This window comes from Anolis carolinensis, chromosome 6, assembly GCF_035594765.1.
Source record: "Anolis carolinensis isolate JA03-04 chromosome 6, rAnoCar3.1.pri, whole genome shotgun sequence".
Classification (NCBI taxonomy): Eukaryota; Metazoa; Chordata; class Lepidosauria; order Squamata; family Dactyloidae; genus Anolis; species Anolis carolinensis.
Genome location: NC_085846.1, coordinates 83,832,752 through 83,976,930, shown reverse-complemented (window position 1 = coordinate 83,976,930; position 144,179 = coordinate 83,832,752). Strand labels below are relative to the sequence as shown.

Genomic DNA, 144,179 nt, shown 5'->3' with positions numbered 1-144,179 from the left:
TTCTTTAATCACTGACTAGCTTATTAGATCCATATTTTTAAATTACTTTTTCTTGCTTGTTCAGTTTATCTTCGGAGTTAAAAGCAAATGTTTCCAAATTTGGGGAATACATATCAACCGACCAGATATGTTTTCAAAACAATGTCCATGTAAATTAATAATCTTGTTTGATAAGATATCATTTTAATGTATTAATATCTCAGCAGTGTTTTGATTTCTTTAGTGTAAGCAAAAAAAACTGCATGAGATTATTAAGTGATGAGTTTGACACATTTATGGCAATATAATTTCTCAGTTGCACATTTTGTCTTGAAATTCCAATCACATCCCCTTTAAGCAGTTCCTTTCAAGTATGTGGGACTTCAAGATATAACATTCGTTGGAACTTGTTGCATGAGTCTCATTTAACCCACTGTGAAAAATTAGTCATATCTCTCCATTTGTTATAGTAGGTGCAAAAGCTGTATCTACTCAAAAACAAATTCCAGTGGCCTATTGGGTTTTACTCCCAAGAAAATGTGTGTTAGCACGAGACTTGCTTATATTTAGGTCACTTTTACAATTTCATGCTTGTGTTTTCATATGGAAAGCACTAGATTAAATGCATTTGGAAATGAATTAATTCTTCAACATCAGCTGGTCTTTGTTTATTCATTACAAAATCACTAATTCGATTAGCTTTACTATTGAGTTTTAATCTCTGATCACACTAGAATATGGAAACAGATTTTAATTTCTATTATATTTATTAAGATGGCATTGCATTTTTACAGCTCTTTTCATCTATGCAATACTTTTCCTTTCAATTTGTTTAATATGGTTTTTATTTAACAGGTAGAAAAATGTAGATACAGTAGAGTCTCACTTATCCAAGCTAAATGGGCCGGCAGAAACTTGGATAAGTTAATATCTTGGATAATAAGGAGGGAATAAGGAAAAGCCTATTAAACATCAAATTAGGTTATGATTTTACAAATTAAGCACCAAAACATCATGTTATATAACAAATTTGACTGAAAAAGTAGTTCAATATGCAGTAATGTTATGTTGTAATTACTATATTTACGAATTTAGCACCAAAATATCACGATATATTGAAAACATTGACTACAAAAATGCATTGGATAATCCAGAACCTTGGATAAGTGAGTCTTCGATAAGCGAGACTCTACTGTACTCCCCAAATAGTAGGAATATGTTTCAATGACCACATACGACTGTTAATCTTGAATCTGGCAATTGAAGAGTTAAATAGATAGTATAGGTTTGCTTGGTTTATCAGCTGTTGTACAATGGCATTTGGTTGAATCTCCAATTTCTTAACAAATGGCTCCACCCAAGTCAATTGAATTCCATGCGGATCACTGAAAGGATTCTCTTGACAAGCTGTCAAAAAGTAAGCTTTTGTTTCCTGGATGTTGAGAGCATCTTCTAGTTCATTGTCATGTATGACATTCTGCAGATGTTCATTCTCAAATGTGTCTTCCCTTTCAATAGTTCTGTTTCCACACTAGTTTCCAAACTAACTAAATTGGTTAGTTTGAAATCAACAAATAGAGATTATCTGTAAACTGGAAGAAGTGCCATAAATGTTATAGCAACCTGTCTAGACTGTATGTATCACAGTTTTAATAAGTAGACATTGGGTAATCTGAAGTTGTATTAGCAATGCAGTAAAATACCTTTTCCTTCCTTTTTGTTGCAAAGCATACAGGAAGAAAGCAAGTATCAACACATAAGATGAGTCAAAAATATTTGCAACTATTCCTTTATTGACATTTCAATTACAAATAATCCCATCCCAACTAGTAGGCACCTACATTTGCTATCTAGCTGTATAGATGGGGAAAGGTTATCTTTTAATTGTGAATAATAACTTCTCAGAATGCAACTTTCGGAAGTACAGTAGAGTCTCACTTATCCAACATAAACGGGCTGGCAGAACGTTGGATAAGCAAATATGTTGGATAATAAGGAGAGATTAAGGAGAAGCCTATTAAACATCAAATTAGGTTATGATTTTTACAAATTAAGCACCAGAAAAAGTAGTTCAATATGCAGTAATGCTACGTAGTAATTATTGTATTTACGAATTTAGCACCAAAATATCACGATGTATTGAAAACATTGACTACAAAAATGTGTTGGATAAGCGAATGCTGGATAAGTGAGACTTTACTGTACCTTAATAGGGGTCACAGAGGACACAGAGAGAAACCTAGTTCAGCCATAGCAGGTCAGTTGGAAAGCTTCAACCCAAAAGCAAATAAAACTATCTTGAAAGATAGCAGTTTAAGGAAAGGGCAATCTCCCCATTACCTGCTGCATGACTTTTAATAAAACTCTGGCATACAAACTTTTAAAAAGTTTTTTTCAGGGAGGCATTAAGGTTCTGGGAGGTTTGCTTCTTTTCCCATGCTATTAAAAGAGTAATGGTGGGGGAACTTGAATGTTGTGTATCTGTGGTTTAAGCCCTTCCTTTGGTATTACGTTTGAATTGAGACATTTTCTGCAGAAAAGGTTATTCTTAACACATCACACATTGACACAGTGCACAATCACTTCCCTACTCTCATGATAGAAATTCAAATATTTAAAAACAGAATCTAAAGTATTGTAGATTAATAATGTGTAATCAAAAACCAAAGGCTCTACTAATCATAATACATATTTCCTTCATCTGAAGGGCATACAAAACATAATAAAATAGTAATAAAATAAATTATAAAGTTAAATATTTTTAAGACAAGACTACTCATCTACTAACCAATGCTACTACAATATAAATAAATATCTACTAAAATAACACAAAAGAGAAACAAATACAGAGAGACAAATCTAAGTAACAAACATAAAAACATTAATTTACAGACCCTTTACTCTCTATCTGATGGTTTTCCCCCAATCATAGTCAGCTCCCTTTACTTAGTGTTGTATAATATTTCCACATTTTATAACATACCAGTAACATACTACTACGGTAGTAGTTCATCAATTCCATGATTAATGAATCTCTCCATCATTGTAATGCATATTAATAAATTTTATTGAAGCCTGTTCATATAGTTTCCCCTCCAGATGCATGAACCATGTAGAAGAAGAAAAAAAAGTTAGAGTCTCAGTTCTAACATCAAAAACATATGACAAACCATTTTCACTGATAGAAAAATAGAACAGGAGCATCAAATAATGTCCAGGATTCATGGTCCAGTTCTCCAAATGTCATTTAAATCTGCACAGTTTGTTGCTCTACAGTGAAGTGTTAGTGATGCATTTATTAACAAGATTCCTGGTTTGGTTTTGTTTTTCAAAGTTAAATGAGATGCAAGATTTCCAAATCCCAGCATGAAGATGCAAAAGGAACTTACACCTGTTGAATTTCTAGCAGGCAGCTGTTTATAGCTCACAACAGGATGGTAGTTTAAGTTTTCATCTCCTCTTGGTTCCCACTCCCTTCTGTTTCCTTCAATTGTTAATGAGAACTGGTTACTGCGTTGTTGAGAATTTTCCAGGCTGTGTGGCCATGTTCCAGAAGCATTCTCTCCTGATGTTTCACCCACATCTATGGCAGGCATCCTCAGAGGTTGAGGGGTTTTGATTCCAGCCATGAAAGCCTTCAAAAACACACAGAACTAGTTACTTTTCCAAAGCTCATCTGTTTGCAGCACTAGGACAGCACAATGATTGGTCCCAGAGAAAATACTTCTTCCTCTATGTATATTTCAATTTCTTACTGAAATCTTGAATGCAGAAACAAAACACGCATCCCTTTTAATTTTAGGTATTGATTTTATCATTCAAAATTCTGAATTACAGTCATAGCTGTTTCCACCTCTTGTCTGTATTATCTCTGGATCATGAGTTAAAGATGATTTGGCTTTCTTCAAAACCTGTGTGAAGCTCTATATTCCAGGATTTTTACGCAAGGGGGTAACACATAGGTGTATACTGTTGTATGTTAGTGTCTTGTGGCTGAAAATCCTTTTGTACAGGAATGGCAAAACACCTTTGTTACACTGATACACAACATAGTGTGAACAGAAGTCTTTGAATAACATCTTAAATGAAAATAAAGTGAGGGGAAATATTTTGGATGCAAGAAACAGTATAAAACGATGTACTTTTATGTTAGAATGCTAAAAGAAACGTATTTTGGTGGCATTGATACATAGAGACATTTTAATAGCAATGGTGGGCAGAATACAGAAGTTTCCTGTGAACTAATGTTCACTGGTTCCTGGGATTGTTGCTGATGATGCTGGATAAAATGCATCTTGATCTGTTTTTTAATTATCTATCTATCTATCTATCTATCTATCTATCTATCTATCTATCTATCTATCTATCTATCTCAGGGTAGTTATATGGTTATTTTGCATTTTCCAGGCTGTATAGCCATGTTCCAGAAGCATTCTCTCCTGACGTTTCACCCACATCTATGGCAGGCATCCTCAGAGAATGTGAGGTATACCTCACAACCTCTGAGGATGCCCGCCATAGATGTGGGTAAAACATCAGGAGAGAATGTTTCTGGAACATGGCCATACAGCCCCAAAAATGCACAACAACCCAGTGATTCCAGCCATGAAAGGCTTTGACAACACAGGGTAGTTATTCAATAAGTGTTTATAGATTTTAGGAATTTATTCTTGTTTATGTTTTAAAACAGAGTGGATTTAAAGGATTTCTATTTAAACCATCTGTTTTCATTGTGCTGTTTATTTTTATGTGTATCTTTGTGACTGCCCTGCACTCTAGCAGGATAAAGGGCAGGCAGTACATTAACTTTTTGGAAGTACAGTAGAGTCTCACTTATCCAACATAAATGGGCCAGAAGAATGTTGGATAAGCAAAAATGTTGGATAATAAGGAGGGATTAAGGAAAAGCCTATTAAACATCAAATTATGTTATGATTTTACAAATTAAGCACCAAAGAATGTTTTACGATCAAATTGACAGAAAAAGCAGTTCAATCCACAGTGATGTTATGTAGTAATTACTATATTTACGAATTTAGCATCAAAACATTGAAAACATTGACTACAAAAACATTCAATTTTACAAAAACTGAAAGGCAGACTGTGTTGGATAATACAGAATGTTGGATAAGCGAAAGTTGGATAAGTGAGACTCTACTGTATTCATTTTAACCGTTTTTAAAGTAACCCTTTTAAGAAAACCAGCTCCCCTCTCCTATAGTATTTACCTTTTTCTGTAGGATTAACATATTTGTTTGTCTGTTTATGCACTTGTCATTCCTTGTTTTCCCTTTCTTTAAACTACATCAGTGGGACCAGATCAACATCATATTTAGCGGCAAATTTATTCAAGTTTGAAATCTTGTCTAGTTGAAGATAGGTGAAGAATCATAATGCTGTTTTAGTTTTTTCTTCAGATCTCTACACATAACAAATGTTTTTATAATTAACTGGTAAGTAAATGACTTATTACAGAAGAAAATGGGTTCCCTGGAACTACAAAGATAAGTATCCACTTAATCTTTCCAATTAATACTGTAATGATATCAGATAACTGGACAGCCAAGATGATTTTGAAGTTGCTTATTTTTATGTTTAATTTTCTGCCATTTTCAATAATCATCATCATCATCATCATCTATATCCCGCCACCATCTCCCCAAAGGGAATCGGGGCAGCTTACAAAGGCACTCCAGGGTCCAGCATATATTATAAAATGGTACATGAGTATAATACAATATCACATAAAATTATAACAACAACCACTATTAACACATATAACATAAAATCAAAATAGCACAATTTTAAAATTATGTAACTGCAAATTTGAATAGGAGGATATATATTTTGCAAAGGGCAAATATAGCAATTTCTACTGATGATGCTCTTTTCCACAAGATAAAACAGCTTCTACTTAAATATACGTATTTAAACACAATCTACTGTATTTATATATCGGAGCTCAATTAATTTAAATGAACTAAATGATGCCATAACTAAATAAGCACTTGTGAAAGTTTGCTTGGGAGATTTGTAGCAGTGATAATGAATCCAGATAAATAAAATGATCTGTATGGGCAGCCACCTATAAAATATACAGTAGAGTCTTACTTATCCAAGACTCGCTTATCCAAGGTTCTGGATTATTTTTGTAGTCAATGTTTTCAATATATCATGATATTTTGGTGCTAAATTTGTAAATACAGTAATTAAAACATAAAATTATTGCGTATTGAACTACTTTTTCTGTCAAATTTGTTGTATAACATGTTGTTTTGGTGCTTAATTTGTAAAATCATAACCTAATTTGATGTTTAATAGGCTTTTCCTTAATCCCTTAATATCCAAGATATTCGCTTATCCAAGGTTCTGCCGGCCCATTTAGCTCGGATAAGTGAGACTCTACTGTATTTCTGTTTTAGCAGTCTTTTCAGCTCTCTTTTCTTGGCATATAAGATTGTTCTTGTTCTTTCAAAGTTTTATCATTTTCTGACTTCCAGATATATATTTTCAAATAAGAGAACTTTTAAATATTTTCCTCCTAGATTTATTATAGCCATCTTACAACAGACTTATGGGGTTGGCAATGTCCCTTTTAGCTGTGGAACAGGCTGGGCACATCATGGTTTTTCTTCTAAAGTTAAAATAAGCTGAACTACTTGACTGGGCTTCAGTATGTGTTACAGAATTCAATATTGCATCTGACTTTTTTCCATGTACAATGTTATAATAAAAGTTGTATGTACGTTAGTCTGGAATAGACACAAAGCACTAGATTTCTAACTATTTAGAGAAGACGTATACACTTCTTGTGGCCACAATGCCGTACATTACCTATAAAACCACAACCCCTTTCTTCTTGATTTACATTGGTCACCCTTGAATGGAGACTGAATTGAGATCTACATTAGATGCTAAGATCCAACACGCTTAATGACATTTACAAGCCTATAAAACAGGGGAAGTTGTTTTAGGGCCAATCCAACAGATAATCTTAACGACAGTGGTCAGGAGAAGTTCATTGTGTGCTTTCAAACAACAAGAAATGTAATATGTCATAGTAATCGTGTGTTTGTCATCAGTATTTTGTAGTCAAGTTATAATGAGCAGGAAAATATCGGCAGCGCTGTCCTCTGTGATTTCTAATTGCTTGTAGAACTGTCTTTTGCCAACTTTAAATGCTGTTTTAGAGGTCACTTACCTTGAGGAGAGATGGTCTAACAGATGAGTGAAGGTCCTCTATGTACAGTTTGTGTATGCAGCATTAAATCATACTATATTCAGAGGCACACAGGTAATTACCGTATATACTCGAGTATAAGCCAACCTGAATATAAGCAGAGGCACCTAATTTTACCACAAAAAAACTGGGAAAACATTGACTCCAGTATAAGCCAAGAGTAGTAAATTTCAGAAATAAAAACAGATACCAATACAATTACATTAATTGAAGCATCAGTAGATTAAATGTTTTTGAATATTTACATAAAGCTCTAATTTAAGATAAGATTGTCCAACTCTGATTAAATCATTATTCTCATCTTCTTCAATGTAAATGCCCTTATGTATCCTTTTAATAATAATAGAGTAAAAGAATACATGTAATAATAATAATTACAGAAAAATAATACATGTAGTAATAAATAGAGCAAAATAATAAATATAATAATAAGATCAAAGTGAAATAATAAATGTATTATTAATAATAAAATAGAGTAAAATAAATGTAATAGTAGCAACAATAATAGAGAAAAATAATACATGTAAGAATACAAATAATAATAGAGAAAAATAATAATCAAAAGTTTTGTTAACTGAGATATGCCTGTACATTGTATGTCTTTTCTAGAAATTGACTCTAATTCAAGGCATGCGTGACTCTCTTCCTCCTGGTTTCCCTCAACATCCTGCAGAATTATACAGTTAGCCATTATAATAATGCAAATTACTAAGTTTATTTATAATTTGCAAAAACTTGTTTGTCAGTTCCCTGTGTGCATCTCTCAAAAGTGGATGATTCTTCATTATTTATAACCAAAAGGAATTATTATTCAATATTTATTTCCTATTGTTGCTGACTGTCTGAAGCACTTGTTGCGTAATTCTTACAACCTCTTTGCAAGATTTGTTTAAAGCTGGTGAGTTTCTGAATGTGATTACATCTATGTCGGTTTTCCTGATTCAGAGGTCACACTTTGGCAAAGATCTTTAACAGAAATAAGTCTTTCCAGGGTCATGGACTCATAACATACTAGCTGTTTTTAGCACTGCAACCTAACAGATCAATCCTATACTTACTGTATATACTCGAGTATAAGCCTAGTTTTTCAGCCCTTTTTTAAAAACTGAAAAAGCCCCCCTCGGCTTATACTCAGGTGAGGGTCCTGGTTGGCTTATATTTGGGTCAGCTTATACTCGAGAATATATGGTACATATCTTATGAAAACTTATGAATAAAGAACAACACTAAAAAACGCGGGAATTCCAGACAAAAACCCCCAAAAAGAATCAGGGGCAATTAATCACCTCTCAACAAAGGATTCTCCCAGGCAGTAAGCAGCCAAGCTTTGAAATTGCAAGGCTATTCAATGCTAATCAAGGCGATCAGTTGCAACATTCACACTTGCCTCAGACAAGAGTTCTTTCTCCCACCCTGGACACTATTCCACAGATATATAAATCCCACTTGTCTAGTTTCCAACAAACCACACAATATCTGAGGATGCCTGCCATAGATGGGGGTGAAACATCAGGAGAGAACACTTCTGGAGCATGGCCATACAGCCCGGAAAACTCACAGCAACCTTATGAATCTCCTTTTTATAGTCTTTTTACATGAGCCCAATCTAGCTCTCTCTTGTCTTGTCTTCTTTCTAACTAGAATGTGATTTGCCTTGCCTTTTTGAATCATTGGATGGTGAAGGAGGGCACGAGAAAGAAAGATTTTCAGTGTTGGGTTGCAGCAATGTATCTGCTGTAAACAACGCAAGAAAGCTTGATCTGGAAAAGAACGGGATTTTTTCTCTAGGTGACCCTACTCTAGCTGTATTTGCTTGTCTCCAGAATCATATACTGGACATGTGTGAAGAGCAAAAACAGAAAGAAAAGGGAGAAAGCAATTACTTTGCCCCAGTGGCTATCCTGGTATGTTGAAAAAGCAGAGATCTATAAGTTTCGCCATCAAAATGAACATCATAACAAAAATGGAGGCTATTTTTTAAAAAGTAATCCCAGGATGCATGTTGGAAGAAACTTTAAAGTGGTCTATAGCAGATCCAAGATCCAAGATAACTTATTTATGAAATGCTTGCATATTTGTGAAATGTTTCATTTTACATGTGCCTAAAATTAGTTTTAAAGAAAACGTTTGTTGAAATGTGTTGAACTGCTTTTCTTTTCTTGCAGTGTAGGAACCTGGTCTTGGTCTTTCCATGTTATTTCGACTTTTGATATCAAAGTTACTGTTAAGGAAATAAAGCTCAGGGACACATCTACGTAATTTACTGAGACATGCCTGTGTATGTATGTCTAGAAATTGTAGTTTAAAAATCCATTTTAAAAACCTGGTTCAGCTTATTTTATACCCGAACTCTTCACAAATTGTAACCATCCCCTTCTCTGAGATGAATGGCGAAATGCAAAAGCATATTTCATTCTGGGAGAACCTAAAAGAAACAAGACCCCCTCAACTTTCTCCATTATGGTGCCACTTCTGACCTTTTTGGAGGAAATGGTGACGGCCAGAGGCAGCTGTCCTGTCTCCGCAGAATGAGCCTCGACTTATCCATGGATCATACTAAAATCTATAATGTTGGTCCTCAGACCTGCTGACTGATACGTGAGCATATATATGGTATTTCTAGATTGTTGTTCTTCAGGCCTTTTTCAGATTGAAGTTTCAGTACAAAACAATTCTTGAATGGTAAGTTTTTGCAATTTGTTTTTGACTATAATCAAGCACGACCTATAGTCTGCATGTAATGATTTCACATTTAAAGCAGTAGGTATAATCCTTATCTGTAGAACTTAAGTTTGATGGATCTATATAGTTGAATCAAGCAGATCAGTTTAGTAATCCAGTCTCTTTACTAGTTGAAAAGGGAGATCTCTCTCACGTACGTCCCATCTGCATGACCAGTTCCTTGGGGATATGGATAGTCCATCTGCCCTTTCTTCATCTGCTCTCAGCTGCTTTAACCTTCCCACCCCGAACCCTTCACAGCTGCCAAAGGCCTTCCTTCACTAAAGGGAGCTCTTCTCATATTCCTTCCTTCCTTAAAAAAAGCTTCAGCAGATTTGACATAACTGGACTGAAGGGGGAGGAAAGATAGGAGAGAAAGTGTAAGATGCATCTGAGGAAATCTCCACCATTCTGCTTTGGAAGGAAGGAAGGAAGACCTTCTGCAAACGCCTTTGAGGAAGTCGGTTCACACCCAAGGCTGTTCTTGTGTGTTTGCATAAATATCCTGGGCAAGTTTTGAATTTTTGTATCACGTTTTTGAAAAAATAGGCAAGTTATTTTTTTATGTATTTCTCATCCTCTCTCATCGCTAAAACATTAGTACAAATAGACGCTGGCAGCATGTGCTGGTTTGATAACCCTACCATCTCCATAACTCCAGGATTTCCCTTTTACAAATGCAAATAATTACTTACCACAATAGGACCTTTGATACATCATGTATGTAAATGATCAGCAAGTATGAGATATTTAATCATCCACGTGTGAACAAATGTACTGGAAGTCTTATGAAAACAAGGTGTCATAACTAGTAATGGAAAGGAATGCAGGGATTTCCCATTTGAGATCTAAACTCAAAACACTTTAGTTAAAATACGAAGTTTGGTTACAAATCTTTGTTATCGTTTAATACCAAGACAGTTTGGCTTAGGTTTCTTTATCTGCTATTCATTTCTTTTGGATGAAAAAGGTATAGAAAATGTTTGTTCAGACAATGCTAAACAAAGCAGAGTTTCAAGCATACATGTACAGTAGAGTCTCACTTATCCAAGACTTGCTTATCCAAGGTTCTGGATTATCCAATGCATTTTTGTAGTCAATGTTTTCAATATATCGTGATATTTTGGTGCTAAATTCGTAAATACAGTAATTACAACATAACATTGCTACATATTGAACTACTTTTTCTGTCAAATTTGTTGTACAACATGATGTGTTGGTGCTTAATTTGTAAAATCATAACCTAATTTGATGTTTAATAGGCTTTTCCTTAATCCCTCCTTATTATCCAAGATATTAGCTTATCCAAGGTTCTGCCAGCTCGTTTAGCTTGGATAAATGGGACTCTACTGTACTTAATCTAGAGCCAAGAATTAGGTAAGTAGATCCAAATACTTAAGAATTTTTCTTATTCACATTTTTGAACCTCAATCCCACACAGAAAAAGGGGCTCTCAAATGTGTTTTGTGAAGTGTAGTTTGAAAATTTGACGACCAACCAAAATATTTCCGAATCCTGTAGTAGGTTTGCTCGAAAAAGGCATTTGCAGAGGAACTAAAAGTCTTAATTATTCAAATATTAAGCCACAAATCTATAGAAGCATATGAATATGTGTCTGAACAGACAGAGGGAAATCTGCATTTTCTCACTCTATCTGGGATTGACAGTTCTAAACCTGCCAAGAGCCATCTTTCCATCACCACAGAGCTGTGAATGTAATGAAGGGAGCACAGTAACCTGTCACATATTTGGGGTATTCCCAAGAGAAGCTCCTAGATGACAGCCTGTGCGATTTAAAGTCTGCTTGCTTGCATGTAGTTATGAATACTGCTGGTGTTTTTATCACCCGTCTTAACTTTATACCTGTTAGCATATGAGCTCCACCCCCTGCTTTCTCAAGGTGCTAGTAGGTTTGAATGGAAAGTGAAAGACCTTTTCTTTGGCCATCAATTGTGGATTTCCCCCACCAGAAATTCATTTGTTGCTATTGTACCCAGCCTTCTTGTCATCTGTTAAAGGAATTTTTAGTCCGACAGGCTTTTTGCCCTGTTGCATGCAAATGTTTTAACCACATTTGTATAGGCTGCTCTGTGTAAGAGGTTTCGATCCTAGGCACATGACTGTTGTAGTGCCGTATTTATTAATTTTTACTTCTATACATTATTCTGTATCATTTCAAAATACTGTTGAGTGTTGTGATACTGCAGTGGAAATGTAGATTTTGTATTTTGAAAAGGCAAGCAATCATGTTAAATGACCCAAAGACTATATACCTTCACAAAAGTTTTACATCAACATCTTGCCTCAGGTGTTGGGCTGAGATAATACACTGCTTAATTCCTGCCCACCTTTGGTATGCAAAGAATACTGGGTCTTCCAGGTCCTCTTCTGTGTATATTCTTTGCACAAATATTTGAGACCTTTTAGCAATCCCTGGAAATGTCAGAACTATTTATGACAAATCCTTTCCTGGTAACTAACTTACAAAACAGAATACATCTAAGCTGTTTGCCCTAATCAGTGACTTAACTGCCCTGCTTCACTCCATGGTATATGTGTTCAATAACTGTTGGCTGTCTAGGCTGGTTTTCGATTGGCTACTTAACACTGACAGTTGCTTTTTTACTCTTATCTGCAAACGTGAACATTTGCTGAGCTGGAAACCTAATTTCCTAAATCACATTTTAACTATTTACCAAAATCTACTTCTTTCTCTCTCTCGTATTGTACTGTTTGTTGCTTGTGACACAATTTGACTGGGATCCCTTAATTTCACCTTCATTCTGTAGGAACACAGGAAGTGATCTAAAAATAGAAGTCAATGTGCGCCTATTACTTCTGCTAGCATTACCTGTACTGGCAGCACTTCCCACTTTTTAAAGATGCTCCTTCAAAAGTAAAATATCAGGAACTGATCAAAGAACTTGCTGAATCCAAAGTACTTGGTGTGCCGTGGAACTATTGTCCCTTTTTATCACCCCTCTCTATATAGACAATAAAAGAAGGGCTTGAAAAAATTGCATTTTGGACTGCAATCCTCAGTCTTAAGCCTCCAGGTTCAAGTGGCAATGCTGTCCGGGGGATGTAGTGCAAAAGTAGTAGAGTCTCGCTTATCCAACATAAACGGGCTGGCAGAACGTTGAATATGCGAAAATGTTGGATAATAACGAGGGATTAAGGAAAAGCCTATTAAACATCAAATTACATTATGATTTTACAAATTAAGCACCAAATCATCATGTTTTACAAGTCTGCCACTTGTTTGGGAGGGTGGCTGCATTTGTAGTGTTGGGCATGTTGGCCCGTTGTGCGTTGCTGCTAGAGAAACAGCTGTGGATCCGGGCGGGAGGCAGACTGTGTTGGATAATACAGAACGTTGGATGGGTGAAGGTTGGATAAGTGAGACTCTACGGTATATTAATGTGCTGAGATAAATAGCTATATCTTTTTTTTGGGTAGCTACCCAAAATGATAGCATTGTAAGGACAGGTCCTCACTTTTGTTTCCTTTGTACAGACATATTTTTTGTAGGAAACTCAGATACTGCCCATGACAAACATGAACTGCAGTTTCGCAATATGTATATTTATAATGTCATCAGATTTTGAAATCCAGGGCCGATCATCATCCTGAACGTAAGAAAACCCAGTTCTGCATTCTGTTCCCAGAATGATAAGCAGATGCTCATAAGAAGGCAGGTATGAATACAATAGCAGCTACCAGCTTACATTTCCTAGCAACTGGTATTGAAAGGCATACAGCCTGGGACTGGAGGAAATGCAATATAGAGCTGTCATAATTAACAGTCACTGATACTTTTGTTTCTCCCTCTTAAAGCCATCCAGGTCTGTGGACATTATCAAATTTTGTAACAAATTGCAGTTTGCCTGTGTCCTGTAAAGTACCTGTATTGTTTTCCCTTTCCTATGATTCATCTCAGCTGAATCACTGTTTTAGAACACAAATTCAATATCTGCACTTAAAAAGGCAGATATGTTATCATTGATTGATAGCACCTTGCTTTTTATACTCATACAAATGTGCTTTCTGAGTAGAGGATGTGTAAAGCAGGGCTACCAAGTTGATGAACAACTACTGGCAAATGAGGTGATGGATGAAACGAAGAGACTGAAACAACCTGTGGTTCTCAACCTTATCTATGTTAGGCATTGTTTGTATGGGACTGGGGGTATATCTCTATTTCAGCATAGAAGAGAACACGCTTATAGGGTATGGGAGCTGTTCTTGTGTTAAAGTTTGAGAAAAAATACAGGAGTTCTGGCAAGAGAAGGGTGCGAAATCTTGCAAAAGATCTTCCATTTGCTTGGAGGAAACAATGCCAGAGACACCAGCAGCAGGGGGTCTTCCCATTATACAATACTCTTCTACCTTGTTTGTGTACTAGAGACATTGAAGGGTTACAATTCTTTTACCTTCAATGCCAATACATCATGCCCATTCCTCTGAATAGTCCCAGAATAAGCAGGTCTAGTTTTGGGGATATCCATTTATATGTTAATATCGATGAGAGCGAGCTCAAGAGGTGGAAACTTAATAGTACTCTATGTACCAGGTGGGAGGCACAAATTATGTATGCTAAATAGCTTTATGTGTTTTCTCTGAAAAATAAATATTTGTTTTATGTGATGGATTTAGTAATGGTAAAAGAAGATGTCAAAGCTGAGATGTAAGAGAGGCAGCCAGAAAACAATGGAATGAAGTCATAGGACAGTATTTGGGACAGTTGTGTAAATTGTTCCTATTGAGCAGGAAGAAATGATTCATAATATTACCTCAAGCATAGCTTTGCAGAATTAGCTCTCAAGGGCCTTGGAAGTACAAAACAATTGGTACAACAGACACAAGAGGCAAGTTAAAGTGGTTTCCATCATAAAGGTACAGAAATGAAGATTTAACCAACTGCACGTTAATATCCTTGTTTCTAAAAAAACCTAGGATGTTCTGTCATAGTGAATTAATATTGTACTGAGTCCAGAGTTCATGAAGTAGAGAACATTCCTGGAAGGTTCTCGGAAAACAGTGAGTCACTATTCTCCAGGTTTCTGTATAAAACCTAGGAAAAAAAGATTAATTATCTCATGAGTGAAAGAACTAAAAGTACAGCTGGCATGACATTAAGTGTACTCATATCTGCAATTCATATGCAACAATACCCTTACTGAGTCAAGTCCAAGCTTCATGGCCTTCTTCATTAGGCAAAGATGTTAAATATCACACAGGAGGAAAATTGTGATGATGTTAAAGAGTCGTAGAACCAGATTGTATCTGAGAAGTTGTCAATTAAAAACGATCAACTCCATTAGCAACAGAAAAGTGATAGCTGGATCACAAAAGAAATCATGCTTCAATAAAGCTGTGGATTTTGTTTGTATTTTTCAGCACAGTCAACCTGACAACTCCAAATATGTAGTTTTTGCTCATACTCAGTTATCATAAGAAAGTGTTAGGGGGAGATGTACCCCAACTGTTCTCTCTATGCTAATAGCTTGAATTTTCATGCACTGCTTTCATGGATTTGGGAGGAAGAGTAGTGCCCTCAACTGGCTATTCTCAGCCAGTGCTTGTTAAGTGCTGCTTGAGAGCACTTCCATCCTGACCAGGAATAAGTGGTGAGTGATGGGAAGAGGAGCAAATCTGGGAAAAACTCCACTCAACATTTTCACCATGTATCTGATGACATCAGGGGAGTGGAAACATGCAGAAATGTCACCTGGCTCGTGGAAGGCAATGGAAGGGAAAATCTAGTTTGCAGAAGGCTGAGGAAAGTTAAAATGAAAGTGTAAAGGTGGCTTCACAGCTAACATTAAGGACATAGTAACAGATGATGTACATAACTTTAGACAATGAAGATACTGAGATTCTATGTATGATTATGAAAGCTGGACAGTAAAGAAAGTTGATAGGAAAATGAACTTGCTTGAAATTGAGAAAAGTGCTACTGATACTGTAAAACACTGATACTGTAAAATGGAAAAAAGCCACCGATTCTGTAAAATACTATTAAAAAGACCAAGAAATGGGTCCTTGAGCAAATCAAGCCCGAATTCTCCTTGGGAGTCAAGATGATTACATTGAGATTGGTACTTTGGACATATAATAAAGCGTAACTTCTTTGAAGAAACAATGGTGCTTGCAAAGGTAGAAGACAATAGGAAAAGAGGACCACCACTTTGCAGATGCATAGGTGCAATCAGGGACGCTGCGGTCCAAGGGAAAAGGTAAAGGTTTCCCTCTGACATTTAATCCAGTTGTGTCAAACTCTGGGGGTTGGCGCTCATCTCCATTTCTAAGCCGAAGAGCCGGCGTTGTTCGTAGACACCTCCAAGGTCATGTGGCTGGCCTGACTGCATGGAGCGCCGTTACTTTCCCACCAGATCAGTACCTATTAATCTACTCACATTTGTATGTTTTCGAACTGCTAGGCTGGCAGAAACAGCAGGCGCTCACTCTGCTCCCCGGATTCGAACCTGCAACTTTTCGGTCCGCAAGTTCAGCAGCTCAGCACTTTAACACGCTGCACTATCAGAGGCTCCCAAGTCTGTATGAATTAAGCAGGGCTGTTGCTAATAGGGTAAAGCTTGGAAATTTTTCTTTCATAGGATTGCCACTGTAAATATTGAATTGATGGCAGTTAACTAAAAAGCGTGATAAATTAGGGAGCGTGCAGATAATGTAGAACAGTGCCACCCAAGGATCTTGATGCAAAGGGACTTGAAATTTTATCCCAAATGGAAAGAACTGGCATCATGTTTATGCCCGTTGGTTACAAGTGTTCCTTCCTAGCAATCAATAGTTCAGGGATCAGCAGTAGTCCGAGGACCACCATTTTGAGTAGCACTACACAATATAGAAGTAGATAGACCAATGGCACCTATGATACAGTGGGTTCTTGGTTATCTGCCGAAATTGGGCTCCAGAACCTCCCATGGATACAAATATCTGTGGATGCTCAAGTCCCACTATAAACAGTGGTGCAGTACAATTGTGTCCCTTACATAAAATGACAAAATAAAAGTTTCCTTTTTGAATTTTTGGTGGGAAAGAGTGAAGAATTTCTAGTCATGGATGGTTGAATCCAGATACAGAATCCATGGATATGGAGGACTGACTGTATACACCAAGGCAACTAGAGCAGATCACATCTATAATCATGTAACAGATGTATTCTGAGATTCTACAGAGATTCCTAATCTATTTTAATCAAGCTTCCCATTGGTTTACTGTGTAGGCCAATTAGAATAAATGTTGGGCTCCCCAACTATAATGCTTGGACTAACGTTATCCTAAAATATCCCAGTAAGTTAGTAGTAGCCACTGAATTAATAAGAGCTGGACTATTACAGTGCAATCATATACGCCTACTCATAAATAAAACACCACCAAGTTCAAATGAACCTAATACTAGATAAGTTACACCATTGCAAGTTTAAATATCTAGGTGTTAACTGATTGAAGTATTAGGTCACCATTCTGCAAATTTTTAAGAAAGTTGACACTTACCTCTTCAACAGCTTTGTTCTGTAGCATATGTGGATGAAATTATATGCATTGGTTTAGAACTTACCAGGATCAAACCACTTTAGATTGACTTTGAACATATTGAGAACAACACTGCAATCAATTAAATAGAATGGTTCTTCAAACTTCTAAATATGGCCCAGCTGATAAAAGTCATGGGCAAACTTCAGCCCTCCAGGTGTTTTGGACTTCAACTCCCACCATTCCTAACATCCACCACTGGTTATAAAAAGAAACAGCTGAGTCAAATCAAACATCTTGCTCCGTCTTTGTGGCAGAAGCCATAGCTAACTATCTGACTGAAGAGAAGTCTTGGCAACAGTATATTGCTCAAAATTAACACTGGTACATTAAAGAGCTGGGTTTATTTAGACTGCAAAAGAGAAGGTTGAGAGGAGACATGATAGCCATGTTTAAAAAATTTTAAAGGCCTTCATAAGGAAGAGGAAGCAGGCTTGTTTTCTGCTGCCTTGGAAACTAGGACTTGGAACAATGGGTTCAAATTACAGGAAAGGAGATTCCACCTGAACATTAGGAGAGACTGTGAGAGCTGTTCAACAGTGGAGCTCTCTGCCTCGGAGTATGGTGGAAACGTCTTCTTTGGAGGTTTTTAAACAGAGGCTGGATGGCCATCTGTCAGGGGTGCTTTGATTTTGCTTTTCCTGCATGGCAAAGGGTTGTCTCTTTCAACTCGATTCCATGATTCTATTATTCTACGGAACAATTTCAATGGGTTGGGAGACCAATTTTCTACTCCAACCCCAGACCCTCTAAGGAGTACACAAACTGGAAAAATGCTCCAAACTCTAACACCCCCCCCCCCCCCCAAATCACACACACACAACCACAAGTGACCAGAAATCCACTTCTGGTTGTAAAAAAATTTGCAGTTTAACTTTTAAAGCAGTGCAGAACCCCCCAGCAACTTATTTTAAAAGTAAATTTCTTTTCTGAATGTACCTTTTTGAGGAGACACATGAATGGGACGGTTTGGGATTCTGCAAGAATTGAAAACCACAAAATAGTGTGTATAGTTCCAGAGTTGATTTGCCTAATCCTGAATTATACTATTATGAAATCTGACATACATGAAGGTGACAATAATTATCTTAAACCTAGATAGTTGAACAATGATATAGAAGACAGGGCTGCATGTCCAAAATATGAACTGTGGGGTATATGCATGTTAGGTTCCTTTCACATGTCCCTCTAAAAAGAATGTCTGAACCAAATTATGAATGCTAGGTGCTGATTCAGTCTCTCATCAACAAAACTTAATGTTCAACATCATTTTAGGGAATATTAAACTGTAGATTTAGTTCATTTAGTTATTTATCTGGTGTTATTCTTTTGAATAAGGAAACTAATACTGAGAAAAATTACACAACCTAAATAAAGCACTACTTTTATGTGAATAAGTATTTTTGCAACAGAAGTCGCTTTCAAAAGGTAATCCATGAATTGCACCTACACAATCATGTTCTTGCACTTTTTAATTAGCCTACGATTGTCTTCTGCTTTAAATCGACTTATTTCATAAAATGGAAATAAAATATATCATACATGCTTTCTATGTAGATCATGTCAGGTTCAATCTCTGGCACTTTCTGGGAGAGTTTTGTTTGAAATCCTGGAATTCTTACAAGTCACTGGGGGCAATATTGACCTAGATGGAAATGCTACACAACTTGGTATAGCATAGCGTTGTGTGTCCCACTTTTTACTGTTTAACTGGTCAATACATTACTATGAAGGAAAATGAGATCTTGCCAGCTCTTGCTGCAACAAAACCATTGACACAGAGGTAACTGCTGCACGTCTGCCACTAACAGCAGAAGACCAAATGACAAACGTGCAATTTTAGCTGCCAAGAGATATGAAGATGTGTAGAAAATATTGAAGACATACACCATATGATTTGGTTCAAAGACCTCTATGGCGGTTATTCCTTGGAACTACTCACCTTCTTGAGATTAATCAAACAGCTTAGCTGCAGAAGTGTCGTATCCACCACAACTATTGTTACATTCAGTTCTTCTTACAACCCTTTAAAACACTACTTTTTTGAAGAAATAGTGATAATGGTTTTGGGAAGAGTAGTGTTGAACAAAATGGAAACAAGTGAAACCAACAGGAAGAGCTTAACATTTTGTTACTAATGTTTTGAAGCAGTGAGCGTGATTTCAGATTCAGCAAAAGTAATGAGACTGGATGTTAAAGGGAGACAAATACATTGTTGGGCATCAATAATCCTTGAAGTCTGCAATTTGTTAAAGTCAAGAGAGAGTGGAAGTGGAAATATGCAAATGGAATTTTATTTGATTGCAATTCTCTTTGGACATTTTCCACATGAACTTACCCTGTGCATCCATCCATGCAATTTAATACATGGACTTTTCTATGAAGATGCCTATTCTCATGGTCCTCCCTGCACAAATGCTGCAAGAAAGATGGCTCAGAACATGTGTCTGAAGGAGATAGGGCTAGTGAACTTCATGTGTAAGTCTAGTACATGAGAGGGAAACAATTGAAGAGGGCATGTGTTTGATGCAAACAAGTTCCAGTCGAAGCAAAAGCTAGTGAGACAGAAACAAATGGTAAAGCAACAGCCATGCAAGATTATAATGGCCTTACCATGGTTACATTAACATAAACATGCCAGTGTTATGAATAAAAAAGGAACATATTGAGAGTTAGTGTAGATGACCAAGTCAGTGAGCATTACATCTTTTGAATAGTTCAGTCCACAGGAAGAGTAATAATTGTGGCTTCCCATGGATGGTTTGACAAATGTAATAAATATGCCAGAATGCATAGTATTCACATGATAGGTAAAACTACCAGTATAGACATAAAGGCAGTTTCCAACTCAACTCAAAAGCTGTAGTCCTCGTGTAACACATGCAAGAGTACATAGTTTCAGACAGTTCATGTATTAATATATATGAGGATTTAAATTGAATGTCTTTATTTATAAATAATTTAATATTATAAATAAATAAGAACATGTTGGAGAGTTATTCAACATGTTCCAGCATTTTCCTCCCCCAGCAAATTTGATTCAAAATGAACAATAATGAGGTTCTAATGAAATTTATACCTTTTTTGTTTAGTAGGAAAACACCATACTTAGGTCAGAAAACTGAAGTCTTGTAACACAGGGTGCTCATATCATCATGGATATGAAGCAGTAATTCAGCATGCATTTTTAAAATAACAATTACAGAACCCGAATTAAAGCTGAACCATTTTGGAGATGTACGCCCTAAAATTTATGCTACTTTTGGGAGACAAAGTTGTGGGACACTTTAAATTTACAGTAGCATAGGATTCCAGAACTTTATGTTTAAAACTTGATCGTGCTAGATGCCGTTAAATGCCTCATAATACAGTATAACAAAGCACTTCATTTATACTTCTATAGCTGTGGAGTACTCATTCTATGAGTAACTACTCCTATTTTACTTTGTGATGTCAAATGCAGATCATTGAAGCTTGGTAGGATAGAAGAAAATTCTGGTGCTAGAAAAGAATGAAACATATGCAATTTGATGATTACTGTATGCATTAACCAGAGAATCCCCTCTTCAAGGTTAGACTGAAAGGGCTCAAAATGCCTTGCCAATCTGAGGAATGGATTTTTTCTTCTTCTTTTTAACCCAGATATATTATTCTAGGTGAGTCATCTCCAAACTGATCCCATCCAGAAGTGCTATACTTCAATTCCCATAATTCCTAACCACATGTGGCCAGATATTTTTTTAGGTTTTGTAGGTATACAATTTATGCATTTAGGAAAGACAAGGATCTATTTATGCTTCATGATACAAAAAGCACACTTGCTCCTCTTTGTCTTAATAAGTGAATATTAAGTAATGTTTTATGACAGCTGAAAGCAGCAACAGTAGTTCATTCAGAAGTTGTTGAATCGTAACTCTTGGCATTCCTCACAATTCAGCTGAAGTTGCAACTCAAAAGCTGGAGGGCCACACAAATTCCCATCACTGGAACACTCCTAGTTTCTAGGAATCCTCATACCAAGATGTGCCATGCTTACTAAAGTCAGCAGCAGCTGGACAATACTATACTATATCCAACCATCCATCACATTTGTATCAGATTGGTGACTGCTCTCCAAAGACATCTTGGGAAGAGACATCCTGGGTAGTTTTTTTTTTAAAATTCTTTTTTTCTTCATTTCACTGACTACGGTAAAATGGTGGGAACTGCTAAATGCCATACAAAGATGCCACTGATCTGGTGGCTCATTGCTGTTAACCCAGTTACCATTTCTGAGCAGCTAGGGCTCACACCTTCTCTTTGCTGCTCATATTGACTGGCAACAGATGACCAATGCATATTCGCAGTCATCAGTCCCTGCTGTTCTTGGATCTTTCCCCCAAAAAAGAACAAAGCTTTTTGCAGAAATCGACGTTCTTGTCTATCTGCTGGGACTCATTCTTGTTCCAAGACTTCACCACGCATGTCTGCCAAATATGGACACATACCTACTTTACTAATGAAGGAAATGATACCTGCAGAGCGTTTTCCCATCTATTTCCATGTGCTGGATTTCAGTTGTTTAGATTTTATAGCACTTACTTGCCTGTGTGTGATCTACAGCCCACTCTCTGGAAACAATTAGAAGTCCCTGTTTTTTTCTGCATATACTTATACCCACAAACCCTGTAAACCAGGGGAATCAATCCAATTTTGACCTAGGGCCACAGCAGCCTCACTGTTGGCCTTCAAAGGGCCGCTGAATCCATCATGGATGGAGATACCGTGGATATAGACAGCCAATTCTATTTTTTTACAAAGTGGTCAGTGTTCTTTAGTTTTTTAACCCGCTTGGGTCCCCAAATGTTATTGAACAACTCCCATCACTTGATTATCCACCATACGGACTGGGGATGATGGGAATTGCAACCCAACAGCACTTGTAGCTCTGAGGTTGGGGAAAGATTAAAGGACATTTTAAAGTCAGATATCATACCCAGAAACCTTGTATCTAAATGCAAATCCCACTATCCTGACTAAACAGAACAAACTGCAGCCTTCCAGGTGTTACTGCATAACAACTCCCATGAGCTCTAGTCAGGATGCCTAATGATAAGGAACACAAGAGTTAAAGTCCAGCATCTGGAGCTCCACATGAAATAAAACGGAGAGCCAGATTCGGTCTAGGGCCTTGAGTTTGACACGTGCTAAGAACTGAATCAGGTAAAATAGTTGTGTTAAACTTTTTTTTTAGAAAGTAAGACAATCCACCAATCAAATACTGAGATGCCGGGTTGGTTGAATTTCAATTTATTTAAAGTAATCGTAGTCTTTCAATTTATTCTACCAAACCTGCTTAACCATAATTTTGATATCATATGGAATTGCTCTGAACAAAGTATGTTCTACGTCCAGTCAGTTGGGCCTGTCCTGATTATGGGGAAGCAAACAGATCACAAAAATATTTCAGAGAAGTCTGCTTAAAATGTTAACCAAATTTAAATATCCACATTAACAGAGATTACGTTGTCCAACACATAGTAAGGTGGAATTTGTACTGTACAGAATGTTTGCTTTTTCTAAAGAATTTCCTTAAATATCGTTCTAATTATAACATTAAAAACAATAAGTGAATACTCTGGTTTAGAAATCTGTACTGAATTGTGCTATATAACCAAGGATACAGGACAACATTTTTTGCCCAAAAGTAACAGGCAGAAGGATAAACAGGTTAATAAAAATAGTAGCTTTCCACTGGAATACAACATGCAAGTTTTAACACACCAGTTCTTTCTCCACTCTCCATTGGGTTCAACAAAAATCACTTGCTTAAAAAAAACAATAAAAGAAAATCATTTACAAAAGGTTTAACCATTCTGGGATTCCTATTTAGTTTTTTGCTTAAAGATATTTAAGTACATAAAACTACAACAATTACACCTGAAGTATTACAATAAGATGGAAAAATTGGTATTTCAACTGAAAATACATATATTCGAAATGAACCAAGGATCTTTTTAATAGAGAAAACTACAGGGGATCTATAGGAAAAGCTAATGTCAGAACTTGCTGTTTAAAAATCGTATTTGCAACTGCTTTTCTTCTTTAGTAGCGCCCTAAAAAAAAGGGAAGAGAGAACACTGTAACCATCTGTTCATACTTCCATGTTTCATTTTTCCTCCTTCTCAGCACCAGCATTCTATTTGCATTCTCCCCACCTGCCACACTTCCAAGATTTTTAACAATGCTAAAAATATATGCCCTACTCAGTACAGTTTACTTATACTTACTTGGGCTGTAGGAACGAGATCTTGACCGTGATCTGTAACGACTATAGTAAGGTGAGGGTGAGCGCCTCCTTTAGAAAAAAGACACAAGTAGTCAGAACTGACAATGGAGCATACAATTATTTTAGTCCCTATGCACTGCATGCATTATTTGGAGTTAGTTTCTGGAGTTTATATCTGGAAAAACTAGGCTTTGTTGAGTGCAAAAGAATACGCAAGTGGGAAATGATTGCTGTGTTATTTTGACAAGATATGAACAAATACACTTAAACGCCATTGTCTTGACATGCAGGCTAATGTTTAAACATTGGATGGTGTTCTGTATCGCAGTTATGGATATGAAGCCTAGTTATGATTGCAAATGCTTCCCCAGATCTAGTTTACCAGGCAGCAACCACACTGAGAGATGGTGACCTGTACATAAGGGGATAAGAATGCTGGTTTGTACAACCTCCTGTTAGTGAGCACAGTGGAAGCATCACCCTCCTTAGTCCTAATTGCTAGTTGAAAAGATTTCCATGTCTTGGTGCAACTGCTGCCTAGATTTGAAGTAGGTTTAAAGAGCCACAAGACATTACTTAGCTATACATAACTAAATAGGTGATTGTTTCTACACACTGAAAACAGTACCGGCAGTCCCCAAATTACAAACATCCAACTTACATACAACTCATAATTAAGAATAGGAGTGAGACAACAGGAAGTGAGAGAAATCTACCCCTTGGGAAGGAAATTCATTCCTGGAAGAGTTATCATGGCAAAATGTGACTCCACTGAGGCTTTATTACCAATCTGTTTCCACAACAACCCAAAATTTTAAAAATCAAATTCTCACAGGGACAGAAAGTGAGCTGAGACATTTTGAAGAGGGGCAAAGACTGCAAAAAACAAAAAACTTTGTAGGGGTGTCAACCCTTCCCTATGCTATGCAAAGCTTAAAAATCTAATTTTGGCTGGAGCTACCCTGTAAAAATATATCTGTTCCAACTTACGTACAAATTTAACTTAAGAACAAACCTACACAATCTATCTTGTTCTTAACTTGGGGACTGCCTGTATTGGTAACATAACGTATTTGTGGTTTGTTTACACTAGAAACCTACCCCAAAGAGTTCTTCATCCTTCTTGAATAAACTATTTTTTTAAATATCACTGTGGGGCTCCAGAAGGGAGGGGAGACTGCACCCTTCCCATTTGTGCCCTCAGAAGGATTCCTTCCTAAAAACTTTCTTTACTCTTCAGCTTATTGCAGTATATTAAAAAACCCACTCCTGATCTTAATACACAAAACACTGTTTACTGGTGAATGATGGTTAGTTATGTAAGTCATTTTAATTTGTTTAATCTGGAATTGGGTTTTTAAGTTACTTCACGTTTTCAGACTTTTAAACATCATTTCTCTTGGCTGCTTTTATGATTTTGTTCTAAGTATTATATGTGAAGCACTGTTTTACTGTTACCTACCTTGGGTATAGTATAGCAATTGACATGTGATTTATGAGGTCTCCAAAGAGATAAACAGTTATGCAAATAGAATAATTACTGGTGGAATAACCAGAAAGTACTGGAGAGAGACACAGAAAATCTGAAGCTGATAGAACAATGTATCATTCATGGTAAATATTCACTACGACCTTCATGTTGAAGTCATAACTTGTACCTGTAACGATAATCATATTCTTCATATCTGTCATATCCTCTGTCATATCCCCTGTCATAATAGGAATCACGGCGACGACCAGCACCTCCACCGCCTCCTCCACCACCACCGCCACCTCCGCTACTTTAAGGGATAATGGTAAGATACATTATGCAGATATTTAGGGGTTTGTCTCAAGACAGCTTACGTTATATCCTGTGTGGTCTCCCAAAGAAAGAATTGCCAAGATCCATTGAATTAACTTCAGCAATGATTCAAATTAGAATTCAGGTGGTTTTGCAGTTGTACTTTAAGATTGTTAAATGAACCAGAAATGATTTTCTCAAACCTAATATGATCAGAAAAGGTTGAACATTCTGACAATTTCAGGGCAAAATCTCTTACAAATAACAAAAATAATTCCCAAAATTTAGTGATCTCCTTACTGAGTTGGCCTGCCCATGTAGATGCCAGGGGTGGGCGTGTGGGCTCTCTTTGTGATAGAGTAATCAACTCGGATTCTCCTGCCATCCAGCTCCATTCCATTTGCATGTTCCATTGCCTGCAAGGAAAATAGTTAATATATTAAAGAGCATTCACTGCTACTTCTCATTAAGCAAACATCAAGTCAAGCATTGTTATTAATTTCCTGCTAATTAAAGTGGGCTGTCTTTTCCACACAGAGAAAATTAAAAACCATTCTTCTGACCTGGAACATTAATGTTATTGAAATGTGATCCTGCCTCCTTGACACCGTGTCCACTTTTTTGTGTGGCCTGGTTTTTAAAAAAAATGATCACGTGCTATTTCCCCAGAAGTAAAGCACATCCTTCTATGACTTCTTCCAATGGCAGCCACAGGAAATGGTCTGATCAGGAGGATGCAATAGTGTGGCTTCCTGCTCTGTGTACATGGCCCGGTTAACACTAGTCAGCTGCCATTTCATTTTCCCTGTCTCCTACCATCTCTGAGTATAATGTTCTAATTGTTATCTTCTTCACTTCTCAGTAACACATGGAGTTCACTCAGATCATACACCTTACATACTCAAGTCTAGATTTTTTTCAAAGAAACCAAACCAAAAAACTTGGGTTGACTTATCTGTGGGTCAATGAGAGTACTGAACCTTAACTCTTATTTTAAAAGGTAACACTACCTTTTCTGAGTACAGTGTCAAAAGACTAGAGCATAGTCCTTCCTTTGAGAACCTAAAAGAAGCATCAACCCTCTTTGCTTGCCATGGCACCACTTCCAGCCTTTTTGAATGCCTGGGTGAGGAAATGGCTGTGGCAGCCTATGGGTGGCTGGCCCCAAGGAGAGATTGTTTCTTTCTCCTCTCCATGGAATGGCCCTCAACTTATCAATGGGTCATATCAAAACCCATAATTTTTGACCCCAAACTAACCCTCAATTTAGGTAGTCAATTTATACTGATTTTCACTAGGGTCCATTTCTCACACTCATGGAAACCAATACACTAATTCAACAAATGCCCTTTTCGGTTCTGTTCTGAATCATAGCAAACTCCACACATCACTTAATTTTTTTTAAATGCCAGCAGTAACTTTAGATAGATTGATCACATTCATTAAAATAATGCTTAGTGCTATCAACTGTTCATTGATACACATTTTAAAAACAAACCACAATGGTTATCTTCTATACTTGCCAACATCACAAGTGCATGTGAAAATTTATCATAAAAGTCTAGATCCAAATACCAATGAGATATTTTAAAATGTGGGAAAAAGATCAAGTGTTGCATGCCTCAATAACAGTTGTATTCTTTAACAGCCCCAATGCTATCATTTAGTGAACAGTATCCTGGCATGATGCGTAAACTAGACTTTCCTCTGAGCAGAGAACAAAAACTACCTTCTTAATGAAGGAAAGCAACTTTGACACAATCCCAACTATTTAGTTACTAAAACGTGTTTATATTTCTAAATAATTCCCAGAATTTAGAGTTGAAACCAATATATTGGTATATAATATTAAACAAGGCCAATGCAGTTTGCCCCTATTTGTTTCAATCAGATTAACTGCATGTTATAGCACCACCTAGCGATTTTCCTTTCATATAAACAGAACAAAAATCTATTTTTAAAAATCTCATTCCACCCAAAAGTTCACACACACCATAACAAATCAAAAGTGAGAAAAACAAGCATTATAAGATCTCATAGCTATTTAATGTCATTCATACAATTGTTTTACATCACTTGTAACATGTTGTTTTGCACACACACCAACAGAAAGATAATAATAATAATAATAATAAAAAAAAAAAAAAAACTTTATTTATACCCCGTCACCATCTCCCCAACGGGGACTCGGGGCGGCTAACATGGGGCCATGCTCAGAGCAATACAATATAATAAAATATAAAAACAACATATCATAGCACCATTCAAAATACAATAAATAATAATAGGCATTACATCAAGAAATCAAAAAACAATAAAACAAGGGCAGGCCGCGTAAACACAAAGATAAAACCTGGAGTGAGAGAGACAGAGACATAATGGCATCACATTATGAAATCAAGTACTGACAAACAAGATAAAACATAAAGCAGCCTCGTGAATTCAACTGTCTCAGAGAAAACAGCAAATATCTATTTTTTTAAAAACAAAATACCCACAGCTACATTATGTTGGGAATGTTGCTCTTTTTATCATTAATAAAAGTATAATTAAGAAATATGGTGTAACCAGCAGACCAAATTGATATTAGACTACATATAAGTAAGTATGCACGTGAAATTCATACACAAATATTCTTAATAAGTGTTACAAATGCAAAGGCATCCTGCATTACAAGTGCTGCAGAATTAGAATAAAAAACCTCACTGCTATATTGATTTGAAGTCATCACAGCTTTAGTTTAAACATTGATTCTAACATCAGGAGAAGTTGCCCCTTCTTTCACTTATTCCAATTTTGAAACACAAGCTTTGCACACTTGGTTATAACAGAACCTGTGCTGGGATTAACCTTGCTGGAGCAGATGCAGCCACTAAGATTAAGAAGGAATTTTCAAGAAGCAAAGGAGCCGCCAATTCCAAAGCCTCTTTCTTGAGGATTGTCAGCTCCTAGAAATTAGGTCTTAAACAGACCAGTGCTACTTCAGTGTGTATTCACTCTCAAATTTGCCTTTTTCATTTATGTTTCCAGGGGCAGACATTTCTTTCAGCTATCCAATCAAGATTTCTTGGAGGAACACACTTGATTTTCCCCCATAGTGAAAACTGTGCCATCTTTCTAGGCCCCCTCCAACTCCATTTTTTTTACTGTAACATATATTAAAATGATTGCTTGAAGTTTCCTACATCTTAATGTGTTGGACTGTCTACATTATGAACCATTACTGAAGAGATAAACAGTAAATCAAAAATCTCAATTAACAAACTAAGAATTCTAACTATAAACTCTACTTCAATGAAGCTGACTTGTTTCTATAAAACAGCTGAATCAGTTTGATGTTGACAATGACCAGTATATGCCATTCATATTAATCCCCTAAAATAGAGAACAAATATTTTTGAATGGTTGGAGAACTACCACATAGGTCCAGCACTCATATCATCTTAGCAAAAAAAAAACAAAATCTGAGATGTTCACAAAATATATAAAATAATTTTTACCTCTTTCGAATCATCTATTCTTTCAAAGTAAACAAAAGCGAATCCTCTTGATCGTCCAGTCCGTTGATCATACACCACATTGACGCCACTCAAGGGTCCATAGCGGGAGAAGACTTCGCGGAGATCTCTCTCAGTTGTATACAAACTGAGCCCAAACACTCCAAGGCAGGTATTAGGATCTGGATTAGCCTGGGAAAGAACCAAGTCAAAACATGAAAAGAGGCCTTAAAAGCATTCTTATACAGTGTATCCCTGGGACATTTTGCATGGTTTATTTTATGCATGTCTGACGAAATGTCCCCTCTATTGGGCCTTCATTTCTGTAGTCTCATGCCTTCCATGAGGCTATAGAGGACATGAGGGAAGCCTTCAAGGCGCCCCGTGGGCAATGTCTCCATAAACCTCCAAATCTCTCATACCAGAAGTGACTTGCCAAGTCACTTTTGACATGATTAAAAAAATGCTTTCCATATAATTAGGATTATAGTCTCTAGCAGTACTGGCTGGAGCTGAAAGTTCTTGTTGTGATAATTACAAGATAGAGTACTATTCCTTTTCTCAAGACCACCTGGACTTTTCCCAAAAGTCACCAGTTGGGTTCTACTATAACTTTAAATATACAATCTATCCTAGATCAAGATAGGCAACCAGTGTCTACCAGTTGTTGTTAGGTAACAACTCTGTTTCCGGCATTGATAATTCTGGCAAGAACACTGCAGTTTGTCATCCAGAAAGCAATCTGGAAGTTGCTCCAAATATTTTCACACAGAGACTTAAATTTCATTTTCCATGCTCAACTGAATCCAATTCACTAAGGAGCCATTAACTGTAGATATTATTGAAAGTTTCAGAAATTTGTTGGAAATAAATACTTCTAGTTCTTTTCCACCTCAGACTGGGTACCATTCCTTTTTCTTCCCCCAAGTCCCCCCTCCTCTAAAAAACCCTAGGTGAAATTTCACTTAGCAGGACCTTCTGTCCAGCTGTCTGAGGTTAGTTATTGGGGAAATCACTTTGAGCTATTCGGATTGTTATTGAATGCTCAGACTTGATCAGATGCCTCATCAAACCATAACAAAATACTGTTTCATACCTTATTAAGATCAGCTTCTTTTATGAAATATTTGAACTTGAATGTAAATGTCCTACCAGCTTATTCTACAAGCTTACACATACTCTGCTGCCAGTATGCCTTCTTCGATTAGACATAGGAGAGTGACTGCGGCTTCTTCGACGGCGATACTCTGGAGTGTATGACCTGCTTCGTGATCGTCTTCTGTGTGAATGAGATCTAGAGCGAGTGTAACGCCTATGAGAATGTCTTCTTGACCTGGACCTTCAAATGACAAATTTTATTTCAGTTTTATGCAAACATCTGAAGTATATTATCAAAATAAATCCACACATTTGATTTTGCTATCACTAATTCCACTGAATCTTTTTTATATTTCATGTATTCAGTGCATTATTTACTTAAAATATCTGAAAAGGCAATTATATATCTACTTAACCATCAGTTAGAAAATGAAATGTGCCATTCTAAGAGGCGACAGCAGCAGTTGAACATAAGACTTTGCAAACCTAGACATAGTATGGAACAAGTTATGAATATGTGGAAGTTAAACATATCCATTCTTGAGGCTTAATATAAAAAGCAGTGTCGTGCAATTTCAGGCGACTATCTGATTAGCACTATACTTGGTCATAATTTAAGCGTGGTTGTAACTAGGCCACAATGTGATACAGACTCACTTGTAATAACTATTCTATGCAACTCTGCTGGAGACCTATATAATTTCTAAAAGGCAAACACTCTGAAATCATTCATGGAAAATACTCCTACTGTCCCAACAGAAAATCTCTAAAATTGAAATGAGCCAACTGCTCATATATGCATACCTGGACTTTGATCTTGACCGAGAGCGTGATTCAGAATGTTTAGAAGCTCTTGATGGACTACGGGATCCTGACCTGCTCTCAGATTTTACACGAGCAGGACTCCCAGCTGGAGATTTTGACTGGGAGCGTGACTCCTAACAAAAAAGGCAGTATTACAAATGGTACTGGCTGTACAAATGCCTACCTTCTTCTATTAAAAGTTATTATATTTTATAGATTGTGCCTGAAAAACAAATGGTTAGGCAATACCCTCCAGAACAAGATTCTGTTTAACCCACTATTAACATTGTGTGATTTTCCTCAAATATTTCCCTACTTCAACCAATTGACCAATACTCTATTAACTAAGTAATCATGCAAATTCATCTACAACTTGATCATACAGACACTGGAACATAAACCATACATTTACTTAACCTAGGACCCATTCATTCTTCCAGATTCTTTTAATTCTACTTCACTCTTGCTTTCTACTTTTCTTCATTCTTCATTGAGTTTTTCATTTTTCATACTTCGTGTATTCTTCCCCAATTCAAACAATTCATTATAGCCTTAAAAATATTCAAGTGCTTCTATCTGACCAATCTTCTGTTCAATTTTTCCCCCATTCAATTTTAATTTTCTGATCTTTAACACTTTTCATTAGCCTTCTTTTATCTTGATTTATCTTCCACATTCTTGGAAAAAACTCTTCCATTTCTTCACGAACATTAACCTTAATGGAAAAAGAACATTTAGTATATTTAAGCATGTGGGGATTATAAAACTCTGCTGGAATTTCAGATTGTTATCTACTAAAAAGGAATAGCCAGCAGGTGAAGTGCAAATGTCTAGTTTATAAAAGCAATTTTAAAAAAATCTTTTAACTGGCGTAATCATATAGACGTAAATATAATAAGTCCATTGATTTCCTTACAGCATTTTCCAAATGTTTTGTGTCTATTCTGCACCCATTCTAACTTTACTTTTTTCAATTCTGTAAAATATACACATTCACACATTAAAATAATCTGAAGATTTAAATATCAGACGTATGCTTGAAGTTAAAACAATGAAAACAAAACCAATTAACCCAGGATTCAAGGAGCTTCACCAGGCATACCCTGTGAACATTTGACTTTTCCCCTTTATCAAGAGACTTTTATGCTGCACAAAAACTGCTTTTAAGTCTGCAAATGATAAGGAATTTACTAGGCAGCACTGGAGACATTTCTCAAGCCACATAAATCCAAAACGTGGCTTAAAATTAGATGGAGTTCTTTGAATCCTTGGAAAAGATTATATATTTGATTGATCTGCTCAGGTATGAAAGCTTAAGTTGCATATAAAATGACATATTCATATAGTACAATAGAAATGAAATCAAAATTGATGATCATTTCAGTGTGATAAATTAAAACTTCAGTAATGCTGCATGTGTGAAATTATAGCTATTCTGTACACCACTAGAGCAAACTTGGCATTTAAAAAGCAACACAGGACAAGGAGGCATGGTGTTTACAGTAACACATTCAAATTAGGTAACTAGGAGAACAAAGAAACAAACAGATCTTCTCTAGTTCTCATAGTAATCTATGATGTAGGGTGGGGTTTTTTGCCTTTTCGGGCCATAGCAATTGCTAACATTTCTTTTCACAAATGCTAGGGCATCTCATAGTTTAATTTCTGGCTGCTTCTAATTCTAGCATTAAAGGTGGTAACCTATTGTCACACATTACATTTATATTCTCATACCACTGTCATGTTGAATCTGATGACTTTCTTAACCTGCAAGTTTTATATGTACATACATTTTCTAAAATGGACCAATATATTAGGTAGAGCTGATTGCCTGCTCAAAATTAAGACACATTTATTTTGCAAAGTCAGAGGAGTAGGTAGAAAAAAAGAGGAAGCAGAAATGGAAAATGCATGAGAAAGACAAAATAGAATACTACACACAAGCCTCTTCCATCTATTCAAGGGACCAAGGTGTATCAAAAACTGAAAATGGCTGCAAAACAGAACCCAGTTCTTTTTTTAACTTGCAAGACTGAACACTAGATGGCAACAGGTTGACAGAGAGAGGGGTGTGTGTGGTTGACTGGGGGTGGATCAAGGGTCAAAAGTGTGGCACATGGCTATAATTTAGATTTGTTAGGTGAGTCGTATAAAAGTGAAGAACCTGAAGGGTAAGTGAAGTCTATATAAGCAGTGCATGTGGAAGGGGATGGGAGGAAGTGCTTGACACAAACAATTCCCATTTCACCAATAACAGTTTCTGATTCTGGTACCCCACATAATGTCCCTACAACAAGGGTGCATATGGGGAGAACCTATGGACTTTCAGATGTTTTGAACAGTGCCCTCAAAAATCACACTAGCCAGGCTGAAGTAGGCTACTGTATAGTCAAATGTTCTCCAATTCTGGTCTATATTTATCGATTTGGAAATGCTAGATCAACAAATCAGCTCACTTCTACAATATGGCTGCAAAAATATTGTAGAACTGGCTTAACGCTATCTTTCTAACTGTAAAAGGTAACTTAATGTATGCAGACAATTAAAGCCCTAAAGCATGAATTAAATCACTATTCACAATGTATTGGGGTGTTTTATATGAAATTGGAATCCTGTCACTGAAAGTGGCATTATAGTTTACTCTTGCAGGTCAAAATTCCAATTGAGAAAAGTCTTGGGATAAACAGGCATACAGCATGCACATGTTTCAGTTTCTATCTGATGGATATAGTTCAATTTCTTTAAAAATCTATTTTCCCAGCCCTTGTCTTAAAACATCTGGCCAGTTTCTAAAGGTAGTCTGTTATGCATACCTACTGAACCATGAAATTTGTGGGATCAGCTTAGATCAGGTATGGGCAAACTTGAAAAAGACAGAAACTATTGTTTCTACCAACAACGGTTTTATGAAGAAGGAATAACAATCCAATAAATCCAATTAAGATACTACCAGTCTCAAATAAAAGCAGAAAGCTTTAGGGTTAATCCCTTGAGGAAGGCAACAACATGCCACACAACCAATATTTTCTGCAGCCAAATAATATTTTAGCACCCTCAAACAACACCAATATGGGAATCAATGGCTCCATGAATACCAAATAACTCATGAATCCATCAGCCAAGATCAGTTATACTTAATGGCTCAACCAATGGTAAATAAGGAAGGAGAAAGTCATGAAAAGGTACAGAACATGTGCCTTTACAATTAATGATCATGTTAGCATGGTAATTGCTCACTCCATGAACAATTATATTGACCTATTCTATTTGGACATATAGTAGCATTAATACAAGTTATTAATGCAATTCATAATACAGAACAGGTACCTGAGTGCTGTTTTTTTAAAAAGAATATACCTATTCTATGCTTAGTGAACAAATGTACCCCTGAAAAGTTGCAAATCCACTGCTAATTCTCAGCAGTCCATATTGACTTTCTTTTGAGCTATCTCAGAATAAACTCATTTACTTACACTGTATCTTCTCTCTAAAAAACTAGCTCTTGGCCTAATAAGGCTGAAACATTTGTTTCCTTGGATGCTCTACTGACAAGAAAAGCACTTCCACATGATGCATTTAGAACTGGTGAACTTAGAAAATAAGACATTTGTGTACCTTTTCCATAAGAAGGCATTTCAATAAAAGCACATTTGCCTAAAACTTCAGTATTTAATTTTTAAAAAACTATGTTCTACTAATAAGAGATGGCCAAAACATTGATCTTAATTGTTGAATGTTATATTAATACTATTTTCAGAACTACTCTACAGTATCATTGGGGACACACCTTCTCTAGCTTCACTCCAGAAGACACTGCTGATCCCTGGCCAGCCATAATGGTGAAATTTATAAGTCCTAGCTGCTAAATATTCACTTCGCCCCTGAAAGTACACAGCAGTCTAGTTTTGATGACCACAGCTGGAAGAAGCATACATGCAAGATGTACAATATGGTGGTCCTAGGTCACAAATGGCTTTAACGCCATCAACTGCACCTTGATCTGGACCCTGACAATCACATGCAGCTAGAGACTCTTGCTCTAAAATACAGTAGAGAAGTGGAGCCGATACAACGCGTTTCTGGATAGTACCACTATCTTCTTATCCGGGAACAAGTAAGGAATCAACAGCATCCAAGCTTTAAACCTGCTGAGATAGGGAAAATGCCACATCCAAATAAGTAATTAAACTCCTTTCCCCCCACATCATTGACAGGACTTGGGATTTACCCACCACAACCTCTGTCCTATCTGGCTTCAACGTGAGTACGTTGCACTTCATTCCAAATCCAAGCACTTGGGCAGTTGTCCCTGGACTCTTAAGAGAAGGACAGAGCAAGGCCATCTTAAGTAACTGATAACATCTTGCACCTGAGCCTTTATAGTTTCTCTCATATAGTTCTAATGGGTTTCAAATATGGGCTAAAATAAAGAGCCCTGTAAAACACAACAGGTAAATTCAAAGAGCGTTGTCTCAAACCGAACCCTTAATTCTAAATCTGTTCAGTTTAAAAATTATTTAGGTTGCAATACTATCACATAAATTTCGATCACTACTTTTAATATCTGCAGAGAATATTCTAAGTTGTGAACTGTGTACATTGTATTTTAAGGTATCAAATCATTACTTGTATGTAAAGCCGCCTTGAGTCCCCTCCGGGGTAAGAAAGGCAGGGTAGAAATGCCGTAAATAAACAAATAAATAAAGACAAATATTTTGCTGTCGGTGGTGAGGTGAGGAAATTCTACTAATGTGTTTTACAGTGTTGTGATAAAGACAATGAAATAAAAGCACACATATACACGTTGAAAACGAAATTTAAGAAAAATAAGCTTTTCTTAAAACAGTAATCTCAACAAAATTTAAAAACATACTGCCAGTAGGATTCATTTTTTTTTTCTTTTTGCATAATTAACTCATGAAAGGGCAGGGATGTCCTTACAACATCTAACAAGAGGGGGAAACAAACCTTAAAAGATCACAACAGCATAGGTATGCCCTAGAAAAGGGGAATGGAACCATATTAAGTGCCTAATGTCTTACTGCTTTATCACTAGTAAGCAAAAACATATAAAGACTAATATATTTGCCCTTTGGTGTCTATCATGTAACAGAGCAGACCTTGAGGTCCCTCACTAGTCTGGTTTTCAGATTATGTAAAATTACCTTCAAGGCTTGTCCCATATCTAATTATGATTGTACAGGCAGTCCCAAAGTTACCATCAACTGCACCCTGACAATTACATGCAGGTTTGTTCTTAAGTTGAATTTATATGTAAGTTGGAACAGGTACATTTTAAAGAGTAACTCCAGCCATATATGTGCTTTGGATAGCATAGGGAAGAGTTAACACCCCTGTGATGTTTATTTTGTTATGTCCCTGTTCAAAAGATTTAACTGCACTTTCTTGATTTTTCTTAATCTTAATTTTTCAAGTCCAGTTAATAGTTTAGTTAAAATGTAATTTTAGCTGTGTGGTGTTTAATTTGTTGCAATGCTTTATTATTGTTTGATGTCAATATTTATTGTGTTATTATTTAATTTATGGTAGCTTTATTTATTTGTTGGTTGGTATTTTATGGCATTGAATATTTGCCTAACCACCGTTGAATCCCCATTAGGGAGATAGGGTGGGATACAAATAAAGTTTATTATTATTTATTTCTGTCCATGTGATCATTCAATTTTGAAAAACGTGGTTTGTTGTAGGATTGGCAAGAAAACTTCAGTGGCGATACCTTCTCCCCATCATTATTCCAAGAGTGAATTTCCCTTCCTAGGGGTAGATTTCTTAGGGTTCAAATCATTGTACTAATAAAGCTAAACTACAGAATCCATTTGGTGATTAAGAATTCTTACATTTCGTCATTGTCAAAGGCCTGTTTTAAAAGCCACATTTTCAATTCCTTCCTTAAAAAACATGAGTGAGGATGCTTACCTAATATCTCTGGAGTGGGTATTTCCAAAGTTCCTAAATGTTGTTCTGATTGTTTTATATAATAATTGCCTATTGATTCCCATTGAGATTAAAACTGCCCCTTTCCGATATCTTTAAATAACCAGTTAAAGACCTACCCGTTCAAACAAGCTTTTGGCAAATGAATTAAATTGCTAATGACAGCAAAGTCGATTTGCACTGAGCTTAACAAAATATACTATTTGACTAACAAATCTCCACAATAATTGTAATTGGTTTAAAATGTTCTTTTTTCTGGATGTTATTATGCTTTGTATGATTTTTGTCTTGTATTTTATGTTCAACGTGCTTTGATTTTTATTGTATTATGTTGTGAGCTGCTTTGGGTCCCGTTAGGGAGAAAAGTGGGAAATAAATAAAGATTTATTATTATTATTGATGTGTCGGTTGTACTGTGTTCATTTTGTGATAGTTTCAAAATTAAATGTTACTTATTTCATTTTATGTTATCTACTATGTTTTTATGACTGTAAGCCACTCCGAGTCCCTTGTTGGGAGATGGGGTGGAGTATAAATAAAGTTCTATCTTTATTATTAGGGGCAGATTTCTCTCACTTCCTGTTGTCTCGTACTAGTTCTAGTTCAGGCATGAGCAAAATTCAGTCCTTCAGGTGTTTTGGACGTCAACTTCCACAATTAGAAAGTGTGGGAGTTGAAGTCCAAAACACCTGGAGGGCCGAAGTTTGCTCATGTCTGTTCTAGTTCCCTATTACGAGTCGCTTGTAAGTCACATAGAATCATACAGTTGGAAGAGACCTCGTGGGCCATCCAGCCTCTGTTTAAAGGCCTCCAAAGAAGGAGCCTCCACCACACTCTGGGGCAGAGTTCCACAGCTGAGCAGCTCTCAAAGTTAGGAAGTTCTTCTTAATGTTAGGTGGAATCTCTTTTCCTGTAGTTTGAAGTCATCGTTAGGCATCCTAGTCTCCAGGGCAGCAAAAAACATAAGCTTGCTCCCTCCTCCCTATGACTTCCCTTATCATCATGTCTCCTCTCAGTCTTCTCTTCTGCAGGCTAGATATGTCCAGCCCTTTAAGCCGCTTCTCATAAGGTGGCATATTTGTAACTCAGGGATTGCCTGCACATATAAATACAAGTATTTTTTTTAAAAAAACAACCCTAAAATCCAAAATACTTCGGGTCTCAAAGTCTACTGGAATAAAACTCAACTCTGTAAGTTTGCCAATGGTTTTGGTTGATCGTTACAGCAATCTGAGGCAGTGCAGGATCCCCTCCACCAACTACAGCATGAGAAACGGGATGGGGAGTTTGGCGGACAGGACGCGAGGAAATGAGAACAGCCTGGAAGGTGCTTTCTTGGTGGAGACAGGACGGGAGAACAAGGTAGAGTTCAAGGCCTCGAAATGAGAAGGGCAATGAAAGAGGGTGGACTTAAACAAGGTATGGCTAAAATTTGGGCGCTCCAGGTGTTTTGGACTTCAACTTCCACCATTCCTAACAGCCTCAGGCTCTTTCCTTTTCCCCCTCAGTAAGCGGCTGCGGGGAAAAACGAAAGAGCCTGAAGCTGTTAGGAATGGTGGGAGTTGAAGTCCAAAACACTTGGAACGCCCAAGTTTTGCCCATGTTTGGCTTAAACAGTGACGCCCTACCACTGAAGAGAGGGGGACACGTTGGGGCCCAGGCCCGATGTGCAGCCTGAGCTGGGAAACGGAGGGAAGGAGAGGCGGGCCTGGAACCCTTCCGCCGGCGCGACCCCACCTCGGACGAAGGAGCCATTTTGGCGGCGAGCAAGGAGGCCTCTCTCTGTCTCTGCGAGACTCCTCCCCGTCCTGGGCCTGGCTGCGAGTTCGCTCTCTTCCCCTCTTCTCCCACTTCCATGTTTTCCTCCTTAGGGCCAGGCCAGGCCTCCGATGCCTGGGCCTGGACGCAGCCCGTCGTTACTCACCCTCCCCTCGAAGTTATTCTCCTCCACGTCGCTCATGTTGGCGCGCTTCTAACGCGGCAGGCGGGCCAAACAAAACAAAATAATAAAACGAGTGCGAACCCGGGCGAGGAGCCCTCGAGGCTTACAAACACCGTCACTGTGGCGGCAACGCAAAATGGCGCCTCGGCCAGCCAGCTCTGCGCCCGGCACCCAAGCGTGGAGGCGGGCCGCCTGAAGCCACGCCCCCTGAAACGCCACAATAGAGATTGGGCCGCCTCAAAGAGCGCGAGGCAGCGGGAAAGCAGGCACCGGCGCACGCGCAATCAGGCCCCCTTCAGCTCAACTGCCATTTGGTAGCACGCATGCGCGCCCACTGTAAAACTCAGTCGCTTTTAAGCTGCACTCTTGATACTAATGGAGACCGAACAGAACTGCATCTCCACAGTGCAGTTTGATAGCACTGCTGTGGCTTAATGCTATCGAATCATGGGAAATTGTAGTTTGGCCTTTGCCAGGTTCAAAACCTTGTGAAACTGCAATTCCCATGGTCCCATAGCGTAATAGCTATGGTCACTAAAATAATACAGTAGAGTCTCACTTATCCAACATAAACGGGCCGGCAGAACGTTGGATAAGTGAATATGTTGGATAATAAGGAGGGATTAAGGAAAAGCCCGTTAAACATCAAATTAGGTTATGATTTTACAAATTAAGCACCAAAACATGTTATACAACAAATTTGACAGAAAAAGTAGTTGAATACGCAGTAAATGCTATGTAGTAATTACTGTATTTACGAATTTAGCACCAAAATACCACAATATATTGAAAACATTGACTACAAAAATACATTGGATAATCCAGAACACTGGATAAGTGAGTGTTGGATAAGTGAGACTCTACTGTAATAGAATCATTGAGTCAGAAGAGACTGCATGGGTCATTCAGTCCAACTTCCTGCCAAGAAGCAGGAAAATTGCATTCAAAGCACCCCTGATAGATGGCCATCCAGTCTCTGCTTAAAAGCCTCCAAAGAAGGAGCCTTCACCACAGTCCGGGGCAGAGAGTTCCACTGCTAAACAGCTCTCACAGTGAGGAAGTTCTTCCTAATCTTCAGGTGCAATCTCCTTTCCTGTAGTTTGAAGCCATTGTTCCGCATCCTAGTCTGCAGGGCAGCAGAAAACAAGCTTGCTCCCTCCTCCCTATGACTTCCCTTCACATATTTATATATGGCCATCATGTCTCCTCTCAGCCTTCTCATTGTTTATCCCACCTGAGTTTTTCACTATATGCAGCACTTTATCTAACTCACCCATGGGTTTTACAATTTCCACGCCTCGCACTTTGGCCCAGCTCGCCCTCACTTAAATTTTGTACTGTTTTCATACTCTGTTTCATTATGCTACTGTTATGTTTTGTTTTACTATGTTATTGTATAAGCATTTTTATTGGATGTTGTTGTGTGTCTTGTATGTATTTTATTTTGTTTTATTGTAATTGCTTGGGCTTGGCCTCATGTTAGCCGCCCCGAGTCCCTTCGGGGAGATGGAGGTGGGATACAAAAATAATTTTTTTATTATTATTATTATTATTATTATTATTATTATTCTGTTCTGCAGGCTAAACATGCCCAGATCTTTGAGCTGCTCCTCATAGGGATTGTTCCCCAAACCCTTGACCATTTTAGTCGCCCTCCTCTGGACGCTTTCCAACTTGTCAACATCTTCCTTCAATTGTGGTGCCCAGAATTGGACACAGTGTTCCAGGTGTAGTCTGACCAAGGCAGAATAGAGGGGTAGCATGACTTCCCTGGATCTAGACACTATACTCCTATTGATGCAGGCCAAAATCCCATTGGCCTTTTTTTTTGCTGCTGCATCACATTGCTGGCTCATGTTTAACTTGTTGTCCAAGGACTCCATGATCCATTTCACAGGTACTGCTGTTGAGCCAGGAGTAATAGTAATAGTTAATAGTTAAAGGCTTTCATAGCAGGAATCACTGGGTTGCTGGATGACCAGAAGCATTATCTCCTGATGTTTCACCCACATCCTCAGTATTTAAAAAACTCTAAAATCAGGACAGTAAATAAAGAACAACACTCTGAAAACAGAGGAATTCCAGACATGAAACAATCAGGGGCAGCTAGCACCTCCCAACAAAGGATTTCCCCAGACAGAAGTCAGCCAGGCCTTGAAAGTGTAAGGCTTTGCAATGCTAATTAATGTGATTAATTGCAACATTAACACTTGCCTCCAACAGAAAAGAGTTCTTTCTCCCATACTGGACTTTCCACAGATATATAAACCCCAACTGCCTAGTTTCCAACAGACTTCACACTTCTGAGGATGCCTGCCATAGATGTGGGTAAAAGGTCAGGAGAGAATGCTTCTGGAACATGGCCATACAGCCTGGAAAACTCATAACAACCCAATAATAATAAACTTTGTGTTGTCAAAGGTTTTCATGGCACTCACTGGGTCGGTGTGTTTTCTGGGCTGTATGGCGGTATTCCAGAAGCATTATCTCCTGACGGTCCACTCGCATCTATGGCAGGCATCCTCACAACCCCTGAGCCTGTTAGGAATTATGGGAGTTGAAGTCCAAATCACCTGGAGGGCCCAAGTTTGCCCATGCCTGGTCTACACTGAAGATTTAATGCAGTTTGACACCACTTTAATTGCCATGATACAGAATCCTGGGATGTGTAGCTTGGTGAGACACTACCACAGACCATGTAAAACTGCAACTCCCATGACTCCATATTGATGAGGCCCATTGGATGCATTACACAGTGGAAATAATAATAATGATGATGATGATGATGATGATGAAATGGCAGACAAAGGTTTGAGGTAATGAGACAAAGAGAGTTCCGGTTGCTGTAGAAAAAGATGTTTATTCTCAGTGGCCAGAGAGAATAAGCAATAAGAAGGACCTTCTCCTGTAATCAGAAAAGCGAAGGAACAGAGCAAAGAAACACAGGTACTTATATACCCCTTTTGCCTCCATCTACCTACGTCATATAGGCATTATCCATCACCAATTAGTGTCAAAAAAGTCTTACTTTGCACTTTACTAAAAACAACTTTTACATTTTCCTAAAATATAGGCTACTTTCAAGACCTCTGACCTTCCATTAGGCCTTATCTAAGGAATTCCTATCTAGGCTTTCAGGGATCCCATTAATTGAGGAATTCTTCCCTATCTTAGCTTGTCAGGGAGTCATTAGCACTCCTACATGGCGCCAGGTCTTATCTTGACATCCCAAAAGCCTTAATTTGTCTTTTGTCCATTAGCATGGAGCTTTATCTATTCTTGTTGACACTTGACATATGTCTCTGGCACTTAGGGTGAACTTTGGTCTCTGCTTATGGGGAGACAGTTATTTGCTAGGCCGAGTGTATTTTGAGCTATATGCACACATTCTGCTTGTGATTACATATTTTCTATTCCCATTTCTAATATGATTACATTCAATATATAGTTTCCAATACAAGTATTATATTTTTCCAATACACCTTCATCAATAATAATAAATCTTTATTTATACCCCACCACCATCTCCCTGAAGGGACTCAAGGTGGCTCTGAGAAGCACTCCAAGTGCCGCATATAAACAACAGTACATGAATATAAATACAAAGACATAGAAATCATCAACAGCGCATATAAAATCCCACTAATGAATGTCAAGGACAGAACGCCACAAGGTTCAAGATAACAGAGTTTATTGGATTACAGAACTCAAAAATGCCCGTAAAATACAAGGGCCAGGCAGTATTAGCCTTTAGGAGCAAAAAGGGGCAAGGAAAAACGTTCAAAAGATAAACCGGATTAAACCGGAGTTTAATCCGGGTAAAAACAAACTGCTTGCTTCAGCCTGGGGATAAACAAAACAAAAGCCGAGGAACAAAAGATACAAAAGAATGCAACTAATTGGCAGCAGATTCCTCTCTGCTGCCAACACTGTGCTTAGAGTAACTTGCGTCGCTCCCACACACACAGCAGACAGGATTTCCAACACGAACAGATCAGCCAAGGATTGTAGCAGTAGAGTAGACCCAGTTCCTTTCCGTAGTTCAAAGCCAGAAGCAGACGTTTGTAGATTCCAAGTCCAAGAAGGGGGGAAGACAAGCCGTGGTCAGTTCAGTCCGAGTTTTCAAAACAGGAGATGGCGTCCGTCAAGAAGACGACGGAAGGTCAAGCTAATAAGAGTAAGCACAGGTTTGCACAAACAAATGCCCACACAATTCCTCCCGCCGTCTGACCCTGAATTCCAAAACAACTTACGTCTCAGCACAGGAAAACACACCAGTCTTCAGGAAAGCGTCCCACACAGATCCCAAGCGTTCGTCCAGATTACCTTGCCCAACGCAATTTGCAATTGCTCCCAAGCCCCATTTTATGCCAGTTACAAATCCTCATCACTGTCAGCTGTCCTCCTTAACCCGGGCGTTTCCTCATCACTTTCCTCATCAGAGCTGGAACACCTCTGACTACGCCCCACAGCATCTCCAGCTGTGGATCCCGTCCCATCCCTCCAGCTAAGCCATGGGTCTAATCCTGAAGGTCCCCATTCATCTTCTATCCCATCATGACCAGTGGCACCCAATTCCTCCCTTACCCGAGTCCAATCCATCTCATCCTCCTCCGAGCTAACCAGCCCCTCCTCCATTCTCTCCGTAAACCCCTCAAAAGACTCGTCAGATGGTGCTGCAAAAATGTCTCGCAGTCTTTTTCTTTCTCGCTCCTCGAGAGTATCTGACTCTCGAGGAGTCTTACGCCCACGTCTGTCAGTAACAGAGCCATGAGGCTCAATCATAACACTATCCCCTCTCACAAAGGCCTCCTCCCCCGATGGCGGAGAAGTGGCAGTGATACCCTCCGCTATAGCACCACGACGACTAGAGGTATCTAGTTTCAACAGCGAACGATGAAAGACTGGATGGACCTTTAAACTAGACGGTAAACGCAAACGAAACGCAACGGAAGAAATCTTTTTAACGATAGGAAAGGGACCCAAATATCGCGGCGCAAACTTTCCCCCAGCCTGTTTAATATGTTTGGAAGATAACCACACCAAATCCCCTTCTTCCAACTCCTCCCCTGCCTGCCTGTGGCGGTCAGCCTGAGTCTTTTGCGTTGCCTTAGCTTCCAACAGTAAGCGACGGGCAACATCATGCAATGCAGCCATTTCCGAAGAGCGATACACAGGGTCCGAAGAGACCACATTGGTCGACGGCGCCACACCTCCCCGTGGGTGAAAACCATAAGTTAGCTCAAATGGCGTATGCTGACTAGACGTGTGCACCGCATTATTGTAAGCGAACTCCGCCACCGGTAACCACTTCACCCAAGCCGTGGGTTGATCTAAACAAAAACAACGCAAATACTGCTCTAAGAGCCCATTAACCCGTTCCGACTGTCCATCCGTCTGTGGATGAAAGGCTGAAGAAACGTTTAACTTAGTCCCTAAGCACTCATGGAAATGTTTCCAAAAGCGTGACACAAATTGCGGAGCCCTATCTGAAATAATCACCTCGGGTGCTCCGTGCAAACGATAGATGTGCTTAGAAAATAGTAAGGCCAACGTAGGGGCCGCCGGAATGGTTGAACAAGGAATAAAATGAGCCAGTTTGCTAAATAAATCCACCACCACCCAAATACAAGTATAACCCCCAGACTTAGGCAAATCTGAAATAAAATCCATGGAAATGATTTGCCATGGCCTCTCCGGAACAGGTAGAGACGACAGCAACCCTCTAGGGCGCCCAACAGGCGTCTTACTCTGCTGGCAAACAGCGCAGCTGTCACAAAAGCGCAGAATGTCTTGCCGCATCTTTGGCCACCAGTAGCTCCTGGTGATAAGCTGTACGGTCTTGAACCTGCCAAAGTGCCCAGCCATGGGTTCGTCATGGTGGGCTCTAATCACCTCCAACCTGAGGGCCCCCACTGGTACGTAGACCTGCCCCCTGCGTACCAATACTCCGTCTTGATCTTGTAGATGCGGCAGTATTGTACGGTTACCTGCTGATAGCAGCATCAGTTGCTCCTGAGTCCACACATCATCCCTCTGAGCCTCAAGGATCTGATCATGTAACCCAAGCTCATTATCTACAACACATAGAGAGGCAGTAGGCAAGATGGTCTGACATACTACCTGCTCATTGGTCTTAAACTCCGGCTTGCGGGATAAAGCATCGGCCCGCAAGTTTGCCTTCCCCTCCACGAACTGCACCTTGAAGTTAAACCTAGAGAAAAACAAAGCCCATCGGATTTGACGCTGGTTTAACTTCTTTGCTGTTTGTAAGTGCTCTAAATTCTTGTGATCAGATCTGACCACGATCTGGTGCCGTGCCCCTTCAAGCCAGTGCCGCCACACCTCAAACGCCACCTTAATCGCCAACAACTCCTTCTCCCATATGGTATAGTTCTGCTCGAAGGGTGTTAGTTGCCGCGAGTAAAATCCACAGGGACGCAAGGTCCCTGAGGAATCCTTCTGAGACAATACAGCCCCCAACGCGTAGCTAGAAGCGTCCGCTTCTACCACGAACGGTTTGTCAACATCAGGATGTGTTAGTATGTTGTCCGATTGAAAACTAGACTTAAGTTGTAGAAACGCATCGTGAGCTTCCCGCCCCCACACAAATGGCTGTTTCTTACGCAGGAGCTGCGTCAAAGGTACCGTGAGCTTTGCAAAATTCGGAATAAACTCCCGGTAGTAATTAGCGAAACCTAAGAACCTTTGTACATCCTTCTTAGTCTTTAGCTCCTGCCATGAGTTAACGGCGTCGACCTTATGTGGATCCATTTTAAGTTCCCTACCTGACACTACATGACCTAGGAACTCCACTTCAGGCACATGAAAGACGCACTTGGAAGCCTTGGCGAAAAGCCCATTAGCCCGCAGACGGTGCAGAACCTGCTTGACATGTTGACGATGTTCTTTCTCGTCCTTAGAAAAAATCAAGATATCATCCAAATAAATCACTAAAAATTGGTCAATTAGGTCCCTGAACACATCGTTCATGAACCTCTGGAAGACCGCAGGAGCGTTGCAAAGTCCGAAAGGCATGACTCGGAACTCGTGGCATCCGAAACACGTGTTAAATGCCGTCTTCCATTCATCCCCTTCCCGTATACGGATTAAGTTATATGCCCCCCGCAGGTCAAGCTTGGTAAAAACCTTAGCCCCTTGCACCCTTGACAATAGTTCCGAGATTAAAGGTAGCGGGTACCTATCCCGAATGGTGTACTTGTTTAGGATCCGATAGTCGCAGACCAGCCTAAGTTCCCCAGTCTTTTTGGCTACAAAGAATACTGGTGCCGCAGTTGGAGAGCTAGATGGGCGAATAAACCCCTTGGCTAAATTTTCATCTAGAAACTCCCTCAAAGCTTGCCTTTCCGGTACAGTCAAGGCATACAGCCTTCCTGCTGGCAATTTCGCACCTTCTGCTAACTTGATGGCGCAATCATATGGCCTATGCGGTGGTAATTTGTCCGCTTCTCTTTTACAAAATACATCAGAGAACTCCCCATACTCAGCAGGCACTCCCTCCATATCAGATTGAGTAACATTCAGAGTGCAACAATCCTGCCTCTTTAAGGTCACTTTACGTGTCGCCCAATCTACTTGTGGGTTTACTACAGCTAGCCAATCCATCCCCAGGATCACATCATATCTAGGCAAGCTCGTAATATCCCACACAAACGTTCCCGTTACTCCCTGCACCTCCCACATTACTGCTGAGGTTTCATGGTTAACCACCCCAGTCTCCAGCAGTCTCCCATCTGCTCCTTCCACCCACACGTCGCATGCCTTGCGCACTCTAGGAATGCCATGCTTCTTAGCAAACTCAATATCTACATAAGAGACCGTAGCCCCTGAGTCCAGCAGTGCCAAAGTAGAAACAAGTTCCCTTCCCCCAACAGATAATGTAATGGGTACGAAAACATGCTTCCTCCCCTCAGTTGACTGCTTGAGGAGCCCTAGTGCGTTGGACTCACGTCGCACTAGGGCTGGCCTTTTCCCGAAAGCTGAGAAGGTTTCACATTACAGTTTTTGGCAAAATGCCCCGCATTCCCACAGTACAAACACAACCCCAGCTGCCTCCTACGGCTCTTTTCCTCTGTAGACAGCTTTTTAAAGACCCCAAGCTCCATAGGCTCTTCCCCCATCACCACAGGTGCCCTGGTAATATGCATGGGTGGCGCACACATTGCTTTCGAGTGTTTACGAGCCTCGAACCTTGCGTCTAAACGCAGCACCTTAGCTACTAAGGCGTCCCAATTTTCAGCCGGCTCCAAGCGTGCTAATTCATCCTGGAGCATATCACTTAACCCGGCAGTAAATAAAAGCATGAATGCATTTTCCCCCCAATCCAGCTGGTGGCGATACAGGTTAAACTTATTTAAGTAATCCAAAACAGTCCCCTTTCCCTGTTTCAACCGATACAGAGCCCACCCAGCATTCTCCGTGCGGAGAGGATCCCCAAAAGTGTCAGTTAATAACTGTTTGAAATTATTCAAATTGTCCTTGACTGGGTCATTTCCCAAAATTAAATTAGTGGCCCATTGTCCTGCGGGACCGGTCAACAAACTCAAAATAAATGCCACCTTGCTAGTGTCTGTAGGAAAAGCATGAGCACTGAGCTGGGAAAAATAAAGCTCCACTTGTGCCAAAAAGGTTGGCAACTTGCACCTGGTTCCGTCAAAGCGTTCAGGAGTCAAAACATGTCCTTTCACAGCATGAGCTGCTTGGCTGACGGTAAAAGCCGTTTGCAATTGGTCAAATTTGGCCCTTAACTCCTCCATCGTCTTCCTGACGGGTTTATTGCTGCAATAAACTTTTTATGGCGTTGGGCAATCTGTCAAGGACAGAACGCCACAAGGTTCAAGATAACAGAGTTTATTGGATTACAGAACTCAAAAATGCCCGTAAAATACAAGGGCCAGGCAGTATTAGCCTTTAGGAGCAAAAAGGGGCAAGGAAAAACGTTCAAAAGATAAACCGGATTAAACCGGAGTTTAATCCGGGTAAAAACAAACTGCTTGCTTCAGCCTGGGGATAAACAAAACAAAAGCCGAGGAACAAAAGATACAAAAGAATGCAACTAATTGGCAGCAGATTCCTCTCTGCTGCCAACACTGTGCTTAGAGTAACTTGCGTCGCTCCCACACACACAGCAGACAGGATTTCCAACACGAACAGATCAGCCAAGGATTGTAGCAGTAGAGTAGACCCAGTTCCTTTCCGTAGTTCAAAGCCAGAAGCAGACGTTTGTAGATTCCAAGTCCAAGAAGGGGGGAAGACAAGCCGTGGTCAGTTCAGTCCGAGTTTTCAAAACAGGAGATGGCGTCCGTCAAGAAGACGACGGAAGGTCAAGCTAATAAGAGTAAGCACAGGTTTGCACAAACAAATGCCCGCACAATTCCTCCCGCCGTCTGACCCTGAATTCCAAAACAACTTACGTCTCAGCACAGGAAAACACACCAGTCTTCAGGAAAGCGTCCCACACAGATCCCAAGCGTTCGTCCAGATTACCTTGCCCAACGCAATTTGCAATTGCTCCCAAGCCCCATTTTATGCCAGTTACAAATCCTCATCACTGTCAGCTGTCCTCCTTAACCCGGGCGTTTCCTCATCACTTTCCTCATCAGAGCTGGAACACCTCTGACTACGCCCCACAGCATCTCCAGCTGTGGATCCCGTCCCATCCCTCCAGCTAAGCCATGGGTCTAATCCTGAAGGTCCCCATTCATCTTCTATCCCATCATGACCAGTGGCACCCAATTCCTCCCTTACCCGAGTCCAATCCATCTCATCCTCCTCCGAGCTAACCAGCCCCTCCTCCATTCTCTCCGTAAACCCCTCAAAAGACTCGTCAGATGGTGCTGCAAAAATGTCTCGCAGTCTTTTTCTTTCTCGCTCCTCGAGAGTATCTGACTCTCGAGGAGTCTTACGCCCACGTCTGTCAGTAACAGAGCCATGAGGCTCAATCATAACACTGAAATTGTAAAAGTACAAAATTATAAAATTTCTAAATTTTAGTAGAACCTGTGAGTAGGCCGGCTATCTGTCGTAGCGATCGAAGTGCAGAACAGTACAAATCAGTGGTTCATCAAGCTGAACATAGATTATTCAGGATCAAAGGCCTGTCTGAAGAGCCGTGTTTATAAACTCACCCAAAAGGTTTGACAAGTGGGAGCTAATCTAATTTCCTTAGGGAGGGTATTCCAGAGCTGGGGAACCACTACTGAGAAGGCTCTCTCTCTCGCCCCCACCAACCGTACTTGAGACAGTGGTGGGACCGAGAAAAGGGCCTCTCTATGGCCACGCCGGTTCATAGAAGGAGATGCGGTCTTGAAGATAGGTTGGGCCCAAAGTGTATAGGGTTTTATAGGTAATCACCTGCACTTTGAATTGGGCCTGGAAACTTATCAGAAGCCAGTGGAGCTGCTTTAAAAGGGGCGTGGTATGCTCCCTAAAGTTCACCCCGATTAATAATCTGGCTGCCAGTCTTTGCACTAACTGCAGTTTCTGGGCCGTCTTCAAAGGCTGCCCCAAAGAGTGCATTACAGTAGTCCATTCTGGATGTGACTAAGGTGTGAACCACCATGGCAGTTATGATGCCAGTTTAATTGCCATGGGTCAGTGCTGTGGAATACTGGGAGATGCAGTTTGGTAAGGCACCAGCCCTCTTTGCCAGAAAAGGCTCAAGGCCTTGTGAAACTGCAATTTCCAGGATTCAATAGCATGGATGTCAATCTCATTCACCCATCTTACCCTTCTGTTTCAGAACAAGTTCAGAACTATACAGGAACTTTGGAGAAACAACTCCTAAGTTTATAACCACTCTGCAATATCATCGGGGACATACTCCTAAGTGGGCGGTGTTTCCCAGACTGACATCCATTTTTCGCTTCTAAACATGAGAAGCAGGAAGCGCTGGGACGCCTCCATGTTGGCCAACTGGAGAGGTGCCTGCTGCCCGCCTATGGTGGCCATTCATCCTCTTCCATTGGGAGCCGGAAGTGCAGCGTGCGGCCGGTGGAGCAGGTCTCTTTTCCTCTCGGAGCGGCGCAGTAAGGAGGGCCGGGCTGGCCATGGGCGGAACCAAATCGGGAGGAGCGCGGGGGGGAGGGAGGCTGTCTGGCAGAACGAGAGGGGATGCATGGGAACCCATTCTGAGTGAATCGGGGAGGCCGCGAAAGAGGCTGGAGGCCGGAAGGGCGGGCCACCTTATCGTGGACGGGATGGCAGCTACGCTTTAAGGGAGAAAGAAATGCTGGGGGGGAGCGAGTGGCCCTTTGGGGCCCTCAGCAGCAACAGCAGCGTTTTGAAGGTACGATATGACCTCCCACCCGCGTGTGTCTGTGGTCTTTCCCTAACTGCTTTGATGACTCACATGTTTGCTTTTCTCTGTTGCAACTTCCCACAAATGACATCCTCTCCTATTGCTTTCCTCCCAAGACCCCCATGTGCAGGCAGAAAAACCCCTCTTTCCATGTCGTTTGGTTTTCTTATACTTTCTGCAATAGATTACTTGTGTTAGGCTTTGGGGAGCATCTACACCAGGCATGGGCAAACTTGGGCCCTCCAGGTATTTTGGACTTCAACTCCCACAATTCCTAACAGCCCATGCCTCATCTACACTGTTGAGTTATTGCAGTTTGGCACCACTTTAACTGCCATTGTTGTATGTTATTGAATCATGGGAGTTGGAATTTTACACAAGACCTTTAGCCTCCTCTACCAAAGAGGACTGCGGCCTAATCAAGCTACAGCTCCCAGGATTCCCTAGCACTGAGCCATGGCAATCGAAGTGGTGTCAAACTACATGAATTCTACAATGTAGAAGCACTCTTCGGGTTGGGTTGCTGTGAGTTTTCCGGGCTGTATGACCATATTCCAGAAGCATTCCTTCCTGACGTTTCACCCACATCTTTGGCAAGCATCCTCAGTGGTTTGAGGTCTGTTGGAAACTAGGCAAGTAGGGTATATTTATTTATTTACAGTATTTATATTCCGCCCTTCTCACCCCGAAGAGGACTCAGGGCGGATCACATTACACATATAAGGCGAACATTCAATGCCTTAACATAGAACAAAGACAGAGACAAACGCAGCTCCGAGCTGGCCTCGAACTCATGACCTCTTGGTCAGAGTGATTTGTTGCAGCTGGCTGCAGCTGAGTGCTCACCAGCCTGCGCCACAGCCCGGCTGTGGTTCAAATTATTATCATAACTCGATAATAATGTAATTGGGTAATAATGACAGCTCTGACCAAAGTTCATGCACATCAGATATATATATATCTATATATATATCTATATCTATCTATCTATATATATATATCTGTGGAAAGTCCAGGGTGGGAGAAAGAACTCATGTCTGCTTGATACAAGTGTGAATGTTGCAATTGATCACCTTAATTAGCATTTAATGGCCTTGCAGATTCAAACCCTGGCTGATTCCTGCCTGGGGGAATCCTTTGTTGGGAAGTGTTAGCTGGCCCTGATTGAGTCATGTCTGGTATTCCTCTGTTTTCAGAGTGTTGTTCTTTATTTTCGGTCTTGATTTTAGCATTTTTTTTAATACTGGTAGCCAGATTTTGTTCATTTTCATGGTTTCCTCCTTTCTGTCTTTTTTAATATGATGAAACTATCAGGGCCAGCTAACACCTCCCAACAAAGGAGTCCCTCAGGCAGGAAGCAGCCAGACTTTGAAGCTGCAAGACCATTAAATGCTAATCAAGGTGATCAATTGCGACATTCACACTTGTCATAAGCAGACAAGTCTTTCTCCCACCCTGGACTTTCCACAGATATATAAACCTCACTTGCCTAGTTTCCAACAGACCTCACAACCTCTGAGGATGCCTGTCATAGAGTGGGTGAAACGTCAAGAGAGAATGCTTCTGGAACATCGCCATACAGCCCGGAAAATTCACAGTGACCCAGTGATTCCAGCCATGAAAGCCTTCAACAACACATTCTTCGAGTTGTTTCTCATTTATGGTAAATAAGTAAGTACACTTTATTTCTATTGCGCTCTAACATTTAATGCCATAAGATAGAACAATAGACTAAACCATTCCAAATAAATCAGAACATTCAATAATAAAACAAATTACATAAAGACAATGATAACAGATTACACAATATTAAAAGAGAGTTAAAAACAGAGTTAAAAGAACCATAATCTAAATCCATTATGACTCTTTCAGGGGTCAGAGGGGGATAACTTTTGCCTTTTTCTGAAGCTAAGCGAGTGTGACTTGCAAGATCACCCAGGGAATTCCCACGGCAGAGGAAGGATTCAAACCCTGGTCTCCCTGAAGGTGCACCTACACTGTAGAATTAACGCAGTTGGACAGCCCTTGAACTGCTATGGAATCTTGAGGGTTGCCCTTTGGTGAAGCACCAGCACTTTTTGGCAGAGAGGGCTTGAGTCTTTTGTAAAACTACAATTCCCAGGATCCCATAGAATTGAGCTAAGACAACTAAAGCACCCAGAGTCCTATCACAGAAGTTGTCATTTTAGAAGCTCTTCAATTTTTTCTGCTCAAGGGAGTTGGTGCCTCACTAGACTACAAATCCCAGGATCTCATAACATTGAGCAATGGCTGTTGAAACTGGCATCAAACTACATTAATGCTACAGTGTAGATGCACCCTTAGTCCAACAGTCAAATGGCTTCCCTTATTTAAAATTCTACAATCCAAAAATAATCCAACCATATCCGCATGCATATTTGACATCTTTACTTTTTTTAAATTCAGTATATGCAAACTTTTTACCATACTTGAAATGTTGTATAGAATTATTTACTATTAAAATGTATTTTTGGCATCCGTCCTGTTAAATTGTATTTTTCCTGTGATCATAGGCATTGGTTACAACACTCTTGGCTATTCTTTTGTTATATTTCGTATAGTCTGCACAAAGATATAGTTGTTTGGGTTTTGTATTTTGAAAATATTTAAGGTATTTTAACTGATTATATTTTTTGAAAAATATTACAGGAATCAAGCGTATCTGCTGGAAAAAGGATACAGAATGATTTCACAAGAAGGATAACTAAACTGTGAAGATTTTAAAAGAAGCAGCTATGACAATACAGTGACTTCAGCCTTAGTACCTTGATGTTTACAACTTTGGCCTGTTCAGAAATGTTTTTTGCATTTTCAAGGAAAAATGTGTCCCAGAAATTGAGCTTACTGTTGCTGGTGTTTGGCTTTATCTGGGGCATAATGTTGCTGCGCTATACCTTTCAACATCCAAGGCAACAGAGCAGTGCTGAGCTGCGTGAACAAATACTTGACTTAAGCAAAAGATACGTTAGAGCACTGGCAGAAGAAAACAAGAACATAATGAATGGTGGTAATGGAGTTGCAATGGCAGGCTATGGTAAGACTGAATAAACTTTCTTTGTGAAGTGCTGTCTGCTTATTTAGTTTTACAAATATATAATTCTGAAACAAGCTCAGGGAAAATTGTATTTATCATACACCACTAATTAAAGAAGGAAATCAACAATCAAATATATTACAGGAATTATGTTTTATAGTCTTACAGTTCTGTGTTCTGCTATAGTTGAGGAATGCTTAATGTTTTGTATCCTTGAGAAAAATAATTGGAACAGCAAAAGCTTAATCACATCATAAATAAATTCTGTCCCTTATATTGGATAGGATGGAATTGTATGAAAAAAAAATGAAACCATATTGGGAAACATTCCAGCCTCAAAATTACAATAGATGAAAAGCATAATGCTATATGCACTTAACCATAAGTACATCTTAATGAAGCTGGTTCTCAGTGCTATGTAGGCATATGTACAATTGTATTGGAAGAGTATAATTTAAAAAGCAAACTCCTAAGGTACTTTGTTGAATGTTAGAACTCAAAATTAAATATATATGTTAAAAATGCAATGCCAAACTTATTGTTAATCCTGCTGTTGATCTGTTGAAATGAAGTTGACTTCTGAGTCACAACTGATATTTAATTTCTATTCAATTACTTTACTGTGTGTAGGACTAATACTGGATGTACCCTCGGTGCACTGATTTTTAGAACTTGATACTACTGCTACTAATAATAGTCTAAATAAGAAGGGAAAAAAACTGATGCCTTATGAGGCATGCTTTCTCTAGGCAGTACTATAGGAATTCTTTTGTGTATTTATCTGCTTTCAAGTCGCTTGTTGACTTATGGTGTTACCATGAATTTTATAGGGTTTATTTAGACAAGGATTATGCAGAAGTGGCTTAGCCAGTTCCTTCCTCTGAAATATAGCCTATAGCACTGGCAGTCTCCCATCTCAATAGTAACCAGGGCTGACCTTGCTCAGCCTCCAAAATCAGACAAGATCTGGTGGCTTTAGGATATTTAATATGATGATAATGATAATAATAATTTTCTTACCCGCCTTTCCTCATGGCCCAAGACCCCTAAAGCAATAAAGCAAAAATGATATGAAGAGGTGAAATATGATACATATCCAAACATGTCCTACTAATCAACTTCCTATCTTATCAGCCTGTACCATGAAAATACAGTGAGATTATATAATGTTACATGATCTGCGTTTCACCTGTGGAGAGCAAAACAGACAGACCTTTGGAAAGGAACATCTTTAAAACCAAACTAGGGGGTGTTGTATTTTATGCTGTTCAATCAACAGGGTTTAAATGGTTTTAAATATGTATTTTAATAACTACCATTTTAAATTCCATTTTCATTCATACATTGTGCAATTTTAATTGTTAGACACTTCGAGTCTCCTTGAGCGAGAGAAAGTGGAATACAAACACTATAAATAAATAATTTCTCTGTTTCATTTTCCCCCTCTAGCTGATCTCAAAAGAACAATTGCAGTTCTTTTAGATGACATCTTGCAACGCTTGGTCAGACTGGAAAACAGACTGGAAAAGGTTGATTACATGGTTGTAAATGGCTCGACAACGAATACTACAAATGGGAACTTGATGCCAGAAAGTAAACGAGTAAATACAGCAAGCAACATAAGATAGCATTCAAAATCACTTGGTGTAGCTGTATTTCCTACAGATCTTCTATTTAGAGAAAGGCAAACACAACAGTTCATTTGCGGTGGTCTGTATCCTGTTGCAACAGGAAATGCTGAACACGTGCAATCCCAACTTTTTATATATATATACATATATATAAAGCTCTAAAAGTCTTTGTGTTAAGATAGCTCTTTCATAAAGCAATGCTGTTATAAATATCTTATTTAAAGATATGCTGGTGACTAGTGTAGAACGATAAGTAGGATCATGTGTAAATTGTGTGAGAGTCTATGGCAATTATGAAAAAGATATAACATTAATATTGAAATATCTGAATATAATTCTAACGTATCTTGGAGAAAGTTTAGCAATCTTATGATCTGGTCTACTAATACATAGTAATGAAGGGTAATGCCTTTTAATATGAATGCTGAAAAGTATGTATACATAACATCACCTTTACTGATGGCTATTTTTTTTAACAATTGAGATGATATCATGGATGAAATTATTAAACAATGATCCAAAGAATGTATTTTATTTGCACTATCTGTGAAATAGAAAGAGAATGTATTAAAAATACTGTTAGATTTGTGAAAACTTTAAATAGCAATTATGTCAAGGTGCATACTTGCTACATAAGTAGGGCAGTTAGATCATCATGGTAGACTGTAATCTGTGATGTTTCAGAAATATTTAAACAAAAGAATTTAGCAACTGAGAATACATCTTAAGCGACAGGCGTCACACTTACCAGAAAATGGGCACTGCTAGCTTTTTTATCAACTGCTTTTCTTGTGAATATACGAGTCTCTTGCAGTTTGCGATAAATGTGACACACTTTCTCTTAAGTTACCTTTACAGAAGAAAAAACAAGGGATGATTGCACATTGATGAAGGGAAGCAAGGCATCTTGAAGTTTGGTTGCGTATAGTCTATCAGGCACTGCTGCTGTGCAATTGCCTTTTTGAAAGGAGTGCTGATTGTGAAACAATAGTGCCGAGTGCCTATGCACTCAAGCTTTTCTTACGGTGGACTTGAAAGCAAGTGGGAATAAAGGTGAACACTGCCTTATTATCCATGTTAGCCTTATAGCAGAGAATTGCAGTGAGGGTGCACTACATTACACAGTGTGCTTTCTGTATCATAATTTATAAAATGAAGTGCCAGTCCTGAGTTTTACATCTGTATGGAATGATTTTCAATTATTTCTTCTAGCATTATTATTATTTCAAATACGCTGTGTAGTTTTCAAAAAACATCTGTTTAAAGAAAGAACAAACACTTGCAGTGTGTATATTACCGTCCCAAATTACTGTATTATGCCTGCAGATGGCTGTAGAATCTGGATAGATTAAAAATAAAATGGAAGTCTATATGGTCAAAGTTTCTGAGTACTGAATTGATTCTTTTTCTTTTGCATGGTGTTATCCTGGATTTTTATATGAAGAGGAAACTTACACACATTTTTCTTATGTCTCTCTTTTGGTCATTTATTTGTAAGCCTTTCAAAGTTGCAAGTCAACCTTAATAAATACAATTAACTTATACCTACTTGCTTCTGAGTTAGCCCCATTACAATAATCTATATCTATTTTGGCATAAACTCATTGGGGCTTACTTTTGCACAGGGTTCTTTGGTAAAGAAACAGGTTTCTTAACTCCATTGGAACTTTTAAAATAGTAAACGTAGTTGGGATTTCAAAGCCTTAGGATGGCTGTAAACACATGGATAAGGAAGAAAGCTAAGCCGTATTGCTGCTATATTCTGAGAAGGGCTTTGTAGTTTCACCTGAGTGGCAAAGGTGTTCCTGGGACCAAAAAAAAAAAAAAAGGTTAAGAACCCCTGATCTAGAGCATTGCTTCTTAAAATGTGGTTCCTGATCCCAAATAGGGTCTGTTCCCTTAGCTCAGTTTTAGGGTCCCAAACTTTTTTTTCCCTGATTGTCAACTAGTGGGTGTTTTAGACATTCACATGAATCTGTTAGCAACAAGATGCAGTGTTTACAGTGGGCTCTGCAGAAGATACTTCAGTAGTTGTTCTGAAGAGTCTGCTCAACAAGCTTTGTAAATGCATTGTTGCCAGTAACTGCTGTTTAACTGTGACGCTTATTCCTATTTTATATACCAGGCATGGGCAAACTTGAGCCCTCCAGGTTTTTTGGACTCCCAACTCCCACAATTCCTAGTTTCCAACAGACCTCACACCTAGTTTCCTATACACCTTGCACCTCTGAGGATGCCTGCCATAGATGTGGGCGAAAGGTCAGGAGAGAATGCTTCTGGAACATGGCCATCCAGCCCGGAAAATTCACAGCAACCCAGTGATTCTGGCCAAATAACACAGCCCTAATCTAGATTGTAGAACAGATACATTTTGACCCCACTTTGCGTGCCACGCCTCAATGTAATGGGATCACAGTGTCCTAGTTTGGCAAGGCCTACAGCCTTCTCTCTGGTGTCTCGCCAAAGGACCACCTCCCAGGACTCCAGGGTAGTTAAACTGGATTCAAATTGCAACAATTCGAGAGTGAAGATGTTCCCCCTCCCCTTGCTGTCCCGACACATGCGGGTGCGCGTCCGAAGAAGGGCCCTTGGCAACGCTTAGCAACCCGGGCGCTCCTGGCGGGGAGAGAGGGAGGGGAGGGAAGGCCGGCCTCCTCCTCCTCGTCACCTCAAGAAGCCCTTTCCCCGCATCCGAAGCAGCAGCCGCATTCTTCCTCTTCTCCTCAGGGCAGGAGCCGGTCAGCCTGGGCCATGGAGCGGTTGACGCTTCAGCCGGGGGCCGCCGCCGCCATCGACGAATACCTGGAGTACAAAAGGTGAGGCGGCGGAGCGAGCCGAGAGGCCTGGCAAGGGCACGGGAAAGGAAAGGCGCGCTAGGCCTCTTCCGCCTTCACGCGAATGGCGGGCTGAGTGAGGCTTCCCTCCCGGTCCGGACTTGGAGAGGTAAAGGGAGGGCGCCTCTGAGCATGTCTGGAGGGCATTTCGCCACCACAACCTATCAATACCAAGCTATATTTCAAAAGGAAGGGAGGCTTCTCCTTGCCAGTCCCGAATTTGGTAGGAATAATCAAACTGGAAGAGACTCCAAGGGCCACCCAGCCCAGCCTTTTCCTGCCATGCAGGAACACACAATCAAAGCACTCCCCCTAGATGGCCAGCCAGATTTCAGAGACGGAGATTCCACCACACTCTGAGGCAGCAGATTCCACTGTCCGTCACCAGGAAGTTCTTCCTTAATGTTCAGGTGGAATCTCCTTTCCTGCCATTCTATGGCTCCCTGTCCTAGTCTCCTAGTCTCCAGGGCAGGCATGAGCAAATTTGGCCCTCCAGTTGTTTTGGACTTCAACTCCCACAATTCCTAACAGTCACAGATGGCCATCCAGACTCCAGAGACGGAGACACAACCACACTCAGAGGCAGAAGATGCCATGTCCATTGGCTTTTATCACCAGGAAGTTCTTCCATAATGTCCAGGTGGAATCGCCTTTCCTGCAATTTGAATCCATGGCTCCTTGTCTTAGTCTCCATGCGCAGACATGGGCAAACTTCAGCCCTCCAGTTGTTTTGGACTTCAACTCCCACAATTCCTAACAGCCGGTAGTTTCCAACAGACTTCACACCCAGGGCCGGCCCCACTAATGAGGCACCTGACGCCGCCGCCTCGGGCGCAGGCCCGGGGGGGCGCCGTCAGGCAGGGCGGGAGGCGGGGCACCGCCCTGACGGTGCCCCGCCTCCCGCCCAGTGCGCCCTGGCCCGTCTGGTCTTTTCTAGTAGGCCAGACTTCAGCGGAGGTCCCTGCAGGCCGCAATCGCGGCCTGCAGGGACCTCCGCTGCAGTCTGGCCTGCTAGAAAAGGCCAGACGGGCGAGCGGGAGTAGAGTGGGAGGCGGAGCCAGCTCTGACGCCGCCCCCCCCCCCGCCCAGCGTGCCTTGGCCCTGCCTCCCACGCAGCGTGGGAGGCGGGGCCAGGGCACGCTGGGAGGGGGGGGAGCGGCGTCAGAGCTGGCTCCGCCTCCCACGCTACTCCCGCTCGCCCGTCTGGCCTTTTCTAGCAGGCCAGACTTCAGCGGAGGTCCCTCCAGGCCGCAATCGCGTGGGAGGCGGGGCCAGGGCACGCTGGGCGGGGGGCGGGGCCAGCTCTGGCCCCGCCCCCCTCACTAATCGCCCTGGCCCCGCCTCCCACGCAGCGTGGGAGGCGGGGTCAGGGCATGCTGGGCGGGGCCAGGGCGCGGGAGGCGGGGCCGGTGGCGGGGGCGCTTTTCAGCGCCCCCGCTTCACACCAAAAAATATCTCCGGCCGGCCCTGTTCACACCTCTGAGGATGCCTGCCATACGTATGAGCGAAACGTCAGTAGAGAATGCTATATGGCCATATTCCAGAATCATTCTCTCTGGACGTTTTGCCCACATTTATGGCAGGCATCCTCAAAGGTTGTGAGGTATATTGGAATTTAGACAAGGGAGGTTTATATCTCTGTGGAAGGTCCAGGGTGGGAGAAAGAATTCCTGTCTGTTGGAGGCAAGTGTGAATGTTGCAATTAATCACTTTGATTAGCAGATTCAAGGCCTGCCTGATTCCTAGCTGGGGGATCCTTTGTTGGGAGGTGCTAGCTGGTCCTGATTGTTTCATGTCTTGAATTCCCCTGTTTCCAACATTGACACTTGCCTCCAACAGACAAGAGTTCTCCCATCCTGGACCTTCCACAGATACATAAACTTCATTTACCTGGTTTATAATATACCTCACGACCTCTGAGGATGCCTGCCATAGATGTGGGTGAAACATCCAGAGATAATGTTTCTGGAACATGGCCATACAGCCTGGAAAACCTGCAGCAATCCAACCAGTAGGCTGTTAGGAATTGTGAGAGTTGAAGTCCAAAATACCTGGAGGGATCAAGTTTGCCCATGCCTGCTCCAAGGCAGCAAAAAACAAGCCTGCTCCCTCTTCCTTATTGACATCCTTTAAATAAATGTTAAATGTTTTGATACGGCTGATGGGCTAATCAATAAAATGTGATTGACATCCTTTCATATCTCCTCTCAGCCTCCTCCAATATAAACATCCACAGCTCCCTAATCCATTCCTAAAAGGTCTTGGTTTCCAAATATTTGAGCATTTTGGTCACCTTTCTCTAAATACGTTTCAGTTTGTCAATCTTCCTGAATTGCGGTGCCCAGGACTGGACAAAGTGTTATTCCAGGTGAGGTCTGACCAAAGCAGAATAGAGAGGCACCATGATTTCCCTCAATCTAGACCAGGCAGGGGCAAACTTCGGACCTCCAGGTGGGGGGGGGGACCCCATGGATTTTATAGGGATTTCTCATCTAAGGAATATCCAGAGGTGTTTTTGCCAGTTCCCTCTGAAATATTGCCATCTCGGTCTCACATACAAGTATTATCCCACAGCTGTCCCTGCTTAGCTTCAAACATGAGGCAGGATCCGGTTGTCAGGATGCAATAAAGAACAGCATCCTCAAAGCTGTTCTTTTCGCAACCTGACTACAAGAGGACAGAGAAAGCAGACCATTTGGCGGGGAAGGCTGATTTATGACAGGGTCTGGTCTTCAAACGTGGGAAAGGACAAGAGAAAAGGGAGGGGTGGATGGAGAAGAAGGAGGGGGAGGCAACAACCCAATATACTGAGGGGAAAAGCGGAAGAGGGTCAGTAAAAGCTTTTGCAGTCATCTTGGCAAGGCGGATTCAATAAAGTTTTCCCTAGCGACCAGCTGTGTGAGCCTATTTTTGTGTCCTACACCTTCCAGGAACGGACACCGGTGCTTTAAGAACATTAGACCAAATTTCCAAATATTTCTGATGCCACATTTTGCTCCAAGATTGTCCAGTTTATTCTGTTTCTCAAGTCATGGCCATTTCAATGTTACTCATTTTCCTTGTACTTGTACATGCAGTGTTCTTCATTTTAATTAAAATATAATTATATGCAGAAATTATAAAGATTTATAATTAATTTACAGCCCCTCGGTGGTGCAGTGTGTTAAAGCGCTGAGCTGCTGAACTTGTGGACCAAAAGGTCGCAGGTTTGAATATGGGGAGCAAAATGAGCACCCGCTGTTAGCCCCAGCTTCTGCCAACCTAGCAGTTCGAAAACATGCAAATGTGAGTAGATCAATAGGTACCACTCTGGCAGGAAGGTAACGGCACTCCATACAGTCATGCCGGCCACATGACCTTGGTGGTGTCTATAGACAATGCCAGCTCTTCGGCTTAGAAATGGAGATGAGCACCAACCTCCAGAGTCAGAAACGACTGGACTTAGCGTCAGGGGAAACCTTTACCTTACGTATAATTAATTATAACAGAAAGAACATGAATTAGTCCATGTAATGGAAATGTTGTGGAAATGAACATCTTTTTAAAGAATTGTAGGTGAAGACGATGGAGGAAAACTCTTTACCCCAGAAGAATATGAACAATACAAGAAAAAGGTGTTGCCAATGCGGTTACAAAACCGGTTGTACGTGAGCTGGAGATCGCCAACTGGCATGGATTGTAAACTTGTGGGCCCTGAAACGCTTTGTTTTTGCACTCATAGGTAAGGTTTTATGTTCTATACAATGCTATTTGCTCTTCAACAGAACCATTTCATACTACAATTAACTTGAGAATTTACATTTTAGAAAACTTTAGAAAACACTTCTGATACAGTCAAGTAGTTTAATATTATAACAATATTTATATCCTGTCCTTTTCCTCAGAACTTTGGCTCAAGATGAAAATGCAGTGTAGAAAAACATACAAATGGCTATCATTATAATGTAAACAAGCATGGCCCTTGTGATCACTTTCAACTTTATGATTTTATGATAATTTATCATATTAAAACAAATTAAAGTATTTATTAAAAGCAATGCAGTGTACTATTAAACTCCTGTCCTTTTAAAATAAACTTCCCAAAAATCTATCAGAAAAAAGTTCCACATGAGCTGCCCAGGAAAAAAAGTAGTCAGCAGAAGTGATAGAGCAGACGGAAAGGCCTCTTTCAAAGATTTTGTGACCTGGGCAGCTTGTATGGAAAATCATGGCCCTTCACACAGTGTTTATCTCAGCCATGAAGGGATTTATAGGTTATAATCAGTATTTTGATTTGTACCTGGGAACAGTTCAGTAGACAGTGGAGCTATTCTGAGAAGAGAGTCTACCTGCATCTCTTTGGACCAGTTTAATTTGCCCATAACTTTTCATAGGCATCCTCACAGAGCATGTTTTGCTAGTCCAGAAAGGATGTAACTAAAATGTGTATTATAAGGACCAGTGCAGACGTTTCTAACCATGAGTGCAGCTGGTACAGTAACTTTTAACTACACAAATGCACTCCTGACTATCTTGGGCCTGAGCATCAAATTCAAGATACAAAGTTGAATTCAGCAGTATTCTTGAGTTTTAAGGGAAGTGTATAATACACATTATACAGTACATCCAAAATTAATTAACTGTAGATACATGCTTGAGTTGGAATATTCTAAGGCAGTTCTAAACTGGGGCCCTTCCACGCAGCCATATAATTTAGAATATCAAGGCAGATAATCCACAATATCTGCTTTGAACTGGCTTATCTGAATCCACACTGCCATATTATCCAGTTCTATGTGGATTTTATACAGCTGTGTGAAAGGGGCCTTTATTAATCTCTTGAGGAAGTAATTTCTCAATACAAGTATTTATCCCTGTACCCTCCTTATTACTTCAGGACACTTTCTATGTTGTAGATTTTTTTTAAAAGGTCAGTTGTATCCTTATCTGAATTTTCAAGTGATCCTATAGCATTATAGATGGCCCCATATGCTGATTTCTACTATCAGATTGTTAGTAACAACTCTGTTGCACAGAACAGGTAGTGAAAAGAAATTTTGCTGGAGTATCACATCCCTCTGTCATAGCCAGCCTGTGTTTACTAAAAGTTCACTTGGATTGCTTACTCTTCCTTTGGTGGAGTACAAACTTTTACTGACTTGAAGGATTCCAGTCTTACAACTTTTGCCCAGTTTCTGAAAAAACATATTGAGTAAACTCACTTTGGACTTTTTAATACAAAGCATAATTTCTTCCTTTAGCTGTTTTTCATCATGTTTTGTACTCATTACAAATTTGAATAGTGGAATGTACTATTGGAATTAGCCTTAAGAGGATTTTCTTCTTGAGTTAAAGCCTAATTCCTTCAGAGTAACACTAAGATGTATTTTCCAAATAATTGTACCAGGGTGTTTCCTTCAAAAGTTTGTAGCTTTGGAAATGTAAGTCTTTTTCTGGTAGCTTACTCAAACTCAGCACAAAGTGAGAGATCGCTTGCCTCATTCTAAATTATAGGAGATTCAGACAGGGATTCTTAGATTCTCCACTAGAATGGCAGTTCTTATTTTGAAGCCAGATTTGAAATAGCAAGAATCTTTTTCAATGGAATGAGTGCACCTTAAACGTTTGACCCTTTTTTCCTTCTCCAAATCCTTGCCATGTATTGGAGGATACATGACAGTTGAGTTCATTACTGTTTCTACTTCATTGTCCCTGGTCCCCTCTATAATAGATGTGAAAACATTGCTTTGAAAAATTAAAGTGTTAGTTAGAAATTTTAAAATGTCTGCAAATGTGTGTCTGTTTTTAAAAACTTTTCCCAGATATAAACAGCACAAAACCGATTTTGATGTGATCCCAAAGGAACGCCCTATTTCTCTGCCCTGTAAGGTCAGTCGATGTCTATGCGCATCATACAGCTTTGTTCCTCTCAATGGCACTCAGTCCATCCGCTGTAGATGTAAGCATTTTGCCGATCAGCATAGTCCAGCACCTGGATTTCCATGTAACATGTGTAAGTATGGTTTAGCTATAAATAAGCATGCCTTAACTGAGTATAGTGACTTTCCATTTGTTTTTTAAATATTGTGCATACAACCACAAATATTTGTAGACTAAGGAAATGACGAAAGGCTTCAAATTCTGTTGTTAGAAAATTCATTCAACATTCAGTCAAATGCTTCACATTTGGTTCATTTGCATGATTACAGGCTTTTCCAAGGAGGCATAAGAGACATACCTTTTACCATCTGGAGAAGCAGAACCCATTTGCAAATTATCATGTTAATAATACTATCCCACAATGTTTTTCAGATGCAGAATTGTATTCAGGAAACCAATTACAGTACAATCTTGTCTTTCTTGCACTTTTCCGCCATGTTGAGCCTAGCCTCTCGAGTATTTTATTATTATTATTATTATTATTATTATTATTATTATTATTATTGCTATAATATTTTATATACCACTTTATCTCCCCTGAAGGGGACCCAAAGTGGCTTAACATAAAAGCATCGTGTGCATCACGTTAATCAACATTTATTCTCTCTTTATGTTGAATGTGTCTGTCATGGCACCTGGAGGAACCAGGTATAGTTCCTCTGTAGCTCCTCTGTGTACACTTTATGATGCGTGCCTGAAGTGCAGTGTGCTCTCAGGCTGCCTGTAACCTAGGAAAATAGTACCATAGTGTTGGTATAAAGATTTGTAGCAAGCTGTAGCTAATAAGGTCATTGCCCCCAAAATTGTACCAATGTGATGGACTTTACCATTTGTCTGCTGTGTTCGGTAATAGTTAGTATACAAATTATTGGCAAGTAAATTTAAAGAGCATAATTTTATGTATATGTGTTTATATAAATTTACATTGTGATTGTTTTATATGTTCATGTATTTTATTGTATTTTGTGTATTTTGTTGCACTTCCAAGTGCTTTTTTGTAAGTCGCCCCGAGCCCCTTTGAGGGATGGTGGGGGGATATAAAGTTTTATTATTATTGTTATTATTATTATTATTATTATTATTAAGAGGCTTTTTCAGTGTTTATTCAGTGAAGGCTGTTGGCAGAGAATTCTCAAGTAGAAGTATAATTGAATGAAAAGTATTCATTTAAAATATGTTTTGTGTTAGGTTCCAAATGTGCAGGGTTTCACAGTTGCTTTACATGTGGATGTGGCCAACCGACATATGCTCATGAAACCGTGGTGGAAACCAAAGAGGAACGCTTGGCCCAAGGCAAGCCAGTGGGACATGATGTCCCTTATGCTGCAATGGGAGGAATAACTGGCTTTAGTTCACTAGCAGAAGGCTACATGAGACTAGATGACAGCGGGATAGGTAAGAATGGGGACTTGAAAAATAAGATGATTTCGCTCTCTCTCTTTTTTCCCCAGAGGTACATCCAAAATGTTTTGGACACTTCAATCCAATTAAACTTCTGTCATTTAAAATAACAAATGACTTTTCCCCCAATACCAATGTGATAATTCAATCTCATGTATTACAACAAATGCTAATTTTTCACTTACTAATGTCATATTAGAGATGGACAAATAGTATCATGGATTTTGATCTCTTTGATGCTCAAGGTTTTGTCTTAGTGTTGATACAATATAAAGCCATCAGGAGAAGTCCTTGATTGCTTGGGCATTGGGGGTTGCTAATATGTAGATGGCATCAGGATCTGTATTTCCACATTTAAGCATGCAGTTGCAACTGTCATTGTCATGAACACATAAAGCTGGAGACATTTCATAAAGTTTAACCATATTGTGGGTTGCTGAGTTAAACAGAAGTTGATTTCAAAGAAAACATGGAGGATGCTGAAGGGAAATTTTAATACTGTCCTGAAATTGCATGCCTCATTTGAGTACAGTAATATTTAATCCATAAAAGCACGTTTCTGATTCTCTTCAGACTCTAATTTGCTCCTGGAAAAAATAGTTCTGGCAAAGAGTGCCTTTTATCAGGTACATTTATGAATATGCTGATTTTTCTTTCTTAAAAATCAAAGGAATATTGCCATGTTATTCAAATATTTATAACAGGACTTGGGAGCTGAAAGGCACAGTAAACTGGATTTTTGCTTTAGCTGAATTTGCTAAATTCATATTTTAGAAGCATTTTTAAGGCTCAACAAGTAATTTCAAGGCATGCACAATCCAGTATGAAGACTGGTCTGTTCTATCTTGTGTATAATGCTAAAGATAATTCGTGTATTAATGATACTTCAAGGCCTTGGTAGTAAATCTATAATTGCTTACAGAGGGTTTTTCTGAACTAAAATTCATTAGCAATAATAAGTCATATATAAAAAGATAAAAGGCACAAGTAGTGTAACAAACCCAGAGGCCAGCTGAGTTCCTATATTTGTTCTGATGGCACTAGTCCTGTAGCTAACAATGTTGTCCATAATATCAGCATCTCTATAGCCTTTTCAATTTGTGGTGTGATATATCCCATCATCTGCCAGTAAGTCCTTGTACCTACTTGCTTAATGGTCTTATTGAAGCAGTATTTTAAAAATTAGTTCTAGTAACCCTGATCAGTGGTAAACTGGGTTGTTTCTTTTGTTTTTATATGTTTCATTTTAAGGAGCGCCTTCCACTCAGTTCCTCGAAGCTCCTGTAACCAATACAGATCATCCCTTTTTAAGAGCATTGCAAGGACCTTCCAGTTCTGCTCAAGCACAGTTAACAGATGGTAAGGGCATTTTGAGCTATTTCAGGGCCCTTCCAGACAGGCCCTATATCCCAGGATCTGATCCCAGGTTTTCTGCTTTAAACTGGATTATATGTGTCTGCACAGCCAGATAATATGGGATAAACAGAAAACCTGGGATCAGATCCTGGAATAAAGGGCCTTTCTGGAAGGGACATTTGTTCCTGAACGAATTAAGTATGAATGGTATGACAATTAAGGTACCCAGTTAAATAAGTTGCATTGACATCAGCCATTATGTACAAACTGAATAGGCAGTGTTTAGTAACATTTGGGCATGGTATAAGAGAAAAGGAAGGAACCTTTGGGACCAAATAGAAAAGGCAAAAATATTTCCAAGGATAAGATTGTGGAGGAGCTTGTACAATTAGCGGTCAGGGAATTGGTGAGAAAAGAAATAGAAAGTTTTATAGTATGTGCACTCTGATAAAAACAGGGTATTTATGTATTCTGCCACTGTCATGCTTCTATAGAATGCTCCCTGGTAGTGCAGCGTGTTAAAGCGCTGAGATGCTGAACTTGCCAACTGAACGGTCACAGTTCGAATCCGGAGAGCGAAGTGAGCGCGCGCTGTTAGCCCCAGCTTCTGCCAACCTAGCAGTTCGAAAACATGCAAATGTGAATAGATCAATAGGTACCGCTCCAGTGGGAAGGTAACGTGCTCCATGCAGTCATGCCGGCCACATGACCTTGGAGGTGTCTACGGACAATGCTGGCTCTTTGGCTTAGAAATGGAGATGAGCACCAACCCCCAGAGTCAGACACGACTGGACCTAATGTCAGGGGAAAACCTTTACCTTTTACCCATGCTTCTATAGATTTTTGTGATGGGCTGATGTACTTCCAAGTACATTTTGGTCTAAAAAAGAAATAGAATAAGGAAAATTGTTGTTATTATTATTGTTATTATTTGCATGCATTTTTTCTCTTAACAGAGATTATAAAGATTATAAACATTAAAGTAGAATTAAACCAATCACTATTTTAAAATAGTTAAAAGAACCTATTTAAAATACAACAAATCAAAATCAGGAGTGAGCTTTATTTACAAATATTCTCATTATCATTTCTTCAAAGTAAATTAAAGATTACACTTGTATTTTTAGATTTTTCTTTGCAGACTAGTGAGACTTCTAGACAATCTCATGATCTTGAGCTTTCATTTAGAAACCTGGTATGCCCTGAATACTTTCAAAATAAAAAAGTCCTTGCATTTTAAAATCAAAAGACCTGAAAACACTATGTTGCTTTTTAGGTGGAACAAGTACAGCAATGCAAGCTACCAGTTTAAGGCGACCTGAGGAAGATGACATGGCTTATTTTGAAAGACAGTATCAAGCACGGGTAAGTGTTTGTATATGTAATTGAAAAACAAAAAAAGTTATTAAAAGATGAAAAAATTGTTTCATGTACTGTTTTCAATGGTCTATAACCTTGCTTTATGCTGGAAGATTATACCTCAGAAAATATAGCAATGTAGTCATGAAGCAATTCAGAAAAACAGATAGGAGGACTTGGCAGATAGGAGGACTAGGCTACATGAATAATTTTCATACTTCATTGTATAAATGAATAGGAATGTTATTAAGAAACCAATGTACATGCCTTTCAGCTCAACTGAACAAACTTCCCCCAGTGCTTAATTAAATAAAATTGATTAAAAGAAATCACTACCCAAGTGGTTCCATCTGGAGCATGTGCATATATGCCTTCAAGCCACCTGTCGACATATGGTGACCCCATGAATTTCATAGGGTTTTCTTAGACAAGGAATACTTAAAAGATGATTTATCAATCTTATAAATATTCATTGCTGGTCTGCTAACCATGGCTAACCCTTCATAATTTCTATAGCAGCTATGATCGTTCAGCATGAGAACTAGTAATTTCAGTGTTATCCTCAATCCCTACCATAATCCCATGAGATTTCTAGAAGATACTAGCACTCAGAAATCCTATATGATTCATGCTAATTCACTGCAGTGCTTGTGTATGGCTGTATCCCAATATCCAGAAAAAGGTATTTCATGCATTTCATTAGGTATTTTGTATGATGGGGCAGTGAAATCTATTTATCACAGCTGTTTGGAATAGACACAGTTGAATAATTAAGGCTTCCAGGTTTGCAGTGAAAGTTTCCAGCTGTACAAGTTTGAGGAACTTATTTCTGCTGTTGCAAATATTCCTTTTCTCATTAAATTTACTCTTTATGCTTATCAGAACAGTGATGTAACATAGCATATATTCTAGCATATATTCTACATCCAATTGCATCTGGGAATACAGGGAAGCAGAAAGTACATAGCAGTTCAGAGGGGGTCACAGTGGGAACTGACATGTGGTTGAGTGCTGATGGGAAAGACTGACTTTATTTGGGGCAGTTATAGCTAGAACCCGGTATAGTGTAATTTAACAAGAAACTAATATACTTCAGCCTGAGTAGTAGTCAGTTTTATAGGGGTTTTGGTTAAATAAACAATGTGATCTTCTAAAAAGTTTGTGCATTTTTCTCCATTACAGTTAAAACAACAGAAGGTTGTGACACAGAAAGGAAAAGGTCCTTTGCCATCAAAGAATTCTTAATAAGCAATAAATAAAAAATGCTTTTGATTCCCATTTTGTTGCTGTTTTCATTTTTCATTTTAGCGTCTTTGATTATTAAAGTTTATTTCTGTTTCTTTTAACTGTTGTATTGGCAGCACAAACCAGTGTGATGATGTGCCCTTGTATTTTCAGACAGTCCTTTTGACATCTGCTTTGCTATTAATGACAGTGACAGCTCCAGAGTTGAAGATAGGAAAGCTGCTCCTGAAGTGTGCATGCCTTAAAGTTACCTGTTGCTTCATTGGTGATTTCATTGGTTTTTTTTTAAAGTGGTGAATAATCCAAGTTTGGCTTCCTCTCAAAATAGCTTATGGCACTTGGTATTTCATGGGAACTCCCTATTCAAGTACTAACCAAGCCCAACCCTGCTTAGTTTTTAAGATCAATTGAACGATAACGACTTCAAGTGATTTAGGAAAATCCATTAGGATATTCTCCCAGAACTTCCTGTTCTACAATTGGACATTATTTAGTCCACTGCTTCCTAAACTGTTGGTCCCAAGCCCAAATGGGGTCTCCTTAGCTCAATGTTGGGAACACAAAATAAATTCAAAGCTAAAAGGCTTCTGAATGCCACCCATTTATAGAAATCTGTTAGCAACAAGGTGCAGTGTTATTATTTTTATGTTTATTTATACCCCGCTTTCTCCCTACAAAAGAGACTCAAAGCAGCTTACAGTAAAACAAAATGAAATACAAATTAAAATCTAAAACTATACAAACATTACAATATAATAAAATATAAATGATATTAAAAGTAAACAGTTAAAAGTCCTTAAAAACAGATTAATATGTATTCAAAGCTAAAACATCAGCTGTGATGTGGTTTTAGTTTTGTGTTTACAGTAGAGAGTCCACTGTTTATAGTGGACTTTGCAGAAAATGTTTCAGCTATACTCCACAAAAAGGGAAACCAGCCTGTATAGCAAAATCCTGATTTATAGTAAATGTTTTATTTGTGTACTTATTTTATACACCTAAATACCTGGGGTCATGTAAAAATTTAGGAGGGGAAGGGGTTGTGAGCGGAAAAAGTAGTCAACATATAGCAGACGGTAGAAAGGGCTATGAATTAGAAAGTTCTCTTATTTTCCTTGAGGGAGTCAAGATAAACACATTTGTGCTTGGCAGAAATAATTGAACAGATTTAGTTTCCCAGTAAACAGTGCCTTGTAGAAGTATTCACAAACACATCTTCACTTCCCCCACACTGGAAATAAAATGAATTTAATTGGTGTTCTAACCACTTTGCCCCGGTGGCGAAGTGTGTTAAAGCACTGAGCTGCTGAATTTGCAGACCGAAAGGTTGCAGGTTCAAATCCTGGGAGCAGAGTGAACGCCCGCTGTTAGCTCCAGCTTCTGCCAACCTAGCAGTTTGAAGACATGCCAATGCGAGTAGACCTATAGGTACCGCTCCGACGGGAAGGTAGCGGCGCTCCATGCAGTCATGCCGGCCACATGACCTTGGAGGTGTCTACGGACAATGCTGGCTCTTCAGCTTAGAAATGGAGATGAGCACCAACCCCCAGAGTCGGACACGACTGGACTTAACGTCAGGGGAAACCTTAACCTTTATGAAGGAGACATCTTCAACAGAACTGGTCAAGTATTGTAGATTCCAGGCAGTGGTTTCCTTGATGGAGGCCCCATCTACACTGACCATTGAACACAGTTTGAAGCCAATTTCAAAGTGCGGCAGCCAGACAATAACTTTCCACAAAAGCAAACAAGAGAAAGCCTTTTATCTGCATCAGTGCTTTGTGGTTTGTGTCATCACCACCCGAGTCTCAAACTGGTTTTAGGATTTCCTATGTAATCAATCATCTATACAGTGAAACCACTTTCTTCAATATGGGTTTGAAATTGCATTAAATGCTCAGTGTAGATGGGTGCTGAATCTATCCATATATAACATGGTATTTCCTTTTGTTTGCTGCCTTTTTAGCAAGCATTGTCTTTTCTGGTAAATCATTTATTCTCAAGATATGTCCAAAATATGGTACTCCACAGTCTTCGTATAATGTTTCTCCAGTATCACATTTCAAATGAATTGATCTTCCTATTAGGGCTTCTTCACTGTCTGGCTGTCAGAAGCATACATAGACAACTGGAAATAAAATGACAATCCTAACTTCTGTATTCAATGATGTATCATTACAATTCAGGATCTTGCCTTGTTCTTTCACTCCTACCCTCCCACCAACAAACTGGGTGCTCCCAGAAAAATGTGTATTTATTTAATCTTAGATATGTGGCACTGAACTTGACACTTAGGTGATTTCTGAGTAGATTGAGCCAGAGCAAAGGGGATTAATAGTAAAACTTATTCCAGGTATTATATTGCAGAAAAGCCAAAAGCACTGCAGATCCAGGTTGTAACTCCCAACCTGGGACACTCAAGGCAACATACAAAGGCTCTCTTCCATCATCACAAAATGAGGCTCAAAGTGTGAGTTTCATGCCATGTTGGGAGCTACAACAGGATTTCTTGGCATTAATATTAACCCGGCCTTCCTAAGATTCTGTGAGTTCTTTGCCCCACTTCTTGCTCCAATTTGGATGCAGGGCTTATCCAAACAGAGTGTAAAATGGCAACACCCATTTACTCTCTTCAAGAGAATTCTCGTTCTCGTTCTGTTGAAAACTAGGCATGTGGGGTTTATATATCTGTGGAATGCCCAGGATGGGAGAAAGAACTCTTTTTTGCCTGAGGCACATGTGAATATTGCAATTGGCCACCTTGATTAGCATTGAATGGCCTTTCAGCTTCAAAGCCTGGTTTCTTCCTGCCTGGGAGAATCCTTTGTTGGGAGGTGTTAGCTGGCCCTGATTGTTTCATGCCTGAGGGGGAAAAGAAAGGGGCCCGAGGCTGTTAGGAATTGTGGGTTGGAGTCCAAAACACCTGGAGGGCCCAGGTTTGCCCATGCCTGACCTCAAAATCCACCTTATGGCCACTTCCCCTTCCCTTTGGTATGCATCTACACTGTGGAATTAATGCAGTTTGACACCACTTTAACTGCCATGGCTCAGAGGCATGGAACAGCGGAAGTTGTAGTTTCGCAAGGCCTTTATCCTTCTCTGCCAAAGAAGGCAGGTGCCTCACCAAACTAGAGTTCCCATGATTCACAGCAGTTCAAATAGTGTCAATCTGCATTAATTCTCCAGTGTAGATGAACTTTTAGCCATGGCAGGAGTCACTTCAGCTCTGCTGAAGAGGGCAAACTACAACTCCCAGGGTTTCCATAGCAAGTTAAAAGTAGCTTCAAACTACACTGTGGCCAGAAAACAGGAAAAGGAGGGAGCAGTAAAGGAGGAAATCCCACCCAGGTGCAAGGGGAGTAGTGGGACAGTTCGCGCATGCTCAGATCCCTCCCTGCTGGTCCCTCTTTTCCGCCATTTTGCCCTCCTTTGCGCGCGGAGGGAACCACGTGGTGGGCGTCGGAGTTTGCCGTTTACGGGCTGCGTTCGAAGGCTGTGGCCATTCCACGGGGATCGCCTTGGGCTCAACTGCCGCGCTCTTCGCCCGGCAGGCTTTCCTGGGATGTGGGTCTGAGCAGAAGAGGAGGAGGAGGAGCCGCTGGGAGACACAGAGAGGAGCAAGGAACCTTGTCAGTGAGGCCTGTTTTCAAGGGGCAAAAAAGGTGAGAATTGGACTTCCATGTTCCAGAAGTTCCAGAATTGGCCAACAACCAGGGATTCTGGGAGTTGAAGTCTAACACCTTGCAGGACCAAAGTTTGGGGAAAAATCACTGATGCCACACTGTAGAATGAATGCAGTTTGATGCCACTTTAACCGCTATGGAACTCAGGGAGTTGTAGTTTGGTGAGGCAACAGCTTTCTTTGGCAGAGGTCACTTTCCTTAGACTTTAATTGCATTAGGAGAACTGAGGGTGCATGTACACCAGGCATGGACAAACTTGGGCCCTTTGGGTGTTTTGGATTTCAACTCCCACAATTTCTAACACTGGCTGTTAGGAATTGTGGGAGTTGAAGTCCAAAACACCCAGAAGGCCCAAGTTTACCCATGCCTGCCTGGTCTACGTTCCATGCACCTTGGAAACACTTTAATAATAACAACAACAACAACTTTATTTTTGTACTCCGCTTCCATTTCCCTGAAGGGACTTGGGGCAGCTTACATGAGGACAAGCCCAATCAACATACAGTAGAGTCTCACTTATCCAACACTCGCTTATCCAACGTTCTGGATTATCCAACACATTTTTGTAGTCAATGTTTTCAATATATAATGATATTTTGGTGCTAAATTCATAAATACTGTAATTACTACATAGCATTACTGAGTATTGAACTACTTTTTCTGCCAAATTTGTTGTCTAACATTATGTTTTGGTGCTTAATTTGTAAAATCATAACCTAATTTGATGTTTAATAGGCTTTTCCTTAATGCCTCCTTATTATCCAACATATTCGCTTATCAAACATTCTGCCGGCCCGTTTATGTTGGATAAGTGAGACTCTACTGTAGTTAAAAAATAAAATATGAACATACTAAATACATCCATAATACATAAGGTAAAGGTTTCCCCCTGACATTAAGTCCAGTTATGTCTGACTCTCAGGGTTGGTGCTCATCTCCATTTCTAAGCCGAAGAGCCGGCGTTGTTGGTAAACACCTCCAAGGTCATAATCATAATAAAAATAATAAAGATAATTGGAAGAGACCCCTTGGGCAATTTAGTCCAACTCTGTTCCACCTTTGTGCACCAAAAGCACAAGCAAAGCACCCCTGACAGATGGCCACCCAGCCTCAATGTTAATAATAATCATCATCATCACACAGTCCTAAATGCTTGGGAAGTGTTCGACTTGTGATTTTGTGATACAAAATCCAGCATATGTATCTCGTTTGCTGTGTTATACTGTGTCCTTCTGTCAATAATAATAATAATAATAATAATAATAATAATAGTAAAGAGGGTTGGAAGGGATCCCTTGGGCCATTTAGTCCAACCCCTTCGGCCTTTGTGCACCAAAAGCACTAGCAAAGCACCCCTTAATAATGAATGAATAATTAAATAATAATTAAAATACAAGGTGCATACCAGGTGAGGGAGGAGGTGGGAGCTGCCGCCACGGGGGCGGGATAAATGGCTTCGATGGGCCGCATGTGTCCCGCAGGCCTTAGTTTGGGGATCCCTGGGCTAGACCTTGTAAAACTAGCCCCCCCCCCCTCCGCAAACAGCATGAAGCTGTGACAGTTAAAGTGGTGTCAAGCCACATTAATGCTACAGTGTAGATGCACCCTGAGTCTGCACTGTGCTTTGCTGAGCAAATGTCTGGTGCTGAGTGAAAAACACCTTGAGGAAAGTAAAGTTAAACATGAACAGCACTGCAGACTAACTCAACCAGAGAAGTCAGCCAAAGCAGACCACTTGATGAACCAACTTGGACACAGCATATTATTTGAGAACACAGAAATGCTGGACCACTCTGACAACCGTCATGTCAGACTACACAGAGAATTCATTGAAATCCACAACCATGTGGACAATTTCAACAGAAAAGAGGAAACAATGAAAATGAACAAAACTGGCTACCAGTATTACACTCTAAAATCATGACAGTAAATAAACAACAACACTCAGAAAACGGGGGAATTCCAGACATGAAACAATCAGGGCCAGCTAATACCTCCCAACAAAGGATTCCCCCAGGCAGGAAGCAGCCAGGCTTTGAAGTGGCAAGGCTATTCAGTGCTAATCAAGGTGGCCAGTTGCAACATTCATACTTGCCTCAGACGAGAGTTCTTTCTCCCACCCTGGACATTCCACAGATATATAAACCTCACTTGCCTAGTTTCCAACAGACCTCACAACCTCTGAGGATGCCTGCCATAAATGTGGGTGAAACGTCAGAAGAGAATACTTCTGGAACATGGCCATACAAGCCGGAAAACTCACAGCAACCCAGTGATTCCGGCCATGAAAGCCTTTAACAGCAAGCTGCATCAATTCAACAGTGTAGATGCATCCTGAGTCTGTGCTATGCTTTGCTGAGCAAATGTCAAGTACTGAGTGTTGGGCGAGGCGTAAAACATCTTGAAGAAAGTAAAATTAAACCCTCTTATATTACTCCGGAGGTGTATTTTCCTGTTATTTTTATGCTAAGTTTGATCAAATTTATCTGTGGAATCACAATTGGAAGAGACCCCAAGGGCCATCCTGTCCAACACGCTATCATCCAGGAACACACAATTGAAGCACTCCTGACAGATGGACATCCAACCTCTGTTTAAAAACCTCCGGAGAAGGAGATCCACTATACTCCAAGGCAGCGCATTCTACTGTAAAAAAGCAATTACCATCATTCACCGTAAACTGGAAGGAAATACTTATTTTCACAGGTGCGGTTGGTGGGAATGAGAGACAGGGCCTTCTCAGTGGTGGCCTCTTAGTTGTGGAACTCTCCCCAGTGATACTTGATCAGCTCCTTCCCTTTTAGCCTTCAGAAAAAAGTTGAAACATGGCTATGGGACCAAGCTTTTGGAGAATAATTCTAGTGCAATAAATGAACGTAGAATCTATGCAATGACAGTTGGAATGGTCCTGGATTCCAATTTTGGATTATGTGATTTTAGTAATTGATGTAACTGTTTTTACATGTTTTAATGTTGAATTCTGTTTTAATGTTCGTATATTTGTGGATTTTAAATTGTATTGAAATGCTTTCAATGTAAGCTGCTTTGAGTCTCCTTTTTGGAGAGAATAACTGGGGTATAAGTAAAGGTAAAGGTTTCCCCTGACGTTAAGTCAGTCGTGTCCGACTCTGGGGGTTGGTGCTTGTAAAGATCTGTGGCAGAGAAGAATCCTTTTGATCCCACCGCTGCCACCAATTGTAATGATGTGTCTGACAGGGATGGAATCTTTTTTTGATCCCACCGCTGCCACCAATTGTAAAGGATGATGTGGCAGAGAGGAATCCCTTTTGATCCCACCGCTGCCACCAATTTGTACAGAGGTGAGGCAGGGAAGGAATCTTTTTATCCCACCCTTGCCACCAAAATGTAAAGATGTCTGGATGATGATTTTTTTTATAACTGCTGCCACCAAATGGAGGAGATGTCAGGCAGAGGATACTTATTCTTTTTAAGCTTTCTTTATTTATTTCACTTTTGATGGTACTGTTGCTTAGCTTAGAATATGAGTGTGACAGAGACTTAGGTGGATTAAAAACCAAAACAAGTTTATTTCATGTACAAAGCTTATGGTTTCTATAACTTCTTTGAGGCATTTAAATAACTGTTACAGATAGATGTTGAGGTGTTCTAACTTCCAAAATACTTTCTTCTCTCAAAACCAACTATAAACTGATCATTTAGATCTACTGGGATTAATTCCCCTTACTCCACAGCCTCCACAACTAGCCCTAAACAAGTCACCTAACTTGCTTAGTCTGGCTCTACCAGAGGTCTGCTTTCCTGGTTTCCCTCAATCCTGGAACCAGTCTATCTCCTGTGACTAACAATCACAGACTCCCTAAAATAAGTCACCTTATTTTAGAATTGACTCAAATTCCCTCATTTGAGCCACCCTGATCCTCCACTTGAGAATCAGTCCTCACTGTAATTTCACCATTACAGACTCTCACAGACTGACTGGGTTTTAAAATGTTCCTCCTTTTTCCTTCAAACAGCGGTTGGCTCCGCCCCTGTTGCTAGGGTAACCTGCCTTAGAATGCTAAGATGGTTACCTTCCTGTATTATCAACTCCAATACATACCATTTTAAATTTAGCCAAACCTGACTGTTTAAACAAAATCAAATAAACATGTCATCCATAAATCAAAACATCACACTTCTTTACAGTGCTCATCTCCATTTCTAAGCCGAAGAGCCGGCGTTTTCCGTAGACACCTCCAAGGTCATGTGGCTGGCATGACTGCATGGAGCGCTGTTACCTTCCCGCCTATTGGAGCTGTACCTATTGATCTACTCACATTTGCATGTTTTTGAACTGCTAAGTTGGCAGAAGCTGGAGCTGACAGTGGGGGCTCATTCCGCTCCCCGGATTCAAACCTGCAACCTTTCCATCTGCATGTTCAGCAGCTCAGCGCTTTAACACACTGCGCCACTGGGGGGCTCAACTGGGGTATAAATAAATATAATAACAAACATGTTGATAATAATTATAATTATAATAATAAATACCACCCACCTCAATTCAAAAACCATTCTGCTTAATGCATAGGACCAGGTAGTACTGGTTTTTTTTTGTCCCAGATGTACAGCTTTTGTTTACCCAGAAGCGGTGCAGTCTTGACTCGGGTGTCTTAGCCTCAACTTTGATTTGATCACATCACGTGTTGTGGAAAGAAGTGGGTGCTGATGCACTCCATTGTATTGGCACTTAACCTAAACTCCTGGTTTTGTAACATCTTTATTTTGCATTTTAGGTTCTGCCAGAATGGAGGACTCGGATTGCAACAATAAAGGTATTTGTACAGAGAGAATCACATTTTATTTTCTGTGTATTGAAATACATAAGCTGACTCCAATTCTTTTTGTCCTCAGTTGAAAGTGTAGTATGCTGTCATGTGGATGATGCCATAACATTTTGGGCTCAGGTAAGGTCAGAAGCATGGGTTTCCAAATAAAAGTGGGGTACCTGATGCCCTGGGGGTGTGATCCAACATAGTGACTAAACTTGGTAAAAGCATGTCTTTAGCCATAGTCTTAAAAGCATTTTTGTATTGGCAGTTCATTTTTCAAGTAATCTGTGTAAAAGCCTTTTCCTCAGAGCATTGGCTTCTGATTTTAACTTGTGATGTTTCAGAATATTAATATGCAGAAGAAAATGGCAAAAATCTCCTTTGCTCTAGCCAGCATCTGTCCTCAAGCCAGCCCAGTTTTTGGAAGCCCAGATCTTTCAAAGGTAGGTTTGTGTTTCTGTGTTAATGCAAATACAATAGCTAACTTCCTTTTTAAGTGCATTTTTATCCTACCATCTTACCGACACACTCTATGGAGTGTGCATGCAGCTTTCTTCATCACACTATCCTCACAACAACCCTGTGAGGTTGGACATGCTGAGAGTTTCATGGCCTAATGGAGACTTGAACCTAACTGCGCCCCCCAACCTCTGCAGGGGTGGTGGACCTAAAATGGTCTGCCCCAGGAGACTTATGGATCCAGAAGGATTCCTGACGGCTCTTGGGGAATTTCCTGCCTCCTCGGCAGGTGATCCTGTTGATGCTCTGGTCTCTCTCTGGAATGGAGAGATGACTAGGGCAATAGACACGATCGCTCCGGAGCGTCCCCTCTTGAGTAACCGAGCTAAACCAGCTCCTTGGTTTACTGAGGAGCTGGCAGCGATGAAGCGAAAGAAGAGGGAACTAGAGTGCGTGTGGCGATCAGAGTATAACGAGTCAGACCGAACACGGCTAGGCTCCTATCTTAGGGCATATGCTGCGGCAATCAAAGCTGCAAGGAGAGTCCACCTTGCGGCCAACATTGCATCCGCACAGAACCATCCGACGGCGCTGTTCCGTGTCATCAGAGGGTTGTTAACTCCCACCAATCAAGGTGGGAGCCCTGATAATTCGGCAGCCCGCTGTGAAGCATTTGCTCGGTTCTTTGCGGACAAAGTCGCTCTGATCCGTTCCGACTTTGACACCATATTAATGGCAGTCTCTGAGGATGTAACGAGTGCACCTGCTTGTTTAGTTTTGTTGGATTCATTTCAATTGGTTGAGCTCGAGGATGTGGACAAGATCCTTGGAGAGGCGAGACCGATCACATGCATCCTGGACCCCTGCCCATCCTGGCTGGTGAGAGAAGCCAGAGGGGGTTTGGCCGAGTGGGTGAAGGTGGTGGTGAATGCCTCGCTTCGGGAGGGCAAGTTTCCAGCGAGCCTGAAAATGGCTGTGATCAAGCCGCTGTTGAAAAAGCCATCATTGGATCCCACTCAATTCGGAAACTTTCGGCCTATTTCCAATCTCCTCATTTGGGCAAGGTCTTGGAACATGTGGTTGCTTCGCAGCTCCAGGGATTCTTGGTTGACACTGATTTTCTGGATCCGGCACAGTCTGGCTTCAGGCCGGGACATGGTACCGAGACAGCCTTGGTCGCCTTAGTCGATGATCTTCGCCGGGAACTGGGCAGGGGGAGTGTGTCCCTGCTGGTTCTGCTGGACCTCTCAGCGGCCTTCGATACCGTCGATCACGGTATCCTTCTGGGACGCCTCGCGGGAATGGGACTTAGAGGTACTGTTCTGCAGTGGCTCCACTCATTCCTGGAGGGTCTGTCCCAGATGGTGTCATTGGGGGACGCCTGCTCGGCCCCACAACCGTTGACTTGTGGGGTCCCGCAGGGCTCTGTATTGTCTCCCATGTTGTTTAACATCTACATGAAGCCGCTGGGAGAGATCATCAGGAGTTTCGGGGTCCGGTGTCATCTGTACGCAGATGATGTCCAGCTCTGTCACTCCTTCCCACCTGTCACTAAGGAGGCTGTTCAGGTCCTGAACCGGTGCTTGGCCGCTGTGTCGGACTGGATGAGGGCCAACAAATTGAAATTGAATCCAGACAAGACAGAGGTCCTCCTGGTCAGTCGGAAGGCCGAACAGGGTACTGGGTTACAGCCTGTGCTGGATGGGGTCACACTCCCCCTGAAGGCGCAGGTGCGCAGTCTGGGGGTGATCCTGGACTCATCGTTGAGCCTGGAGCCCCAGGTCTCAGCGGTGGCTAGGGGAGCCTTTGCACAATTAAAACTTGTGCGCCAGCTGCGACCATACCTTGGGAAGCCAGACTTGGCCACGGTGGTCCACGCCCTTGTTACATCCCATTTAGACTACTGCAATGCACTCTACGTGGGGCTGCCTTTGAAGACTGTTTGGAAGCTTCAGTTAGTCCAACGGGAGGCTGCCAGGTTAATAACTGGAGCGGCGTACAGGGAGCATACCACTCCTCTGTTACGTCAGCTCCACTGGCTGCCGATTAGCTACCGAGCACAATTCAAGGTGCTGGCTTTAGCCTATAAAGCTCTAAACGGTTCCGGCCCAGCTTATCTGTCCGAACGTGTCTCCCGCTATGACCCACCTCGAAGCTTAAGATCGTCGGATGAGGCCCTGCTCGCGGTCCCGTCAGCCTCACAGGTGCGGCTGGCGGGGACGAGAGACAGGGCCTTTTCAGTAGTGGCTCCCCACCTATGGAACGCCCTCCCCATTGAAATCAGGCAGGCTCCCTCCCTCCTATCCTTCCGTAGGAAGGTAAAAACTTGGTTGTGGGGCCAGGCTTTCGAATAAGAATCAGCAGCATTAATTACTATTATGTATGCTGGAACTCAATTGACAGACCCAGTCTTTTAAACTTGTACACGCCTATCTATATTTTATAAATGCATTTTATGAATGTTTATGTAAGTTAATTTTTTAACTGATTTATAGTGTATTGTACTGTTTTTATATGTCTGTTTTATTGTAAGCCGCCCTGAGTCCCCTGTTGGGTGAGAAGGGCGGGATATAAATATTGTAATAAATAAAATAAATAAAATCTCTCAAGTTTTTCATCCTAATTTTTCAACCAGGGTCCCCTAGATTTGCATGAAAGGTCAGTAGGGGTTCTGTATGAGACTGTGATTTAAAATAATGGCTTTAAAGGTTTTTTTCAGGCCTAAAAATTATTTCAAGCATTCCTCCAAGGTAAAAAAGGTGGAGATAACCTATTCTAGTATTACATCTATGTGCCATTTTAAAATCTACACTTCTTAGAATATGCATTCGGAAAGTTCATTTGAATTAAATTGTGTGTGTCTTTGATTTCTTTCGTATGGAAGCCCTGTCTGCCACTTCGGCTTTCAGAGCAGGACAGTATGCTGCCTGAAATAAATGGGATATTCCATTGGGCTTGGGTACAACTCGCGAGATGTTAACAGCACTTCATTTCTTTCTGTGTTCTCTTTTCTCTGAAAGCTATGTGATGCTCAGAGATGCTTGCTGAGCAGAGGGATGAAAATACCAATTACAACTTCTGCTACTACTGTATCTGAGAGACAGAGACAGCTCTCTTCCTGAGAGCAGGGGAACAGAAGAGATAGTAGGATCATGTGTACACGTCTGGTTCTTGTGTAGTATCTTTTGATGATCAGATAATCTCAGCAGGGGAATGTCTCTGAATTCACACTGCAAGACAAGTGAGGGGGTGAAATGGTCTTTGAGGAACAGGCACAAGAATTCATGCTGAGCCTTTGAAATGACTGCTTTTTTGAGAGTGATCATATTCAGGGGTAGACGTTTTGGCCACGCAGCAAAGTACATCAGTATTTAAAACCCACAAAAGAGTGGTTGTCAAAACGTACAAAATACAAGCTTTCAAAGCTTCACACTGGTTTCTGCATTGGACAAACATGTTAAACATTATAAGGATGACAATAACACCAACAATTATTTGTTACCTGTTTCTTCTTGCAGCTCAAGGCTGCAACATGTTGATGATGTTAGATCCCTCATTGACACTGACCATCTTAGGAAGCTATTTCTTGATTTAAGGCATTGGGTTGCTGGTTGATATCTGAACAGAGTTTGGGCTGGAGATGTCAATGCCTTGGTCCTTTCATTACAGGGCCAAGGGCCACATAAAATGACATGACTGGCCATATTTGGCCTACAGGCTTTGAGTTTGACACATGTGAGATAGATTGATTGGCAGCTGTATACTGTTGCATAAATCACTTAAACATTTATGAAATGACCCGAATTTGTTCTAATCTGCAGATCTATGGAGGATGTTTTTCTGAAGATAGGTGCTGGTACAGATGCAAAATACTACAGGTTGTCAGTGATGAAAAGGCAAGATACACCTTCTGAACTGATAGCTATGTGGTTTTCTTTTCTTTATAACTTTGAAAATAAAGTCTGTAGAGCTACTTTAAAAAACATTTTGGCTTTTGAATTCAAATCATAGTTGATAATGTCATTCATGTCGATGATTTCAAATTGTATTGTCCTTGTTTTAGTACTATATATATATATGAATGAATGAATGAATGAATTTGTTTAAATGGGGTACAGAGCACTTAAATAAAAACACAAAAATAACAATTAGTTATTTGTCATGGTTGAATCTTAGCACGGATATATAATGTTTTGCTGGTCCTTGCTAAAAAAAACCTCTCTAAAAACATTGTTGGGTGATACTTTTATTGAGACCTACTTCATACCATAAAAGAATATACAAACTTTTAGGTTTTCCCAGATGTCTTATACAAAAATTTGGGTTTGGAAGAATGCAGAAAACTCACTATAAATTCAGATATAGATGTCACGAGGCCTGCATTTTATATTTAGGTGGAAATTGCAGATAGAATTAACTGGTTATTACAGGTTGAGCATCTTATCTGGAAATCTAAAGAACCCCAAATTCTGGAATTGTCCACATTGAATGGTTGAGATAGTGACTGCTTGGCTTTCTGATGGTTCAATATACACACATATTACAAATTTTGTGTATGAAACTACCTTCAGGCTGCATGTGTGCAGTGTATTAAAAAAACAGATGCATTTTGTGTTTTGATTTCAGTGTTCAGGATATTTCATTTTGTATGCAAATGCAGGTCCAAAATCCAGAACACCTCTAACCACAAGTATTTCAGATAACAGGTATTCAACCTGCACTAGATTATGCAGTTTTGAAATTAAACCTGAGATTCTGGGACAAGGGATGATTTAATATAGCGTTAATGAAGTTTGTTACAATTTAAACAGCCATTTTTAAAGCCTGGGATATGTAGTTTGATGAGGCACCGGTACTCTGGCAGAGAAGGCTAAGGACTGTAAAACGACAACTCCCATCATTCTATAGCATTGAGCCATGATAATCAATGTGATGTAAAACTGCATTAATTCTATAGTGTAGAAGAAGCAAAGGTTAACTCCCATTCCTGAAAACACCAAGGTTTGCTGTTAACAAATTTCTGTTTCCTTTCGGGGACAAAGACAAATTCCCAAGTAAACAGAGAGCAGAAGTATATCCATACAGATACTGTTGGCCCTACATATCCATGAATTCTGCATCTACAAGATCAACTAACCATAACTCTAAAATATTTGGGAAAAAATCAGCTGTAGCCTTCCACCATTTCACAGATCCTTCCTTGTTTGTGTTATTTGACATTTCCCGTAAGCAACACCATTGTATTGTGTCATATATAATGAGACTTGAGCTTTCATATTTGTATTAATAGAGAGTCCTCCAACTAAGCCTCAGTGGATACTGAGGACCAGCTGCATATATAAATAGTCTCATTTATGTATTGTCCTATATCACAAGATATCAGTTTGGTGTTTTTTGTTAACTGATTCTTCATGATAGAGGGTACACTTTACTAATCCTTGCTAAAGTAATACAGTACAAGAAACAATTAGGGAATATGTGCAGTTGACAATTGGAATGGCCCCGGTCTATGATTTTGGATCATATGATTTTAATGTGATTTTAATGTTTATATTAGGTGTTTTAATTCTATGTTTTCATGTCTAAATGATATTTATATCTTATGTTTAATGGTTTTATTGATTTTAACATACAGTTACATGTTTCTTGTTTAGATGTTTGATTTGGTTTACATGTATGTTAGGCATTGAATTCTGCCATTATTATGTTGTAAACTGCTTTGAGTCCTCCCAGGAGTGAGAAAAGCAGTATATAAATACAGTAAATAAATAAATAGTTCTTCCTCATTGTGTCCAACTGAATGCATTACAAATTAGTTTTGAGGAAACTATTACAACTGTAAGGTATGATTTTTTTTTCTTTTCATTGTTACAGTGCCAGGTATTATATGTTGACTATGGGAACTCTGAAATTCTCGTTCAATCAGAAATAGTAGAGATTCCAGAAAATTTGCAGTTTCCTAGTGTGGCAAAGAAATACAGATTGTGGGGATTACAGATGCTTGTTAATCACGATGTAAATCAGTTTGACCAGGTGAGTAAGATATCTCGCCTACCATATACTTATTTTGACCTGTATTTTAACTCTGTTTATTTTTTTTATTTCAATAGTGTGTTATCTCTTTGTTTTAACAATGTTGTACCCCTCCTTGAGCCACAAGGAGAGATGGGTAATAAACTACTACTATTCCTACTACACTGCATAGAGGGGAGAGGAAGAGAGAATGCCTGAATTTTCCAACAGTTTCCATTCCAGCTTTTAATAGTATTGGGTAAAATCAGTGCAGTTTTTCAGGATTTTCTTTTTATTATCTATTTTTTTATTGAAAGATTTGTAAAAGTTACATTAAAAGTTCAAAAAGAGAATTATGATAAGAAGTATAGAATAGAAATACACAAGTGCTAAGGAAAGGAAAGAAAACAGAAAGGAACATAAAAAGAAGAAAGAATAGAAAAAGAAAAGTAGTTGACCTCTGATCTGTCTTCAGCTACAAAGACTATCATAGACACGACCCTCCAGTGTTGACTTTTTTTTCCGAGCAAAAATAGGATTTTCTGTAGGAGTGACATGTGGAAACTTATTTTTTCAAACAAAGCAAAAAATGAATACAGTAGAGTCTCGCTTATCCAAGCTCCGCTTATCCAAGGTTTTGTATTATCCAACGCAGTTTTCCTTTTAGTAGTCAATGTTTGGTAGTCAATTTTTTTAATAAATTGCTAAATTGATAAATACAGTAATTATTACATAACGTTATTGTGTACTGAACTGCTTTTTCTATCCATTTGTTGTAAAGCATGATATTTTGGTGCTTAATTTGTAAAATCATAACATAATTTGAAGTTTAATAGGCTTTTCCTTAATCCCTCCTTATTATCCAACATTTTCGCTTATCCAATATTCTGCCGACCCGTTTATGTTGGATAAGTGAGACTCTACTGTAGTATGTTTCCATTTAATAAAGAGATAAATTCTTTAAACTATATATTACAGTTTCAAATGTATACATGTGATGTACACTCAACTGGATGCTGTAGTAGGAAATCTGGACATTTTTTCCAGGTCTGGATGATGTTCCTCTAGGAGTTTAGCTGGTAGGGGGTGAAATGAGGGCATTGCCCCAAATAAGAATTCTGTTCCTCATGAGATTTCTTCTTCCTTCCCTAGATTTCTAGCATTACAGAAAGTGAAACATTGGAAATAACTCACACCTAGAGTTACTTCATTTATTGTGGTCTCATCACCTTGGTCACTTTTCTTGCCCTTTTTCTTTGGGTTTCTAAGCAATTTTTTCAGTGCTCAGCAAATGTTATTAGGTTCAGGCAAGATGTATATTTGAGGGGTCATTGCCCCCGTTTCTCCTACCATTGTGTTCTTTCCTGATCTGCAGTTATTTGATTTTTCAGTTTGGAATCAACATCATTCTCATGATGCTTTGGCACTTTTTTTTACAGGGCCGAAAGTTTTTGAGTAGCTTGATTACATCCAAAGAGATGAAGGCAAGATATAAAGCTACTGCTCAAGATGGCGCCATTTTGGTGCATGCAGAGTGTGGCCTATTGGATGTGGGAGAAGAAATAGCCAAGAAAGGATTTGCCAAAAGATGCACGTCTTCTACAAATATGGATGTAGAAAAGGATTTTTCTCCCTATAGGTTCACGATGAATGCCAACTCTCCAGCTTTGAACACTCTGGTGAAAGGCAGAGTCTCAGCCAACAGCCCAGTAAAAGGGGGCTTTGGAGACTTCCCTGTATTTCAGAATAGGAGCGATGAGAACGATAATGGAAACCGTGTGCCATTAACAAAGTAAGTGGGACAGGGGCAGGTAGCATTTTTTGAACAATTAGTAAAACTTCTGTACGATGGATGCCTTTAAGGAATGGAGAGATATGATCGTTTCCAAATCATGACTTTTTCCTGGATCAATCAGTTTAGGCTGCGGATGAGGCATCTGTATTCATGAAGATTCACATAAATTTACATGCTTATGGTTCCCAAACTTTTAACTTACAGTTGTACTTTGTTGGAAGGTCTTTATTGACGAGTGGAGTGCCGCAGGGTTCTGTTCTGGGCCCAATTCTGTTTAACATCTTTATTAATTACTTAGGGATTAGAAGGCATGATCATCAAGTTGGCAGACAACACCAGAAAACAGGAGCAGAATTCAAAACAATCTTAACAGATTAGAGAAATGGGCTAAAACTAACAAAATGAACTTCTACAGAGACAAATGCAAGATATTCCACTTGGGCAGAAAAAATAAAATGCAAAGATACAGAATGGGGGATGCCTGGCTCGATAGCACTATGTATAAAAAAGATCTTGGAGTCATTGTGGACAATAAGTTAAACATGAGCCAACAATGTCATTCGGCAACTTAAAAAGCCAATGGGATTTTGGCCTGCATAAATAGGAGTCTACTGTCTAGATCAGGGGTCCTCAAACTTTTTAAGCCGAGGGCCGGTCCACAATCCTTCAGACTGTTGAGGGGCCGGATTATCATTTGAAAAAAAAATACAAACAAATTCTGATGCACACTGCACATGCCTTATTTGTAGTGCAAAAACAACAATGAAAGAACAATACAATATTTAAAAATAAAAATAATTTTAACCAACATACATTTATCAGGATTTCAATGGGAAGTGTGCTCCTGCTTCTGGCCAATGAGATAGTCAATTAGGGTGGTTGTTGTTGTTGTTGTTGTTGTGTGCCTTCAAGTCATTTCAGACTTTGGGCGAGCCTAAGTCTAAAATGTATTTATTTATTTATTTACTGCATTTATTTACTACATTTGTATCACACCCTTCTCACCCCAAAGGGGACTCAGAGTGGCTTACAAATTATATGTACATACAATAATATTATATTATTAGCATAGCACAATATTAGCATTATATATTACTTTATTGAACTATACCACTATACTATAATATTATTAGTAATATTATATGTAATATAGAATATATAATATTATTATATGGTATTATTATTAGTGTTATATTGTATTACATTATAATATTACTATCAATATTATATATTATATTATAAAACTGAAGGCGGGGGCCAGGTAAATGACCTTAAAAGGTAAAAGGCCTTAGTTTGGGGACCCCTGGTCTAGATCAAGGGAAGTCATGCTACCCCTCTATTTTGCCTTGGTCAGACCACATCTGAAATGTGTGTCCAGTTCTGGGCACTGCAATTAAAGGGAGATGTTGACAGGCTGGAATGTGTCCAGAGAAGGGCGACTAAAATGATCAAGGGTCTGGAGAACAAGCCCTGTGAGGAGCGGCTCAAAGAGCTGGGCATGTTTAGCCTGCAGAAGAGAAGGCTGATAGAAGACTTGATGGCCATGTACAAATATGTGAGGAGAAGTCTTAGGGAATCATAGAATCATAGAATAGTAAGAGTTGGAAGAGACCTCATGGGCCATCCAGTCCAACCCCCTGCCAAGAAGCAGGAAATCGCATTCAAAGCACCCCCGACAGATGGCCATCCAGCCTCTGCTTAAAAGCCTCCAAGGAAGGAGCCTCCACCACAGCCCGGGGGAGAGAGTTCCACTGTCGAACAGCCCTCACAGTGAGGAAGTTCTTCCTGATGTTCAGGTGGAATCTCCTTTCCTGTAGTTTGAAGCCATTGTTCTGTGTCCTAGTTTGCAGGGCAGCAGAAAACAAGCTTGCTCCCTCCTCCCTATGACTTCCCTTCACATACTTTTACATGGCTATCATGTCTCCTCTCAGCCTTCTCTTCTGCAGGCTAAACATGCCAAGCTCTTTAAGCCGCTCCTCATAGGGCTTGTTCTCCAGACCCTTAATCATTTTAGTTGCCCTCCTCTGGACGCTTTCCAGCTTGTCAACATCTCCCTTCAACTGCGGTGCCCAAAATTGGACACAGTATTCCAGGTGTGGTCTGACCAAGGCAGAATAGAGGGGGAGCATGACTTCCCTGGATCTAGACGCTATACCCCTATTTATGCAGGCCAGAATCCCGTTGGCTTTTTTAGCTGCTGCATCACATTGTTGGCTCATGTTTAACTTGTTGTCCACGAGGACTCCAAGGTCTTTTTCGCACACACTGCTGTCAAGCCAGGCGTCCCCCATTCTGTATCTTTGATTTCCATTTTTTCTGCCGAAATGAAGTATCTTGCATTTGTCCCTGTTGAACTTCATTTTGTTAGTTTCGGCCCATCTCTCTAGTCTGTCAAGATCGTTTTGAATTCTGCTCCTGTCTTCTGGACAGGGAGGAGGGAATACACTTGTTTTCTGCTGCCCTTGAGACTAGGATGTGGAACAATGTCTTCAAACTGCAGGAAAGGAGATTCCACCTGAAAAATAGGAAGAACTTCCTAACTCTGAGAGCTGTTCAGCAGTGGATCTCTCTCTCTCTCTCTCTCTCTCTCCCCCTCCCCCCCCCCCCCCCCCCAGACTGTGGTGGAGGCTTTTAAGCAGAGGCTGGATGGCCATCTGTCGGGCGTTTTGAATGCGATTTTCCTACTTCTTGGCTGCGGGTTGGACTGGATGGCCCATGAGCTCTCTTCCAACTCTCTGATTCTATGATTCTATTGCTACAGTTTACAGTTCTCATCTCAGTTCTATGAAGTGCATGACGATTTACAGTTAGTTGAAAGCCAACTGCGATCCATCTGAGTGGTTTTGGACAGAGAATTGTTTTAAAGCCTACTGTTGACAATTGTTGATGAATCTTCCCTTTGTTTTCAGCTGGGAAAAAACGACACCTCCTGGTTTTAGAAGATTGTCAAACACTAGCCTAGACAAAATGAAACAACATCAAAAACTAATAGAGGAGATTGAAAAGCTGAATGAGGAGAAACAGGCAATCAGAGAGGAAAACAAGAAGCTGGAATCAAAAATTCAGGAGCTTTCTAATGATTTAGAGGTATGTTGTTGCATCTCAAAAATTATTTAACTGGTAGGCTAGTGAGCCTGTGTAAAGACCCTAAAGACACCAGATTCTGTCTGATTTTTAAAGATAAGCAGGGTCATTCCTAGTTAGTAGGAGGCAGTGAATTCATGCTTTAGGCCAGGGGTCCCCAAACTTTTAAAGCAGAGGGCCGGTCCACAATCCTTCAGACTGTTGAGGGGCCGAATTATCATTTGAAAAAGAAATACGAACAAATTCCTATGCACACGGCACATGTCTTATTTGTAGTGCAAAACAACAACAACAATGAAAGAACAATACAATATTTAAAAATGAAAACAATTTTAACCAACATAAACCTATCAGGATTTCAATGGAAAGTGTGGGCCTGCTACTGGCCAATGAGATAGTCAAGTTAATTAGGATTGTTGTTGTTGTTGTGTGCCTTCAAGTCATTTCAGAATTTGACCGAGCCTGTCTAAAATTAATTAATTAATTATTTACTACCTTTATTTACTACATTTATATCCCGCCATTCTCACCCTGAAGGGGACTCAGAGCAGCTGTATGTACATACAATATATTATATTATTAGCATAGCACAATATTAGCATTATATATAACTATATTGAACTATACCACTATACTGTAATGTTACTGTATATGTAATATATAACATATAATTAATATTATTATATGGTATTATTAGTATTATATTGTATAACATTATAATATTTTTATCAATATTATATGTATATACAATATATTATATTATTAAAACTGATATAAAAATATTATATTATAAAACTAAGGGCGGGGGCCAGGTAAATGACCCTGGAGGGCCGCATCCGGCCCCCGGGCCTTAGTTTGGGGACCCCTGCTTTAGGCTATATTTCACTGGAATGAACTGGCAAAAACACCTTGTCTATGCTGATAAAAATATCATACTTTTAGTTGCTTTGATCTTTACACACAACATATGACCCCTTTGGCAATGAAAGCGGGCCTGTTAGGCTTTAATGCAGTCGTTCTGAACCTGTGTGCCACGGCCTAGCACTGAGCCACAAGAACGAAAATCCGGTCCGCAAACCTTCTTCCTCTTTATTTATTTTATTTCTGCTCTTTTCTGCAGAGCTGACCATTGCATTGGATAGACCACATCAGCTCTATATTATTAAATACGGTTTTCTGTGTGTGAGCAGATGGAGACTACAGGATGGCATATGTTCTGTATCAGAAACTAGAGCTGATGTGGTCTAGCCAATGCAGTTTTCTGAATCAGCACCCCAAATAAGCAAACTGAATTTAAAGTTGACCAAAAGCTGATTCGTAACCTTTTGATACTAATGTTGGAGAGTGGTCCCTGATCAAAGTGGCCCCTGGTCAAAGAAAGGCTGGGATCCACTGCTTTAGTGGGATTATTTGTAGACTTTCTCTCGCACAGTTATTCTGTTGGCTACTGTGGCCAAGAATGAAAGGTTTTTATTTTCGTTTATAAGTAATTTTATTGATGCTTTCAACGTATAAATAAAATCACACCACCCTATGAGAGGATGGGTGAGGGGGGTGAGGGGAGGATCCGACATTGTGAGGGGAATAAAGAAAGGAAGAGTACATATATATACATAAATATAAAAGAGAAAGAAAAAAAAAAGAAAAAAGGAGAAAATAGAGATATACAAAGGCATGTGTACAGAATTATACTTAAAAATTGACTTCCATCTTTGCACAGTGTCCTATGCAAAATTTTGTTCCTTCAACCATTTCCATCTAGTGTCCTTATTATATATTTTCCCATTTATAATCATATACTACTCCTTTGTGAGACTTTTATTCCTGTCTAACTAATTACCTTGTGTCCTATTTCTTTCAAGTATTTTATTACCAGTTCCCAGTTTGTCTGTTTTTTTGGTCTCCCTTGATTGTTTTGTAGCAAATAGGTTAGTCTGTCCATATTCATCACATCCCAGATTTTTGTTAACCAACAGCTTACATCCGGTACCTCTTTATTTTTCCAGGCTTTGGTTTTTATTTTCGTAACTGTATTTAAGAAATTACATTTTTGATCAAGATAAAATGCAATACAATGGTATTATTGCTCCCCCTTCTCCCCTCCTCCAAAATTTATACACATATGTATTTATAAACAAATACACTATTGAACAGCACCTACAATCATTGTCCCCCATTATACTACAGTAGAGTCTCACTTATCCAAGCTAAACGGGCCGGCAGAAGCTTGGATAAGCAAATATCTTGGATAATAAGGCGAGATTAAGGAAAAGCCTATTAAACATCAAATTAGGTTATGATTTTACAAATTAAGTACCAAAACATCATGTTATACAACAAATTTGACAGAAAAAGCAGTTCAATATGCAGTAATGCTATGTAGTAATTACTGTATTTATGAATTTAGCACCAAAATATCACGATATATTGAAAACATTGACTACAAAAATGGCTTGGATTATCCAGAGGCTTGGATAAGCGAGGCTTGGATAAGTGAGACTCTACTGTATTTCTTCTTTCCTGTTGCAGTGACCTGCCATCCCTTAGGTCAAAAACATTCCTATACTACCCTATCACTTCTTCCCAGTGAAACATCCTTCCATTCTTCTCTCTGGTATAGTCCTGCAAAACTTGTGTCTCTCCAGGTATTTTGGACTTTACCTCCCAGAATTGGAGGTAGGACTAGGACTTCTGGGAGAGGAAGTCCCAAACACTGGAGGGTCACAGGTTGTGCAGGCCTAGCACAACAGTCATCATCTAAAAATTCCAAGCAAAGGTTCTAATAAAGACCAGATTATGAAGCTGATTCTGAGAAGTGATCAAGGCAGCTGCCCAGGGCAATTTCCAGTGCCATATAAAATCAAAATTATCTGCTTTGAACTGGATTATATGGCAATGTAGATTCATATAATCCAGTTCAAAGCAGATAATGTGTATTATCTGCTTTGATAATCTGGATTATATGACAGTGTAGAAGGGGCCTGAAAAACAAAACAAAATTGTAGGGCAAGCTTCTCCAACCAGGTATCTTCCATATGTATGTGCAATAACTACAGTAGAGCCATTGAAGCCCACAAGCCATGACCATTCATATCAAGAGGAGAATAGTGAGGAATTGCAGAAGCATCTGACTTCCTGTAGCCGGACACAAAATGGTTACATCAGGCCGTCAACATGGCCATTGGACATGATGTCTGTGAATGTTGGGAGCAAGTCCAACATATCTGAAGGGCAGCTGCTTAGAGTACACTGCTTAAATAGGAGCAAAACTGCCTTGCAGATCTGTGGACCAACATGGTTGACCCCATGGTGGGAGTTTTGTCCCTGACTTTGTAAACACACTTAAAGCTAACTTTCCTTATTCTAGTCTCTTAGGTCTAAATGTGTGTATCGATATTTTCAAGATGACATTTGTCTTTGCTTTGGTGATTGCGGTAGACTGTCTAATAATAGCAGACTAAGACTTTCATTCTTACCCATTGCAGGAAGAGAAGAAAGCTTACAAGGATTACTTAGAGGATGTTCTACCTACATATGTAGGAACTACAGTGAGAAATCTGGCTGGCAAATTTGAAAAATTGAAAGAAGCAAGGTATATTGTGAATGCTGTTGAACGGAACTCCTTTTCCAGTAAGGGTGTTCTAGTGTTGGCAATTCACATTAGCTTGCTTTTCACTAAACTCTCAAACCTTGATCTAAAATTGTTTGTTGAAAAGTCTTATTTTGACTTTTAAAAGAGTTTTTAAAATTGGTTACGGTTTGATTCTCTTTTTACTGGATAAAATGGCATTATTTTCTGCTAATGGTTGGAGAACAAGGATTTTTGTTGGACCAAATTTGCCTCTTTCTCTGGAGTAAATCTTATGAGGTGCTATTAGTTTTGATGAGCATGTATGTGATGTGATATTTACTTTTTGAAGTTTAGTCACTGGCTGAGAGTGGCTCTTTCAACCAGTGACTAAAATAAATTCCTATGAAAAGGCAATATAAGTAGTAGTAGTAGTAATGATAATGATAATAATATGTATTTATCACCCACCTCTCCTTTGATTTGAGGAAAGGACACAGCATAGTTAAAATACACCATAATTTAAAATACATAGTGGTTTGGTTGGGAGCAGAGCTGGACTGAGGAAAGGGAAGTGTAGACTGGCATCTTAGAGGCATATGAAGGTATAACTTAATCCTTCAAATATATAAGTATTTTTGATTATTATGGAGGTTGATATTCTCTTCCTTCCATAGACACCACCTAACCTACTGTAGGGCCATTGAAGCCCACAAGCCATGGGCATTCATATTAAGAGGAGAACAGTGCGGAATTGCAGAAGCATCTGACTTTTCCTGTAGCCGGACACAAAATGGTTACGTCAGCCACTGAGAACTCCAGTCCTCAGTAGACATCAGTGGCTAATGTAATTGTGTTGATTCTGGCTACAAAGCCATGTCTGTAATCCAACCTCTTTACTTTCCTCTAGGTATAGATTGTGATCTCAGGGGGAAACTCTAATTCTTGTTTCTCTGTAATACTGCCCTTCAAGGTATATAAGGATCCAAGCAAATATGATTGCACATTCCTTTACTTCCAGTCATTATGAGATTACGTTCAGTACATGTGAAGAATGTAGAATTATGATATTGATACCACCAGTTATAAATTCAGTGGGTTTGCCTTCAAAATATTTCTCACTATTAGGTAGTAATAGTAGTACTGTATCTAATTCATGCCAGGGTGTGTTTGGTGATACATAAAGGAATCATGGACTCACTTGTGTTGATGTCATCTGTGTTGACATTAGAACCACAGAGAGTGGGAAGTTTAGAGGCCACTGAATTGATTCAGTAGCTTTTAATTAAAGCAATGCATTGTGCTTTAATTTGCTTCCATGTCACTGATTTTTACATAAAAACAATACCGATTTTCAGATGGATTATTGCTTAGTTTTATATGTAATGAGAGTATTTAAGCATCACAGCCTGCAGTATATCAGATTTTGTAATCTATACCAGATTCAAAGGTGTAAATGTAAATATTACAAAGAAGTTAATGGAAATAATTTGCATTTTAATTTGTGACAGACATGTATTGATCTTTTTTATTGGCCATGCATTAAAAAAGGAAAATTGTATAACATTTAACACTGTTCTGTTTGTTTTAAACATTTAAACAAAGGCAAAGAAATATGGGTACTCGTTTTGGAGAGGATCTTTCGGAAGCGGTAAAGGTGGTGAGAGAAGGATGTCTTGTGGCTCCCCTGTCTTTGGAAAAACTGGAGAAGATTTGGATAGACTGTAACTTTGCCCAGGAGGAAATTCGTCTTTGCAAAGATGTGGTGTGTAGAATCCATTCCTTTTTTCCTTTTTATTTTGTTTGCTTGTTTTTATAATTTGAAGAAAAAATCATTTTGGGCATTATTGTGAGATACACCTAATAATGTGTGATGAAATTAAGCTAGGTTTGTAGTCTCATAAAGCGGGAAGTCCTGAAAGGAAAAAGAAACTTGTGGATGTTCTTGGAAAAAGGTCTTTGGATCAAAGACAGTGAAGCAACAGTGTTTATAAGTGCTAGATATCTGGAAAAAGTTCTTCTGGAACAAGGGCAGAGAGCTTTTTCATACCAAAGCCTGAATTCAATTCCAAAGGATCTCAGAATGCAGGTATATGCCAGTGATGGGCACGATCAAAGCAAAAAAAAAAAAAAAGGAACCAGAAATTAAAGCATTTGGAGGTTAGACCAGTAGGTAAGTCTTAGGAATTCTGGTGCTCTCCCAAAGGGTTATACTATAGAAGTTGAATGGTTCTTTCTTATTTTGCTTTGCAGAGTCACTTGTCTTCTGGTGTAAACTAGAAAATTTCAGATGTATCGTTCTGATTTCTTTCTCTTTTGTATACAGGACAATGTTCAGTGCTTAATTCTTCACAGAAATGAAACGCAGCAGAAGTTGTACTCCGCCATAGAAGAATTCATCATTGAAGTGAATGACTTGCCCGTTTTGGAACGCTTAGAAGTACTGAAGGTTGGTAACAGTGTTGTGCACTATTCTGCCATCAATGTCTAGAGGCACTTTCACACTACATAGTTACAGTACGATCCCCATATCTGCAGGTGATACATTTCTGAACTTCATGTAAATATGCAAGATGGCAGGTCCCATCCTGTGGATATGCAGATTGTATTCTATTGCTCTATGATCTTGTTTTAACTAGCATGGAATCTCAGGTTGACAGTTTAAGGAGGAGTATTTAGAAATCTCAGTCAGAGAGCAATAGGATCTCATCCTCAGAATTCTATAGGATGTTGCCATAGTAGTTAAAGTGGATTGGCAATTGTTTAGTTGAATGTTTCTATAACATGAAAGTGTCAGCTCCCAGAGATGACCTATTGGCATAGGTGTTCAAGCAGGTCTGTAATATTTCCCCTCTTCATGTTGTGGGCTATATTTCAGAAGAAGGAACCGGCAAAATCACCTCTTGAGTATACCTTGACTAAGGAAACCCTATGAAATTCAAGCAGTCACCATAAGTTTATAAGCAACTTGAATGCACAAGAAAAGCAAAAGTAATACGTACTTGTGTCCACGAGATGGCATCCTCTGAGCATTTGGCCGTACTTCTGAGTGGTGATGCAATTGGCATTGGCAATTACAGGCTTTTTTGCAAGGCATTGTAACCGTTTCTTGAGAAAAAAAGTAATGGTTTGTAGAGTCTTGATATTGTCAATCCATAGATTTAGCTTGTTACTAGCTTTTGAAAATAGATGTCTGAACTCATAAATTTTATTAAAATTTTTCACAATTTACTCTTGTGATGTATACAAACATGACTGAAGATGACAGTTCTCACATTTTAGTCCTCAGGGAAAGCACCCACGTCCCTATAGCGTCAGAAATATTTACAATGTTGAGATTTATCTTGTTGCTTCTCCCTCTCTTCATCCATTGTTTATATACCACTTTCCTCCCGATAATTAGATTCAAGGTGACTATATTTAAAAACAGTACAGATTAAAAACTATTCAAAACTTTAATAAAGATACAAATATCAAAGTTATTTTAAAAGCAAGTAAACTATTTCTAAAAAGTCTGTATAAAGCATAAAACAGCACAGTATGACTGGAGGAATTTGACCACGGAATCACACTGGAGGATTGATATTTCTAAAGAGAACATTTTAAATGAAATCCATGGATATTCATCCACAAAAGTAAAGAATGCAAATATGGGAGAGATGACTGAACCTTGATTTTGTCATTTTATATAGAGAGGTACCATTTTATTATATCATTGCACTTACTGGGACAAGAATCTGCAGATTTTGGTATCCATGGGAAGTTCTGGAACAAAACCCCAGGGCTCGCCTTTTTCTAGGTTCTTCCAGACCTTTGAAAATTCATTCTAGGTCCTTTCTATATGGATCCTGATACAATAAAACTGAGCTTTCTCACTAGTTGTTTTTCTATTTTGCACTTGGAGAGGTGGTGCTTATTGCCTAAATTATGCTAGAGGATGGATGGAAGTTTCCATGGACTAATTTTTGCTTCATTTTTAATGTATTATTTCTTTGTGTGTGTGTGTGTGTATTTTCCTCTTCATTTATTTCTGTTTTCTCTCCCAATCCTGATGTTATTTCCTTTCTAATTCTGTAGACATTGCAGGAGTCTTTGGAGTCTGCATATGGTTATGCTCATCATGAAGCAGAAAGTTCTGAGGATACTTTTGAGAAGTTCTTTGAGTGGAAGAATGGAAAGCTGGAGGAATTCAACCAGGTCAGGAATGCCACAGAGGCTTCCTTGCAAAATCTTGTGATGGGTTTCAAGAAAATATTTCAGGTAAAGTGACTTTCTGTTGTCTTAAATGAGAAATAAAACCTGAGCATTCAGCAACATGATTTGGGAGTTAAGCTGCAGGTTATTTTGAAATTCAGTGTCTTAAAGTCCCAGTGAAGTTTCTTTAAGAGAAAAAAAAGTAATATATAAATAAATGTAATGATGATGATGATGATGTACTTTGCTTCTTTCAGAAGCAGTTATAGGGGAGAGGAGGTACTGTTGCAGACCACAGGTGAAATCTGATCTGTAGACATTTCCTTCTATGATCAAAGCAGTAGTAGGTGAAACTCTTAATGCAGAATTCAGTTTCTGTGGTCTTAATCTGAATTTTATCAGTGGATTTTAACTTGTATTTTAACCGTGTATCTTGTTGTATGTTTTTTAATAATGTTTTATCTCTTGTTTTAATACTGTTGTATCTTGCCCCAATTCGCAGGAAGAGGCGGGTAATTTTTTGTTGTTGTTGTAGTAGTCGAAGATTAGGACAGAAACAGAAATGAGGAAAACACCAAACAATTGTGATGTAGAGAAAGGGGGATGTGTTTCTAGAATCTGAATATTAAATCTTCTCAGCTTTGCCTGGAATTTTGCACTGACATTTTTTTAACCTAATGCAGGTTCCATAATTCTATCATTTTTCTTTATTTTTTATACTGACATCTTCTCGAAAATGGACAAATAGGTTGGATAATTGCACTAGATATATAGTAATGTATATAAAGAAGAAGAACATTTTATTGATTAGCCCTTAGGTCATATCAAAGTACCAAGCCAAACAACCATATAAATATATTATTTATGTGCATATGCCCTACTTGAGTCTATTCACCAGTGAAGGCCATGCATGTGGTTTTGCAAGTGTGTTTCCTTAGCAAAACGCACATGGGAATGTGGGTCTCAACATTTTTCTGGAGCCACATTTTCAAACTGTCTACTTGATACTTTTATGCAGTCTCATTCGTGGGAAGCTTTCTAGGAACTTAACACATGGAGTGAGAACATTTCATTCCTATGAGGCAGCTTCACAGAGTGAGGCAGCTGATTGGAACACTCTTTCATCACCTTCAGCTTGATGACCCAGGAAGCTTCTATTACACTCTGTGCTTTGCAGCATTTGACCTGTAGCAGAATATCGAGATACTCCAATTTCTACATATACTGGTATATAACATTGGTGAACACATATTTTGGTGTCTCAAATGTTAGATCTGTTTTGGGGTATATTTGACCTGCTGATTCCAAATATGACACCAGTTTCCTGCATCAGTCCCAATTTTTGAGATAGAGAACATATGCTATATACCAGTCTTTATCTGCTCACTCATAGAAAATCATGATAACCATATCTAAGAAAATAAGAAATTATTTTACTCTTAACATTTCCTCCTACTCTTAAAAGAGGTCTTGCCTGCAGGCTTACTATCTAATAGGCACAGTACAAATGTTGTGTGGTGGGAGGAGAGGAAAACAAATGTAAAAGCAGCTACACTTCCATTAGTATGGATCAGGGGCAAATAGTGTCATCTCCGAATCTCTTGCCATGTTGTCCTTCTTGGGAGGCAGGGATGATAATGATGTGCTTGGACCCTCTGACTGATGTTAGAAGCCGGAATGTGCTCTGAAGTTCCTGGACACCAGAACAACTACATTAAGAAAGACTGTATAGGCAGTGCAACTTTTTCAGTCTCTGGTGCTTCAGCTACGAAACACAGTCTCTTCCAATGCAGCTGTAACTCACATTGTAATTAAAATTGGCAAATGAAAGGACTCTCAATTACTGTGCCAGTAGGTCTCAAGTGATTTGTCTCTTAGAATAACTGTTTAGTAAGGAGAAGGAAGCTGTAACAGGCTAGTGCACTGAGCTTTTGGAGTTGCGTGTGTGTCTCAGAAAGCCAGATGAACTCTGTTGAAATAATGATTTTGTACTGAAAAATACAATTGCTGCAGATTTAAGCAAGAAACTCCTTTGAAAAATGTTAAGCTGTGGTAGCTTCCTCAATGAACTCTTAGATATGTAATGACACTGTGTTGGCACCATTATTGACCAGGTACTTTATTATCAGAATTGTATTCAATGAATATACTATTGGGCATTACCCATTGGTCTTAAGCAAGTGGCTTACAGGAATGAGCAAAGCTAGCCAGATCTCGCTAATATTTTTAAAGAAATCTTCCTTTTCCTATTGTCTCTAAATAAAATTATTATTACTATATTTATCATCATAATATCTTTGCTTTCAAAGTTCTTTGATATGAACGAGGATACCCTTTTAAAATATGAGGATATTGCTATGGATGTGGATGAAGTTCTCAAGAAGGCTGACATGGATATTTCTCAAGAGCTGGACCTTTTCCTCACTGTAAGCTTATTTGTTTTTTAATTTTTAAAGGAAAACTCCTCTAGACTTTCATGTCTTTTGGACAGAATACAGGTTAGCGTTGGAAAGTTTCAGTGTCATGTAAGAAGCAGTTTTGTCCAGAACTTAGTGTAGCAACTTTCCCAAGTTATCGAATATTATATGATCAGGGCTAACTTAAGTTATTGCTAATGTGCATGTTGGTTTAATGTAGGGCAGAAGAGGGCAACTGCAGAAGCTCTGGGGGCTGTGTATTTCCCCATGTCCTATGTGCGGCACCATCTATTGATACACATAAAAAAGTGAAAATGTGTATGTGTTATGTGACAGGGGTGTCCGCTCACACAGACAGCCTCTGGCCTCCACAAACAGCTTTAACCCACAGTGCTGTGGAGCCACCAAAGCACTCCCTCCAAGGACATTGCAAGTTACAGCAAACATTCTAGGGTTCCTTTCTTTCCTCATTGCTGTGGAATTTCCATGACCCCGCTCACTGCCTCTCCCATAACCCTTTCCTATTCTTTTCTATGGCACACAGCAACTGAACATACAAGAGGAGAGAATGGTTTGGGGAGAATTCACCATGATTTAGAGGAGTTGTAGGGACTGGGATGTATAGTTCATATGCAATCTAAGAGCACTCTGAACCCCACCAACAATAAACCTGGAATTAATTTGCCACACACTCACCCTGTAAACTTTTCATACTGGCGGGGTTTAGGGGTGATTGACCTTTAACTCTGGGAGTTATAGTTCACCTGTATTCTGTGAGCCCTCTGAGCCCCACTAATGACGGATCTGGACCACAGAAACAATGCTCTTTTCAGATAACCCAGGTATTGCTGGGTGCCCAAACTAGTTATGAATAAAACAGAAGAGACTGGAAGATTGCATCCATGTTTATTTAAAAAATCTGAATGGTGGTCGTGGGGCTTCATGGGGTGAATTATGTTCCCTGGAGTCTTTAAGGGAAACAACCTTTCCATTTCTTGCAAAAAAATTAAGCTGGTGGTGATGGGATGGGGATGGTTCTCAGTATTACAGGGACTGCCCTTCTTGAGGACCACTTAAGAAATGAATTATTTCTACTGCCTGTTCTTTACAACAAAAAATAGATAACTTTTCACAAATATTTTCTTAAAATGACATTCATAGTGTTAGATGTTTAAATCAACACACTTTATCCACCAATAGATAATATCACCTGTCCTTCTGTGTACATTTCTGTTTAGGAACCAGATGAAACGGATAAAAAAATAATCCTAAATGTTTATGTAGAGGTTATGCGTAAGGTCCACCAAGAACAGCAGCTGTTATATACTGTCTATCACAAGCATCTCGAAAGTATTGAGGTCAGTTTGTCTATTTTCTTTCTTATTTGCTCAGAAATGATAGCAAAAATGGAATTGTAAAGCTATAATGTATAGTAAAAAAAGGGCTCTAAAAGACTAGGGTGAAATCCAGTTTAGCCTTATCTAGAATAGACCCAATAAAATCAAGAAAACTTTAAATAGTAATCAATAAGTCCCATTCATTTCATTGAGTCTGCTCTATTGGGACTAAATTTGACTTAATATGGATTTATACTCCAGTGCTAAGAATACACACACACATCATTTTTTCTGTAACTGAAAGAGCAGCTCCCTCCGGGGGGGGGGGGGGATTGATTTATTTGCTCTGGGCTCTCTAAACTTGTTTCTAAGTTATTACTTTTCCTTTTCAGTTCAAAAAACAGCTTATGGAATGGCTGGATAAAAGTCCTAATATTGATAATTTGTTACTGATTAAGAAGAGAATAAAAAGCCTAAAGAGTCAGCTGCGATGGAAGATGGCAGAAAAAATCTACTTGGAAGAAGTATGGGGAAAGTATTTTGATTTCTTCACAGAACTCACTGTTTAAGAGTATCTTTTCCACTGTTGAATGCATGCCCATTGCTGAAAAGCAGTTATTGTCTGGCACTTGAGAAATCTCCTTTAAGGAAAACATACTTCCTAAGCAGTCAATGCAGAAATCCCTATTAAGCAGATAAAAGTATGAAACACACACACAGACAAGAGAGAAAAAAGGCAAGCGAGCAGATGCTCAGAAAATATTAAGAGTTGGGCACATCGTTTTTCAATAGAAGAGGCGGAGAAGGGATAGTGAGTGGAATATCAACAATCAGAAACAAACATTCTTTATATTTCATGAATAATAGACCTACAAACAAATTTCTGTGTGTTTTGCTGTCAAGACTTCACATGGGGTTATTGAGATGTAGTGAATAAGAGTTGTCATGAATCTCGCCAATGCTGCTGGCACAGTTGCTGCAGATGAAATGGTGGAGGAACACATGAGAAATTATGTGGCATGAACAAAAGAAGTATAGTTTCTGGGTGAATTTGTACCCAGGAAGGAATCCAATTGGATTTCTAGATCAAAAGCTTTCCTAGGCCAGCTTCCTGCTTTTCTTAATGGTTTCCCCAAAAACTTCCCAGGACATGGGAACAGTAGTGTTCTCCTACTATTGTCCTCCAACAGCTAATATTTAGAGGCATCCTTGAGACACCATGTAGCCATCATGACAATTAATCTTGTCCTTTGCAATTTTGTCTCGTTCTAAGTCCAGTCATACATCTAATAAGGGGAATAATTCTGTCAAATATAGGGAAAACAAGCACAGATCAGTAATAGCACATATCAGTGTTCATTCTCTAAAAGACCTTACATTAAAAAGTTGTCATTTCAGTTGTAGTAATACACTGAATCATTTTTATGTGCCATTCCAGTCTTGTATTAACCTAGCAGTATTATGTAGTGAATCTTCATTTCTGAATTGTTTTTATTAAGGATAGACAACTAGGAAGCCAAGCTTGGAAAGTTACCTATTAAAAGGATTAGTTTAATGACATGTTCAAGCATACCATCACTCAGAAGTGTAGAATGACATTTTGGATCCCAGCCTGTCATTGTTTTCCTTTTAAAAAGTATCTAGATTCTGCTGTCAAATTGTTTATGCTTTATGAAACTCAGGAATTATATTTTTTGTATTCTGGTTTCTGAAATTGTCAGACAATGCTGTCTGGGGGATTTTGGTAGTTGTCATCCAAGAAATTAAATTTACCTGACTGATGCTTCATCTGGTACTAGAATCCGTCAGTTAAATCAAAACTGAACTTCACAGAATGGTCTGGATCGTGTGAGCAAAGTTAAGACCATGGGCAGCTTGCAGTGCTCCAGAGTCATTGTTATTTTTTGCAAATAGTGTTCCAAATACCCTCTTGGCTGTGTGAGGATTATTTCCCTTCATCCCCCCCCCCCCCCCAATCAATTGAAGTCTGCAAAAGACTTTTTTAGATGAGAAATGAATGTCTGCTCCTGTATTGCTATTAAAAATAACTGCTTCTAAAATGGCCCAGGGAGAGCTAAATTATAGGGGAAATGCCCCTTATTTTGGGGCAATTTTTAATTTTCTTTGGTGGGGTGCACCCCAGTGTCTCATGGGAGTTTAAATCAGCTCCCTAGCCTTTGACATTTGCCCATCCTTGATCAAGAGCACTTCTTCTGAACCTGTTGGGGTCCCGAAAGATTTCGGAATAGTAAAAGGTTTCTGAACATTACCTAGTGTCTGTTTTAGAAATTTACATTCAGCTATTGTGTGGTGTATACTGTAGACCAGGGGTCCCCAAACTAAGGCCCGGGGGCCGGATGCGGCCCTCCAAGGTCATTTACCTGGCCCCCGCCCTCAGTTTTATAATACGTTTTATATCAGTTTTAATAATATAATATATTGTATATACATATAATATTTATAATAATCTTATATTATACAATATAATACTAATAGTAATACCATATAATAATATTAATTATATGTTATACATTACATATTATATAAAAGTATAGTGGTATAGTTTAATATAGTAATATATAATGCTAATATTGTGTTATGCTGCTCTGAGTCCCTTCGGGGTGAGAAGGGTGGGATATAAATGTAGTAAATAAATGCAGTAAATAAATTATTAATTTTAGACTTAGGCTCAGCCAAAGTCTGACATAACTTGAAGGCACACAACAACAACAATCCTAATTAACTTGACTATCTCATTGGCCAGTAGCAGGCCCACACTTTCCATTGAAATCCTAATAGGTTTATGTTGGTTAAAATTGTTTTCATTTTTAAATATTGTATTGTTCTTTCGTTGTTGTTGTTGCTGCTGCTGCTGCACTACAAATAAGACATGTGCAGTATGCATAGGAATTTGTTTGTATTTCTTTTTCAAATGATAATTCGGCCCCTCAACAGTCTGAAGGATTGTGGACCGGCCCTCTGCTTAAAAAGTTTGGGGACCCCTGCTGTAGACTATGCAGAAAATTCTTCAGCTGTATTTCATAAAAGGAAAATTAGCCTATTTAGTGAGCTTTGCAAATGCTTATTTGTTATCAGTAAATGTTTGATTTTTATACCTATTTTATGTACCTACCCTGTTTCCCCGAAAATAAGACATACCCTGAAAGTAAGACCTAGCAGAGGTTTTGCCGAATTGCTAAATATAAGGCCTCCCTCAAAAGTAAGACCTAGCAAAGATTTTGTTTGGAAGCATGCCTGCCAAACAGAACACCAGAGCATGCAGGATTGGTAAATGTATGTACCATAGATTGTTGTACATGGAAATAATGATAGTAACAAGAAATTCTTGATAGGATTTACAGTTTGTCTGGTTATGTTGGTTTGTGATGACAACTACTGTACAGTATATAAGAAATGTTCATTTTTTTTGTTCAACAATAAATGTGCATTTCTCATGGAAAAATTAGACATTCCCTGAAAATATGAACTAGCATATCTTTGGGAGCAAAAATTAATATAAGACACTGTCTTATTTTCGGGGAAACATGGTAGATACCAAGGGTCATATAAAAATTTATCTGGCCGAAAGGGGTTGCAAGTATAAAGGTGTAAGGAACCCTAATCTAGACCACTGTTTCCTAACCTATTTAATTTGACAATTCCCCCCCCCCCCCCTAAATTGAGCTAGGCACCAGCACTGTGTTTGTGCCATTGGCAATTTTTTCTTGTAAACTAATCCTGACAAAAGAAAACTATGTTCGATTGTTTTCAGTCATTTCTCCTGTCTTCGAGGAAGATGTATTGTGAGTAATTTGGCCACACAGTTGTATCCCCAATCTCCTTCTCAGTACTTAAACTGTCTTTTACAAGAAGTAAACCAAAGAAAATAAAATTAGTATTAACTTCAGATGGTGAACAATTGAAAAATAGATTTTGCTATGTAGTACTCTTTTTGAAATGAAGCAGCATTGATGTTCAATCATACTATAGGTTATATTCTCTGATATTGATGACATATTAATTCTTTGAGATAATAACTTTTAAAATGTCTACCTTTAGTCTGATGATTACAGTGAGCCCACAGTGAGAAAAATAAAAGAAGAAATCACTGAACTGCGAAACAGTATCTTTCAGGAAATATCCAAGGAACAAGAAGAATATGTGAGTATTCAATCCTGGATATCCTTTCTCTGAATCAGTGCAGGAATGAATGGCTCGTGTAACAGTAGGTATAATTTGGAAGAGGGTTAAGTTTGACCCATGGACAAATACACCCTGTGGTGCTTCCCATATTGTTTGCAGGCAAGCCCTGTATCCCCTCCCCATAAGCCTGATTCCAAGAAGCTCTTCTGAAGGGGATCTTTGCTATCTTTGACCTCTACCTCTGATGTAGTAGTAGTAGTAGTAGTAGTAGTAGTAGTAGTAGTGGTGATGATGATGATGATGATGATGATGATGATGATATTTTTCTTGCCTGCCTCTCCTCATGGCTTGAGGTGGGTTACAGCATTACTAAAACATAAACACATAATCAATATAAAACACGCCATAAAATATATAAATGTTTGGCATTGGGGAATGAGAATTCAGCAGTACAATACTAAAATGGATTATCCACTAGTTCTCAGTCTTGATCATAAATAAATTCAACATTTGGAAGTGCCACAGAGTAAACATCAGCCTAATTTCTGCTGTATTGCTTTGTGTCACTTTTATGCTGAGTGGCTACTGCAGGATTCCTCTCTCATTTAGGAGATGCTGACTCATCTGGTGCAAACATGCTTTCCTGAGCTGCCACTCCTTCATCCTGAAGCTGGAATTCTGAAATATATGGTAAGTTCTGTTTCCGGGGGGGGGGGGGGGGGGATTGAGGAAATGGCTAGCTTTTCTGTTGTCAAAATATAAAGGAAAGCAGGACTATGACAACCAGATAATTCCAGATATTATTAGACATTTTAGTGTGGCAATTCATGATTTTTGTTAATAATTATGTATTGATAATTGTTATTTTTACTAAGTACAGGTTGAGTACTGGTATTCCTTACCAAAAATGCTTAGGATCAGAAGTGCTTTGGATATCTGTATATATGTACATAATGAGGTCTCTTGGAAATGGGACCTAAGTCTAAACATGACATTATGTTTCGTCTTTGTTGTCTGTGTGAATCACACATGTGGTTTTACTATGCCTGCACAGGCTCCAACAGCAGTTTTCCAAGCTTTCGCTTTTGAAATTTTGGCAGTAACCCTACCAAATCCACTGGAGGCATAAAGGTGCCCCTGCCAGTTACTCCCTAGTCCTTTTTGTCCACCGCTGCAGCAGCTCAATATGGAATCCAGCTCGTCATGTCGACTGCTCACTTTAAGAGATGTGGGCAATGCGCTGCAAAAATGTCGAACTCAGATAGGCACTCCAGGTGCCTCCAGTACCTGGGAGAGAATCTCATAGTCAGCTCTTGCCAGCACTGCCAGGTGTTCACAACTCAAGCCAGAGAAAATAGAGAGGCGAGGCTTCAAGCAATCCCCTACCAGCAAGTCCTGGCTCCTTCTATCTCAGCTGCATTATCGGTAGCCTCCTCCAAAGCCTCAAAGACTTCACAGAAATTGAATTCAAAATTGAGTTCAACAAAATGCCCAGTGCCATCGGTAGCTTCAGTTGCATTGACCCCATCGATCTCAGTGGCACCACCATCTTCCTCATCCACAAAGATTGCCCTAAAACGCTCGCTTGAAGAACGGAAACGAGCTGAGCTACATGCAACCCAGAAAATGTTCCTTCTTTCTACTTTCTTTCTACTTTCTGCTTTGAAAGCAGAAAAAAGAAAAAATGCCCAAAGAAGAGGAGAATTCAATCCTCATCTTTCTCATCTTTTAAGAATGGACGTGAGACATTGTCATCAGGAGTATCCTCACATCGTGGCTCACCTACGTTACCACAACCACATCAACTCTCTTTGAGACCTCAAAATCCACCCGAGCCATTCTTGGAAGGGGAGGTCCAAGACTTACCCCTGCACACAGTCATCCAAGTACTGGTGATGATACATGCACCTCCAGCTCCTCAGGACTCATGCCTCCAACCTTTTCCGAGGCAAACAGCAACCACTTCACCCAAAGACAGAGGACGGCAAACGGCATGCCTGGCAAGGGTGTTTCACACCTCATTTGACTCCGCAACCAAGTGACGTACGCCAGTCTCCTCACTTTCTCCAGCTTGCCCAGGCTGGGTCCACCACGGAAGATGCCCCCCTAAGGATACAACTTAAGGCTACAACTCAACACCCAGTGCCCCCAGCACCACACTCTGATACTGATGACCTGTACAATACGTCCAAAGGCTCCAACACGAAATCCTAAGGATCTGTTCTGTCCCCTGGGATCGATCTCTCCCCAGACAGAAATGTTGAATTGGTGGACCCACCATCCCCAACAGACAATATTCAGGCATTCGCAGTCTGAATGACAGGTGCCCTAGGAATGGAGGTCCAACAGCCCTTGTGTTGTAGCCTGGTAAGCATTAAATGAGCTTTCTGGGTGCTCAGAGGATGAGGAAGGGGATGATGGGCTTCAGCCTGTAATTTCCGAGGCATCTGGAGGATAGCAGGGGCCTGGAGGGAGATGTGCTTGGTTTATTTATTCTGTATGGTCAGTATGATTTTGTTCTGTGAGCTGTACAAGTTTATGCCTGTGCAGTTTTGAGATTCATAAGGCAATTTGTATATTCTCTGTGTTCTTCAGAATTCAGGAGGGCTTCTTACATTCAGTTTGGAACGTGATCTTTTAGATGCTGAACCAATGAAGGAACTGAGCACAAAGCGCCCTATGGTTTGCTCAGAAGTTCAAGGGCAAAAAGTTATCCTAAAGGTATAGTTTTTAATTTGCTTTTAAGCTGTTAGCATAAAAATGCCAGATGTTAAGTGATCAGAAAGCTTCCCACTTCTCAGATACCAGTGTTTTCTCATCGGTGTGATCAGGTTCCTAGATGCCAGGATCAGATACTTTGGTGCCTGATTGGTCAACCACATAGGAATTTTGAAGAAACCATTAATTTAATTCTGGTTTTTAGAGATTAAAGCATGGTAGCTGACGATTTTTGATGACCATTTACTTTAAAAGCTCATTGTTGTGTCATCTAAGAGCAGGAATGGACTATTTGAGGGCCATCATTCCTGGCAGGGCCTGCTGGAAATAAGAATTCAATATATTTGGAGGGTAAAAGTGGCCAGACCTTTGCTTTAGAACCTTTTTTAGACATGGAAATAAACTCTTAGCTCTTGGCTGAATATCTGGAAACTATTTTCATAGTGGTTCTTAACATGTGCACATGGATCCTTAGGGGGTCCATAAATTGGCTTCGGGGGAACAGTAACCTAAAGGTGAAAAGGGAAGATCTGTATCTTCTGTTTTCTTGTTACTTTGGAAAGGATGCTTAGGTATATTTTGGGCGAAGATGGTCAATACCCTTCTTCTGTTCTTTAAAGAGCTTCATGAACCCAAAAAAGATTAAGGACTGTTGATTTATACAGTAAATGGATATGAATCTTCATTTGCTAGATAAAGTTTCCCCAGTTTTTTTGTTTCAATTTCTTGGATTTATCATTGTATGGAAAGGAAGAAGCACAATACTATTGGAGTGCAGTAGCTGCTAAATGAAAATTACAGCTGTATTGATAACTAACAAGTATTTAGTGTTCACAAAAATAATTGTAGATATTTTGTATATTTACATTCTGAATGAAATTTTATGAAATGGTAAAGGTTTCATATCATTCAACTATTTACTGGGGAAAAGTATTTCAAGATGTGCACTTGTGTTTCAAGTCGAAAAATATTATTTTTTAGGGTTACGCTGTAGATATAAGTACTGAAACAGAAATAATAGAAACAGCAGCAAAGTATCACAAAGTCTGGAGAGAAATGAAAGAGGAGTCTGGTCTAATGCAGCTGATGTTCTTGTTTCTATGCAAGGTATGTTATAAGCTATCATACCTCTTTTGTATATACAGTTTTTGTGTACAATGGATAGATGTTGATTTGATACATCATAGTAGGCAAGGTTTTTTAAAAAATCTATTTCACCATGAATAAGCAGACTTACTGATATTTATTTGGTTGCTTTAACTTGGCTCTTCTTGTCAATCAGAGCTTCTCTTGCTGCACTATTCTCCCTACTATATTTTATTCTTGGTATACTGGAAGAGTGATGAGTGAGCAAAATTGCACTCCATCAGACAGTTCTTCAAGAACTCTGAATGCATTGAGTTGTTATCCTCTTTCTTTCTTGCTGGAATAAAGAAGAAAAAAGTGAAACTAGTTTAAGGTGAAATGTAAACCAGGCTAGTGGTAGAGCTGTACTAGTTTCAGTAGAGAATCCTTGGGAATCAGTGTGGTATAGTGGTTTGAGTATTGGACAATGGCTCCAGGAATTCAAATCCTCATTCAGTAGTGGAAAGTAAAACCCATTGGATAACTTTATGCAAGTCGTACCTGCTGCCTTAGAAAAAGGCAATGACAAATCTTTTATGAATAAATCTTACTGAAGAACTCAAGGAAGAGGTTGCACATGGGTAGAGTTGAAATGAAGGCGCATAACATTGAAAGCACACGAGTCATCTTAAAGGCACATAACAGGCAACCCTGTCTTAACAGCATACATACATACTTGTTTAAGGATATTTCCTCCTATTTTTGTAAACACGGCTACCAGTGAATGTGGAAATGTTGAGAATCTTGATATCTTACTGATTCCTTTTCATGCCTGAGCACACCATTTTTGTTTCTGTTTGCAAAGTCTGATCCTGTTGCATATCTGATGGTCCCTTATTATGGTGGAGCAAGCCTGGGTATAGTACAGACTACTGCTCCTTTAACTCCAGATGTAAGTAATACATCATTTGTGTATAGCCTCTTGTATAGGGGTGGGAATTGTGCAGACTTCTTGATTTGGGTGGACTGCAAATTCCAGCAACCCCAGTCAGCATAGCCAGTGGTGAAAGTTGCTGTGTGTTGCGCTGGAGTTCAGAATCTGGATGATACTGAACTCTTAAGGTCGTGGGAACATTCTTGGGATTCATCTCTTACAGATTTTTCCCCTTCATTTCAACCAGGAGAGCTTGAAAGTAATGAAAGGAGTAGCTCGTGGTCTGCACGCACTACACAGCGCTGATATTGTTCATGGGTCACTGCATAAAAACAATGTATTTGCTGTAAATCGAATACAAGGAATTGTTGGAGATTTTGACTTCTCTAAATCTGAGGTGAGCTGAACTGGTTTCTTCAGTACAAATAGATGGGCAATATCAGTGTTAATGATTCATGTGATCATAAAGTCATCTGTTTTTCGAGACCACAAAATCCAGGGAATTTCGACTGGTTTGCTGTTTTGATCTCACTGCTTTGTCACTCAGTCCTTTGTGAAGAGGAGCCTAGTCATCTTCTATCATAATCTCTATAGATCTGTCCCCCCCCCCCCAATAAGAATCTGACCCTCCCTCCAGAAAATTTCCTTCAAGTTCTGAGTGAGATTTTGAAAATCACTCACAACTAGAATTGTTCTATTACTTTGTCCAGACTCCCTTTGAAATGTTTTCTGTTTCTTTTATTTTGATGCTGAGCTGTGTTTCTGAAGGCTCAATTGAAGTTTTAAGTTTCTTTAGTGGTAGACATTTGTAGTAAATGTTAACTTCAGGGATGCAGAATTCTTATTTGGGGGCAGTGTTCCCATTTTATCCTGTTCTGTAGTGACACCCCTGATTTTTTGTGTGATCTTCTAGTGTAAGGCTTTAATAAAACTTTTGAAAAGCTATTATTTTGGACGGTACCTCCCAGGCAGGCAGAGCAATTATGGAAGCTGTAATCCAACATAGTAATGTTTGGCTTTAAAACTTGAAGAATTACATGCGCAACTCATGGGGCATGGTTTTGTGCTGAGTTGGAGCTGGGTCATGAAGGGCACACAGACAGATGTCTCATTCAAAATCTAATAGACCTCTTTCTCAAGAGCTAATAGATTTAGATAAGGAAGGGCAGAGGATATGTTAGAAAGCAGAACCTCGCAATGGATTGTGTATATTACACAACACAACAACGAAACATTCTGGGTGTCTTGGTTTTTAGGCCCATTCCTGGGGTTATATTGAGCTCTGATTCAGAAACTTGCATTGGATAGACCACATCAGGTCTAGTTTCTTAGGTATTGTTATCATGATTTTCTGTAGGTGAGGAGATGGCAACTGATAGGTGGCATATGTTCTGTATCTCAAAAATTAGAGCCAACAGGAAAACCTGTGCTATTTTTGGAATCAGCAGGTCAAATATATCCAGAAACAGGACTAACATTTGAGGCACCAAAATGTATGTTGGCCAGTGTTATATGTTTACTAGAAGGTCAAACTACATGTTAAAATAATCATGTGGTTTGCCCTTCAGTTTCAGAATTAGTGATCATGGGGAGCTATAGTTCAGACTGGGGCCCTGGTCCAACTCAAAGAATCCACCTTGTCCATTTTTAAAATAAGAATAATGTACAGAAAAGCCAACTACATGACTAACAAACCAAACCAAGAATGATTACCTTGTTGATGGTCAAAATGAAGAGAGCAAGTGCCAGAGATGACTTCAGTAATCCCTTCAAATCTCACTTTATTTTTGTTTTTGTTGTTGCATCTGTATGTGAAAAGGAAATAAAGTAAAAGTTAGTTTGTTGAGACAATTGTACCACAAGACCAATTACAGCTAACCTGACAAATTACAGTTCATCATTATAATAGTGCTCTTCTGGTGGGTAGTTATCAGAGTAAATCATCCTGAAAATTAGTGTTCAGTCCACCTAGAACAGTAGTAGCTGTGCCCAGTGTCAAATAGATTGCATTGATTGCTTTCATGATCACATTGGGAGGAATGATGTGTTTCTGACCTGCTGTTGAATCAAGCACAGGTATTGGCTTTTTGTAGATGTCAGGTAATTCCATCATACAATTCCAACCTGTAATTATTAACTGGTTCTAGGATCAGCGTGCTGCGATGAATTCTGTGGCACTGAATGATTACAACTTAATTTCTCCTGAAGTAAAAAATGGACAGCCGCCATCTCCAGCTTCAGATATGTTTGCTTTTGGTTGCCTCCTTTGCTGGGTATGTAACTTTGCATTTTTAAATGTGCTTAAAAATGAATCTGATTTCTGGTTTCTGAAGTATGGTGAAAATGGTCAGCAGAACTGCTGTTTTCTGAACATTTTAAAAATGCCTGACTGCTACTTCACTGCGTGGAACTACATTTATGACTGTTCCTAAGTTTTGCCTTTTCCTCAGATACATATTTATTCTAGGATTATTATGTTTCTTTGGACTGCATGAGCCCATCATTTTGTTTCTCTTTCACTTCTGATCATATCTTAATAAACTTGCAGGCACTTTTCTGAAAAAATTACTATGCTAGTCCTGTATACAGTAGAGTCTCACTTATCCAACCATTGCTCATCCTATGTTCTGTATTATCCAATGCAGTCTCACTCCCGCCCAGATCCACAGCTGCTTCTCTAGGCAGCAACGCGCAGCAAGCCAACACACCCAACAACAACACAAGTGCAGCCACGCTTCCAAACAAGTGGCAGACGTGTTGTAAAACATGATGTTTTGGTGCTTAATTTGTAAAATCATATCGTAATTTGACGTTTAATAGGCTATTCCTTAATCCTTCATTATTATCCAACATTTTTGCTTATCCAACGTTCTTCTGGCCCATTTATATTGGATAAGTGAGACTCTATTGTACTAATAATTCTTAGTGAAGAAACCTAAACGTAAGCCTAGTACTCCATTCAACAAATAAAGGGTATTCATTTATTACTGTTTTAACTGTGTACTTTAAATCACATTTATGTTTTCTATAAGTTAATCTTGTACTCTTTAAAAACTTGCAGCTATTTTTTGGAAACCAAGAATGTAAAATAAACAGGGATGGGATTCCTGAAGTGGATGGCCTTATAATGGTAGGTTTGTTTTCTTACCTCCTTCAAATATTTCAGATAATACTTTAGAATTTACAAATGGACTTAGAAATAAATCTTGAGATATTTAAACTGAGCAGGTGCAAGAAGACCTAAAACACAACAGCTACTGGTATGAGGAAGGTATCATCCCCCTTCTGAAATTCAAGAAAATTGAAACATCACTGTGAAGCATGAATAATGTTAATGGGATGCTAGGCCATTTTAATATATTTATGGATATAATTCAGATAACAAAATGGATGAATTACTGAGGCATTACTTCTTTAACAGAAAATTTGATACCAGAGGCAGAAACATCACAGAAAGAATAGTGACAGGTTCCTACATCACAAAAAAGACAAGCTTAAGGAATTTTTAAATTCAGAAACTAGGCTTATGTGAAATGAAACACCCCAGTCAGGTAAGCCTTTAATAGGTAAACAGTACTTGAACTTTATAATTGAAGGCTTCCTCCAAAATACTCTTGGGATGACTTCAATTCTCCACTTTTAAAAAAATATTTTTCATTTTAGTGGCCAAGCTTCTGGATCTAGCCTTTTTAAACTTCACAGGTAGCTGGGAAGGGAAGATTATCTTCTCTGCCCTTTTCTTTATGGTTTGCTATTTTCACAAACTCAGTAAAGGGTCCTGGAGGGTTGTTTACATTACCTGTTTTAGACAAGGATACTCAGCTACAGTAGGATTTCCTAGAGCAGATTCCATATTTCCAGGTTTCAGTTTTATTGCATTAATTACTGCAGATAGGTTGATGTGACACAGCAGAGAAAGGCTGTATTTCTTCAGTCCTACTTCATCAGTGTCAGTGCTGCTAAAAAAGGAAATCTTCCAGCTAAAGGGGAATGGAGAGCTGGACAGGTATAGAATAACTTAGGCAAAACATAGCTTTTTGTCAGAGGCTTTGTTTATCGGAAATGAAACTGAGCCAAAATCATGCAGAAGCAATGTGGAAGATGTGGAAGAGCAGCAAACAAATTGAAACTTAATCCAGAAAATACAGAGGTAGTCCTGGTCACTTGGAAGGCAGATTAGGGAATAGGGGTCCATTCTGTGCTGGATGGGGTTACACTCCCCCTGAAGACACAGGTCCACAATTTGGGGATCATGCTGGGCTCGGTGCTGAACTTGTAGGCCCAGGTATTTGTGGTGGCCAGGAGGGCCCATTTGTTGAGACGCCAGATTTCGCCATGGTTGTCCATGCCTTAGTTACATCCTGTCTGGATTACTGTAATGCGCTCTACACGGGGCTGCCTCTGAAGAGTGCTCAGAAACTTCACCTGGTCCAGAGAGCTGCAGTCAGGTTGCTAACTAAGACTAGCTACAGGGAGCGGACAACCCTCCTGTTGCAGCAGCTCCACTGGCTGCTCCGCGACCCTGGAACTTCCTGCCCAGTAGAAGCCAGATTGGCCCCCTATCTGCTGTCCTTCCAGCGGCAGGCGAAAACCTTTTTATTCAAACAGGCATTTAAAGATGAAGGTGTGTAAGATCTAGTCGGGGGATGCTGTGGTTTTTAATTTTGATTGCTTTTTTAATGGATTTTAACTGAATTTTTTAGTGCTGTTTGTGTTTAACTCTGTTTTAATGTTTGTATGTTTGTATATTTTTAATTGTATACTAATGCTTCCTTCATCGTGGTCCCTGTGAAATGCACACGCCTGCGCAGACAGTTTCGGAATTCTCTAGAAGCTCTTAAAGATACATTTTTTTGGCGGGGGCCCCGCCCATGCCTCCCCTGAGTATATATAGGCAGTGGGAGGAGCCACCGCCTCAGTTCCTTTTTTCTGCCGCAATAGGCAGTTAGGAATTTCTCTTTGCTCTAGTGCTAGACTATTCTAAATACTTCATTCTGGTTATCGACCTTGGACTTTCCCTGACTACTCTCTGGACTACGATTTGGACTTCTGCTACTCCCTGGTATTGATCTCGGACCGTTTGACCACTCAACAGGCCAGTTGTCTTTTCCCTTCACTTAAGATGGCGGCTTTATTCAAAAAATGTTCTCAGTGTGGCGGGAAACTCCCGGACACCGATGGACACTCGATGTGCCTGCTCTGCCTCGGTGAGGGGCACGCCGCACGCTCGTGCGCAATTTGCCAATCATTTACCCCCCAGGCCAGGAAAAATCTGGAAACGCGCCTAAAAGCGCTGCTGTATGAGCAGGCCCTTTTGCCGCCGGCGCCGCAAGCCCCCAAGAGAGCTGCGTCTGATACCCCAAACTCCACAGCACCTTCCGTCACGGGGGCCCAGACTGCAAACTTACCTGTAGGAAAGGAGGCTGGAGATGGCGCTCCCCCTCTAAAGAAGTCCAAGTCAAAGAAATTGAAGACCGAGGGGGCAAAATCCAAGAAGCGTGATGCCTCAGCTACCCCGATAGATCACCCTCCCCTCCCCCGATCATCCTCCGCTTCAGGTGCTGAGGGAGTCAGCCCCAGGAACGGCCAAGCTGCAACTCCCATGTTCCTGACGGTTCAATCCGAGCCAACTGAGGCGAGCCCGCTCCCTCCAGAGCTCATCCTCGCTTCCGACGCTCCCGTCATCGGAGGGACTTTCGGCTGGAGCAGAGATACAACTGCTAACCACGCCCCCGACGCCAATCTTAGAAAGCGTGGGGAGGAGGCCTGACGAGACCTTGCAAACGGCCTTACCGCAGGAGGTGCCAGAAGCAGCAGCCCAAGTAATGAAACCGGCAGGGCTCCATCTCGAGGACGCTCCTCCTCCAGACGCACCCATCGCCATCGGGCACATAGGAGGCACTATTATTCACCGTCCTCGGATTCGTGGAGCTCTGGATCCGGGGATTCCAGGAGGCGCTACCGGTCCCGCAGCTCATCTGTTAGAGGGTCCGTATATGGCTCGGGATCTCCCTTTCCTTACTATTTTCAGGGAGACCCTATCTACACACAGGATTATTTTGCTGCGATGGCCCCACGCTCGCTCAGGTGATGAAGCCGCCCCTCGCGAAGAGACCGCGATGCACGGGTTCCTCCTGAGCAAATACAAATGGATCAACCTATAGGCCCAGCTATGGGCCCGGCTCCAGCTCCATCCCAAGCAGCTACAGCCAGTCAAGGTCAGATAGCTCTACCCCAAGCTTCTACACCCTCCATCCCGGTTGTGACTCCAGTCTCTAGAGCTACTGCCCCTCCCACCGTTGACGTGGGCTCTGGGTCCGATTCTGCTTCATCTCAAGAGCCTGGGGAAATACCTGCCACTGTGGAACTGGACAATGCAGAGGGAGAGGATGCTGCTGAAGCAGCCCAAAGCTTCTCATCCCTTATTACAAGGCTGGCCAAGGCATTGAACCTACCAGCACCCCGAGCTCCTTCTTTGGTAGACGACCCTGTCTTTTCACAGGATCAACAGCATACAGCTATAACCACGCCACTCCCTACCTTACCTTACCTTCTACAACTCCTCAAGGCCCCGGATTTGGCACCCTCAATGGTTCCAGTGATCTCGAAGAGAGCGGATAACTTATATCGTATGGACCTGTCATCGGCTGAGTGGCTGGGTAAACACCCAAAACCCAACTCCATTGTTGTAGATGTCTCTCAGACGTGTCCAACACAGAGATCTCAGACCGCCCCTGCGGACAGAGAGGGAAAGAAGCTAGATGCCATGGGAAGAAAGGTCTATACATCAGCTGGCCTATTCGCCCGCTTGGCTCACTATGGAGCCTATATGGGGGCATATCAAATTTACTTGTGGAATAAAATCGCTCCCCTTCTAGACCACTTACCCGCAGAGCAGCTGCGCCTGGCCAAGGCGTTCAAGCAGGAGGCATGCCAACTAGCGGGCCTCCAAAAGGAATTGGCCAAACATACAGCTGATTCGGCTGGCAAGTTGTTTGCTGCTTCGATTGCCTTACGTCGACATGCGTGGCTACGCTCATCTGGCCTTTCCCCCTCTGCGTGAGCGGCAATTGAAGACCTTCCATTTGATGAGTCTGGCCTGTTTAACCCTAACACCGACTCGAGCCTTGAGCGCACCCACCAGATGCGCCAAACCGCTCATAGATTTGGCTTCCCTTCTCAGTACGGGACGCAGGCCAGGCAGAGGTGGTCCTCTTACTCATCCTTTCAACGGAGACGCGCTAGCCCAGTGCCTGTGAATGCGAGGCCGCGCATACCTACCCAACCAGCTGCAGCTAGAAGACCTGCATCCTCGTCCAGGCGTCGGCAACAGGGTAGGAGCAGGCAGTCATACGCCCCTAGACGGCGTATTTAGCCCACTGCCATTAAAGGCTACTGAAAGTTCTCTAAGTTCCACTTGTTCTGTTTCTCGAGTTTCAAAGTTTGGTGTTACTAGTTCTTCCATAGAGATGGGAAGGCCTCTCCCCAATTTGCTCACCAAGCCGAAAGCTTCAACTCAAGCCCAACCAAAATTTAAGGACCGCTTGGCCCCGTTTTTGGACTCCTGGCGTCAAATCACAACTGACAAGTGGGTCTTGGATATCATCGAAAGAGGCTACGCTATTGAATTTATCACGCCGCCCCCCACGGGGCGAGTTAGAGGAACAGCCTCTTCGGACCCACTAGTAGAGGAAATTCAATCTCTCCAGTCCAAAGGCGCTATTCAGCGGCTACACGGTCCAATCCTGCAAAAATGTTTCTTTTCTCGTTACTTTTTAATTCCAAAAAAGGATGGTGGTTTGCGCCCCATCCTAGACTTACGAGATGTCAATTTCTATATCAGGCCCCGAAAATTTCGTATGGTCACCCTCCCGGTGATCCTGTCTCTCATTCGGGAAGGTGCGTGGTTCGCAACGGTGGATTTGAAAGACGCCTATTTTCACATCGGGATTAGGCCTTCTCATCGCAGATACCTTAGTTTTAAAGTTGGTCATCGCTGTTTTTGTTTCAACGTTCTCCCATTTGGGTTGTCTACCGCCCCAAGAGTGTTTACGAAGTGTATGGCCGTGGTCGCCGCCTTCCTCCGCCAACAGGAAATGACAGTCTTCCCCTACATTGATGATTGGCTTCGGGTCACGGATTCTAGAACCAGATTGATTGCTGATGTTGATCTTACGCTGTCTCTCCTGCAGGACCTCGGCTTAGTGGTCAACAGGGAAAAATCGTGCCTGTCGCCATCCCAATCGGTCCACTTTATTGGGGCCCTTATCGACTCCATCCGACAAAAAGCCTTTCTGCCTGAAGACCGCTTCATCGCCTTAAGATCACTAATCTTCGAGACGCTAAGCACCCACCGCGTTCAAGCCAAGACTATCCAATCGCTCCTAGGGCACATGGCTTCTACAACGGCCGTCACACCCTTCGCCAGGTTACGCATGCGCCCGTTGCAGATGTGGTTTTTGTCAGTCTTCGACACCCTGCACGACGATCCAAAGACCACTTTCTCCCTGCCCACCGAAGTTCGCGAGTCTCTCCAATGGTGGACGCATCGACGCAATGTACAAAAGGGGATGCCGTTTCGCCAACCAAGGCCATCAGCGACGTTAACCACAGATTCGTCCCTTCTGGGGTGGAGAGCCCATTTGGACACCCTCACAGTTCGGGGAACATGGTCACCGACAGAGAAAAGTCAGCACATCAACTTTCTGGAGATGCTAGCGGTCCAGAAAGCTCTCAGAGCTTTCGGGTCCCCGCTTTCGGGACATGTGGTACGCTTGCTGACAGACAACACCACGACAAAGTTTTACATCAACAAACAAGGTGGAACCCGGTCCCGCAAACTGATACGCCTAACCTTACAGATTTGGAATTGGTGCATCACCAGGGGGATACATCTGGTAGCCCTTTACCTCCCCGGAAAGGACAACGAACTAGCAGACGAGCTGAGCAGAACCCCCGGCGCTTGCCACGAATGGCGGATCCACCCGCAGGTACTGGACTCCATCTTCAGAATATGGGGCCGACCGACGGTGGACCTGTTTGCCTCTCCTGAGAACCGCCAGTGCGATCTATTTTGCGCAAGATGGCCGCCAAACACCCAGTCGGGATGTCTGGGCGATGTGTTTCTCTACACCTGGGCACCCAGCCTACTCTATGCATACCCACCTATCCCGCTAATAACGAGAGTTGTATCAAAACTACTTCAGGACAACGCAGACTGCATTCTTCTAACACCGTGGTGGCCTCGGCCACCATGGTTCGGACCACTTCTCCAAATATCTCAGGGAACATTTCACCACCTGCCCTTCAGGCCAGACGTTCTGACAACCCACAACGGTCTTGTTCGTCACCCGGATGCTCGCTCCCTGCGCCTCACAGCATGGAGGATACAGCCCTACTTTCAGCCCCTGTGAGAGCTATCATCGCAGCTGTACAAAAGGACTCTACAAAAAGGTCTTATACTTATAAGTGGCAGCGATTCTCGGAATTCGCTAAGCAGGCGGGTACCGATCCATCATCGGCTCCCATTCCAGTAGTACTTGATTTCCTTCACTCACTTTCGAATAAGGGGTTATCCATCTCCTCGATCAAGTGCTATCTGGCAGCCATCTCTTGGTTCCGCCGTAAGGCCGGTCTACCCTCCTGCTTCGGGAATCCGTGGGTTCGGCTATTTTTGAAAGGACATAAGAACCTATTTCCACCCGTCTCCCCACCAGCCCCAGCATGGAGTTTGGAATTGGTTCTATCCCAAATGTCGAAACCACCATTTGAGCCCATGGCAACCATAGACTTGTGTCATCTATCTTGGAAAACGGCGTTTCTGATGGCCATCACTACTGCGAGGCGCGCCTGTGAGCTCTGTGCGCTCAGGGCCGACGAGCCTTACCTCCGGTACCACAAGGACAAGGCAGTCTTACGCACGGACATTTCCTTCCTACCGAAGGTTGTGTCGAAGTTCCACCTGTCGCAGGACATTATACTTCCAGCATTTTTTCAAAACCTGGCTTCTCCATTGGAGCACGCACTCCATGCCTTGGATGTGCGGAGGGCTCTAGCATATTACGTGGATAGAACACGCCCTTTTGGAAGTCCCCACATCTGTTTGTAAAATATAGACAAGATGCCATGGGCCTCCCGGTAACATCACAACGACTCTCGGCGTGGATTGTTGCAGCAATACGTCTAGCATACAACCTTGCTGGCCGTGAACCACCGACCACATTGAAAGCGCATTCCACGAGAGCGGTGGCCACTTCGTGCGCTTTTACGAAGGGCGTTCCGTTGGAAGAGGTTTGCCGAGCAGCAACCTGGGCGACGCCCTCGACATTCGTCTCCCACTACAAGGTGGATGCTGTGTCCAGGAGAGATGGGGCATTCGGAAGAGCGGTGCTGTCTTCATGTGTGGCATGACGCCCGCCGGACCAGGTTAGTAGCTTGCTAATCACCCAATTGTGTGCATTTCACAGGGACCACGATGAAGGAAAAATGGGTTGCTTACCTGTAACCATGTTTCTTCGAGTGGTCACCTGTAAAATCCACACAAACCCGCCCGTCCTCCCTGCAGCTCGTCATGCCCAGTCTTCAGCTGCCTCTTGCGGCTGGGGAACTGAGGCGGTGGCTCCTCCCACTGCCTATATATACTCAGGGGAGGCATGGGCGGGGCCCACGCCAAAAAACGTATCTTTAAGAGCTTCTAGAGAATTCCTAAACTGTCTGCGCAGGCGCAGGAGACCCAATTGTGTGGATTTCACAGGTGACCACTCGAAGAAACATGGTTACAGGTAAGCAACCCATTTTTTTATGTCCTGCCGCTCTGAGTCCCCTTTTGGGCGATAAAGCGAGGAATGATGATGATGATGATGATGATGATGATGATGGTGGTGGTGGTGGTTACTCATTCCAAATATGGGCTGGAATCCAATAACAGAAGTAGGCATGGGTCTACCACTTCACATCCTTTGAGGTGGTAGTGGCTAATACTTTGCCCCCAAAGTTTTCTCATTCTTTCTGTAATCATTGATGCAAGATGGCATGAATCAGATAAACAGTCAGAAATTGAGACACTGAAGTCTGCACTGATTGAATCTGCCAAGCCATGTTCAAGGATGGGTGCACATATAACACAACAGCAAAGGGTTTCTTGGCCTGGTCTGGTTTCTAGACTAGGCCACAGATGTCTTCTGGCATCCCTCTTTCAACTATATTACTAAGCTTCAACTGAGGAACTTGGGGTGATGAGCATCCACCATTAGGTTGTTGATAGCTGTTTTTTCTTGCCTTGTATGATCTCATTTTACAGTTTTGTCATTGGCCTTTTTTTTAGGACGATAAAGTTAAATCTCTGCTCTCAAACCTCCTCTGTTCTAATAATCGAATGACCGCGGAGCAGGTGCTGAATGATGACTGTTTCCTGTTGCCTGAGATGATCTCACTCCCACAGGAAAATGGACAAGCTGAATGTGGAAATGAAAATGCAAGAACAGAAGATACAGAAATTGCAGTTCCTTTGGAACATGAACAAGCTGAATGTGGAAATGAAGGTGCAATAAGAGAAGTTACTGAAGTTGTGTCCGAAGACAAGCAGGATAGTGAAATTGTAGCTTCAGAGACTAGAACTCAGAGTGTAAATTCAGACTAAACATAATTTAATTTTGTTAGCATAATTTGAGAACTCCAAAGGCAACTTTTCTAGACTCATAACTTTAAAATCTAAGAATATCTAGAACGTTTATATGTACTTGTTTCATGCTTTGGTTTTGCATATTTTTGAGTTAACTGATGCATCTTGGACAGCTGATTTTCACATTGGAGTTGTGAATTTAGTTTCATTAATGTTTAATTATTCTGCAGTCAACATTCTTTTCACTTGCATTCCAGAAATGGCAGTCTTCCTTTTCCTAGTTAGTGAATTTGCCAGGTTGCCTTAAGAGATGGTTTCTTTTTAGGTCCAAGTAGATAACATTTGAAAGACAAAGATAGTAGTTGTTCCTCACCTATCTTTCCTGTACGATTGGGCCTGGCAACTTCTGACTTTTCAGAAGATGCTGGAATACAACTCCTATCATCCTTCATCATTTGCTATGCTTACTAGGACCAACAATATCTCAGTAAATGGAGGCTCATAAGATGCCTGTCAACCAATTCAGATTGGGAAAACAGCGAGCGACAAAGGCTCCGAAGCACTCTTAGCAGCTCAGCATGTTATGTGTCTATATTTTGACATAAATGTTGCTGAAAATAGTTGTGAACTTAACTTTCACTTTGACTTTGACTTTGACTCTGTACACCTCCAAGGTAAATACTCCCTCCTCTATTCAGTTTGTTTCTGGAAAGGCAACATTTAAGTAATTAGACTTATTTGAATAAAGTTTTGAAGCAAGCCAATAGTTTTATGTTTTTGACTTTTGGAATTCATTTCTTAGGAAGTTTAAGTAGCTAGGCATGGAAGCTTCGCTCCTGTTTCTAAAGTTGTGTGCCTTCAAGTCATTTCTGAATTATAGCAACCCTGAGGCATACTTATCACAATATTTTCTGGGGATGAGAATGTCGGACCTGCCTAAATCCATCCAGTGGATTTTCATAGCTAAGCAAGGCATTGAATCCTGGTCTCCAGAGTCATATTCCAGCACCTGAACTACTATACCACATTGCTTCTCATTGGCTTATAAACTACACAAGTCTTTTTTAAATTTTCCCTATCACTTCGGATTGCATCTGACCACTAGGTGCTGCTCTTGATTTGGTACTGTTGAGTAGAATAGCTTTGTTCCGGAGGAGTGGAGAATAACTTCTGTGGCAGTTGTTGAAGTTAGCTATTGCAGTTTAAGAATGGGCCACAGAGATATTTGGTCAGAGACACACCATGTCTAAGTGTATATATGGGTATAATTATTTTGCTCAGTTCAAGATTGTACATCTGATATCTTGTTTAAGTACTTGCTTTTCTGTAACAGGCTTCCACATGAAACTGTTGGTTGAATCCAAATGGGGTGATTGGAGCCCTGTTTGCTTCTGGAAACATATGACTGTCCCAATACTTAAATTCTCCATTCACATTTTACTCTCACACACATACAGTCATGAATTCCTGTGCACTGTGCCATTAGCAGTTGGCTAATGGTAAAAAATTGAATTGGTTCCAGATGCAGTTAATTGTTTAGGGCATGTTTTTCAATGTACAGTATTGAAAACTTGATAGCTTTCCATATTAGTACCATTTGGGTTTCATCAGCAAACTCCTGCCTTCTTCAACTTTGAAGGGGTGAAAGAATAACCATTTTCTTTAAAAATATTTCAGTAATCCATCCTACACCTTGTTTTGGTTCCTTCACCCACAAAGTCAATTTTTTGAAATTTCCAGGTTTGCGGTTTATTTGGGGAAGGTCCCAGAGGCAAGCAATTGGCTTCTGGAGGTTGGTGAATCCTGGTTTATGATGTTAATCTGTTACAATCTCCCCATAAATAAGAAAAGCATGAGAACATTTTGAAGTGAAATGTACTGTAAGTGGAACAATGTTTGGGGAATCATCCATGAATGGGTTAACTACTGCCTAGGCAAAGAAAAGAATCACAGGATTGAAGCAATAGTGGATAGTAATATCAGGGCAGCCCTTTAAACTAGTTCTCCAAAGTGCTGAAACCTTCTACACCATGGAGAGCTCCTGGAAACTTAGAGAAGTCCTGGAAGAGATTTACTGCTTCACTATCATGGAAACCATCAGTTATTGTATTTAAATTGAGAGTTTCTTGATTGAATCTTGTCAATTCTTTTGTCTTTGCATCGAATAATCCTGTTTTGCAACATTTATCTTGGGAAAAGATGCATTAGGCAGAGTTTATTCTTTGAAAAATATGCAGGTTTTAAAGTACAGAAACTTGTCACTTGGATTTAGCAACCCATCTGAGAAACGTCTAAGTGTTTGCAACTATGAGAAAATTTTGTAGAAATATAAGTAGGTTTAATTTGCAGTTTACATTTTCTCACTTCCTTCTTTTGTCAGACTTGTATCCCAGTTTTCTTCCAGAAAGATGATTCACAATGTTTAAAGAAGTACAAACAAAACAGATGAAAGTAGTCATAATGTGGCAGCACTATTAGGCAGATTAGAATATTTCAAACACCGCTGAATTAGAAAGCAATTCAAAAGTATGGTTTTCACCCACTTTCCACGATTGTGTTCGGCTTTGCTTCCAGTGTCACGTGTAGAAATAGAAAGGATGTTATTTGGAACGTTCTGTCATTCTAGGTGAATGTGCAAATAACACAGGATGTACCAATGCTAAATGACTGACCCTGGTACTTTTTTAAATTACAAGGTACAATAAATAAGTTTATTTATTTTAGTTTTGTCCATCTGTTTGGGAGCAAGTCACCATAGATCAGCGTACAGTAAATTGGAAAAGCCAGGACTTGTTCCTTGTGCATGCTAAAGTGTGTTCAACGGAGCAGCAGTTGAGACCTGGATTTAAGGAGCAAACATACCAATGGCTTAGAGAAAGGAAACTAAGCTTTATTTTAGGAACTCCATTTTAACATAGGAAAGTTACTCAGGAAGCAAATTTAAGCGAGCTACATCTTGGAAAGTTTAAAGCAAACTCCAAGAAGCAGAAGAGCTATAGAAAATCCCCAAAACTGTCAATTTACATCACAGAGGGAGCAGGATATGTAGACAAAGAGAAAGGTCTCTTCAGGTCACAATCTTACTGAAGCTCACTGTGGAGCAATGATTTAAACCCTTGGCCAGTAAGACTGCCGACTGACAGGTCGGCAGTTCGAATCCGGGGAGAACGGGTGAGCTCCCTCTCTCAGCTTCTGCTCCACATGCGGGGACATGAGAGAAGCCTCCCACCGGATGGTAAAACATCAAACATCCATGCGTCCTCTGGGCAATGTCCTTGCAGATGGCCAATTCTCTCACATCAGAAGCGACTTGCAGTTTCTAAAGTTACTCTTGACACACACAAAAATCATGTAACCCTCTTTCTGCTCACGGTGAGGTGCTTTTTATTCTTCAGTGCTAAGCGTTGTGCATTTCCAACAGTGCAAGGATCAATAGTGTACACCAGAAGGGGAAGGGGCTGAGTGTATCCTTGATTCCACATTTATCTAAATGGAAACTATAAGAAAAGTTGAGGCTGATGAAAGAAAAAGCTATCCCCTTGATGTTCTTTAGGAGAAGTCTTTAAGAGGTCTATAGAAGGTTTGGATGTTTTTGTCTACTTATGCAAAGCTTATCTGATCCTGTTCTTTAAGTTCACATGTGCGTATTAGTTTTACATAAAATATTTGATGAAACATTCCACAGCTCTTTTTTGAAAGTAGGAACCTATTCTATTTTTTTCAATAATTATGCTTCTGGTATAAAACATTATGTTAAAGAAATAATGTCTAGGAACACATTTACTTATTAACCATGGTACATGCAATAGAGAATTACAGTCAGCCCATTCAGTAAGGTTGGGATACAGGATCCCTGTAAAAGTAAATAACAATGAATAAAGAAATTGCTATTTTTTCTACCTCAGATAACACCTCTCTAGGAGTTTCATGGTCTTCCAACATGACTCTTATGATCAACTTCCTTTGGAAGCTGACCAGATAATTGCATTGGAGGACCCAGAGATTCCTAGAGAACATTTTAAATCAAATCCACAAATAATCAAAACTGCAACAGTGAAAACTACCAATATGGAGGAATGACTTCAACTATGAAGCCACCGTCACAATTTTTTGCTGGTTAACACCTAGACACCTTTCATAATTCATCTGAGCTCAAGATTTTTTGCATGTGATGGTGATGAGAATTCATTTATCATGCATTGCAATTCATTTTTATTTCTCCAAAGCTCTTTTCCTGTGCTTGTGTCATGAGTGTAAACCACAAATTATAATCACAACAGTGGAATACATAAAAGATGTAAATGTGGTCGTTCAGAATAGAAATCTTTGTAGGCTGAGTCACCAGTTACGTCCTTCTCTGCAGTGGTGCGTTTTATGATTCATAAAACTTGTTCCTTACGATTTTTGCATGTCAGCACATAGGATGGCAAGAATATATGTAATCCAAATTGTGGGAGTGACCTCTTTTTACCTTTAATGCCATAAAGAATCCCATCAAGTTTAGGGCCCCATCCTTTTGATTAGTTGGGGCGGACTACTAAGCAGGTTGTATGAAATCATTTTTGTAGTGTGTCTTCAAGACCTAATTGAGATTGTCAATTTTTATTAGCTTGTTTTCATTGCAGATAATAGTTTAGTAATAAAATAACAAAAAATAATATTATAATTCTTCCTAAAACTCATTTCAAGAAATTATTTCCCAAGTTTTTTTACAGCGGCAACAAGTGTAAACTTTGTGCAACCATATGCCCCCAATGAACTGCTGAACTTGCTGTCCGAAAGGTTGGGGGTTCGAATCCGGGGAGCTGGATGAGTTCCCGCTGTTAGCCCCAGCTTCTGCCAACCTAGCAGTTTGAAAACATGCAAATGTGAGTAGATCAATAGGTACCGCTCTGGTGGGAAGGTAATGGCGCTCCATGCCGTCTTGCCGGCCACATGACCGGAGATAAGCATCACATCCCAGATTCGAACACAACTGGACTTGATGTCAGGGTGAAACTTTTACCTTTACTATGCATAAAGATCACATGGACATGAGAATTCAGAATATGTTGCTGAATCCATTTGGCATGTCTACTATTAAGTTATTTATATCACTAGCATTCAGCAGTGAAAAACATTACATCAAGTAGCTTTCAAATGTTTTGGAGATGTGGCTTTTCTGTGATGACAACAACCAACTTGAATACTGAGCCTTGTGAACGAAGAATCTTAAAAGTGAGTCCTTTCGTCATTCTTTAGCCAAGTCTAGGAACCAAGTAAGATTTGGATCTATGAATTGCATATGGAACACCTCTAGTGCCTATATTTCTTATAAATTTATGGAGTCAGTATATTTCCCTCTTAGTTAAGCTTCTAAGCTTATGCTAATATAAATCTGTTACATAAGCTTAATTCCCTGGAGGATTAGCTGTAGGCACTGGCAGACATCTCGATAACCAATAGTAGCGGTGTAATTGTACCATGCAAGGAAAAATATAGTTGTACTGAAACCTGTAACAGTCCTTTGCATCACCAGGCCTTCCCACTGAGTATTCCGTAGCGTGTTACTTCTGCTCTAATTATACAGCACACAGTGTGGTTATGTGTACCTATAAATTCTAAAAGGTGTAGGATTCATGCAGTGAGCTGTCTATCTGATTTAACTATGCTATTGAAATAACGAAGGCTGCATGTTTGGAGGCCACAGAACCCCAAATTTTACGTTTCTTGAATTTTTATGCAACTCTATGAGTAACTGTGGGTTAGACGTGACCCATAACTATCAGCCAAAAAAAGACTTGACTGACAATATTAGTTTGTAAAAGCTTGGCCCAAGGCGTCATAGCATTCACTGATGGTAATACAGACTTTTTGAGGGAAGAAATTAAACTATATACTGGTTCCCCTAGTGAAGGATGAAACATGGAGCAAACCCAGGAAAAATCTTTGCTGGACTATAAAAGGCCCCACTTACAGGGATTGTGTTGGAGGAATTGGGTTACAGCATCTGATGGACAATTCCTTGCCCAAATATACCAATCAAGATCAACTTCAGGTTCTCTAGGCTGCTCATGATTGGGCAGAAAGCGACCATATTTCCTGACATTAGGTGAAGAGCTGTCCTGGTTGGCCTCCTACATCATTTCCCTACCTAGTGATGAAGAATGTCGCCCAGGACAGCTCTTAGTCTGCTGTCAAGAAATACAGTAAATCTCTGCAGCTTCATATCTTTTAGCAGGACATGAACAGGCATCACAGATTAAGCCGGAGCCTGTGCTTGTGTCTGATAAATATGGGCACAAAAACTATCCTATGTTTGGTGTAGCTGGACAGATATGCATTGCTAGAAATTGGAAGAATGGTTTCCATCATTTGTCCTGGGATGTTATTTTATTGAAGATACTTGGCAGGGGATAAGCATTTTAATATTTCCTAATAAAATCTGTGAAGTCAGAAGGACAATACAGTTTGTCCACTTTCTTGTTTAGGTCTAGCTGTCTTCCTGACTTCAGATACCATCATGTAAGACTAAAATTTGTTTCCTAGATAGGTTCTCATCACCCTAATGAGTGGAGGGTGTGTAATAGCATCGAAGTCTTACTGCTTCTACTGTTTTTTCTAGTTCAGTAATTGAACTAGCATATTTCATAGAATCATAGAATCATAGAATAGTAGAGTTGGAAGAGACCTCATGGGCCATCCGGTCCAACCCCCTGCCAAGAAGCAGGAAATCGCATTCAAAGCACCCCCGACAGATGGCCACCCAGCCTCTGCTTAAAAGTCTCCAAAGAAGGAGCCTCCACCACGGCTTGGGGGAGAGAGTTCCACTGTCGAACAGCTCTCACAGTGAGGAAGTTCTTCCTGATGTTCAGGTGGAATCTCCTTTCCTGTAGTTTGAAGCCATTGTTCTGTGTCCTAGTTTGCAGGGCAGCAGAAAACAAGCTTGCTCCCTCCTCCCTATGACTTCCCTTCACGTATTTGTACATGGCTATCATGTCTCCTCTCAGCCTTCTCTTCTGCAGGCTAAACATGCCCAGCTCTTTAAGCCGCTCCTCATAGGGCTTGTTCTCCAGACCCTTAATCATTTTAGTCGCCCTCCTCTGGACGCTTTCCAGCTTGTCAACATCTCCCTTCAACTGTGGTGCCCAAAATTGGACACAGTATTCCAGGTGTGGTCTGACCAAGGCAGAATAGAGGGGGAGCATGACTTCCCTGGATCTAGACGCTATTCCCCTATTGATGCAGGCCAGAATCCCATTAGCTTTTTTAGCAGCCGCATCACATTGTTGGCTCATGTTTAACTTGTTGTCCACGAGGACTCCAAGGTCTTTTTCGCACACTGCTGTCAAGCCAGGCGTCCCCCATTCTGTATCTTTGATTTCCATTTTTTCTGCCGAAGTGAAGTATCTTGCATTTGTCCCTGTTGAACTTCATTTTGTTAGTTTCGGCCCATCTCTCTAGTCTGTCAAGATCGTTTTGAATTCTGCTCCTGTCTTCTGGAGTGTTAGCTATCCCTCCCAGTTTTGTGTCGTCTGCAAACTTGATGATCGTGCCTTCTAACCCTTCGTCTAAGTTGTTAATAAAGATGTTGAACAGAACCGGGCCCAGGACGGAGCCCTGCGGCACTCCACTCGTGACTTCTTTCCAAGATGAAGACGATGCATTGGTGAGCACCCTTTGGGTTTGTTCGCTTAGCCAATTACAGATCTACCTAACCGTAGTTTTGTCTAGCCCACATTTTACTAGTTTGTTTGCCAGAAGGTCGTGGGGGACTTTGTCGAAGGCCTTACTGAAATCCAGGTACGCTACATCCACAGCATTCCCTGTATCGACCCAACTCGTAACCCTATCAAAAAAAGAGATCAGATTAGTCTGGCATGACTTGTTTTTAGTAAATCCGTGTTGACTATTAGCAATGACCGCATTTGTTTCTAAGTGTTCGCAGACCACTTCCTTAATGATCTTTTCCAGAATTTTGCCTGGTATTGACGTGAGGCTGACTGGACGGTAATTGTTTGGGTCGTTCTTTTTTCCCTTCTTGAAGATAGGGACCACATTCGCCCTCCTCCAATCTGCTGGGACTTCTCCCGTTCTCCAAGAACTCTCGAAGATAATTGCCAGTGGTTCTGAAATAACTTCTGCTAGTTCCTTCAATACTCTTGGATGTAGTTGATTTTGCCCTGGGGACTTGAATTCGTTTAGAGTGGCCAGGTGTTCCTGGACAACTTGTTTCCCTATTTGGAGTTGGATTTCCCCCAATCCTTCGTCCATTCCGTGTTGCTGAGGTTGAAGATGGCTTTCTTTTTGTGAGAAGACCGAGGCAAAGAAGGCATTAAGCAGTTCTGCCTTTTCCCTATCCCCTGTCGCCATCACCCCATCTTCTCCTTGCAGTGGCCCTATCGCCTCCTTTTTCTTCCTTTTTCTACCAACGTAAGCAAAAAAGCCTTTTTTGTTGTTTTTTATGTCCCTGGCTAGCCTGAGCTCATTTTGCGCTTTAGCCTTGCGAACCTTTTCCCTACAGGTGTTGGCTATACGTTTGAATTCTTCTTTGGTGATTTCTCCCCTTTTCCACTTCTTGTGCATGTCACTTTTAAGCTTTAGCTCAGTTAGAAGTTCTTTGGACATCCATTCTGGCTTCTTTGCACTTGTCTTATTTTTCTTCTTTGTTGGCACTGTTTGCATTTGCGCCTTGAGTATTTCACTTTTGAAGAACTCCCATCCATCCTTAACTCCCTTGTTTTTTAATATCGGCGTCCATGGAATGCCGCTCAGTAATTCCTTCATTTTTTGGAAGTCAGCTCTCTTAAAGTCCAGAATGCGTGTTTGACTTGTCTTAGTTTCAGCATTCCTTTGTATTGCAAACTGCAGGAACACATGGTCACTTGCCCCTAAGGATCCAACCACTTCAACTGTATTGATCAGGTCTTCCACATTTGTTAAGATTAGATCAAGAGTTGCTGATCCCCTTGTTGCCTCTTCTACCTTCTGGACCATAAAATTATCTGCAAGGCAAGTGAGGAATTTGTTGGACTTTGTACTCTTGGCTGAGTTTGTTTTCCAGCAGATATCGGGATAATTGAAATCGCCCATGACTACTATATCTCTTCTTTGTGCCTGTTTGGTCAGCTGTTGACAGAAGGCTTCATCAAGTCCTTCATCCTGACTCGGAGGTCTGTAGTAGACACCAACGACAAGATCTTTTTGAGTCCCGGTTCCCTTGATTCTTATCCAGATGCTTTCAAGCTGGTTTCCCGGATTGCAGTCTTGCATTTCTTCTGCAACGTAACTGTTTTTGACATATAAAGCTACTCCCCCTCCTCTCCCCTTTGTTCTATTTCTGTGAAAGAGGTTATAGCCCTCAATGGTTAAATTCCAGTGATGGGAGTCATCCCACCAGGTTTCAGTGATGCCTATGACATCATATGTGTGGTGATGTGCTAGGAGTTGGAGTTCATCTTGCTTATTTCCCATGCTCTGAGCATTAGTGTAAAGACATGTAAGCCCCTGTGACCTCCCCTCGAGCTGTTTATTTGGGATTATTGAGCTCTCTGTACTTGGTCCTTGCTGTGTTTGTGCAGCCCTCCGTTTAGCCTTTTGGCGGTTCCCTGTGGTCGTGGGTAATATAGTGTTCGCCAGGCTGTTGTTCCCCTCCCCAGTGGATCTAGTTTAAAGTGCGCCTAATGAGGTTTATGAGTCTGTGTGCAAAAAGATGTTTTCCTACTTGTGTGAGATGCACCCCATCACTTGCCAGTAGTCCATCCTCTTGGAAGAGTAGACCATGGTCAAGGAAGCCAAAATGCTCCTCTTGACACTATTTTCTGAGCCAGTTATTGACCTGTACTATTTTTCCGGCCCTTGTAGAGCTGTGTCCTACAACGGGGAGGAGGGATGAAAAGATCACATGTACATTATACAGTTTTAGCTTTGTTCCCAGAGCTCGAAAATCATTTGTGATCTTTTGAAAAGTATGCCTAGCGGTGTCATTGGTACCTACATGAATCAACATAAGGTGGGGAGGGTGATGGGGCTTTAGGAGCCTGCTGAGCTTCTGAGTGATATGGTGTATTTTTGCCCCCAGGAGGCAGCATGTTTCTCGAGCCATCCCATCCAGTCTGGAAATGATGGCTTCCGTTCCTCTAAGGAGGGAATCACCTACTACCAAGACCTGTTTCCTTTGAGGATTGACAGGGTCCCTTTTGTGCAAGACAGTGTGTATGTCCCCTGGAGAGTGTTCCTGTTGAAGTGAATCATGTAGGTGTAAAGTGTTGTCCTCCTCCTCAACATCCCCAGTGCATTCTTCAATGACAATCCATTGAGATACATCCGAGAGCCCATTACTCTCCCAAGGATGTTCCTGTTGCTCCTGGTCTACGATTGGGGATGGAGCATTTGCATGATTACATAAGTGTGAATGTGGTGATGCACTGTCCCCGTCAGGGCTATCCCCTGCGCATTGATCAAGGGTGGCGCACTGAGTGGTATCTAAGAAACTGTGGTCCTCCACAAGATGTGTTTCCTGATTGTATGTTAATGGTGTTAGAATTTCAAATCTGTTGTGTAAATCCAGCTGAGCAGAGGAGTTCTGCGGAGACTGCCTGGTCCTGTGTCTCCTTCTGTGGGTGACCTCCTTCCAAGCCTGAGGGTTGTCTACCTTTGAGTTGATCTCCCCATAAGGTTCCTGATCATGGTCATGGTGGTGTTGGTGTGATGCAGGCTGCAGATCTACAGCAGCGTGTTGTGCAGTGTCCAAGAAGAGCTCAAGTGCCTGAATGTCCTTAAGGGTCTTAATACGGTGCTCGAGCTGTTGGATCCTCTGCTCCATTTAACAGCTACTTCTCATACTGTCAGTCAAATGTGTGTTTAATTGCAGCATGTGTACAAAACTGGGAGCAGTAATTCTTACCTGGTATGTACGTCTATATCTTATATGTACAGGGGTATAAGGTTTCACATTCTCAGATAATGGTGGATAACCACATTCTAGCACAATGTTCTCCAAATTGGGGTGCTTCCACACTCCACAATTCTAGCAGCGTGACACCCCATTTCTATTCTATGGGAACCTGGGATTGTAATTTGAGGATAGGTACTGTGGAAATAATAAATAAAGTCTCCCAAACCATATATTTCAGAATTTCATAGGAAGAAACCATTAACAGCTGAAGTAGGATTGAACTGCTGTAATTGTACACTGTAGATACAAGACAACTACTCTTTCTGGGATGATGATGGTGTGCCTCCCTCTATGGTCATTCAGCTGAATCTACTAGTGTGATAAGAGAGATGTTTCCCCAGTCTTATCTTTATATACAAAGGTTTAAACCTGGAATATTCCTTATGCTAATGTGCCTTCAAATCAACTCTCTATCATATGGTTTTCTTGGCAAAATGGTATTTAGTGAACGTTTGCTCTTAGGCTGAGAGTGTGTGATATGCCCAGTCACTCAGTGCATTTCTATTACTGAGTAGGGATTCAGATTCTGGTCTCCCAGAGTCATAATTCAACATTCGGCTTAGGAAAAAGCTGCCAGGGAGTTGAGAGAATCCTGAATTACCTGTGAGTCACTTTCCACAGTACTAACGATGAGAATCTTTCAGATGAAGAGTCTTATTGGGGTCTATCTTCTTGCCCACCCCATCTTAATTGTGAATTGTCTCTAGTCCTATTTGTATCGTGTCTCTTCTCCAGTTCTCTGTTTTACCCCGCAATCTCAACCTATTTGTTTCTTCACCTGACAGAAGGTCCAAATGTCAGCTATACTAATCTCTGTATTGTGAAAGTACTGGGGGTTATTGTCACCATTTTTTCAAGTGGAATATGAAAAGTGAGACCTTGTTTTTAGGCAGGGAATAAGCCATTGAACGGAGGAGGGTAGTGAAGTACGAATTGTGTCTTTTCAGCTGTTTGATGCAAGCAGAAGGATTTCCAAATGGATTGTCTTTAAATGGGTCATTTTGTGTGCACATTTTCTCTGGGATGGCATAGTAAAGGACCTAATAATCTAGGCATCAAAGCATCTCCAAGTTTGTACTTTACTGTTTAGCTAAGGATGTAAACCATATAGCTCCCCCTGTTTCCAGCTATTTTTGTAGCTCCCAGCCACCCCTCAAAACTGCTGTTCAATATTAGTATCAAAATGCATAGCTGAATTTCAACAGCAAACTGGAAAAGCTATTGTTATGGTCTGTTGTCGAAGTCAATTAGTATGTTTTACCATGAATATGAACAGTATAGAGGATAACCTGAAAGGTATCCCATATGATCTTTGAACCTAAGCAAGGCCAACCCTGGTTAGTACTTCTCTGAGTGGCCACAAACAAATACCAAGTACTGTATATCTTATATTTTAGAGGAGGAAAATGGGACACCATTTGTGAGAATTTCTTGGTTAAGAAAACCCTATAAAAGTCATGGAGTCAGTTGGCAGGCAACTTGAAGATACATGCACACATAATAATTGTTTACAGTTGGTTCTGAGCATGAGTGCTAATATGGTCCAATTCATATATTGACTTTAGTTTCTTAGAAATGAGAGGGAATTGAATGAAATGTACTAGAAGGAGGTCTGTTACATAATAAAACCTTGAATTAATATATCTGAAGCCATGCAGTTAGCTCACAAAGAAGCTCATAAAAGTGGAATTGGAATATGTTGATTTCTATTTGCTTCCCTTTGCCTGGAGGCATGATTCAGCTTTGTTCCCAGTCTGTGCTACCTTTCTATTTCTCCAGGGTCATGCCATTAGCTCAGCATAAGTCTTTTCTCATCATAAGATACATACAATTCTCCACAGGTTACTGCTTTACCAGCACCAGCTTGAGTTGTATGTTGCTCTTTCTGTTAAATTTCTGGACACTGGCAGAATTAAGAATGGTCATTCAAAGATTGTTCCAGTGTATATTTACTCGGATTCAGAGCCGCTCTCAATCATTGACCACTGTTTCTTTTTCATGCATGGAGACAGTCCTTGATATCATCGATGGGAAACTGGAGGTTGCTCCCATTTCCACACATACTAACATGATCCTCTGTAAACCATACCTCCTTTTTCGAGGTAACTTCTGTTTTGGAAATAATGTCTACTTGGGGGATAAGAAGGTGTAGGTACAAGAAATTGCTTTTTTTAAATAAAAAAATCACATTTTGGCAGCTACATTAATTTCCCTGAAATGAAAAAAATAGAGGTCGTGCATTTGAAATAGCAAATGGAAACAGGATGAGTCTAGACTGAAATTGTTTGGATGTTTATTCTCCGTTCATTAGAACTACTTCTATTTGCTCAAAACTTCGCAATGCACCTGTATTCAAATAAAATAACATTCTGGGTATGTGTCTCACTTGACTTCTCTCAGAAATTAAGCCTATGCTGCTTGGGGCTGTAACTGTGCACCAGGGGGTAGTTCTGTCAGCAGGGTTGCATTCATATGCCCCTTTGACTTCTCACTTCACATCTGTGAAGAGATTATTGCTCAGAAGAAAACGTCAGAAGCTTCCCTCCTCCTGTTGAACTTTTCATTGCAAAAACTAATTTGTTGCTTATACTGTATATTATTGTTCTGAACTTTTCTGAAACAAGAAAACTTTGCTCCCAACTTATCAAATTATACAATGATACCATTTTTAGTTGAGTATTCTTTCCCTCTTTGAGTTGTGGTACTTCCAAAAATCCATTGCATATCAGAAAATATGAAGTGATTAGGCACTGAGATGTTTTCTGGATATATTTTCAGTATGTGTCTTTTGAATCTTTTTAGACTTACGAGTTTAATATATTGCCCTTTCAGATAGCTGCATGGGATGAAATGGGTACCACACGTTTTAAAATGAGGGGAGAGATAGTAGTAAAAGGAATGCGGTTTCTTTTAAGGACCGATCCAGCCTGGTAGAAACTTGCATGTTCATTTATGCATAAGTAATATCCACCACCATGTCCACATCAGGTTCATGCCAAATCCCCAAAACCTACTTCTTACAAGTCAGTGGTTCCCAACCTTTTTTTGACCAGGGCCCACTTTGACCAGGGACCACTCTCCAACATTAGTACCGAAAGGGTTACGAATCGGTTTTTGGTCAACTTTAGATTCGGTTTGGTAATTTGGGATGCTGATTCAGAAAATTGCATTGGACATCAGCTCTAGTTTCTGATACAGAACACTTGCTCTATAAGCCTTATATATCACCTGTCACATCAGCACTTTTAATCTTGTACCCATTACTCTGGCCCGGCCCAGTTTTATTGTGTTTTAGCGCATTGTTTATTGCTTGTTGTTTATACTGTTTTAATTGTTTTTAATTTGCTTTTTGTTTTGTGTTGTTATATTGTGTTTCCTTCAATTTCCCCAGCATCATGACCTTTTCCAAGCTTTCTTGTCTTCCCATGATGTGACCAAAATACTTAATGTTTGCCTCTAATTTCCTTCCCTCCAGTGAGCAGCCTGGCAGTATTTCCTGGAGGATGGACTGGTTGGATCTTCTGGCGGTCCAAGGCACTCTCAGGATTTTCCTCCAGCACCAAAGTTCAAAAGCGTCTATCTTCCTTCATTCAGCCTTCCTTATGGTCCAGCTCTCGCAACTATGTGAACCATATAAAGCACAGTGTCTCTTCCATCTTGATCTCTCTTCCTCTTCCATGCTTCTCCTTCCCCCGCTTCTGCAAAGCCAGGGGATTTCTCAGGCCCTGGTCTATGCCAACATCTGCTATTGTCTGTGCTCCAAGGGTGGATTGGGAGGGGGGGGGGGGGGGGAGGCAACCAAGATTGGATTTGCCTTGAGAGGGGTTGGCAGGATAGTCCTGGACAATCAAAAGCAAAAGACAAAGGAATCGTTAAAAGATCCAAAACCTATCAATTTGGAAGGTCTGTTCTAAGACACCAGGTAAAGTACTGTGGAGGATGGAGCGAGGGAAACAAATGACTCATAAGCTGTGGATCCATGCAGTTAACTCTAACAGATGTAAACCTATTTATTTCCCTGTGGGAAGCCACATTTTTGTAATAAGGAACACCTGCCAGCCCTATAAGCTTTTTCTCGTTCAGATAAGGAACATGCCTGATAATAAGGAGCAGCTGGCAACCCTAATGTATCTTCTATCAGGACTCAACTTGTTGGTCTTCAAGATTGCATGTTTTAATGTGACTGCTTCTGGTATTTCATTTATAGAGCATAGACTTTATTCTGGATATTTTCATATAGTTTTGTGCTTTTGTGGAGACTAGAGAACTACACTGAATTTTCTGCTCCTCTGGAGGAATGGAAGGTGTTAACCTGCCTGCCATTTTAGATAACCAGAAGTAATGATGCGTTATTTCTGACCACCTTACAGGCCATTTGTGTGTGGGTGAGCTCCCACTGTTAGCCCCAGCTTCTGCCAAACTAGCAGTTCAAAAACATGCAAATGTGAGTAGATCAATAGGTACTGCTCTGATGGGAAGGTAAACCGGCCACATGACCTTGGACGTGTCTATGGACAATGCCATCTCTTCGGCTTAGAAATTGAGATGAGCACCAACCCCCAGAGTTGGACACAACTAGACAATGTCAGGGGAAAACCTTTACCTTTACCTTAGTGGCTGCAGGACCATACTGGGCTGCACACAGTCACCACATTATCCCCCAATACAGTATGAACCCTGTACTTTTGGAGTGGAACCCATGGCTTTATCTACCTGTACCCAACAAAAATGTATTTGCTAGCAATTTTCTAGGTCCTCCAGGTGATTATATGATATGCCCCCTTCTGAAGTTACCATTTGTCCTGGAAGACCCAGCAAATTCCTAGAGAGGATATTTCTCTCGGAATCTCTAGGGTAGGGCAATTCTGCAGTGACTTTGACAATAATAATAATAATAATAATAATAATAATAATAATAATAATAACAACAACTTTATTTTTATACCCCGCCCCATTTCCCCGAAGGGACTCGGGGCGGCTTACATGGGGCCTTGCCCGATAAAACAATCAAATATCAAAACACAGCAATAAAACAGTTATCCAATAAAAACATCAATTACAGTAAAAACAATCGTTAAAATCAATACAATATCAAAACATACAATATTAACACTGGAGACTAATTCATAGAACCCAGGCAACGTGCAACATGTGCCGAAATGGGCCGAAATGGGGAAGGTAAGTCCAATAAGTCCAAGAACATTTTACCCTTGGATATGGAGGCAATACTATATTTTTTGTAAAGGATTCCCAAGTACACTAAAAACAACTACTAATATAGAGATACACATTAAAGAAGAAAGAAGAAGAAAAGAAGAAAGTGAACAGAACAACCAGAGATAGGAAAAAAATGACTCACAGGAAGTTATGTCAAGCCCTCCATGATGCCTAACCCTGGTCTGGCACCTGATACAAAGCAAATTTGTGAAGAACAGAAACTTGCTTTTGGGGACAGTTTTTGATTTTCAAGTCACCGGCCCAGGACAGTAGTTAGAATGTTCCCGTCTGTACCAATGGCAGATATTATCAGAAACTGTTTCAGTGCAAATGCAGACTTCATGGCTCTACGCTGGTCATTCTGTAATTGATGTGAGCTGTAAACTAAGGAATTGTACTTTCCAACTTGTTCAGTAAATCTGCAGTAAAATGGTCACTAATTGTCTTGAAGGCTATTATCTTGAAGGCATTCATTTTCCTGTTGTTCATCATGTCAACTCTTCTGGCTTCAAATGTCTCTTCTGTGTTAGGGTTTACCTTCTGGGAGAAGAAATGGGTACTAGTTGGTGTTAGGGTACTAGTTGGTGTTAATGGGTACTAGTTGGTGTTAGTTCTGTGTTAGGGTTTACCTTCTGGGAGAAGAAATGGGTACTCCGTCCTGGGCCCGGTTCTGTTCAACATCTTTATTAACGACTTAGACGAAGGGTTAGAAGGCACGATCATCAAGTTTGCAGATGACACCAAACTCGGAGGGATAGCTAACACTCCAGAAGACAGGAGCAGAATTCAAAACGATCTTGACAGACTAGAGAGATGGGCCGAAACTAACAAAATGAAGTTCAACAGGGACAAATGCAAGATACTTCACTTCGGCAGAAAAAATGGAAATCAAAGATACAGAATGGGGGACGCCTGGCTTGACAGCAGTGTGTGCGAAAAAGATCTTGGAGTCCTCGTGGACAACAAGTTAAACATGAGCCTACAATGTGATGCGGCAGCTAAAAAAGCCAATGGGATTTTGGCCTGCATCAATAGGGGAATAACGTCTAGATCCAGGGAAGTCATGCTCCCCCTCTATTCTGCCTTGGTCAGACCACACCTGGAATACTGTGTCCAGTTTTGGGCACCGCAGATGAAGGGAGATGCTGACAAGCTGGAAAGCGTCCAGAGGAGGGCAACTAAAATGATTAAGGGTCTGGAGAACAAGCCCTATGAGGAGAGGCTTAAAGAGCTGGGCATGTTTAGCCTGCAGAAGAGAAGGCTGAGAGGAGACATGATAGCCATGTACAAATATGTGAGGGGAAGTCATAGGGAGGAGGGAGCAAGCTTATTTTCTGCTGCCCTGCAGACTAGGACACGGAACAATGGCTTCAAACTACAGGAAAGGAGATTCCACCTGAACATCAGGAAGAACTTCCTCACTGTGAAGGCTGTTCGGCAGTGGAACTCTCTCCCCCGGGCCGTGGTGGAGGCTCCTTCTTTGGAGGCTTTTAAGCAGAGGCTGGATGGCCATCTGTCGGGGGTGCTTTGAATGCGATTTCCTGCTTCTTAGCGGGGGGTTGGACTAGATGGCCCTTGAGGTCTCTTCCAACTCTACTATTCTATGATTCTATGATTCTATGATTCTATGATTCTAGTTTGCAGAATTATATTAATCACTTAGAATCAACAGAAGTGCTGTGCCGGCTAATGGAGTGGTATGATTGATTAACTCTCTCTGTGTGTTTTCATGATTCTCCCAAATGGTGGGGAACAAATGTGTTTATTTGTCTTCTTGCAGCAAGATCCAGATCCTGCTTGCTCTGCCCTGGATGCCTTGTTTTGGCTGCATTCTTTGTTGTCGAGCACCTCTTTTAGTTGTTCTGAGAAATACACAGATGTGTCACAGAGCAGCACATATATATCCATATCTGCAGGCAAACAACTTGCCTGCCTGATTCAACCTCCTTAATTGCCCTTACCCACAACAACATCAGGTTTCTAGACCTAATCCGGAGAGAAAGGTAGTGGTATTGCTGACACTTAGAATGATTTGTTTTGTCTGTTTTATTGTTATTGAGGCCAATAACTTAAATGCCCGATACTTCTTGGCTCCAGATGTTGCCAATGATAGAGTATGAAGTCTTTAGAGAAAGGGAACATAGAAAGTGTTTGAAGCATCCCCCGACCAGGACTGTGGTGATTTGTTTTATTTTTCTGCAGAAAGCCAAAGGATATAAAGATTCTTTGAGATGTTTCAGAATAAATCAGAATTATCTTTTTAAAAAATGCATTTCTCTCTGAGATACAATTAAAGGTGTGCTGGGGCTCCCCCGATGGGACAAACATGTCAGGAAATTGATATTTATGTCACTGTTCCTTTTTAAAAAAACCTATCAGAATAATGTTTCTATATTATTCTGGACTGTTTTCTGACAATTCCTGGTAGAAGCTGCTGGAATTTTGTAAAATTTCCATGTTTGAATTCTTTGCATCATACCACATTCACAACAACAACAACAACAACAACAAATGAAATCCAGCATATCTATCTTGTTTGCTATGTCATAATAATAATAATAATAATAATAATAATAATTATTATTATTATTATTATTATTATTATTGACACAACGACGTTGTATGACACAGCAAACAAGATAGATATGCTGGATTTCGTTTCACAAAATCACAAGTCGAACACTTCCCAAGTGTCTAGGACTGTGTGATGTATTTTCGGATGATGGGTGCAGATCCCAGTAAGGTGGCCTTTTGCAGTTGGCAGATCGTAATTTTGTCAATGTCTATTGTTTCCAAATGCCGGCTGAGATCTTTTGGCACGGCACCCAGTGTGCCCATCACCACCAGGACCACCTGCACTGGTTTCTGCCAGAGTCTTTGAAGTTCAATCTTGAGGTCCTGATAGCGGCTGAGTTTTTCCTGTTGTTTTTCTTCAATGCGACTGTCACCTGGGATGGCAACATCAATGATCCAAACCTTGTTCTTTTCCACAACTGTGATGTCTGGTGTGTTGTGTTCCAGAACTTTGTCAGTCTGGATTCGGAAGTCCCACAGTATCTTTGCGTGTTCATTTTCCACAACCTTTGCAGGTTTGTGATCCCACCAGTTCTTAACTGCAGGGAGGTGATACTTGAGGCATAGGTTCCAATGAATCATTTGGGCCACATAGTTGTGCCTCTGTTTGTAGTCTGTCTGTGCAATTTTCTTACAGCAGCTGAGGATATGATCAATGGTTTCATCGGTTTCCTTGCACAGTCTGCACTTTGGGTCATCAGCTGATTTTTCGATCTTGGCCTTGATTGCATTTGTTCTGATGGCTTGCTCCTGGGCTGCAAGGATCAGGCCTTCTGTAATAATAATAATAATAATTATTATTATTATTTTGGGTGCTGTGCCAAAAAATCTCAGCCGGCATTTGGAAACAATAGACATTGATAAAATTATGATCTGCCAACTGCAAAAGTCTACCCAACTGGGATCTGCCGCATCATGTGAAAATACATCACACAGTCCTAGACACTTGGGAAGTGTTCGACTTGTGATTTTGTGAAACGAAATCCAGCATGTCTATCTTGTTTGCTGTGTCATAATAAAATAATAATAAGTTAAAGATATATAATGCTACTCGCCCTCCTTTTCTTCCCCATCTATTCTCTGAATATATTAAATCCCTCAACTGTAATATTCGAATAATGAATCACATGTCCTAGCCACACCACAGACAACATTTGGGAACAAAAATAGGCATTTTGCGGGCTGCATGGGGCAAGACAAGGCATTTATTATGCCCAGCCAGGGGACTCCGTTATCTCAGGCTGGATCTACACTGCCATAGAATCCAGTATCAGAATGCAGATTAGCTGGAGCGAACTGCACGGGTATACTGCTGGATCTACATTGCTCTATATCACAGGATCTGATCCCAGATTATGTGCTTATTCCAGATTATCTGACAATGTAGACTCAAAGCAGATAATCTGGGATCAACTCCTGGGATATAAAGCAGTGTAGGTCTAACCTAAACTTCTATATAATCCAGTTCAATGTAGTTAATCTGCATTCTGAAACTGGATTCTATGGCAGTGTAGATCCAGCCTCACTCTACCTAACGGTAGCGCTGATCCTGCAGGTAGTGATTGTGCCTCAATAAGTGAAACTGATGAACATAAAGGGAATCTGTAAATACTCCCCACCTTCTCCCTTTGGAAAGAGTTGTGTGTAGGATCTTTCTTCTCCCAAGCAATACTTCAGAGACAATCTTTTTCTTAATGGAGTAGCATAACTGTCAAAAAAGCAAACAATGCTGAGATGGTTTAATGAAAGGGGCTGTTGCAATTCTCTATACAAATGGCTGCAATCCACTTGCCACTATTCACTAACAATTACTTAGATTCTGTAGATGCCATGACAAGTTGTAAATATCAACACCTGCAGCCCTATGTGTACAAAATGAGTCATGGTGGATACATTGCTCCTGGTCATGTGACACTACTGGATGCCAGCAGCTGTTTTGGATCACGACGTTCACTGAGCTCTTTCACACATTTCTATTGTCAGACCGGCAGGACGAATTTCACACAAGCATTAGTTTATTGCCTACGGAGCTTTCAAAGTCAGAAGACTTGACTTGGCTCTTTTTGCTCAGTTACAGCCACCCTCATGTCATTCTGCAGATAGACCAAAAATAAAAAAATAAGTATTACAACTGCCAGAGTGAAGATGCTGCTGAAGGTGATGGAGTGGGAACTGTAGTCCAAAGCTCGGGCTCTTTGGGTGGACTTAGGGTGCATCTACACTGTAGAATGAATGCAGTTTGACACCAGAGAAGGACTGAAATTTGACTCTAGTTCCTTCTTATTTATAAATACTGTACTGAGGTACTATGGGAAAAACCAGATGCTATGCTGGACAGATGTTGTATTAAGCTAAAATATTTTTCCTCTCAATGATTTAGCCTAATTTCTATAGTATAACTTAGGTGTTTGTTTGTAAGCTGCCCTGAGTCCCCATGGGGAGAAGGGGCAGGCGGTATATAAATAAAGATGATGATGATTATTATTACCCATTTTAGGGAGTGAAAGCAGCCCAGGAAAAAGACTAATAAGTGTGTTTAGTCCCTGAAACTACATGCCTTCTACTGAATCTGCAGCTTCTACTACTCTGAACAGGACTTGCTTGTCTACTGAGGACCCAACTGAGAGCTGAGGCACCTAGAAAGCTAGCCACTCTTTTAGAATCACACAGGAATACACAATAGAAGCACTCCCAATAGGAGACTCCAACACACTTCCACTATCGGGCCCTTACTGTCAGAAACGTTTTCCTAAAGTTGAGGTAGAATCCCTTCTATAGTTTGAATCTGTTACTCTATATCTTAATATCTGAATCAGGAGCCCCCAGTGGCGCAGTGGGTTAAACCCTTGTGCTGGCAGGACTGATGACTTGAAGGCTGGGTTGCTGACCTGAAGGTTGCTGGTTCAAATCCAACCCGGGGAGAGCATGGATGAGCTCCCTCTATCAGCTCCTATAATGAAGTGTGAATTTTTGGTTTACAGATGTCATGTTTAATTGTGTTTTAAAAGGGTCAATATTTCAGTTATTACATCTCTGCACTCAAGAGTTGGTTGCCATGGAGAAGTGGGCGGAGCCAACTGCCGTTTTGGTGGAGAAGTGCAGGTTTAAAAAAGAAGCAGTTAGTCTGTGCCCTGATGAGGTACAGTGAAGACTGACCCTAAGTTGAAGGGATCAGAGAGGCTCAAATGCTTATTTTGAGTCAGTTTAAAATAAGTTTGATGACTTATTTTAAGGTAGTCTGTCTCCTAATGAGGAACAGATAATCTGTGATTGTAATTCACAGGGTGACTGCAGTTTAGAGCAGTAGAGAAAGAAGTGATATTTTAGGGAATTTGAAACACCTCATTCTAGCTTTGCAACTATTAATCAAAGTGCCTCTAAAGAAAAAGTTACTGTAACTATTAAGCTTTGTGTCTGAATAAACGTGTTATTGTTCTTTTAAAGATCTCAGTCGCTGTCACATATATTACCATCAAAAGTAAATAAAAAGAGAAAGAAAAACAAAATTTAAAAGGTCTCCTCTCTGAGTAGCTAGTGGCTACATCTTCCCATAGTGGTGGCAAGCGTTGATAATCCCCTTTACATCTGGTGGCAGCATTATAAACATCCTTACATCTGGTGGCAGCGTTTTAATAAAAACATCTTTATAATTTGGTGGCAGAGGTTATATAATATTATAATATATAATTAATTAAATAAAAACAACACATCTTCTCCACAGCTCCAGCTCCATGTGGGGACATGAGAGAAGCCTCCCACAAGGATGGTAAAAACATCAAAACATCTGGGCGTCCTCTGGGCAATGTCCTTGCAGACAGTCAATTCTCTCAAGCCAGAAGCGACTGACACAAAAAAAAGATGAGAAAACCAGTTTGCTCCTTCCTCAATCTGACTTCCATTTGAACATTTAAACATGGCTGTCATGTTCCCTCTTAACCTTCTCTAGTCCAACCTTAACATAGTTCAGGGTTCCTGTCCTGGTTTCCTATATCCTTACATCACTCTTGACTGATGACTGACTGGAGGATCCCATGCTGAATTTTGTTTATTATCTGGCAGAGAAGTCTGGAACCTGTTCACTGTAAGAAAAAAGAAAACATGTGGGATTCATTGATCTGATTTCTCTTGCCACCTCTCTGAGAGCATGCTGGCCTAATTCTCTTAACAGTGTTTTTATAAAGACATTTTCTACTACATAAAACACTTCTTTTAACTCTTTATTCAATATCCAGAGACTACACAATCCAAAATGTTGACTGAAATCATATTGGGTAGTCCATAGCAGGGGGAACACTGATGACTTCAAATACAGTCATTCACCTAGAAGGGCTAATCTGTTCCAGTTCTCTTGTGCATTCCTCTGTCGGAAGCAAGTGGCTTGATTTCTAAACCTAAAATTGGACAAGAGTGACAGCCTTTTCCTCCCCAAATTACATTAATGTCCATTTGCACATCTAATTAAGAAATTTCCACAGGCAACTCAAATCTTTTATCATCTCTGGATGAAAAGACATAGAGACATTGCTGTCAATCCAACTGAGTGACAAACCAGTTAACTTCATGACATTAAGTACTGATGTTCAGGGATGGGGGAATGGAATCACTTTTTCCTGTAAGCAAGCAGGTATACCTATAATTACCGTGTGCTTTTGTTTTAAGAAAAATT

The 144,179-nt window shown here is 40.3% G+C and overlaps 4 protein-coding genes across 11 annotated transcripts; 3 read left to right on the top strand and 1 right to left on the bottom strand.

Moving 5' to 3' along the window:
• Positions 1 to 22,773: 22,773 nt before the first annotated feature.
• Positions 22,774 to 39,026, bottom strand: tra2a (transformer 2 alpha homolog). 4 transcript variants are annotated; one of them, XM_062957155.1, is made up of 8 exons: positions 38,830 to 39,026; positions 30,951 to 31,084; positions 30,228 to 30,387; positions 29,052 to 29,240; positions 25,852 to 25,967; positions 25,427 to 25,546; positions 23,770 to 23,837; positions 22,774 to 23,595 (listed from the first exon to the last, which is right to left on the bottom strand). In XM_062957155.1, exons 1-8 carry the CDS (start codon positions 38,863 to 38,865, stop codon positions 23,585 to 23,587), a joined length of 834 nt encoding a protein of 277 aa, XP_062813225.1. In that variant the 5' UTR covers positions 38,866 to 39,026; the 3' UTR covers positions 22,774 to 23,584. The 4 variants fall into 4 exon arrangements, with proteins under 4 accessions (XP_062813225.1, XP_062813224.1, XP_003222198.2 ...); XM_062957154.1 differs by having other exon boundaries at positions 30,222 to 30,387; positions 38,830 to 39,025; XM_003222150.4 differs by having other exon boundaries at positions 25,427 to 25,549; positions 38,830 to 39,025.
• Positions 39,027 to 49,765: 10,739 nt separating this feature from the next.
• On the top strand, positions 49,766 to 56,233 carry ccdc126 (coiled-coil domain containing 126). Of its 3 annotated transcripts, none has more exons than XM_062957152.1 (3): positions 49,766 to 49,895; positions 52,838 to 53,222; positions 54,672 to 56,233. In XM_062957152.1, exons 2-3 carry the CDS (start codon positions 52,958 to 52,960, stop codon positions 54,848 to 54,850), a joined length of 444 nt encoding a protein of 147 aa, XP_062813222.1. In that variant the 5' UTR covers positions 49,766 to 49,895; positions 52,838 to 52,957; the 3' UTR covers positions 54,851 to 56,233. The 3 variants fall into 3 exon arrangements, with proteins under 3 accessions (XP_062813222.1, XP_062813221.1, XP_062813223.1); XM_062957151.1 differs by lacking the exon at positions 49,766 to 49,895 and adding an exon at positions 49,914 to 50,155; XM_062957153.1 differs by lacking the exon at positions 49,766 to 49,895 and adding an exon at positions 51,697 to 51,838.
• Positions 56,234 to 57,314: 1,081 nt separating this feature from the next.
• fam221a (family with sequence similarity 221 member A) lies at positions 57,315 to 69,000 on the top strand. 3 transcript variants are annotated; one of them, XM_003222027.4, is made up of 7 exons: positions 57,315 to 57,669; positions 61,235 to 61,408; positions 63,489 to 63,679; positions 64,795 to 65,001; positions 66,259 to 66,366; positions 67,640 to 67,728; positions 68,905 to 69,000. In XM_003222027.4, the coding sequence occupies exons 1-7, from the start codon at positions 57,605 to 57,607 to the stop codon at positions 68,965 to 68,967; spliced, it is 897 nt and encodes a 298-aa protein (XP_003222075.1). In that variant the 5' UTR covers positions 57,315 to 57,604; the 3' UTR covers positions 68,968 to 69,000. The 3 variants fall into 3 exon arrangements, with proteins under 3 accessions (XP_003222075.1, XP_016849858.1, XP_008110860.1); XM_016994369.2 differs by having other exon boundaries at positions 57,534 to 57,669; positions 61,243 to 61,408; XM_008112653.3 differs by lacking the exon at positions 57,315 to 57,669 and adding an exon at positions 57,675 to 57,796.
• A 3,325-nt stretch (positions 69,001 to 72,325) lies between these two features.
• On the top strand, positions 72,326 to 121,550 carry stk31 (serine/threonine kinase 31). Its single transcript, XM_003222151.4, has 24 exons — positions 72,326 to 72,629; positions 77,405 to 77,443; positions 77,523 to 77,575; positions 77,785 to 77,883; positions 81,721 to 81,795; positions 83,774 to 83,932; positions 85,351 to 85,703; positions 88,616 to 88,793; positions 92,276 to 92,382; positions 93,964 to 94,123; positions 94,685 to 94,807; positions 96,436 to 96,618; positions 98,862 to 98,978; positions 100,208 to 100,327; positions 100,699 to 100,830; positions 104,366 to 104,467; positions 105,059 to 105,139; positions 107,045 to 107,170; positions 108,149 to 108,274; positions 109,098 to 109,184; positions 109,414 to 109,563; positions 111,314 to 111,439; positions 112,228 to 112,296; positions 120,490 to 121,550. The coding sequence occupies exons 2-24, from the start codon at positions 77,416 to 77,418 to the stop codon at positions 120,802 to 120,804; spliced, it is 3,069 nt and encodes a 1,022-aa protein (XP_003222199.1). The 5' UTR covers positions 72,326 to 72,629; positions 77,405 to 77,415; the 3' UTR covers positions 120,805 to 121,550.
• The last annotated feature ends 22,629 nt before the right edge of the window (positions 121,551 to 144,179 follow it).

Coding starts and splice junctions, on each gene's coding strand:
- fam221a (XM_003222027.4), top strand. CDS start 57,605: ATGGAGCGGTTGACGCTTCAGCCGGGGGCCGCCGCCGCCATCGACGAA. Junction 61,409..63,488: donor CTTTGTTTTTGCACTCATAG/GTAAGGTTTTAT, acceptor AACTTTTCCCAG/ATATAAACAGCACAAAACCG. Junction 67,729..68,904: donor AAAGACAGTATCAAGCACGG/GTAAGTGTTTGT, acceptor TCTCCATTACAG/TTAAAACAACAGAAGGTTGT.
- tra2a (XM_008112651.3), bottom strand. CDS start 38,865: ATGAGCGACGTGGAGGAGAATAACTTCGAGGGGAGG. Junction 31,085..38,829: donor AGAATAACTTCGAGGGGAGG/GTGAGTAACGAC, acceptor CTTTTTTGTTAG/GAGTCACGCTCCCAGTCAAA. Junction 29,241..30,221: donor ATACTGGCAGCAGAGTATGT/GTAAGCTTGTAG, acceptor GTTCTTTCCCAG/GCTAATCCAGATCCTAATAC.
- ccdc126 (XM_062957152.1), top strand. CDS start 52,958: ATGTTTACAACTTTGGCCTGTTCAGAAATGTTTTTTGCATTTTCAAGG. Junction 53,223..54,671: donor AGTTGCAATGGCAGGCTATG/GTAAGACTGAAT, acceptor TTCCCCCTCTAG/CTGATCTCAAAAGAACAATT.
- stk31 (XM_003222151.4), top strand. CDS start 77,416: ATGGAGGACTCGGATTGCAACAATAAAG. Junction 94,808..96,435: donor AACGCTTAGAAGTACTGAAG/GTTGGTAACAGT, acceptor CTAATTCTGTAG/ACATTGCAGGAGTCTTTGGA. Junction 105,140..107,044: donor CTGGAATTCTGAAATATATG/GTAAGTTCTGTT, acceptor TGTGTTCTTCAG/AATTCAGGAGGGCTTCTTAC.